Source organism: Equus quagga, chromosome 17, assembly GCF_021613505.1.
Source record: "Equus quagga isolate Etosha38 chromosome 17, UCLA_HA_Equagga_1.0, whole genome shotgun sequence".
Taxonomy (NCBI): Eukaryota; Metazoa; Chordata; class Mammalia; order Perissodactyla; family Equidae; genus Equus; species Equus quagga.
Window position 1 is genome coordinate 27,669,860 of NC_060283.1, and position 115,644 is coordinate 27,785,503.

Consider the following 115,644-nt stretch of genomic DNA (forward strand, 5'->3'; position numbering starts at 1 on the left):
TCAAAGAGTGCATTGCCTATATTTCCTTCTAGGAGTTTTATTGTTTCAGGTCGTACATTCAAGTTGTTAATCCATTTTGAGTTAAGTTTTGTGCATGGCAAAAGATAATGGTCTACTTTCATTCTTTTGCATGTGGCTGTCCTCTTTTCCCAACACCATTTAGTGAAGAGACTTTCCTTTCTCTATTGTATGTTCTTGGCTCCTTTGTCGAAGATTAGCTGTGCGTAGATATGTGGTTTTGTTTCTGGGCTTTCAATTCTGTCCCATTGATCTGTGTGCCTGTTTTGTACCAGTACCATGCTATTTTGATTACCATAGCTTTGTAGCATATTTTGGAGTCAGGACTTGTGATGTCTCCAGCTTTGTTCTTTTTTCCCAGGGTTGCTTTGGCTCTTCAAGGTCTTTGGTTGTTCCACATGAATTTTAGGATTCTTTGTTCTATTTCTGTGAAGAATGTCATTAGGATTCTGATGGGGATTGCATTGAATCTGTGGATTGCTTTAGGAAGTATGGACATTTTAACTACGTTTATTCTTCTAACCCATGAGCACAGAATATCTTTCTATTTCTTCATGTCTTCTTCAATTTCTTTCAATAATGTCTTATAGTTTTCAGTGTGTAGGTCTTTCACCTCTTTGGTTAAGTTTATTTGTAGACATTTTATTCTTTTTGTTGCAGTTGTAAATGAGATTGTATTCTTGAGTTCTCTTTCTGCTAGTTTGTTGTTAGTGTATAGAACTGCAACTGATTTTTTTTTCTTTCTTTCTTTTTTTTAATTGAGTGCATAAAAGTTTACATCGATGTGAGATTTCAGCTGTACATTATTTCTTGTCTGTCACCACACAAGTGCTCCCCTGCACCCCCTGTGCCCACCCTCCACCTCCCTTCCACAGGTAACGACTGAACTGTTTTCTTTGTCCATGTGTATGTTCATATTTCACACATGAGAGAAATCATCTTGTGTTTGTCTTTCTCAGTCTGGCTTATTTCTTTTAGCATAATTCCCTCCAGGTCCTTCCACGTTATTGCAAATGGGATGAATATGTCTTTTTTACAGCTGAGTAGTATTCTATTGTATATACATATACCACATCTTTATCAAATCATCTGTCGATGGGCACTTGGATTGTTTCCATGTCTTGGCTATTATGAATAGTGCTGCAGTGAACATAGGGATGCATGTGTTATACTTTGGATTGTTGGTTTCAAATTGTTTGGGTAGACACCCAGTAATGGGACAGTTGGGTCGTATGGTAGTTCTATTTTTAGCTTTTTGAGGAATCTCCATACTGTTTTCCATAGTGACTGCACCAGTTTGCATTCTCACCAGTAGTGTATGAGGGTTCCCTTTTCTCCACCACCTCTCCAACATTTGTTATTTTTAGTCTGTGTGATTATAGCCATTTTAACAGGCGTAAGGTGGTATCTTAGTATAGTTTTGATTTCCATTTCCCTGATGATTAGTGATGTTGAACATCTTTGCATGAGCCTGTTGGCCAGCTGTATATCTTCTTTGGAAAAATGTCTGTTCATATCCTCTGCCCATTTTTTGATCACGTTGTTTTTTATTGTTCACTTGTGAGGTCCTTATATATTATGGAGATTAACCCCTTGTCAGATATATGATTTGCAAATATTTTCTTCCAATTGGTGGGTGGTCTCTTCATTTTGACTCTAATTTCTTTTGCCTTGCAGAAGCTCTTTAGTCTGATGAACTCCCACTTGTTTATTTTTTCTTTTGTTTCCCTTGTCTGAGAAGACATGCTATTCAAAAAGATAATTTTTAGTTTGATATCAAAGAGTGTACTACCTATATTAATTTCCAGGAGTTTTATAGTTTCAGGACTTGTTTTCAAGTCTTTGATCTATTTTGAGTCTATTTTTGTGTATGGTGTGAGATAATGGTCTACCTTCATTCTTTTGCATGTGGCTGTCCAGTTTTCCCAATACCATATATTGAAGTATTGAAGAGACTGTCTTTTCTCCATTGTATGTTCTTGGCACCTTTGTTGGAGATTAGCTGTCTGTGTACATGTGCTTTTATTTCTGGGCTTTCAGTTCTGTTCCATTGATGTGTGTGTTTGTTTTTGTACCAGTACCATGCTGTTTTGATCACTATGGCTTTGTAGTACATTTTGAAGTCAGAGATTGTGATACTTTGAGCTTTATTCTTTTATCTCAAGATTGCCTTAGCAATTCGGGGTCTTTGCTTGCCCCATATGAATTTTAGGATTCTTTGCTCTATTTCCATGAATAATGTCATTGGGATTCTGATTGGAATTGCACTGAATATGTGGATTGCTTTGGGTAGTATGGACATTTTAACTATGTTTATTCTTCCAATCCATGTGTATGGAATCTCTTTACATCTGTTTATGTTTTTATCAATTTCTTTCAGTAATGTCTTCTAGTTTTCTTTGTATAAGTCCTTCACCTCCTTGGTTAAATTTCTTCCTAGGTACTTTATTCTTTAAGTTGCGATTGCAAATGGAATTGTATTCTTGAGTTCTCTTTCTGTAAGTTTGTTATTAGAGTATAGAAAAGCAACTGATTTTTGTAAGTTGATTTTGTACCCTGTAACTTTACTGTAGTTGTTAATTATTTCTATTAGTTTTCTGATGGATTCTTTGGGGTGTTCTATGTATAAGATTATGTCATCTACAAACAGAGAGTTTCACTTATTCACTCCCTATTTGGATTCCTTCTATTCCTTTCTCTTGCCTAATTGCTCTGGCCAAAACCTCCAGTACTATGTTGAATAAGAGTGGTAATAGTGGACATCCTTGTCTTGTTCTTGTTCTCAGGGGGATGGCATTCAGTTTTTGCCCATTGAATATGATGTTGGCTATGGGTTTGTCATATATGGCCTTTATTACGTTGAGGTAATTTCCTTCTATCCCAAGTTTGTTAAGAGTTTTTATCATAAATGGCTATTGGATCTTGTCAAATGCTTTCTCTGCATCTATTGAGATGATCCTGTGATTTTTATTCCTCAGTTTGTTGATGTGGTGTATCACATTGATTGATTTGTGGATGTTGAACCATCCCTGTGTCCCTGGTATGAATCCCACTTGATCATGATGTATGGTCCTTTTGATGTATTGCTGCATTCGGGTTGCCAAAATTTTGTTGAGGATTTTTGCGCCTATGTTCATCAGCGATATTGGCCTGTAGTTCTGCTTTTTCGTGGTGTCCTTGTCAGGTTTTGGTATCAGCGTGATGTTGGCCTCGTAGAATGTGTTAGGAAGTGTTCCATCTTCCCTAATTTTTTGGAATAGCTTGAGAAGGATAGGTGTTAAATCTTCTGTGAAAGTTTGGTAGAATTCCCCAGGAAAGCCATCTGGTCCTGGGGTTTTATTCTTTGGGACGCTTTTGATTCCTGTTTCAATTTCTTTCCTTGTGATTGGTCTATTCAGATTGTTTGTTTCTTCTTCTTTTTTGTTTTTCCTGCTTTATCTCCCCAAACTGCCCCCCTCCCCCCGTACACAGTTGTATATCTTAGTTGCACGTCCTTCTAGTTGTGGGATGTGGGACGCTGCCTCAACGTGGCCTAACGAGCGGTGCCATGTCCTCGCCCAGGATGCGAACCCTGGGCTGCCGCAGCGGAGCGCGCGGACTTAACCACTCGGCCACAGAGCCGGCCCTTGTTTTTTCTTGATTCAGCTTTGGGAGGTTGTAAAAGTCTAAGAATTTGTCCATTTCCTCTAGATTATCTGTTTTATTGGCATATAGTTTTTCATAGTATTCTCTTATAATCCGTTGTATTTCTCTATTGTTTTTTTTATTTTTTGAGGAAGATTAGCCCTGAGCTAACATCTGTGCCAATCTTCCTCTATTTTATTTTTTATTTTTAAAATTTTTTCTTCTCAGGGCCGGCCCCGTGGCCGAGTGGTTAAGTTCGTGTGCTCTGTTGCAGGCGGCCCAGTGTTTTGTCGGTTCAAATCCTGGGCGTGCACATGGCACCACCCATTGAGCTACGCTGAGGTGGCGTCCCACATGCCACAACTAGAAGGACCCACAACTAAGAATGTACAACTATGTACCTGGGGACTTTGGGGAGAAAAAGGAAAAAAATAGAATCTTTAAAAAAAAATTTTTTCTTCTCCCCAAAGTCCCCCAGTACATAGTTGTATATTCTAGTTGTAGGCCCTTCTGGTAATGCTATGTGGGAGGTTGCCTCAGCATGGCTTGGTGAGCAGTGCTAGGTCTGTGCCCAGGATCCGAACTGGTGAAACCCTGGGCTGGTGAAGTGGAGCGTGTGAACTTAACCACCTGGGCACAAGACCGGCCCCTATCTCCCTCTATTTTATATGTGGGATGTCTGCCACAGCATGGCTTGATAAGCAGTGTGTAGGTCTGTGCCTGGGATCTGAACTGGTGAACCCTGGGCCACCGAAGTGGAGCATGCAATCTTAATTGCTACACCACCAGGCTGGCCCCGAAATGCAAGTCATGTGAGTTGATTTTGTACCCTGCAACTTTGCTGTAGTTACTGATTATTTCTAATAGTTTTCTGATGGATTCCTTAGGGTTTTCTGTATATAGAATCATGTCATCTGCAAACAGTGAGAGTTTCACTTCTTCCTTTCCAATTTGGATTCCTTTTATTCCTTTTTCTTGCCTAATTGCTCTGGCCAAAACCTCTAGTACTATGTTGAATAGGAGTGATGAGAGTGGGCACCCTTGTCTTGTTCCTGTTCTCAGAGGGATGGCTTTCAGTTTTTCCCCACTGAATATGATGTTGGCTGTGGGTTTGTCATATATGCCCTTAATCATGTTGAGATACTTTCCTTCTATACCCATTTTATTTAGAGTTTTTATCACAAATGAGTGGTAGATCTTGTCAAATTAGATTAGCCAACATTTTGACTCTTTCATTGCTTTTTTCCCCCAAAATGATCAGTATGCTGTTGGACAATTTCAGTGAGAACAAATGAAAGCTCTTGAGGCTGGCAGATAAAAACAAAAGTTTTAATGTAGAAGATAGAAAAGCTAGAAAGAAGACAGTTAAGCAGATCAACCTGACAGGATTGGAGCCCATACTCCCAGCTCAGAAAGACAGAGACCATGTAGCAGCAGAGAGTAAATGGCACTTAGAATTCTTCTTGCAGCAAAGAAAGAAAATGCTTCTGCACTCATCTCCTACTTGGGCTTATTATACTTTAGCAATTACAAAAGTGGCTAAGCTTGCCTGTTGTATAAAAGATTTTCTTGTTTAAGAATATGCGTTTTGTCCTTTACTGCCTTGCCCATCCTTGGCCATTGGCCCAGTAGAGGCTCACGAAATTGAGGAAACACTTTGGACTCCCTGCCAGGTTATGCAGGACTCATTACAGTTCAACTAGCTCTCAGATGTATTGACCACTTTTTGTTTGTCTCCTAATTAATCAGTTTCCATCCCTAACTCTATTAATTCCTTGTATCTGCTTTCCTTGACTTTATTTGGTTGTTTCTAACTTCTTAAGTTAAATGCTGTATTCATTTTCTGTTGCTGCCATAACAAATTGCCACAAACTTAGTGGCTTAAAACAACACAAATTTATTATCTCACAGTTCTGAAGGTCAGAAGTCCAGTAGGCTTGGCTGATTTCTCAACTCTGGGTACCACAAGGCGGAATTCCTTGTTGGCAGAATTCACGTTTAGTTCTGGGTGGTTATAGGACTGAGGCTCCATCTTCCTTGCTGGCTGTTGGCCAGGGCTTGTTCTCAGCTTCCTGAGGCAGTTAATATGCTCTGACTCAAGGCCCCCTCCTCCGTCTTCAAAGCCGGCCATGATGGGTCAAGCCTTTCTCATGCGTCAGATGTCTCTGCCCTCCTCTTCTCCTAATGTCTTTTGCTTCTTCTTCTACCCCACCTCTCTCATGAACTCTTCTGCCTTCGTTCTGCTTTTAAGATGTTATGTGATGACACTGGGCGTACCTGGATAATCCAGAATAATCTATCTATTTTAAAGTCAGCTGATTAGTAACCTTAATTCTATCTGCAAAATCCTTTCATAGTAGTATGTAGATTAGTGTTCGATTAAGTAACCAGAAGATGGGACTCCTGGGGAGCCCTTTAGAATTCTGTCTACAAAGAATGCTGACTTCATCCATTGTTACCCTTTCTTGTTCATTACTGTATTTGAGTATGAATTTCCATCTCAGCACTGCTTTAGCTCATAGATTTTCATACGTTCTTCAGCAGTCAGCAATTTTGGTTTTGATTTCTTCTTTGACCAAAGATGTGTTTGAGAGAGCTTTTTGATTTCTCACTGGCAGTTTCTGTTTTTACTTCCCAGATAATATTATTCCTTACTAGTTTTATTGGCTTTTGTTCAGAGAATGTTGTCTTTTCTATCTACTTTTTTGGAGTTTTACTTATAAATTTATTAATTTGCTTTGTGACTAAATATATGAGTGATTTTTGTGAATGTTCCATGAGTGTTTGTAAAGGACATGCATTTTATTTTTCAGGTTTTAGTGGGGTTTTGTGTGTGTTGTGTGTGTGTGTGTCTTAACTTAGTTTTTGTTCACTTGATCAAAGAAAAGTGAAATAAAATCTCCAATATTAATGTCTATCTGTCTAATTCTCCTTGCATTTCCTAGTCTTCTCTTTATGAATGTTGATACGTTATTTGGTATACAGACTTTGTGACTGTTAGAGCTTCCTTCTATATTATACCCTTTCAGATAGTTTGTCTTGTTAAATGCTTTTGATTGGATTCAGGGCAGGCCACCTCAAGATGCACCACCCTGGTATGTGAATTATTTCAAGCTGAAGACAATAAAGCCTCAGAAGACTCACGAAGAACGTTTGACCTTCCCCTAATCTACCTAAAAGAATTTAACGTCGAAGGTCTGTTCCAGAAAGGAGCTAACACCATAAGATAGCTCCAGTATGATGTAAAATAGGTGTGATAGAAAGGCACCAACGAGCCCATTTTTGGTGCAGTAAAACTTGTTAACAAACATTTGCATTCCCATCTCCATGTAAATTGTCTTCCTCTTCTCTAAAATCCCAAATCACTACCCTCAACATCCTCCTTGTCTTTAGCTGAAGATATTTAAACTAAGCTCTTTGGCCATGTGGCCGTGTTACCCAGTTTCCTGGGTTTCTCCCATGTATACATGTTAGAAAGCTTTGTTTGATTTTCTCTTGTTATTCTGTCTCATGTCACTTTAATTCTTAGGTCAGCCAGAAGGACCTAGTGTGGGTAAAGTAATTGTCTTCCTCCCCTACAGTTCGGCGACTTGGATGGGATAACATTTCACTGACTGGACTCTGCTCGCTCCTGGCCTACTTCAGCTGAGAGATCCTGGACCCCTGACAAGAGCCGGCAGGAGGTAAGAGTTCTTACCATGTCAGTCTCCTGGATCTCTGCCTGCAAGGTCCAGTGGAAGCAAGAGTGGTTAGTTTTTTTCATTTTCTTGGTTTAGATTAGCAGGTGAAAATATTGGTGAAGCTAGATTCTTGGAGTCAACGACTCTAGGATTTGGTTTGAGTACTCATTGATTATTGATCCTTTTCCTCCCAGAGATAGTCACTGTTTCTCCTTGTCCTTTTCTTTTTTGTCATTTGTCATAGACACAGGAATCTCTATAACCCTGCTTGGGAATATGCTGAGGTGAAAGCTGTTGCCAAGGGTCATCTTGGAAGCCAAAAAGCTGCAAATTTGGTGGTTGTGGGTGGAGCAGTTAAGAGCCATTAGGGTGCTCGCCACCTCAAGAAGTCTCCCATGAAAGGATGAGTTGGTCATGGAATGGGGTGGATGACACAGATCCCCCTGTCAACTTCAAGAATATGTCTGTGCAATGACAAGGTACTCTGTAAAGCACACATGATCCCCAACCTCATGGCACCTCCCTCCTAGGTATTAGTCTGGCTCCAAGAGATCCAAGGCTTAGCTAAAGCTGACAATGTGCATATCAGATGAGGTTTTCTCTTTTGTCTTGTTCTGTCTTGAGAGCTTGGCTTTGTGACCTTTCTAGTCTCCACCATCCAGAGGATGCATGTACCAGCATGCATCTTGGTGGTCAGTCAAGTAGACTGGCGTTCTGAGATGCACTCTCTTTGTCCTGCTATGTCGGCTCTCAGGGGAGTTTATCATAAGGGGCCCCAATTGCTTTCATTAGGGGCCTTTGTCATCTCAACCTTTGTCGCTTATTGTGCAATGATGGCCTTTGCTTTCTTAGACTATTTTTGGGAATGAACTTTCTGGATCTCTTTTGGGGATGCCTCTTGCATCCATGGTTAAGCTTATTGGTATGAGTCACTGTTAAGGTCCTACTCATCGATGTGGCCAGATGATAGATCATTTAAATCAGAAAAACTTGGGGCTGGCCCCATGGCAGAGTGGTTAACTTCGCACACTCTGCTGCAGGTGGCCCAGTGTTTCATTGGTTCGAATCCTGGGCGCGGACATGGCACTGCTCATCAAATCACGCTGAGGCAGCATCCCACATGCCACAACTAGAAGGACCCACAACGAAGAATATACAACTATGTACTGGGGGGCTTTGGGGATAAAAAGGAAAATAATTAATTAATTAATTAATTAAATTGGAAAAACTTCTAAATTGGAAAAACAAATATTATGAGAGCTCTCATCCTAATTGTTTTATTGATACCTATGAAAAGGCCAAATTAAAAAAGGAAATAGAGATCTGGCCCTGTGGCTGAGTGGTTAAGTTTGTGTACTCTGCTTTGGTGGCCCAGGGTTCACCGGTTCAGATCCTGGGCATGGACCTAGATGGCTTATCAAGCCATGTTGAGGTGATGTCCCACACAGCACAACTGGAAGGACCTACAGCTAGGATGTACAACTGTGTACTTGGGGCTTTGGGGAGAAAAAAAAAAGAGGAAGATTGGCAACAGATGTTAGCTTAGGGCCAATCTTCAAAAAAAAAAGGAAATAAAAAAAATAATGACTAGCTTAACACCCTAACTCGGGCTACAATTAAATTCAGAAAATGTAAAAGTATAAATATTGATAAAATTATAAAGGTTGAAATCTTTGAGCTAATTTTATATAAAGAGGTTATATCAACTTTGTCTGACTATGTTTTAAAATATCTGACTGGGAATGCTACCCCTGTCCAAAATTATAAGACCAAGACCTATTGATAAAGTCCTAATGAAAGCTGTGATTAGAGGTATGAGTTGATGAAAATCAGATGAAATTTTGTAGAAAATTGATATATTTAGGGGCTTTATGTGTAGTGATTGCCTCTGTTTTTGCATGATTATATTGTAGATTGTATTGTGGGGATAAACATTGTGACTCACTGGGGAAGGTTTCCCCTGCCTGATTGTAAGACAGCGTATAAATCTGCCCTTTGGACAATGGTAATTAAACTTACAAAAGGGAGGTCAGTAGGGCTGCCTGAGCCCACACAGTATGAGATAAAAACTAGGTATTAATTTGGCTCCAAGTATGAGATAAGAACTAGAGACTAATATTGGGTGCTAGTAAAAAAGACAATAAAACCTCCCCACCCTTCAAGGTAAATTGGTCTAAAGTTAAATTGTACATTTAGAAAAGAAGGTCCTTTCTTAAATGCTTTGTGCAGACTTTTAGAGCTGTGGCACATTGTCCTAAAGTTTTAAAACAATAGCTATAAAGTCTTTGTGTATGTGTGTCTATATGTGTGTTACGTATGTGTGATATTTCACCTCCAGAGAGTATGGCCAAAAATTAAGAGCTCTGTTTAATTGGCTTATAAAGTAAGTGCTTACATTATTTCTAAATGTAATAGGAATTAACCCAAACGTCTTTCAAATTAACATGATATGAAATAATCTTTGGTAAATTAAAGCTTATTTAAGATTGTTGATTTGATGAAAATGGACATGTCCTTAACATTATCAACAATGGGTATGATGCAGACATGCAGTCTGGGTTTACTAGTTAAATAAGCTCATGGTATCCCTGTCACAAATTTGTCAGCATAACAACTTAAAATGATAGCTGATTTTTCTAATATCTCATGAAGTTTTCTTAGATAATCTAAAGATAATTGTCAGGAACAAATAATTTAGATGTAAATAAGATAAGAGTTTAAACTTTTAACAATAATTATATTTTATGACACATATATAATAACTTCCAAACTCTCTTTAGTAACTTGAAACTTTGAAGTTTTGCTCAATTAAATGATGGAAAATTCATTGAATATCTACATTATTTCTAAATAAGATAAAATTAGACATTAATTACTAAATATAAATTTACCTACTTTTGTCTTATTACAGAGAAACTAAAAAGTGTTTGGGTCTGTTGGCCCAATGTCTTGTGTTTTATTAAAAGATTGTACTATAAATAACACATTTCTAAAAATTATAAAAAGTATCTGTAAATTTGTCAAGCCACAGAATGCTAACATAAAAGACAGTTTGTAATTGCTTACTTCTTACTTTTTACATAAAAATTAGGGTTTATAAGGGTCAAAAATCCTAATAGGTGATTAAAGCTGTGGGAAATTAATAAGAAAAACATTATTATTCAAGGAAAGTAAGATGTATTTTTTCAATAAAGAAGGTATAAAGAATGAAAATATTTTTGTTTGTTTTGTTAAGAAAGATAAATTTGTCCTAAACTATTAGAAGGGAAGAAAGAAAGCAAGGGACAAAAATCTAAATGTAAAAGAAAGTTATAGAAAGTTTGTGAAAAAAATTTATTTTAAAAGTTTTGTGCATGGTCAAGTTGGCTAAAATTAAAATGAATTTAATTAAGTAAATAAGTTTTTTTGGGGGGGAGATTAGCCCTGAGCTAACGTCTGCCACCAATCTGCCTCTTTTTGCTGAGGAAGACTAGCACTGAGCTAACATCCATACCCATCTTCCTCTACTTTATATGTGGGATGCCTACTACAGCATGGCTTGACAAGTGGTGCCATGTCCGCACCCGGGATCTGAACTGGCGAACCCTGGGCCACTGAAGTGGAACATGTGAAGTTAACTGCTGCACCACCAGGCCAGCCCCAGTAAATAAGTTTTAATATCAAAAGCAAGCTAATGCAAAATTAGAATTTATTTTTTTCCCTGTCTCTTAAAAGGATAATTTTCGAGGACCAGCCTGGTGGCTCAAGGCTAATCTTCCTCCAAAAAAAATAAATAAATAAAAAAAAGGATAATTTTCTTAAACTTTTAGTCTGCTTTTGGTAAAGAGATTATGAAAGATTTTTTTTCTTTGAGTAGTCTACCAGAAGGGTAGGGATTTTGTGTTTTATCAAAGTAAATTTATATTGTATTTATAAGGTCTTTAACCACAGGTATTAAGGTTCTTCTTACAGCTATTCTCTACATTGACCTAAAATTCTTTAATTGTTACCATGGTTAAGGTGATAACTAAACGTTGTTTCTTAGGGACCTATGATATTGTGTGGGTAAATGTTATTGATGTAAATGTTTTAAAAATTATATAACATTCCAGGGGCCAGCCCCATGGCCGAATGGTTAAGTTCACACACTCTACTTCAGCAGCCCAGAGTTTTGCCAGTTCAGATGCTAGGTACGGACATGGCACTGCTCACCAGGCCATGCTGAGGTGGCATCCCACATGCCACAACTGGAGGGACCCACAACTAGAATGTACAACTGTGTGCTGGTGGGATTTGGGGAGAGGAAGCAGGGGAAAAACAAAGAAGATTGGCAACAGTTGTTAGCTCAGAGGCCAATCTTTAAAAAATAAATAAATAAATAAAAATTATACAACATTCCAAAAATTCTAATCTGTCCTAGTTGTCAGTCATAATTCTAGTTATTATCTTAAAGGGTTGAATGTCACAGAAATAAGCAAGGTTCTTTATTAATTGTCATTTTTAAGCCTTTTGTCATTTACAGACAGTTATTGTTTTATTCTGATGCTTTTGAAAATATATTTCATTTTCAGAGAGATTCACGGAAAGGACTTTGACATTTACTCTGGAATGCAGCTTTCTGATAAAGTTTCAGATCGTAAAACGGAATTGGGTAAGAAACTACAGAACTCTAATGGAGAAACTGATGACTTCATGAAACTGCTAAGAAAAGAGCAAGATCAAAAGTTGATTATATGGGGGCTGGCCCCATGGCTGAGTGGTTAGGTTCATGTGCTCCACTTCAGTGGCCCAGGGTTTCACCACTTCAGATCCTGGGTGTGGACCTGGCACTGCTCATCAAGCCATGCTGAGGTGGCATCCCACATAGCAGAGCCAGAAGGACCTATAACTAGAATACACAACAATGTACTGGGGGGTTTTGAGGAGAAGAAAAAAAAATGAAAAGAAGATTGGCAACAGATGTTAGCTCAGGTGCCAATCTTTAACAAAAAAAGAGTTGGTATATATGAGACTGGAAGAACTGATGAAGATGATTATAAATCTTATGACTTTTCATTTGAAATGTTGCTGATTTTTTTAATGTTTTGTTTTTTTCAGATTTAAGGAAATGTTTTTCTCTTTTCTCTTAAGCTATGACTTATAGAAATTTGGTAAATTATACTTTTATAAACAGAATTGAAACATTTGTCTTTTTTCTCCCTAACTGATCCCTCCAGAATTTGGAAACTCTTAGTGAGTAAGTATTGTTATTTTCAGGGCAATATAGTTATGTGCATAAGTTCAGTTAGAATCTGTTCTCCTGGGGCCAGCTGGTGGCACAGCAGTTAAGTTCGCACATTCCAGTTTGGCAGCCTGGGGTTCACCGGTTCAGATCCAGGGTGCGGACATGGCACCACTTGGTATGCCATGCTGTGCTAGGCGTCCCACATATAAAGTAGAGAAAGATGGGCATGGGTGTTAGCCCAAGGCCAGTCTTCCTCAGCAAAAATAAAGAGGAGGATTGGCAGCAGATGTTAGCTCAGGCCTAATCTTCCTCAAAAAAAATTTTTTTTAAAAATATGTTCTTCTTATAACAGGACACAATTGGAAATATTGGTTATATTACCAAAGCTTTGACTGGAATGTCATATTTGAGAGAAACATACATAGACTCAGATATGACGAGACAGCTTTTGAAAAACAAAGGTTGGACTTTATGAAATAAAGCCACCCAGAAATATTGGCCTGGTACCTTGTTTACAGGGTTCCCAGCAACCTTACTGCGTATGTAAAGAAGGTCACTTATCTGGCAGGTGCAAAGGAACCCCAATATTTTGGGAAACCTCAAAAGAAGAGAGAACTTCACTCAAGCCTGTAGGTATTGCAGGCAAAGTCTGAGGACAAAGTCCTTGCCTTGGCTTTCCTAGCTTTGAGAGGCCTTTAAAGTTCAATCTGAGATTCCTTATAAAAAAGTTCCAGCAAAGCAGGTTTAAAGAAGCCATTATGATTGATTGCTGTTATTGCTGCACCTATGTAAATAATTTGGCCAAGTTTATTGAAACTAGACTTATTTTACAAACCAATCTTAATTTGGCTATCTTTGGTAAAAAGGAGGGTGATTTTAGAGAGAGAAATTGTCTCAGTAGAAACTATAGTACAGATTTGTGGATATTAGATCCTAGTTCTGTTAATTGTCTTTGAGGTTTTTGTTTTCTACCTGTAAACTGGACTGGATCCTGAATTCTTCTGGTCTCCTGAAATATCTAACTACAAATCTCCAAACTAACGTTTTCAATTCCTTTTCCATCATTTTTATTTGAAATCATTGAGAATTGAAAACACCCTTACTCCTAAAGCCCTGCAAACTGAAGCTGGATAACTTCTTATAAACTTTGTAAAGATCACCATGATAGCAGGTGTGTTGCTATGTAAGCCACTCAAAAGGATACCTGAACACTCAATGACATCATCAGAAACATTTCAAGCTGCAAAAGATGCTTCAACCCTGATGTCTAAAAATCTTCTTGACTGGTTGCCCCCGGGCTCAAAAACTGGTTTATAATTTGCTCCAACCATTAACCTTGTTTTTCTTTTTGTTTCCATGGAAATGCTTCTTATTAAATACCTGATTGTTTGCTTCCACAATATAGGCCTAACTTTGGGAGCACATCTGCATCACCACCTTCTAAAATGAATTTAACTGGACTGACCTATTATCAGAACTAAGAAATATGTTCAGTGAGATGGAACAATCTACCTGCTCAGCTTTTGATACATGAAACTTCCAGAGAAGTTTCAGAGGAGGGATCTGATGGGGTTCAGGTCAGGCTGCCCCAAGGGGTACCACTCTGGTATGCAAATTATTTCAAGCTAAAGACAATAATGTCTCAGAAGACTCAGAAGAACATTTGACCTTCCCTCAAACTGCCTAAAAGAATTTAACATAGAAGGCCTGTTCCACGGGCCAGCCCAGTGGCATAGTGGTTAACTTTGTGCACTTTGGGCAGCCCAGGGTTTGTGGGTTTGGATCCTGGGTGCAGACCTATACACTGCTCATCAAGCCATGCTGTGGCAGTGTCCTATATACAAAATAGAGGAAGATTGACATCAGATGTTAGAACAGGGCCAATCTTTCTTACAAAAAAAAAAAAAAAGAAAGAAAGAAAGAAAGAAAGGAGGCCTGTTCCAGGATGGAGCTAATACCATAACATAGCTATAGTATAATGTAAAATAGGTGTAATAAAAAGGCACCAACAAACCCATTTTTTAGCCAGAAAAACTTGTTTAAGAAACATCTGCATTTCCATCTCCATGTAAATTGTCTTCCTCTTCTCTAAAATCCCAAATCACTACCCCCAACATCCTCCTTGTCTTTAGCTGAAGATATGTAAACTAAGAGCTTTGGCCATGTGGCCGTGTTACCCAGTTTCCTGGGTTTCTTCCATGTATACGTGTTATGAAGCTTTGTTTGACTTTCTCTTGTTATTCTGTCTCGTGTCACTTTAATTCTTAGGTCAGCCAGAAGGACCTAGAGTGGGTAAAGGAATTGTCTTCCTCCCCTACAGTTTTGACTTTGAATTCTGTCTTATCTAATACTTAGACTGTGGTTCCCTTTTGCATTTTCCTAGTGCTCCTGTGCCCTTTCTTTCATTTTCAACCTTTCTTAGTTACTGTTTGAGATGTGTCTCTTGTTTATGTCATATAATTGGTATGTTTTATTTTGTGATTCAATCGGAAAATCTATTTTCTTTTAATAGATGAATTTAGCCAATTTCTTTTTCTTGCTATGACAAATATATTTGGTCATAGTTCTGCTATTATACTTTACAAACATTTTTATAACTTTTTTTCTTCTTCTTCTCTCCAAAGCCCTCCAGTACATAGTTGTATATTCTAGTGGGTCCTTCTGGTTGTGCTAGGTGGGATGCTGCCCCAGCGTGGCTTGATGAGTGGTGCCATGTCCACACCAAGGATCCAAACCGGTGAAACCCTGGGCTGCTGAAGTGGAGCGCATGAACTTAACCACTTGACCACAGGGCTGGCCTCAACACTTTTTAAAACGTGATTAAAACTTTTGAAATAGCTTTTTGTTGATAGCTTAAAAATAAACTTTTACTATATGAACTATTTTCTTCATGAGTGTATGGGTATATTTGGAAGACTTCTATTTTAGATATAGTAGTTATTTTTGTAAGCACAACTTTATATACTATACCTTGTTCTGTCTTTATTAGACAGTATCTATTGACTCCCTACTCTGAGCAATATTGAAGTAAATTTATATTCAATTCTTTCCTGCCCCCATCTCCATTGTCTTCCCACCTTCCAGGTTCCATGTAATTGTATTCTTGTATTCCATAGTATCTACACATAGTATCCACAGCGTTGTATTCCATAGTGTTTGCATTTATATCTTTAAATATACTTATACTTCTATTACTTGATTTATCAGCTTTTCATTTCTTTTTATGAAATTGGCATGGTCCCTCTACTTTTCATCTTGACTCCTCCTTTTTTATCAACTATTATAATAAAATTTATGCATTTCTAGGTTTATAATATTTTCATTCCATTCTATAATAATAAATTTTCACATTTTAAAAAGCCCCAGGCCTCAAATAAAATAAAATGGCTTTCATATTCTCTATGAGTCCTTTTGGTCTGGTTGTCTCCATTCATCTCTTGGTTGACTAAAGTTTTTCTAGTATATTTTTCGAAAAAGGATCACAGAACATATATTCCTTCAATGTATGCATATTAAAATTTTTTATCTTTTTGCCTGGAAGCCTTAATTTCACCTTGAATTTAAATAACTTTACTAAGGCATGTCTTAGTGTAGTTTTTTTTTGTCATTAATTTTTCTGAGACAATGTGTGATCTTTGAATATACAGATTTTTTTTTTTTTAGGAAGATTAGCCCTGAGCTAACATCTGCTGCCAATTCTGCTCTTTTTGCTGAGGAAGACTGGCCCTGAGCTAACATCCGTGCCCATCTTCCTCTACTTTGTATGTGGGACGCCTACCACAGCATGGCGTGCCAAGCGGAGCCATGTCTGCACCCAGGATCTGAACTGGCGAACCCCGGGACCGCTGAAGTGGAACGTGTGCACTTAACCGCTGCGCCACTGGGCCGGCCCCCAGATTTTTTTTCATATTGGGAAGATTGATTGAATTATACTTTCTTTTTAAAATTTAATATTATGTTTTGAATAGATAGTCTATTTACATAAGTCAAAAATGAAAACAAACATGAAAGATGAAGACCGTTCATTAAAGTGGGTTATAAAATAGCATTTACAGTATGATCTCATTTTGGCAAAAAAAACGTTTTTTTTTTTTGAGGAACTGGTGAAGCCCGGGACACCAAGAAGTGGAACGTGTGCACTTAACTGCTGCGCCACTGGGCTGGCCCAAAATACATTTTTTTTAAAGAGAAAAAGATCTGGAAAGATTAAAAATTAAAATGTTAGCTATGATCATCTCTGGGTGATGGGAATATTGTTTTTATTTCCTTATTTTTGCTTAACTGGTTCTCTGATTTTCTATGATAAGCCTATATTGTTTTTACCGTAATAAAAGGTAAAAAATTTTTTTATCATTGGTGATGTCATGTGGACTGCAAGTGGCCCTGATATAAGGTGATGAGAAGGGCACTTCACCCCTGTCGTATTCTTTCCAAACACGCATCACCCCAGTCAAATCACGAGAAAAACATCTGACAAACCCAATCTGAGGAACAGTCTACAAACTCCCTAATCGGTACTCCTTAAAACTGTCGAAGTCATGAAAAATAAGGAAAGGCTGAGAAAGGGTCACAGACCAGATGAGACTAAGGAGATATGACAGTGAAATTCATGTTCTGACTTGGATCCTGGGAGAGAAAAAGGACACTAAAGGAAAACTGGTGAAATCCAAATAAAGCCTGGAGGTGAAGTCATAGCAATGTACCAAGGTTTGCTTAGTTTTAACAAATGTGCCACAGTCATGTAAGATGGTAACCTTACAGGGGAAACTGAAACTGAGTGAGGGGTATATGGGAACTCCCTCTTTGCAACTTTTCTGTAAATCTAAAATTATTCAGAATATTTAAAATATACTATTCAAAACCAGAATAAAAAGGTTATAAAAAAAAAAAGAAAGACATGCAAGACAGATGTTCTCTTTCACTGGGTGTCGTCAGATCTGGTGGTTTGCCTGGATCCGCGACAGCCGTGCAGCCAACAAAGTTGAGCCAAGTTGGCACCGAAAGTGCAGAGCCGGAAGGCGCTGAGGCCGGGATCTTGGATGCTGCCAATGAACTGCTGAACAAATTAGCCAGTCCTGGAGCTGCCCTTCATCTGGGCGTCTTGTTTATGTCAAGAAATATCTGCCCTCTGATTGAGTCTCTTGGAAACCAGTTGGTGCACACAGTGTTTCAGGTGCTGACGTAGAAATGTGTAGGAGGCAAAGGACGGATGGGTGAGTTCTGCCTGGAAACAGCATCAAGACCAGTCCGCACAGCAGGCTACCACTGGAGCTGTCTTTTTTTCAACTGAGACATAATTGACTTCTAACAGAGCTGAGTCTTGAACGATGACAGGTGTTTGCAGAGTAACGGGGGCGAGGCGTGGAGGGAGCGGGGAGAGGCAGTTGTGTTCCGGATTCACAGGGAACAGCGGGAATTCGGAGTTGGAGGCTGAGGGGGCAGCAGGGCCATACCAGAGATGGACTGTCCTGCAGAAGAGAGGCAAGGGCACCCTGCAAGGGGACCAACGTGATCAGACTTGCCTCCTAATGGGCTCTTCTTGGCTGCTCTATCAAAGAAGGTCAGGATCCTCAAGACTGAAGGCTGGGAGACCAGATCTAACAGTTCAGGAGAACAATGACAACCTGAATCAAGGGGGCGGAGAGTTTACGGATTTACTTAGGAGGTAGAGTCAATAGGATGTGGCCTCTGCCTGGATGTGCAGGTGCAGGGCTGGGGAACTCGAGTGACGCTGGGGTTATAAGCATGGTAGTGATGATGGTGGTACTGTTTACCAAGACAGAGACCACAGAGGGGCTGGCCCTGTGGCCGAGTGGTTCAGTTCGCGCGCTCCGCTGCAGCCGGCCCAGTGTTTCGTTGGTTCAAATCCTGGGCGTGGACATGGCACTGCTCATCAAACCATGCTGAGGTGGCATTCCACATGTCACAACTAGAAGGACCCACAACTAAGAATATACAACTATGTACCGGGGGGCTTTGGGGAGAAAAAGGAAAAAAAAAAAAAAAAAAAGGGAGAGAGAGACCACAGAGAGAGGCTCTGGTTTAAGGAAAAGATAACAGAATAATTCCGTTTGGGCATGTGGCCTTTGAGGTACAGAAGGGAACTAAGTGGAGATGGAGGGGAGACAGTTGGATGGATGGTCTGGATGTAGCAGAGGCCTGACCCAGCGTCATGGCGTACAGATGCCAAGGGTCGGCACAGCTCATCCAGGTAGGGTGTGCACAGGGAAAAGCCGCAGAGCCCGGGGGCACATTCAGGGAGCTAAGATAAGTGGTGTCTCAGAAAACAAGAGCCCATATTGCATTGTGAGATGAATATTCTAGAACAGTGTTGTTCAGTAGAAATACAATGCCAGCCACGTATATAATTTCAATATTTTTAGTAGCTACATTAAAAGGTAAAAAGAAAAAGGCAAAATTAACTTTAATAATATATTTTATTTCATAGAAAATATCCAAAATATTTCAACATGTAATCAATGTAAAAAAAATATATATATATTTTTTCCCTTAAAGATTGGCCCTGAGCTAACCTCTGCTATCAATCTTTTTTTTTCCTTCTTCTCCCTGAAGCCCCCCAGTACGTAGTTGTATATTCTAGTTGTAGGTCCTTCTAGTTCTGTTATGTGGGACGCCGCCTCAGCACGGCTTGATGAGTGGTGTTAGGTCCACACCCAGGATCTGAACTGGTGAAACCCTGGGCCGCCAAAGTGGAGCATACAAACTTAACTACTGGGCCACCGGGCCGGTCCCAATGTGAAAACATTAATGAGATCTTTTGCAGTCTTTTTTTGTACCAAGTCTGAAATCTAGCCTGTATCTCCACCTACAGCACATGTCAATTTGGCCCAGCTCCATTTAAAGTGCTCCATGGCCACTTGTGGTTTATGGCTGCCAAGTTGGAATGTTCTAGACTGAGGCAGATCGACGTTCAAATCCTCTCAGAGCCCACGTTTTCTCATCTGTGAAATAGGGGCATAATAGCGATCTCCCATGTAAGGTAAAGCTCTTGACACACAGTGGGGCTACACTAAATGGTGGCTATTATTATTATTTTTTTGGTGAGGAAGATTGGTCCTGAGGTAACATCTGTTTCCAATCTTCCTCTTTCTGCTTGAGGAAAACCGTCCCTGAGTTAACATCTGTGCCAATCTTTCTCTGTTTTTTGTATGTGGGATGCCACCACAGCGTGACTTGAGAAGTGTGTAGGTCCACACCTGGGATCTGAACCTGCGAATGCTGGGCCGCAGAAGTGGAGCACGTGAACTTAACCACTATGCCACTGGACTGGCCCAACTGGTGGCTATGATTAAGGGAGGGGAGAACATTTAGAAGGGGCGAGTGGAGACAGTAAGGAATGGAAGGTTCGCAAGGACATGGTCGAAGGTTTTGTGTTTTCATTAAAGATGGGAGAGACTTGGCATGATTTTAGGTGACAGAGAAGTTGCTGGTAGAGGAGAACCACTGAAGAAGGAATGAAACAATGTGGAAAGTTGGAGAAAAAGTGGGGAGATGGAGTTGAAGCACAGATGGAGAGATTAGCCTTAAATCTGAAGCTGGGCACTTTTTTCTCTACGAACAAATGAAAGGATGTTGGGGCCGACAAGAGTCATGCCCGCTGACCACTGCTGAAGTGTTTTCTGCGTGTAGGCCCCTTGACTAGGGGTGTTCTGTGCATTCTCTCATCCAGTCCTCCCAACACCCCTGAAAGGCGGGTCCTGCTAGTGTTCCCATTTTACAGACGAGGAAACTGAGTCTTTGGGAAGGTAACTTGCCTAAGGTCATAAAACTAGTCGAGCCAACATTTGAACCCACTCTGATGCCGGAGTCTAGATTCTTCTTTTCAATAGAATGTTCCTTATTTGGGCTTTGTCTGATGTTTCTTCAGGATTAGATTCAGGGTATGCATTTCCGACCAGAATACCATGTAAGTGGTGCGTCCTCAGGCGTCGTATCAGAAGGCACCTCTGATGTCCATCTGCCCTGAGTGGGCACTCAGTCAAGGTGTTGTCCAATTTCCCCATTATACAGTTCCTATTTTCCCTTTCAACTAATAATCTGAATGGAGATTCTTCAAAACCTACTCCTCATCATAGTTCCTCCTAAATCCAGCCTCCGTTGATGATTCTTGCTTGGGCCATTTTACTATAATGGTTGCAAAATAATAATTTCAACTCCGGCGCGCCCTCCTCATTCGCCAGCTGATTCAGCATTCATTCTGCTTCGGCAGGAGCCCTCCTCTCTCTCTCTCTCATCAAAATGAACTCATTCATTCCTAGTTTTTTCAATGGGTTATCATTTATTAATGTTCTTAATCATCTTGCTGCCTAATATCCCAGATTTGGCTGGTGGCAGCCCTTCAAGCTGGCTCTTCGTCCTGTGAAATGCCACCCACATTTTTTTTAAGTACTTTCTTACTTTTTGGCATAGCAAAATGTTCCAGGCTCCTCATCTCGTGTCTACATTGCCCCAGTCCTGAAACCAGCCATTTCTGTAATGAACCCTGATTCTTTTTGATGGGGAATGGTGTTAGAGAGCAAGATCTGGGTGTAAAATATGCTTATTGCTAATGGGGTATATTTGATTTTAGGCCTTTTTAGTGGCTAGAGTTGAATATATATGCAAATTTTTATATACACATATGAATATACACACACATATTTCAGAAATCATGAGTTTACACTGATATCTCCAATTCCAATCCATTTCCACAAGGTTTTTTCTTGTTTCCCTCCATCAAATATTTGTATGTTTCTTCTTCAAGAGTGAGAACCCTGGCTCCTGACATCAACGCATTTAATCATTTGCCCGATCACATAAGACATCTCAAATAGTTTCGGAATCACTTTGCAAATACTAGTACATAAGCACACCCACTAAAGAGAGTCCAGAAGTCATCTGTACTTTCCTCCCTACTCCCACCCGACCAGCGCCTCCTTGTCAACCTCGACCTCCTGGCAAGGTCGTTTGCTGGGAGGAAGATGAGGCAGGGAGGGAGCAGGGGACCTGAGGAAACGGAGAAGGTGTGAAGTAGCATGGAGCGGGGGAGGTGAGGGAAGTCAGTTTCAGAAGCAGAGGATACATTTCCCAGACTGGAGGAGATACATGAGCGGTGGCCCCGGCCCCCTCGATGGCATGTTTTCCTGTAGCCATCCTGGCAGCCTCGGTGTAGGAGGCGAGAAGACAGATGGTTGGGATGGCTGGATGCATCCAAAGTTGGGGAACTACCAGGTGGATGTGGCAGAAGGACAGAGGGTGAGGACTCCGGGGTGCTGGCAGGGAAGTGGTTGACGTCATGCACCCCGGAGTCTGGGCTGAACGGAGGAAGAAGTGGAGCCAAGAGGGAGCAAGGGGAGAGACCGGCACTCGAGCTGGGCTGAGAAGGGGGCTGCGGAAGACACTTCTGGTCACTGAATCCAACCGTCTAGGAAGAGCGGGTCAGGGGCTGGGGGACAGATGCCTGTACCAAACTTGGTTGGGGGGAAGACGGGAGGGGCTGTGCTTTGAGCAATCAGAGTCTTTGTTTCCCCAGAGACCGAGCGAGAGGAGACCTCGCTGGCCTCGGCTGGAGAGGGACGCTGTTCCAGGCACATTACTGCGTGTATGATCAGCAGCCGTGAACGTGTCCAGGTAAATGTAATTTTGTAAAAATGAAGGGACCTTGGAAGTCATTTCACTGGACAGTCACTTGACTTCTAAGGTCCGGGAGTCAAGGGCCAGAGCCATCAGGCAATTGTACCCCACCCAGGCTTCACAGGCATTTTAAATTTAAGTTGGTGGCTTTCTCTAATGCTCTAGAGCGTTCTAAAGCTAGCGGAATGCCTGACTGACAGGTCTGCGGTGGTGTTGTAGTCCTGTTCTCCAGCTGGCCTTTCAGCACAAGGGAGGAATGGGGCCGCCACATCACTGCCTTCTCCACAGACCCCCGTCAGTCACTGCCGAGCGCATTCCTTCTGATGGATGAATTCGTGGGAACAGCCCAGATTTAGGGTACGCGTGTCAGCGGGGAGTCAGAATTGTCAAGAAGTAATGTTTCTTCCTATATTCTTAGGAATCGTCCTTTCTTTTGACCCTTATTAAGCAAGCCTTGCTCTGGACATGTGGCGTCTACTTTGTCACTAGAGCTTTGTCTGTAAACATACTAATTAAAATGCCTTTCTAGGGGCCGGCCGGGGGCTGAGTGGTTGGGTTTGCGCCCTCCACTTAGGCGGCCCGGGGTTTCACCGGTTCGGATCCTGGGCGTGGACATGACACTGCTCATCAGGCCACACTGAGGCGGCGTCCCACATGCCACAACTAGAAGGACCCACAACTAAAAATATGCAACTATGTACCGGGGGGCTTTGGGAGAAGAAGGAAAAATAAAATCTTTAAAAAAAACAACAAAAAACCCCACCTTTCTGAACCCAATCTCACAATTTCAGCCTGTTTCTCACAGACCGCACAACTCAGCTGCACGGAGTCAAGGTGGGACCCACTTAAAGGGGAAAACAATTTCCGAGCTGCTTTTTAGTGCTCAGGCAGCGTCGAGGTGAGGAAAAGGGGCTAAAGCTGCTGGACCTCGGCGAGCAGGAGCAGAGACGAGCCTGTCCTCCCCAGGAACGTTCCACTAAGAAACGGACAGCAAGGTCCCTGGTGGACTGTAGTTCAACTGAACTAGCCAGGCCGTACGGGAGGTCCTGCAGTCTAAAGGATAGAGTGGGCTTTGTAGCTTCAAGGGCATCCTGTGCAGAAGGTGCCGGGTCTCTGTGCTCTGGAAACATCTCTGCTAGTCTAGGTAATTAAACCGGAACTGGTCTGAGAAGAGCCTGAAAGCCAGAAGTTAGCAGTTCCAGTCCATGAAAGCAGGCCTTCCGGTGGCATTCTTGCCAATAGCTGTGATCAGATTTGGTGACAACATGGCTAAACTGGTGGTAGTTTCCGAGTGGCCAGGTCCCGAGACCTCCAAAATTCTTGCACTCTTTTAATGACAAATGGAAAAAACACCCAGGATTTTTGCTTTCAAGGAGGCTCTGCATCTACAGTGCGGAGTTCCCATACGTAACGTCCCATCAGAAACTTCTTCAGAGTAATGCTTACTACCATTGCCTTATCTGTTTAGACTTGTTTCTACCACTTTCAAGAGGTATTGTCACCTCTCCAAAAACAGAAAGGGGTCTGCTGCCACCAGATGGTAATAGGACCTCACTTATGACCACGTAGTCTGAAAAATAAGGCTTCTAAAGAAAATGTGCTCGTCCCAAATCCTTTTTTTTTTTTTTTTTGGTAAGGAAGATTGGCCCTGAGCAAACATCTGTTGCCAACCTTCCTGTTTTTGCTTGAGGAAGATTGGCCCTGAGCTAACATCTGTGCCAATCTTCCTCTGTTTTGTATGTGGGATGCCATCATAGCATGGCTTGATGAGCGGTGTGTAGGTCTGCACCTGGGATCTGAACCTGAGAACCCTGGGCCACGGAAGCAGAGCATGCAAACCCAACCAGTACACCACGGGCCTGGCCCCTCAAATCCATTTGAATCTCAAAAAGTTACTTTTATCAGTGACTACGCATTTAGATTATAAAGAAAACAAAGTATAAAGTACATTCATTACTTTTTCCCTATATCCTTGACTGTTGTTGACAACTGCTGAATATGAAGTTGACCTTGTCCTCTGACCCATTAAAACGCTATTTTTCAGGCTGGCCCCATGGTGCAGTGGTCAAGTTCACGCGCTCTGCTTTGATGGCCCGGGATTCACTGGTTTGGATCCTGGGTGCGGATGTGGCACTGCTTGTCAAGCCATGCTGTGGCAGGATCCCACATATAAAACAGAGGAAGATAGGCACAGATGTTAGCTCAGGGCCAGTCTTCCTCAGCAAAAAGAGGAGGATTGGTGGCAGATGTTAGCTCAGCGCTAATATTCCTCAAAATAAATGAACAAATAAAATAAAATGCTATTTTTCGACTTTTCCCTGATTCCACTCTCACGGTTCACTCCTAGTGATCAAGATGCTTCGGGTTGTTTCTCCTGCAGCATGAGATTTATCATGTTCATACAGTCAGAATTAATCACCGCAGTTTGTCATTTTTAAGTTTCTAGCCAGAGTCACTGCTCAGCCTCCTTCCAAAAGCAGAACGAGAAATGACAGGCACATTGGCTTCTAGATGCTGCAGCATGGAATTCCTCGTGGGGCCTTCTTCCTAATCCGAGCAGGAAAACTTGCTCTCTTTTTTTCCTTTTTTGGGGAGGAAGATTGGCCCTAAGCTAATATGTGTTACTAATCTTCCTCTTCTTGCTTGAGGAAGATTCGCCCTGAGCTAACATCTGTGGCAATCTTCCTCTATTTTGTATGTGGGATGCCGCCACAGCATGGCTTGATGAGCAGTGCATAGTTCTGCGCCCAGGATCTGAACCTGCAAACCCCAGGCTGCTGAAGCAGAGCACACAAACTTAACCACTGGGCCACGGGGCTGGCCCCTGCCTCTCTTTTCTAACGACATCAAATAGCTCCTCCTTTACAAGACTGACTGAGCTGGGCAAGGCTCAAGACTGCTGAGTCATGGCCTCTTGGAGGCTGTGCCTGGATTGTGTAGGAGTCTCTCGTTTTTGCCCCTTCAGTATCTTAGCATCCAAACCACATCTCTCAGCGAGCTTTTTGCTCTCAAAAAGCACCTAAAAAAAATCTGACCATGCATTATTATTTTTGATCTCCTGAATATCACCATACTGGAGTGCCTTTTATAAACTTCCTTCAAAATTATTTGGAGCAAAAATAAGTTATTTCTGAACAAACTTGCAAACAAGGTTTGCCCTCAGCAGTTTGAAACTGTTTTGGAACTTCTCCTTTAAAGTTAGCCTTTTAGGGACAAAAAGTGGGATTTTGGCTGGGTGCTTTCTAGATACTTAAAAGGCTGACTAATAGTTTCAGGTGTGAGTGAGGTGGGGAACAGGAGAAGGCCATCTGCAGACTCCTATGGAAACAGCACGGGCAGATATCATTCCTTTTAAAGAGACTCGCCCAGTGTGTGTCTGTCGGGGGGTGGGGGGCGGGGGGCGGCAGTATACGGGAACTCTGTACCATCGCCTCAATTTCTCTGTAAACCTGAAAGTGGTCTCAAAATAAAGTCTATTAATTAAAAAACCCACAGACACTGGGACTGTAATAAAATTTGTGTTGCCATGTGGTTCTCATCATGTCCCCCAGCTACGGGTGGTGACTGAGAGAGTTTAAAAGTGATAATGAAAACATACTAGAAAACTTTCAATCCAGTGTGACAGGAAGAGGGTAAAGTCAAGACAGGAGGCCTGGCACGAACTGGAGTGCCCCTTCTTTTTTTTTTTTGTGAGGAAGACTGGCCCTGAGCTAACATCTGTTGTCAATCTTCCTCTATTTTATGTGGGACGCCGCCACAGTGTGGCTTGATGAGTGGTGTGTAGATCTATGCCTGGGGTTTGAACCCGTGAACCTTGGGCCGCTGAAGTGGGGCGTGTGAACTTAACCAGTACACCACCGGGCCGGCCCTGAGTGCCCTTTCTTTGACATGTTGATGTCACAGGGTGTAGCCAGCAGATCATGCTTGGTGCTTGTGCGGAATATAAAATATGAAATGTCTGTTCACCTAAGATTATGCAGTTAACCAATCAGAGGAAACAACTGGTTAGAGAGAAAAAATTTTAATCAATGGGTTAAAAAACTTTTATAACCATGTTGAACATAATATATGCAACATTAGACTCCGAGTAATACATGAGCTGTCTTCTCTAGGTGGGAACGCCTCACTCTGAGCAAACCCGACAGGCCACAGCTTGACGGACCACTCATCGCTCCAAAGCTTTGACACAGGATTTCCTTAACATAGCACGCTCCCAGAATGTTTTAAAATAGAGTTTGATCTCTTAAAACTGATTTGCACATAATTTGAGAGAGAATATGTATTGGTTAAAATGAGGTATATCTGTGCTGTGGTCGCACGAGCACACACTTCAACTTCTGATAAACGAAGCTTTTCGATACAGCATCATAAAATTTCACTTTATCAAAAAATAATTTAATTCATGAGGTATGCATCTTGAGGGCATGCACGCAGTGTAAGCACACAGTGTCAGGACGGTGCATGATGAACGCACAATGCAGTATACCACAAAGGAGCGGAGCTCCCAATCACACAACTGCCCTTGGTACAAGAAGCCTCTAGTCTACAACACACTGGGGAGTGCCCATGTGGCGCGGCCCGGGCACCTTACGGGTACGTGTATACGTGCAAGGATGGGTACACCATCAGGGTGGCGCGGCCTCTCTTTGCAACAGGATATCTGTTTCTGGACCAGCTCGGCTTCATGTCTCGAGCTGGCTCTTGGCTGCGGTTTGTGCTTCTCTTTGCAGAACATGAAGCTGTAAATCCTGGCTTCTCTCTCTGGGCAGACAAGATAGAACAGTTGAATCACTTTATGCTGCAATTTCAAAAGTTAGAGTGCGGGTTGGGGTTGGTTTTATAAGGAGTTAGTGAGAAGTAGTTGCCTTTCCCCCCAAATACCAAAGTAGCTGACGTTGTCAGAGGGCAGAGGTGAGTCAAACCTTAGCCCTGACCCCTCGGAATGGCAAAGAAAGGTCCAGAGCGATATTGGAACCGCCCCAAGAAGTTCAGGGATTACGTTTTATAAGTCCAGAAACATCACACAGAGGAAGAGAAGAACATGACCTATCCCTTGAAGGTGGAGACGGCCCTATTTTTCGCCACTCTGCTTATCTGACGTCATGGAAGTTAAACACCCACATCTCTGTTAGAGAAATATTACACCAAAAATCTTAAGAAAATGAAGTGAAAAAAAAAACAAATGAAGTAAAGGAAAAGGTTTGGGTGGCATTTATCCACCACACTGGGTGTAACGGCCTGCCTGCTTACGTGGTACAGCCTAACTGGCGCTGTGGTTTGGGATGTTTTCAGCCACCCGCGGCTTGCAATGATGCTGAAGGAGGCCAGAGGCCAGTTCGGGACTTCTCAGTCTGTCAGGACAGAATCCTCTGTGACCTGACTTTCTTTACACCTCTCTTCACTGCTCTTCCGTTTCTGTTACACCATGGCGGCGGGACTGTCTTGTCAGCCCTCCCGGAGGACCATCACCTCACAGGAGGGGTTCACGTCTGACGGTCCTCAACGGGCCCCGCACAGAGTAGGTTCTCCCGAAGATACTGATGGGTGAGTGAGCATAACCAGGAGAATGCCCAAGTGACAGACGTAGGAAGATGCAGGGACCTCACCTTGGGAGAACTGTCCATTCTGTATCTACTCCACCTCCAAACGCTGTGGTTCTCAATCTTTGTTCCACCCGGACACAAGCAAGCAGCACCCTCCCACAGACACACCCAGGGCTTTTCGAAACAACAGCTTACTAGCTGTTTCCTCATCTCTTTTCCCCTTTCTCAGGAAAGATTATGCAAGTGCAAATGAGCAAGAGAGATGTTAATACAGGGATAAAAATGAATTCATACTAACGTATTCTTTTGTTTTGTTTTGTTTTGGTTTTTGTGAGGATGAGTGTCCCTGAACTAACATCTGTGCCAATCTTCCTCTATTTTGTATGTAAGACACCGCCACAGCATGGCTTGATAGCAGTGTGTAGGTCTGAGCCCAGGATCCGAAACTGTGAACCCCAGGCCACCAAAGCAGAGTGTATGAACTTAATGACTATGCCACCAGGCAGGCCCCTAACTTATCCTCTCAAAAAAGCAAATCAGGGGCTGGCCTGGTGGCATAGTGGTTAAGTTCATGCGCTCTGCTTCGGTGGCCCAGGGTGTGCAGGTTCAGATCCCAGGAACGGATCTGCACACTGCTCATCAAGCCACGCTGCGGCAGTGTCCCACATACAAAACAGGAAGATTGGCACAGGTGTTAGCTCAGGGCCAATCTCCCTCACCAAAATAAATAAATAAATAAATAAATATGGGGACCGGCCCAGTAGCACAGCAGTTAAGTGTGCACGTTCTGCTTCTTGGCGGCCCGGGGTTCACCAGTTTGGATCCCGGGTGCAGACATGGCACCGCTTGGCAAAAGCCATGCTGTGGTAGGCGTCCCATGTATAAAGTAGAGGAAGAATGGCATGGATGTTAGCTCAGGGCCAGTCTTCCTCAGCAAAAAGAGGAGGATTGGCAGTAGTTAGCTCAGGGCTAATCTTCCTCCAAAAAAACAAAAACAAAGAAAATTAAAAAATAAGAAGAAGAAAAAAGCAAATCATTCCCAAACCACGGTCCTGAACCATCGCTGGTAACCCTGGACGTGAGGCGCACCTCGTGACCAATGGCGGCGCCCCGTTTGTTGTTGACGTCTCCCAGGGTGGAGAACCGCTGCATCCCCACTATCACTGTTTCCCTGAAACGTTGCCATGGAGCTACAAAACGGCAGCTGCCTAACAAATGTTTGTTGAAAGAACACTAAACTCTCCACGGCAAGCTTTCGGCTGTGGGTGGCGTCCTCCGGGCCTGCGGCACCTGGTGGTCAGGTGCTTTGTAACCGGAGGGTGCAAACTACTGGAGATGCTCACCTGAGCAGGACAAAGCCCAGAAGGTGAGACTTTGCGGACTGGGGATCCGCCACCCCTCCAAACCACATAATACATCCCAAACCCAAATAAAATTGCTAGCACGTGTGCATAAACGAGGTGGGCTACCTGCGTTCTCTCTTTACTCTGAGACAGAATCAAGGCAGTCACGTTCGATGGGTCCAGGGAGGTGTCTTTGTCTCTCGCATTTAACTGTGACTAAAACAAATGAAGACATTCTCACTAAATTTCCACTTGGACAAATGTGATTATATACGATATACAGCATTTCAGTGCTTTTTGACTCATGCATGTTGATTCATTATGATACTTTAGGAAGAAAAGAGAGGCAGGACACAAACGAATAAGAATTCAAAGAAAAGAAGGACACTAATATTTACTGAGTGCAGATATGCCAGGCACTTCAGACAGTTTCTCCTCTAATTCTCACACCAACCTTAGGATGTAGATTTTATGACCCCGTATTTCAGATGCAGAAACTGAGTCCCAGGGTGGTTAAGTCAGTCACAGGATATTACACGGTGGGGCTAGAATCTGAACTCGAAACAGGCTTGGGAGCTTGTGCTCGTGTCACTGTTATATCAGACGCCAAACAGCCCTCAAGGCCGAGCAGGGCGAGGTGTGCTCCGTGGGGCCTCCTCAGGGTAAGGCAGTGGGGCCTCATTATACCACTGTTTACCACAGGGTAGCACTCTGCATGGTGAGGGCTCATTTTGCACCCTCTTCACTAAGAATTAGCTACCAATGTACTAAAATCTATTTTTATACATAAAAGAATCAAGAATTTCATAGCCACAAAATTCCAGAGTCCTACAAGTTGGCTGGGTGCCTCTCCTCTGTGTTCTCACAGCATCCCACTCTGTGATGTAATTTCCTGCTTACTTCTTAAAATCCCCGCCAGACTTTAAGGTCCCTGAGGCAGGGGTAATGTTTTGTTCAATGCTGCACCTCCGGCATCCAACAGAGGGCCTGGCATGTGGCAGTCACGTAATGCCTTGTGTTGAACGATGGATAGATGGAGGGACAGTAAAGCAGCCTGTTCTTATGTTCCGGGTATAAAGTCACAAATCACAAATATCTGACATCAGACTTCAGTGGTGTCTAAAGCAATGTCAGTGTCCCCACCAATTTTAATATTCCCCTGCTCCCAGTGGCACTGACACATAAAGGTAACATAGATGACTATTGGTTTCTTCACCTTGTGGGAGAGATGTGCTAACTGGAAAAATCGGAATTGGAATCCGTGAGATAAAGAGTGAAGCATGGAACAGAATAGAGAGCCCAGAGATAAACCCATGCATAGATGGTCAATTAATTTTCAACAAAGGAGCTAAGAATATATAATGTGGCAAAGACAGTCTCTTCACTAAGTGGTGCTGGGAAAACTGGATATCCACAGGCAGAAGAATGAAACTGGACCTCTATCTTATACCATACACAGAAATCAACCCAAAATAGATTAAAGACTTGAACCTAAGACCTGAAACTGTATGATTCCTAGAAGAAAACATAGGAGGTAAGCTCCTTGACATTGATCTCGGCAATGATTTTTTGTATTTGACACCAAAAGCCAAGACAACAAAAGCAAAAGTCAACAAATGGGACTAGATCAAACTAAAAAGCTTCTGTAGAGCAAAGGAAACCATCAACAAAATGGAAAGGCAACCTATAGAATGGGAGAAAACATTTGGAAACCACATTATCTGATAAGAGGTTAATATCCAAAATATACAAAAAACTCATACAACTCAATAGCAAAAAAACCCAAAGAACCCAAATAAAAAATGGGCAGCGGGCCTGAATAGACATTTTCCCAAAGAAGACATACAGATGGCCAACAGGTACATGAAAAGATGCTCACCATCACCAATCATCAGGGAAATGCAAATCAAAACCACAGTAAGCTATCGCCTCACAGCTGTTAGGATGTCTATTATTAAAAAAGAGAAGAGAGAACAAATGCTGGCAAGGATGTGGAGAAAAGGGAACCCTTGTGCACTCTTGGTAGGAATGTAAACTGGTAGAGCCACTGGAGAAAACTGTATGGAAAATCCTCAGAAAATAAAAAATAGAACCATCATACGATCCAGCAATCCCATGTCTGGGTACTTATCCAAAGGAAATGAAATCCTTATCTTGAAGAGCTGTCTGTACCACCATGTTCACTGCAGCCTTATTCACAGTAATCAAGTTATGGAAACAACCTAAGTGTCTGTTGATGGATGAATGGATAAAGAAGACGTAATGTATATACAATGGAATGTTCTTCAGCCTTAAAATAGAAGGAAATCCTGCCACTTGTGACAACATGGGTGAACCTGGAGGGCAGTATGCTCAGTGAAATAAGCCAGAGAAGGACAAATACTGCATGGTATCACTTATATGTGGAATCTGAAAAAAAAAAAAAAGAGTCGAACTCATGGAAACAGAGAGTGGAAAAGTGGTTGCCAGAGGCTGGAAGGTGGGGGAAATAGGGAGAGGTTGGTAAAAGGTACAAACTTTCAGCTATAAGATGAATAAGGCCTGAAGATCTAATGTATAACATAGTGACTATAGTTGTATTGTGTTGTGTAATTGAAATTTGCTAAGAGAGTAGAAATTAAATGTTCTCACCAAAGCAAAAAAGGTAAATATGTGAGGTGAGGGATGTGTTAATTAACTCAATGATGGGAATCCTCTCATTATATATGTGTATAAAACCACCACATTGTATACTTTAAATACAAAAAAAAAAGTTTCAATAAATTTCCATGAGTCAGTTAAACAGAAAAAAAGAGTCAAGCAAAACCACTACCTCATTCAGTCTTGGTTTTTCATTTCTCACCATTGAAGAACTGGTATTCTTGGAATTTCTGGAAAAGGCATGCGGCTTTTGCAGAGTAGAAGCAAACCCTGCTCTTTCCTGGAAGGAGTGAACGCGAAGAGAACGTTTTTCAACTGACCCTTTGCAATTGATCCACTCATAACTGACCCAATTCACCCAACAGTAAAGCCCCCACCTCGGGCAGCATCTCCATCTTTGGGAAGCAGGGGGATGGTGTGAGTGTGGCAGCTAGGACGGGCAAGGAGCTGTCCAGGCGTCCTTGGCCTGGACCAAGCCTGCTCCTCTGCCACCCAGCCACTCTGGACGAGCTCCAGCCACCGCGTTTCCAGTACCACCTCCTTCCTCTGGAAATCCAGACTTGGTCCAAACCCAGAATTGCTATGCCAGAGTATAGTACAGGACGAGCGGGCCAAGGCTGAATCTGCTCCGAGATGTCCAGAGGACCCATGGGAGGGCTCTGAATTCCAAACAGAAAGCCTCCCCCGCCCCACTCCCCTTCTGGTTTAGAGGACACCTTAAGGCCCTGTCTGGCTTCCACTCGGGGATACCCTAACCCTTTAACTAGACAGCAGAAGTAGGCGCAGAGCTTTCTTACTGCGACGTCTGTTAACTTGAACTCCCGCATCAAAGAATTTTTCTGATACTGCTCATTTCGCTGTTTCCTAGTCTGAAGTGGCTTCTTTTTCTTTTTCTTATACAGCCTCTTCTTCTTATTCAACTATTCCGGAAAGTACAGAGAAACTCGTTGAAGATTCCAGAGCTGTGTCACCCACATGTGGCACTCTTTTCACACAATACTCAAGACACAATGGCTAACCCAGTATGCGGGCCTTCACAGGGTGGAGTTCTTGTTGGTTTGGAGAAGGAACAAACAGTTCAGGCACCTCCTTACCAGAGACGTCTACCTATTTAACACCCCAAACCCACTATCATAGATACACTGCCAAAGGGGCGCTCATACTGTTTACCAAATATCTACGATGTACGATATGAAACCAGATTTCTTATGGCAATGATGTCACGTACGGATAATGCTGACCATTAGATGTGTGGTTAAAAGATCTAGTTTGGTTGTTACCACAAGGTGGCTTTAATGATTAAGCAAATGAAGCTCAGGACGAATCTGCCAGGTACCCACGGCATGGTGAAGCTCATAGTGATGTTGCTGTGAATGCAGCTGAAGAAACCGTAAGGTCCAGTCTGATCTGGCTGCCTCCTGCTGATGCAGCCTTAATTTCACCCTATGATGGAGATATTTCTCAACACAACTAGGAAATCATGCGCATAATGAACCACAACACATATTTTGTTGTTTCTAAAGCTCTTGCAGCATCTATGTAAGAAAAAGTCTGAGGACAGATGGGGTAAAAAAAAAATCACAATATACAGAAGTATAAAAAACTACATGAAGAAAGAAACATTTTTTTTAAGTATGGATCATTTTTAACAACCTCTACCTGTTTTTTTTTTAAGATTTTTTTTTTCCTTTTTCTCCCCAAAGCCCCCCAGTACATAGTTGTATATTCTTCGTTGTGGGTCCTTCTAGTTGTGGCATGTGGGACGCTGCCTCAGCGTGGTTTGATGAGCAGTGCCATGTCCTCGCCCAGGATTCGAACTAATGAAACACTGGGCCGCCTGCAGCGGAGCGCGCGAACTTAACCACTCGGCCACAGGGCCAGCCCCAACCTCTACCTCTTAACATAGTTTTCACCTTTTGTTAACTTTGGGATCAATACCGAGTCCTCACACTTTCCCCCTAGATTTTAAAATGTTATAAAGGACAAAATGAGAGACGCCAGGGCAGGGGAGCCAGTGAGGACGCTACTGCTGTATTTTCTGCAGATCTTAGGACAGCTGGAAAATTCCACCAGAGTATCCCGGAGTGCGGCTTTCAAGGCCACCACTTCCCGGGTGTGGGAGTCTATATACTCTCACCTCACGTGCGATGTTCAGTAGGTGAGCAGGCAGGCCGTCCGAGAGGGAGCTGTCAGAACCACTGGTGCTGTTTCCAAAAGTAAAGGAGAGAAAGACCCGCTGTTAACGTCCAGGAAGGGGGACATTTACCAGGCTGTCTGCCCGCCATCAGGATGGCCAGTCCACCATTTGCCTCCACTGTGTACGTTTCAGTTACTAAGAATTCCTGACGAGCATATTCATTCATTCACTCTGAACACCTACTGCGGGCCAGGCAGCGCAGCTGGCACAGGAGACAGAGAGGAATGCGGCAGAGCTCCGGCCCCAAGGAGTTCCCAAGCCATGTGGCAAGGGAAATATTGGCCAGATGGGCAAAGCCGCTCTCGGCAGCAACTGTGCGGGCCCCTGAGATTCTCCACGCGCCGCCCTAGAGGACACAAGGGCGTAGGATGTGGTTGAGAACAGGGGCTTTGTCTCATTCATTCCTGGCCAGAGAGCCAGGATCCTAGCGGGTACTCTGTAAAAAAGGCGTTAACTATGTAAATAAATATAATGATAAAGAAGCTGCAGGTCAGAGAGCACGAGCAGGGCTTCTATCACCCAGGTGTCCCCTCACAAGTTCTGGATGCGCATCTAAAGTCGTCCCCCCAAGCTGTCTCCTCCCCTTTCTCAAGGGCTAGGATGAAGGAGGACTCAGATAATCAAGCCTGTCTTCCCCTTCATCGTGACCTTTGCTTATGTGTCACATTGTATTCTCCCCTTTCCTGGGCTATGGGTGGCTAGAACTGAGAGCTGTGCTCTATGACAGGGCCCCCATATATAAAAATGTCTGAGGCACAGGACTCAAACCTCCTGGGAAAAGACAGCATTTCAAGGCATTCTTTTGCCCAGCCCTCCCACTCTGTTCACGCCCCCTCCCTCCCTCAGTGACAACAAGAGGGCGAGGAGAAAGGCCTCTCTTCTCCCATCTGATTCCTGCTTCCCTATTCTCACAAGCCTTTTCCAGTCTGAGGAGCAGCCCTGAGGCCACTGAATAAGAGTCGCTCAAGTTCCTTTTGGAGATTACAGAAATGGGATTTAACAAACGGGATAAAAGCATCAGATGCAGGTGCCCCAGAAGGTGTCGAAAACGACGTGTGCGCATACAGGCAGGGCAAACTCGAACTGGGCTCGTCCCCTCACAGTGTGCTTCCCTGGGTAACGGTGAGAAGGGACGGGGGAACCCTGTGGAGGCTGTGACGGCCGGCTTCCCGATGCAGAGGCTGGAAAACTGGTTTCCAGAATTCTTAACGAAATGCAGGCGAGCGTCCCTGCTGAGCCAAGTGGAAGGCAGTCTGTGGTTCTGAGCTGACGGCCCGGCTCTACGTGTATGAGTTGATAAGTGGGGGGCATTTTGTCTTTGAGGCTGAAAGTAGAGAGGCGTTGGTGCAGTGGTCCTGGAGAGCTAGGCAAAGGATTCTGGGAGAGTGGAGGGGCACACGGTGAATGGGGCAGTCAACCTGGCCTGACGGTCTGGTTTAAGGTTCTTAAGGAAACACGCGGGAGACTCAGGCACTAGTGAAACCAGCAAACAGCCACTGACGATTAAGTATCTAGGTACTAAAGTTTTTTTCCTTTTTGAAATTACTGATTATAGCTGACAAATAAAAATGGCAAGCAATAGGACATATTGGAGTACACGAGGAAGCCATTTGGTATAAACCTAATTCGGCCTGACTTTGTTTTTTCCAAAAGGGCCTGACTGTGGCTATTGAGCACGCATTGTATATCTGCTTAGACATTTCCTATGGCCAGAACAAAGGCCCTTGAGATAAAGGTGCAACTTCCCCCCACATTGGCACTTCCTTAGGGATAAGCATCTTTCCTTAGGCTAGGAACTGATTTCTGCACTCACCTACCAGCTCACCTGTGACCACTCAGCTGGAGACAACAGACTGCCACCCTGCTGTGTTCACTGAGACAGAAGACCTACCTGCTGTTTCCATCAATCGCTGTGCCCACAGAGCAGTCTCGCGACTGTTGTAAAAGGGGCATTTCAATCCTATGTGAAACATCCTCTCTGGGGGTATATACCACTCGGTGCACCCCACTTCTTTGGTGCCCTTTCTTCCTTCGGGAAGAAAGGCCCGGGTTATAATCCTCAGATTTAAGCTCAGAATAAACTCACCCAAATTTTCATTTATAGATTGGTTATGGATTATTTTCGTCGACATAGCTTTTAGCTGTTTAACCCACCCCTTGTTAACTGTGCTGCTTAGGCAATATGCTCTCTGACTCCCACTAGGTTCCTACAGATAATGTCTCCCTGGAGCCTGGGTCACCATGGTAATGGGCGTGTGAGCTGTTTTTCAGGAATTAGAACTCCTTGTCTACTTCAGGCCGGTTGAGACCACCAACTCATCAACCAGGCCCATGCAAATGTCTGATAGGTGGCCTTTTGACGTCAAGAGGCCAAAAACTCCACCCTCAGATCATGCTCATGCTGCCATTTTGTGAACATGGGTCCTATGAAGAGGCCTGCAGTCTGACTATGCTTGTGCAGATCATCAATCACTTCACTTCTCCTCACCTCCAATCACCTCTCTCCACATTTCAGACCACCTTGCCCCCATCCCATAAATATCCCTGAGTCCCTATTTTCGGGGAAGCAAATCTGAGGCTCAGGCTCTTGCTTCCTCATGTGGCTGCCTTGTGAGTAACCCCTCTCTCTGCTGCAATCTCGTCGTCTGTGTTTGGCTTTCTGGGCAGCCGGCAAAAACGAACCTGGTTCGGTAACAGTAGGACTGCTTTAGGGCCCCGGGTCAAATGTGCCACACAGAGACAGTGGGAGAGCCAGCCCCTTCCCTCTGTCCAGCACAGACTATGGTGCAGCCTCTGGCAGAAGACCCACACCCAGCCCAGGAACCTTCCGAGGCCAGCTGGGCAGGCCTGTGGCGCCTTGGCCAGTAAGCTGGAGTAGAAGGTGTTCTTGCACGCCATGAGACGCCAGCCTGCCGGGGGCCTTCTAAAACAGCTGTGGAGCCTATGAGGGTGGGATGAGACCCTACACGCTAAATGAATTCAACAAACATTTACTGAGCTCTCCCCATGTGCCAGGTACTGTTCCAGGTACGTGAGATACAGAGGTGAACAAAATAAAGATCTCCGACCTTGTGGCACCTATATCCCAGTAGGGGGAGACAGACAATATACAACAGACACAATAAAGATGTAAATAACATGGAAGGACAGAAGGGAATAACAGAGTATAAAAAAAAGTAGAGCACCTAAGGGGGACAGGGAATGGCACGAGGGTGGAGGTGGGAGAGCAAGCTGCAGTACTGGAGTCATGAGGGAAGACCACATTGAAAAAGGCGACATTTAAGCACAGACTTGAAGGAGGTGAAGGAATAAGCCATGTGAATATAAGGGGGAAGAACATTTCAGGGATCTGGAACTGCTAGTGCAAAGGCCCTGAGGCAGGAGAGGACCTGGCTGGTCTGAGGCAGAGGGAGGAGGCCAGTGGAGCTGTAGCACCGTGTGAGAGGGTGACGGGGGCAGTCAAAGAGGTATCAGGTGGCTAGGTCCTATAGCTTTGCAGGCCACTGTAGGGTCCTTGGCTTTTTATCTGAGTGGGGGGATGGGGGGGCATTGAAGTGTTTTAAACAGAGGAATGACATGATCTAATTTGTTTTGTTTTTTTAATGATTGGCACCTGAGCTCACATCTGTTGCCAATCTCCTTTTTTTCCTTCTCCTCCTTCTCCCCGAAGCCTCCCATTACATAGTTGGATATTCTAGTTGTAGGTCCGTCTAGTTGTGGTGTGTGGGATGCCACCTCAGGATGGCTTGATGAGTGGTGCCACGTCCACGCCCAGGATCCACACCAGCAGAACCCCGGGCCACTGAAGTGCAGCACACGAACTTAACCACTCAGCCAAGGGGCTGGCCCCTAATTTATGTTTTGAAAAGAATCACTCTCCTGGTTTTCTTTTGGCCTTGCTGGTCCCTTCTCAGTCTCATTTGCTGGCTCCTCCATATCTCTTTGACCTCTTAAAACTGTGGTACCCAGCTCAGACTTGGCCTTCTTTACTCTATCGGCACTTACCCCCTTGGGATCTCAGCCAGTCTTAAGGTTCAAATATCACCTATCCAATGACAGTTCTCTCTATTGGGCCTCTCCACTGAACTCCAGACTCACATATCAAATCGCCTAATCGATATCTCCCTTTAGATGTCTAACAGACATCTCATGCTCAACACGCCCAACACTAGATTCCTGATCTCCGCAACCCCCTAACCTTCTCCACCCCCTGCATCTTCCCCATCTCAGTTACAGGCAACTCCATCCAACCACTGCACAACCATTCTCTTTCTCGCATGCCTCATATCCAATTCTTAAGCAAGTTCTAACATTTGCAACTTCAAAATGTACCTAGAATCTAATCAATTCAAAACCCCCAACCACTACTACTACTCTGGTGTAAGCCACCATTACCTTTCCCCTGTATTAGTGTAAGGGCCTTTTAACCAGTCTCCCTGCTTAGACTTTTACCATCTATTTTCCACACAGCAGCCAGAGTGTTCCTCCTGAAAATAAAACCTATGTCAGATCATGACGCTTCTCTACATAAAACCTTCCAAAGGCTTTCCATCATCCTTGGAGTAAAAATCAAAGTCTTCACAATTGTCTACAAGGCCCTACACAAACTGCCTGCCCAACTCGCTAACCCTTTCTAGTGCCTGGAAGAGAGGCTGTCACAGAACAGGCCCTCAGTACACAGCTGCTGGAGGAATGAAGTGTATTTAAGCGTGCCATAATTTACTCAATATTTTCACCTGAGGTTCAAAACCAAAGCCAAAATCAATATAACACAGCAAACAAAATTAAAAAAAAAAAAAAAGGAGGTGACGTCAGCAACATGGCAGCGTGAGCTCACCCGGGACTCTCTCCCCTCCAAATTACAACCAAAAGGAGCAACTGCTTTCCAATAAAAAAAAAATCCTAATAACAGAAATTGTCAGAGACCCACAGCAGCCAAACAACGGAGCTTGGAGAGGCTGGAGCCGCCCTCAGAGGAGCTGGAACGGGGTAGGAGAGAACTTCGCTCCCTCCCCTAGAGTCTGGGATTGCTGCCACGGGTACGGGAAGGAGTGGGGGAGGGGCCATGCGACCTGGGTATTGTCCAGGACTCCCACCGCTGGTGCAGTGGAAACCCACTGACAGGGAAAGCTTCCGTGTGCAGGGACCCCATCAAGCAAGGGCCCCGGGAGACCCGAAAGCGAGAGCAGATCCAATCCAGATGGCATGAGTGAAAGTGCCCCTGCTCCCCAACCCATGCTGCCAGCAGCCATCTCGGCTGAAGGCCAGGGCTCAGAAAGTGCAGCTCTTGACCCCCATCTAGTGGCAACAGGCTGAAACTGCAACCGAATAACAGCATCATGCACAAAAACCACTCCTCTACCATGCAGCAATTTATAAAAGCTCCAGTCCAACAGGAAAACAATAAAAGTACAGAAGTAGGTCCTGAGGGCTTGGAAATGGGTAAACTAAGTGAAGATGAGTTCAAAATAGCTGTCCTCAAAACATTCAATGAGGTAAAGGGATATATAGAGAAACAAGTCAACGAGTTCTGGAGTTACTTCACAAAAGAGATTGAAACTATAAAGAAGAATCAATTAGAAATACTAGAGATGAAAAATACAATGGACCAGATAAAACAGAATACGGATTCCCTGAATGCCCGTGTAGACACCATAGAGGAGCAAATTAGCATAATCGAAGCGAGACAGGCTGAATGGCTTCAGACAGAGGAAGAAAGAGAACTAAGAATTAAAAAAACTGAAGAAAATGTCAGAGAAATAGCTGACTCAATGAGAAAATGCAACTTAAGAATCATTGGAATTCCTGAGGGTGTGGAAAAGGAAAATGGAGCAGAAAGTGTGCTCAAAGAAATAATAGAAGAGAACTTCCCAAATCTAGGGATTGAGAGAGAAATGTGTGTGGAGGAAGCTTTCAGATCTCCTAGATTTGTCAATGTAAAAAGACCTACTGCAAGGCATACAGTAGTAAAAATGGCAAAAATGAGTGACAAAGAAAGAATACTCAGGGCAGCAAGGCAGAAGAAAATAACCTACAAAGGAACCCCCATCAGACTTTCAGCGGATTTCTCTACAGAAACCTTACAAGCTAGGAGAGATTGGAGTGACATATTCAAAACTTTAAAGGATAAAAATCTTCAGCCAAGAATACTCTATCCAGCAAAAATATCCTTCAAGTATGAGGGAGAAATTAAATCTTTTCCAGACAAACAAAAGCTAAGGGACTTTGTAGTCACAAGACCTCCACTACAAGAAATCCTCAAGAAGGCTCTTATACCTGAAAAAAGAAAAAAAGGGAGTAAGGAGTCAAAAAACACAGAGTAGGATGACAAATAGACTCTGAATAGGATAGCAAATATTCAACTATATCATTAGGATAAAGGGAAGGAAATCTCCAAAGCAAAGATAATCTTAACACTCTAACCACAAACTCACAACACAAGTTGGAATAAGAGATGAAAATAATAATTTAGGAGGGGAGGAGGAAAGGGACTGAAATAGTCTAGGCTAAGGAAGTAAGAGACCACCAGAAAATGGACTATGTTATACACGAGATTCTGAATACAAACTTCAGCGTAGCCACTAAACTAAAAAACAGAACAGAGACACAAAACATAAATAAGGAAAAATCTAAGAAACCCAGCATGAGAAATTGCAGAAGTCAATGGGTAGGCTAAAACACAGAGGACGAGAAACAAAGGAAACACAGGAAAACCGGAAAACGAGCAACAAAATGACAGCATTAAGCACTCATGCATCAATACTCACCCTCAATGTAAACGGATTGAACTCTCCAATAAGAAGACACAGAGTGGCAAAATGGATTAAAGAACAAGATCCAACAATTTGTTGCCTCCAGGAAACACACCTCAGCGCCAAGGACAAACACAGGCTCAGAGTAAGGGGTGGAAGACAATACTCCAAGCTAATAGCAAACAAAAGAAAGCAGGTGTTGCAATGCTTATATCAGACAAAACAGACTTCAAGATAAGGCAGGTAAAGAGAGACAAAGAGGGCCAATATATAATGATCAAAGGGACAATTCATCAAGAATAAATAACGCTTATAAATATCTATGAACTCAACACAGGAGCACCAAAGTTCATAAAGCAACTATTAACAAACCTAAAAGAAACTATCAAAAATAACACAATAATAGTAGGGGACCTCAACGCCCCACTCACATCAATGGACAGATCATCCAGACAGAAAATCAACAAAGAAATAGTGGAGCTAAATGAAAGCTAACACAGTTGGACTTAATAGACATATATAGAACACTCCATCCAAAAACAGCAGAATACACATTCTTCTCAAGCACGCATGGAACATTCTCAAGGATAGACCACATGCTGGGAAACAAGGCAAGCCTTTACAAATTTTAAAAAATTGAAATAATAACAAGCATCTTCTCCGATCATAATGCTATAAAGCTAGAAATTAATTACAAGAAAAAAGCTGAGAAAGGCACAAGGATGTGGAGACTAAACAACATGCTATTGAACAAGCAATGGATCATTGAAGAAATTAAAGAAGAAATGAAAAAATACCTGGAGACAAATGAAACTGATAACATGCCATAGCAACTCATATGGGATGCAGCAAAAGCTGTATTAAGAGGAAAATTCATTGCAATGCAGGCACTTCTCAACAAACAAGACAAATCCCAAATCAGCAACCTTAACTGAATTACACCTAACTAAATTAGAGAAAGAAGAACAAACAAAGCCAAAAGTCAGCAGAAGGAGAGAAATAATAAAAATCAGAGCAGAAATAAATGCTATTGAAACAAAAAAGGCAGTAGAAAGGATCAATGAAACAAAGAGCTGGTTCTTTGAGAAGATAAATAAAATTGACAAATCCCTAGCCAGACTTACAAAGAAAAAAAGAGAAAGCTCAAATAAACAAAATCAGAAATGAAAGAGGAGAAATAACAACAGACTCCACAGATATACAACAGATTATAAGAGAATACTATGAAAAACTATATGCCAGCAAAATGGATAACCTAGAGGAAATGGATAAATTCTTGGACCCTACAATCTCCCAAAGCTCACTCAAGAAGAATCAGACAACTTGAATAGACCAATCACAAGGAAAGAGATTGAAACAGCAATCAAAAACATCCCAAAGAATAAAACCCCAGGACCAGATGGCTTTCCTGGGGAATTCAACCAAACTTTCAGAGAGGATTTAATACCTATCCTTCTCAAACTATTCCAAAAAATTAGGGAAGATGGAACACTTCCTAACACATTCTACGAGGCCAACATCACGCTGATACCAAAGCCTGACAAGGACACCACGAAAAAAGAAAACTACAGGCCAATATCACTGATGAACATAGATGCAAAAATTCTAAACAAAATTGTGGCAACCCGAATACAGCAATTCATCAAAAGGATCATACATCATGATCAAGTGGGATTCATACCAGGGACACAGGGATGGTTCAACATTTGCAAATCAATCAATGTGATCCACCACATCAACAAACTGAGGAATAAAAACCACATGATCATCTCAATAGATGCAGAGAAAGCATTTGAGAAGATCCAACAGCCATTTATGATTAAAAACTCTGAAAAAAATGGGGATAGAAGGGAACTACCTCAACATAATAAAGGCCATATATGACAAACCCACAGCCAACTTCATACTCAATGGGCAAAAACTGAGCGCCATCCCCCTAAAAACAGGAACGAGACAAGGATGCCCTCTATCACCACTCTTATTTAACATGGTACTGGAGGTTTTGGCCAGAGCAATTAGGGAAGAAAAAGGAATAAAAGGAATCCAAATAGGGAGGGAAGAAGTGAAACTCTCGCTGTTTGCAGACGACATGATCTTATATATAGAAAACTCCAAAGAATCCATTGGAAAACTTTTAGAAGTAATCAACAACTACAGCAAAGTTGCAGGGTATAAAATCAATTTGCATAAATCAGTAGCATTTCTATACTCTAATAACGAACTAACAGAAAAAGAACTCAAGAACACAATACCATTCACAATTGCAACAAAAAGAATAAAATACCTCTGGGTGAATTTAACTAAGGAAGTGAAAGACCTATACAATGAAAATTACAATGCTTTTCTGAAAGAAATGGATGACAACATAAAGAGATGGAAAGACATTCCATCACATGGATTAGAAGAATAAACATAGTTAAAATGTCCATTCTACCTAAAGCAATCTACAGATTCAACACCATCCCAATCAGAATCCCAATGACATTCTTTACAGAAATAGAAGAAAGAACCCTAAAATTCATAGGGGGCAACAAAAGACCCCGAATTGCTAAAGCAATCCTGAGTAAGAAGAACAAAGCTGGAGGCATCACAATCCCTGACTTCAAAACTTACTACAAAGCTACAGTAATCAAAGCAGCATGGTACTGGTACAAAAACAGGTGCACAGATCAATGGAACAGAATTGGAAGCCCAGAAATAAAACCACACATCTATGGACAGCCAATCTTTGACAAACGAGCTGAGGGCATACAATGGAGAAAAGAAAGTCTTTTCAACAAATGGTGCTGGGAAAACTGGAAAGCCACATGTAAAAGAATGAAAATTGACCATTCTTTTTCACCATTCACCAAAATAAACTCAAAATGGATCAAAGACCTAAAGCTGAGACCTGAAACCATAAGGCTTCTAGAAGAAAATGTAGGCAGTACACTCTTTGACATCAGTATTAAAAGGATCTTTTTGGACACCATGTCTTCTCAGACAAGGGAAACAATAGAAAGAATAAACAAATGGGACTTCATCAGACTAAAGAGCTTCTTCAAGGCAAGGGAAAACAGGATTGAAACAAATAACAACCCACTAACTGGGAAAAAATATTTGCAAGTAATATATCCGAGAAAGGCTTAATATCCATGATATATAAAGAACTCTCACAACTCAACAACAAGAAAATTAAATAACCCAATCAAAAAATGGGTAGGAGACATGAACAGACATTTCTCCAAAGAAGATATACGGATGGCCAATAGGCACATGAAAAGATGTTCATTATCACTGATCATCAGGGAAATGCAAATCAAAACTACACTAAGATATCACCTTACACCTGTTAGAATGACAAAAATAACTAAAACAAATAGTAACAAATGTTGGAGAGGTTGTGGAGAACAAGGAACCCTCATACACTGCTGGTGGGAATGCAAACTGGTGCAGCCACTATGGAAAACAGTATGGAGATTCCTCAAGAAATTAAAAATAGAACTACCATACGATCCAGCCATCCCACTACTGGGTATCTATCCAAAGAGCTTGAAGTCAGCAATCCCAAAAGTCCCATGCACCCCAATGTTCACTGCAGCATTATTTACAGTAGCCAAGACGTGGAAGCAACCTAAGTGCCCATCAACAGATGACTGGATAAAAAAACATGTGGTTTATATATACAACGGAATACTACTCAGCTGTAAAAAAGAACAAAATCGTCCCATTTGCAACAACATGGATGGACCTTGAGGGAATTATGTTAAGTGAAATAAGCCAGATAGAGAAGGACAATCTCTGTATGACTCCACTCATATGGAATTTAAACATGTGGACAAAGAGAACATATTAGTGGCTAGCAGGGGAAAGGGGGGTGAGGGGTGGGCACAAAGGGTGAAGGGGTGCACCTACAACACGACTGACAGACATTAATGTACAACTGAAATTTCACAAGATTGTAACCTATCATCAACTCAATAAAAAATTAAAAAAAAATAAACCAAAAAAATTAAAAAAAAAAAGAATTTCTCTGATTTTTCTTTGAAATGAAGTTTGTTACCTGGATTCAATGTCAGACAAAGAGATGCCACTCCAATTTCCTTCTAATTCCATATCTTGTCCAAGTTCATTGAATTTCTTATGGATTTCCTGTTGTAAGAGCTCTTTAAGCTCTTCTAGACACTGCATGAACTGTGGAAGGGAAAAAAAGAAGTATTTTTCATAATTCATTTATTTACTCATCAAATACTTACTATGTATATGCTGAAAGGCATTTTATTTATTGCTGCGGACATAAAGATGAGTCAGCTGTAACCTCTGCTACTAAGGACACATGAACAGATGCACTACATGAGCCGGAGGAGGAGACAGAGGGTTTTTTAGGGCAGAACATCCATGAACACTAGCTTAGCCACTTTTCCCCAGCTATAGCCAATAGGAAACTTCTTAAACAATGCCATGGTCTAATTTATTTTATTGTTTTGAGTAGCAAGGAAGGAAAAGTGAGTACGGGGTTGTTCAGATTTTGGCATCTGGCAGATATGATTTAATAGGCCACGTGGTGGTCAAATTCTCCTTTAGATACTTTTTTATTAAACATTTGCATCCGGAGTGGTGCATATCACGTGTTCCCAGGGCCAACATTTGAGAGCGGGTATGAGAGAGGAGTTAGAGACCATGAGTACAGACTCCTGTTTAAGAAGTTGAACGATAAACGGAAATAGAAATAACTGCTGGAGAGATAAGACCAAAGGAAACCTCTGCTTGTGATTTAGCATCAGGGCAACTTGAGAACATCTGCACTTGAGGGGAAGATGTAAGAAGAGGAAAAAACTGAGGACACAGAAAAGAGGAGGTAATGAACGAGGCAAGACCTCAGGGAGGCCGTGGGGGAGGTGGGCCAGTGCACAAAGGGCAGGATTAATTTTGGAGAAGAGGAAGGACGCCTGATTTTCTGAAACAGGAGAACGGGAAGTAAGATGGCGCTGCCATGGGCAGGCCTAGCACTGAGGGGCTGTGCAGAAGGGAAGCCAGCACATGGCCTCCATCTTCTTGGTGAATTACGAGGTCCTACCATTTGCTGGGAGTGCACAGCCTGGGGATTTTCTTTGACTATTAAAACTTCAGAAAAAAATTAAAAGGAAAAGAGAGATGACCCGTAATCTCACTGGGCTGAGTTCAGACCCAGGTGAAATTCATCATAGCAGCAGGCCCACAGTTCCCGAAAGCCCGTTTTTACCTTGGCTCGGTCAGGATCACAGAAGTCCAGAAGGGTGTCACAGACTTGATGACCTAGGGACTTCAGGTCCTCAGTGGTAAAGTGAGTGTCTCTTTTATTGCCTGGAAAAAATCCATACACATTTCTTATTAAATTTTAATGAGCAAATGCAAATCTAATTTGTGACTATCTCCTGAAAAACACTACCTCTGATTCTAGAATATTATGCTCCTGGACAGGGTCTCTCTCCTTCTAGTGTTAGTTTGGTTCAGAAGAATCTTTTTTGTTTTTCCTTTAATGTATGCTTTTTTTTTTGGTGAGGAAGATTGGCCCTGAGCTAATATCTGTTGCCAATCTTCCTCTTTTTTTTCTTATTTTCTCTCCCCAAAGCCCCAGTACATAGTTGCATATCCTGGTTGTAAGTCGTTCTAGTTCTTCTATGTGGGATGCCGCCACAGCATGGCTTGATGAGTGGTTCTAGGCCCACGCGCAGGATCCAAACTGGTGAACCCAGGGCCACCGAAGCAGAACACGCAAACTTATCACTCGGACCTGGGGCCAGCCCCCAGAAGAATCTTTGACAAGGAAGAGGTGTCCAGTCACGATGGCCACGGTGACTGAGGTCTTCCTTTGTGGTAGGCACCTGCCAGGTGCTTCACATGCGTTGTCTCACTAAGTTGTACCTACAACGCAGGTACTACTATTATTACCACGTGAAGTAAAGTGATGTTCAAAGAGGTTGAGGAACATCCCCCAGGATCACACAGCTTTCACATGGAGTTCAAACTCAAACCCAGATCTGCCTCATTCCAGATCCTGAGCAACCACCACTCCACGCCCAGCAGGCGTTAAGTTTCTCACTCATGCTTTGGGTATTCCATTTCAGCGTAAGGCACAGACAAGAAAACCCTCCAGGTGAATGAGCTCCCCAGCATTCAAAGGGATTTCAGCTCCCCAGTGCTTTGCCTGGCTTCCCCCGCCATGCTGGCCTCCCACATACAAGAGAGCTTACCCAGGGTGGAGCCGCCAAAGGTGGACTCCATGGTGTAGCTGTTCAGGATCCCCATCCGCCACATCACCACTCGGCCTGTTCCTTCTTTGCACCTTTGGACCTTAAAATTACAACTGTGAAAAGAGAACTGAGGGGAAAGCCAAATCCTCTGTTAGTCATCAAGTGACAAGTGTGATGTCTGAGATTCATTAATATCACACAAGGATGGTTCCCTTGGGGTCTATATATTATTTCCTATAGTATGTTCCATAAAATGCTAATTCTGAGGGATATAAACAGGTATTAAAAAGGAAAAAAGGAATTGTGTGGGCATGCAAGTCAGGGAGATGAAGGGTTAATAAAATTAAACAGGCCTCCTCTGCAGGACTTCTCAGAGCATTTAACATGCCACTGCGGACAGTGATCTTCCCAAGGGGAGGGAGCATATTCCGTTTTTCAAACTTACTTGCCCATGAACCCTTCCTTCTCTCCCCCACCCCCTCATTCCCCTGGGGACATTCTGCAGGACTCGAAGGCCGGCTTAACTTTGGCATTCAAGGCATTAGCCAACCTTTCTAAGACTCATTTTTCTCCCTCTCCCCAACTTGAACCCTTGGATCTGGTTGGGTTTCTCCTCTATATCCTGTGTGCGCCTCTCCCCTATAATCTCTGCCAGAATGCTCTTGCTCCCTTACCCTAATCTTCTCTGCTCAGGGTTCAATATCCTCCATTGTCTTTCATCACGACCAGAACCCTCTTTCCTCACTTGGGGTTTGTGACATACACTTGGCATCTACCGCAACTGAGCCCATCCTGCTGAAAATGCTTTACAGCTGGAGGGTAGCTCACTACCTAGAGATTTCTAAACGGTGCTCTGCGGAATCCAGGGGTTGCTCCTGCCAAGGCCTGAAGGAGGAGGCAGCGGGGGCAGGGGCCAAGCCCTCTCCCCACCTTCACTCAGCATAGCTCTGCTTCTGTCTCAGATACCCAGTTCTGGCTGGGATTTCACTTGAAGGAAGAGACCCCCCCCCACTTTTTTGCACTATCATTTAAATACTTCTCTAATTTCTTCTTTCTAATCACAGTTACATTTTGTGGATCTGTTCATGATGGTGAAAACCAGTTTGTAAACCAAGGCAGACACTCGGTATATGCCCAACTGTCACAGAGCTGTTACTCAGCTGACTCTCCAAGACTTTGCCGTTGTCCCAGCAGCCCTTTAACAGCTTACAGGTCTTCCTGACCTCATATTACATAAGCCTTTCTGGGAGGCTCACACAACCTTAGCAGCTTGTTCAACCTTCAATCTCTTCTTCCACTGCCAACCACAAGATTAAAGATGATCGAAAACTCTGCCTACTAAGAGTCCGAACTTGTGCCCAGGCAGAGCAGCCAGAGAAATTTTTCAAAATCATCTTTATTGACATATAATTTATATACCGTAAAATTCACCCATTTGAAGTACACAATTCACTGGTTTTATATTCACAGAATTGTGCAGCCATCACTGTAATCTAAGTTTAGAACATTTTCATCAGCCCGAAAAGAAACCCAGTACCCATTAGCAGCCACTCCCCAGTCCACGCTACCCACACCGGCCGTAGGCAATCACTAAACGACTTTCCATCTCTATAGATTTGCTTTTTCTGAACATTTCATGTACTGGAATCATACAATATGTGGCCTTTTGTGTCTGGCTTCTTCCACTTAGCATAATGTTTTCAAGGTTCATCCATGTTGTAGAATTTCAGTACTTAATTCTTTTTATTGCCGAATAACATTCCATTGTGTGGATATACCATTTATTTACTCTCATCCGTCAACAGAGTAATTCACCTCTTTCTAAATTCTTAAAGTGCAGGTTGCTGGGATTTACCCAAGACAATGAAAAGAGGTACAAAGCGGCAAATCGAACACTACACACAGGAAGCAGTGAATTCCCTTCTCCCTTAGTCAACGGACAGAAAACGACCTTACGCGCTTACCTTATCTGGTGCATTTTTGCTTAACATTAAAGGAAAGACTCGCTCATGCAGCCAGTACTTGCGATCGTTGTTGTTACAGCCATACAGGAAGACGTTATTCTTTCGGCTGTGGCCATGGAAATCACAATACAAGAGAACCTCCCTTTCTTCAAGAAGTCTATTGAGGGAGGCAAACAAAGGGCTCAGTGGACAGCCAAATGCATGTGAATAATCAAGGATCTTTTGGAGTCTCTTCCTGAAGTATGTCTGTTGATACCTTCTCTCCTAAGAAAAATTTAACCCCAATGGCCTTCAAAGGACTCTATCCCCATCCTTAGCCACTGCTGTAAATGTGTCACCAGTACTCTTTGCCCCTGCCAGTCAGAGGGACTTGAAACGGAAAAGTCCTGATGTGGACGGGGTGGTGGGCAGACCTTGAGAAAGCTGACAAGGAAGTGGAGAAAATCTACTGAGAGAAAGCCCATCCCGATGCAGGGCTGCGGAAGCAGGGAGAGAGTGGAGGCTGTAACTGCAGAGAGAAAAAGACAGCACTAAAGAAAGCCTTGCTTCCTGACGTTCCAGGGCTGGTTCCTAGAAGGCTCAGCTCCTGTGTCCCCTGATCACCCAGGTCACCTGTTCAACCTTCCAGACATGTTCACTTTCTCCGTGATGATGATGGTGGGATGAAGAGGATGATGACAACAACAGCGCATGTTTACAATGTGCTGGCTACTACGCTAAATAGATTACATGGATGATCTCCTTTAATCCTTGCAGTAACCACCCACGCAGGGATTATTATCCCCATTCTGCAGATGAGAAGGCTAAAGGGCAGAGAGGTTAGATCACTTCCTGGGTCACAGAACCAGCCAGTAGTAAAAGCAGGTCTCAAACCCAGGCCCGTCTGATTCCCTAACATCTGCTCTTAGCCCTTTTGCCTACCAGCCCAACACCACCCCACCCTTTGACACACATATGGTTAGAAAGTGAGCATTCACTTGTTCTTACATGCTATACTTTCACTTACAAGGAAACGGGAGCTCCTTTAAGGTGGCTGCTGTTACATCACAGCCTTCAACTGCTTTTACACAGGCTTGGAAAATGCTAACTGACTTATTCTGCCTTTTTCATGAGAGGCGATGTAAGATAATTAGGAACTCAGACTTTGGAAGCAGAGGGCCTGTGTTCGAATGTCTTACTTACTAGGCTGTATGACCTTGGGCAAGTTACTTAACCTTTCTGGGCCTTAATTTCTTCATCATATACAAAATGGGGATACTGACTGATCATTGATAGGGTAAATGTGAGGACTAAACAGATCGCAGGTGTAAAGCACTGAGAATACTGCCTATCACTTCATCCATAAGCACGGACTAATCGTTGGGTGCTATTATTATTGTTATACCAGCCTCATCACGAAGACCTCAGAACCCACAGACTTCCGACCTTTTCCATTCAATCATTTCACCCGTTAGTGAAATGTCTCTAGCTAAAATGTTGCATGTTCAGTTTCAACCCAAAGATAAGTCATGATTTGAAAGTCTGAAAATGAACAAACCCACGTGACTGCAAAGAGAACGGTAAAGACTGTCCCCAAAGCCATACCCAATTCTTACAACAGAAGAGTCCTCGTCCCCGGTAAGGTAGTGCTCACGGCATCCAGAGAAAGATCAGCAGATAAAGGGCCTCACCTCTTGATCATGTTCCTGGTGTACCAGATGCAAGGGAAAGAGTCCTTAAGAATGGTTTTATAATGCCTGTTCAAGTCCCTTCCAGCCAGCGAACACCGAGAGTTCCCCACAATGACTCCATCTGGATTTAACATGGGAACCACTTTGAAGACAAAGATATTTCTGAGGAGCTGGGCATCTGGGGAGTTGCTAAGGATGAAGTCCAAAAAGCCTTTCATGATCCAGGAGCCATTACTTTCCCCGGGGTGGACTCTGGCGCTCAAGACCACGGCTTTCTTCGCAGCTGCCTCTTGAGGCGTCCGGGACGGGTTGGTGATGGTGAGCAGGTAGACGACGTTTCCCGCTAGGCTCCGGCACAAAGTTCGGAGTTTGCAGAACTGAGCTTGCACAGGGTTGTTGGCCACGGACAGGAGGTAGCACTGCAAATCGGTGTACGTATACGGGTAGCAGTGTGCAAAGAAGCAAGTGTCCTGGTCATGCGGAAACTGAATGGTCCACGTGAGACAATAGAAGGGCTGCTGCCCGCCATCCGTGTTGCTCTTATAGTACTTGATCTCACTTCCTTCTCTCCTCCAGCCAATGTTGTGGCTGTTGGCATCCAGTTGGGAGTACATGAGTGGCTTCATCCCCAAAGTATAAAGGCTCTTGGGTTTTAGCAAGTTGACGATGGTGAAGCGATACGTGGCATCTTTTCTGGTGTTCTGAACTCGAAAATAAAACCACTGAGTGTATTTGTTCGTATAGAGGTCGGTTCGCAAGGTGAGTTCATACTCATAGGTGTCCCTGTATCGGAGAAAACAGAAGAATATCTTTGTAACCCCACACTCCCCTCAGAAAACAAATCTGGGAAAATATTGTTTTCCCCCGGTAAAAACAGATCTTATTACAACAGAGAAGCCTGCTATGTCAAACATGTATTTTCTAATTTACCTAGTTCTCCTGAAATATTAGGCTAACAGCAACTTGGGGAAAGAAAGGTTATTTGGGGTGGGACGGGAAGAGTCTCGAAACTCACACTGCCACGCAGGATGTTCGAGAGCTCTGTGGGCTTCGTGGTACCTTTCTATCGCATCCAGTAGCAGTTTCTAGCCACTCCCATACCCTTCTCTGAAACACAGTGAACACAGCCCTCTGCTGGCGGCCAGCTACATCCTGGACGTCACCAGCGTGGAGGAGACCCTTAAGCCTCTTGTGCTATTTTATCTTTGATCATCAATTATTTGAAGATGAGGGGGCATCTCTGGAATGCATTCACCTTGTTGAAAAGAAGCAGGACTAACTTGCAGAAGAGGAAATACAAATGCCAAAGCATGAAAAGATATTCATCTGCATGCACAATTAAAGAGATGCAAATTAAAAGAGAGTGTCATTTTCCCCTCCATCTCATCAACATTCCAATGCTGGGAAACAGGCACTCTCGTACACTGTTGATGGGAACTGAAGTCATGCTGGAGGGCAATTTGGCAAAGCCTAGCAATACTTAGTGTTCAAACCCCTTGACTCAACAATTTTATTCTAGAATTTATCCCATAAAACCAGAAATACTGGGGCTGGCCCCATGGCCTAGTGGTTAAGTTCACGCCCTTTGCCTTGGCGGCCCAGGGTTTTGCCGGTTTGGATCCTGGGCATGGACCTAGCACCACTCATCAAGCCACGCTGAGGTGGCGTCCCACACGTCACAACTAGAAGGACCTGCAACTAGAATATACAACTATGTACCGGGGGGAGGGGGGTGCTCTGGGGAGAAGAAGGAAAAAGAAAAAGACTGGCAACAGATGTTAGCTCAGGTGCCAATCTTAAAAAAAAAAAAGAAACTAAAAAACCCCCCACAAATATTTAAAAATATTAATGCACAAGGGTGTTAATTCTGTTAAACAAAAAACTGTAAACATCTTAGTTTCCCATCGATTGGAGACAGGATAAAGTACGGAATATCCATACAATAGAATAATATGAACTATTAGAAATAAGGAGATATATCTGTGGTACTGCCATAGAAAAACATCTAAAATTTATTAAGTGGAAAAAGCAATTTGCAAACAGTATGTATACCATTACCCTTTTTTTTTTTTTAAGCAAGATTAGCCCTGAGCTAACATTTGCTGTTAATCCTCTTTTTGCTGAGGAAGACTGGCCCTGAGCTAACATCCATGCCCATCTTCCTCTACTTTGTATGTGGGACACCTGCCACAGCATGGCTTGACAGTGGTGCATAGGTCTGTGCCCGGGATCCGAACCAGCGAACCCTGGGCCGCTGAAGTGGAGCACACGAACTTAACCACTATGCCACCAGGCTGGCCCCCCATTATCCTATTTTTAAAAATACGTAATTTGGGTATATTACACATACACAGAGACAGAAAAAAAAATTAATGCATATACATCAAACTCTTAACAGTTGCTGCATCTGGAAGGTATGATTATAGGACAACTTTTTATGTTACATATTTTTATTAATACAAATTTTAAATGAGCAGTAATTTCTTTCATAAGCAGAAAAAACAATTTAGATAAATTTTATTCTGGGGAAAAATATGAGTCACAAATATTGCTCCTCGTAACCATTTCCCATCACCTCTCTTTTTCAAAAACACTCCTGAGTCCCGATCCCTGAAGACACTTCTCAGGCTCTTCAGTCATCATCCCTGTGGGAAATTCGTCTGTTACTCACACTCTGACAGCTTTTTGCAGATTCCCACTCTCAAATCGTGATTCAAACAGCAGAGCATTATCTTCTGGTCCTTGCAGCGTGACAGCGAGGTCCTTGATAATTCCTCGTTTGCCTCCCACTCTGGAACTGGTGAAATAGGAGCCTTCGGTGGGCACTGCAGAGGAGACAGACATATTTAGGTCAGGTTCCACTCAGAAGCCATTCACCACCAAGTATTATCATCACTCAGCCCCTCTATGTGTTCAGCACTATTCTACGTTAACAACAATGAATACTCAAAATTGCAATTGTCCTTGCTGAGAACTTTAATTTGAAACAATGTATTTCTTTGAAGTGGTTTAGAGCCCTTCCTTTTCCTGCATAGCTACTCCTGGCACCTGAGATACAGCTCGTACCCACTGAAACCCTAATTTGAAAGGATGTTGGCAAAAAATGATATTCTAAATAGAGGATCTGAAAACATTTCCACTCTTATTCTATTAAAAAAGTACAAATAACACCTATTTATTAATTTAAAAAAGATAAAGGGGAAAACAAAAAAGAAAATCAACTCCCTATCATTTTTTGGTATATCCTTCCAGATTTAAATGTAACAAAAATAAAAGTTTGAGGAGCTGGCCCTGTGGCCGCATGGTTAAGTTCACAGACTCCACTTCGGTGGCCCAGGGTTTTGCCAGTTCAAATCCTGAGCAAGCTCATCAGGCCATGCTGAGGCGGCGTCCCACATGCCACAACTAGAAGGACCCACAACTACGTACCGGGGGGCTTTGGGAGAAAAAGGAAAATAAAATCTTAAAAAAAAAAAAAAGTTTGAGAAGAATTGGCTTGGGTGAATCTGCCTAAGAGGGAAACCAAAATATCACAGTCATTAGTGAAAAGAAAAGGTTATGACTGAAATTTTATCTTTAATATGAAACTAAAACAAAAAACTATGAAATTTATTTTATCTTTTTAAACAAAATTTAGATTCTAATCACAATCTCTTTCTAATTCTTGGAATAATAAAGAATCACTTGTTGATTTTTTTGGTGGGGGTTGCAATTTTTCAGACAAATTCACTGAGAGTGCCATGTGACATCTTTGATTTTTGCAGTTACTTTTGCAAAACTATTTTGGGGCTTCATAGTTTTCTCAAGGACTTCTCTTTGTACCACAATATTCTTATCATTATGCCCAGAAGAATCTATTTTGTCATCTTTTGTTGATTTTCTCTTTAACTGTTAACTGATAAAAAATTTCTAGATTTTCATTTGTCAATGGCTTTGCAAGTAATTTAAGCAATTCTTTAACATTTATCAACTTCATAAAATCCCACATCTCTTTTTATTTTTAATTTTTTTTTTAGAAAATGGTGGTTTTTTTTTTTTTGTTTTTTTTTTTTGCTGAGGAAGATTCACCCTGAGCTAACATATGTGCCGACCTTCCTCTATTTTGTATGTGGGTTGCCACCACAGCATGGCTACAACAAGTGGTCTAGGTCCACTCCCAAGAACCAGACCCAGGCCGCCAAAGCAGAGCATGATGAACTTAACCACCAGGCCATAGGGCCAGCCCCCAAATCCTGCATCTCTTGTAGGGATCACCATTTCACTTTGTAATTAATTTTTACTTTATTGACATTATATTGTCAGATCTTAACAATATCTACCAATCAGCAAATGACTGGTATGAACAGAGATGCTGACCATGGGACAGGACAGATGCTAGCATTAAACAAAGAGTAACGTTTGTGCAGCACCTGAGTACAAAAGTAGTCAGTTCATTAGTAAACACATTCCCATTATGATGACTTTGGCTTCTATGTGTAACCTTGTCACTATGGAGACTTAGAGAATAAACATTTGGATAACAAATGAGAGCAAAGGAGAAAGCATGCATGCAGAGAAGTAAAAGAAGAAAAGCACACAAGAAGAAGGAGCAGAAGCAGCCCCAAGAGGATGTGTAATCCAGTTAAAACCCAGGGCCCCGGGGCCAGCCCAGTGGTGCAGCGGTTAAGTTCACACGTTCCACTTCTGCAGCCTGGGGTTCGCCAGTTCAGATGCCAGGTGCAGACATGGCACCACTCATCAAGCCACACTGTGGTAGGTGTGCCACATATAAAGTAGAGGAAGATGGGCATGGCTGTTAGCTCAGGGCCAGTCTTCCTCAGCAAAACGAGGAGGATTGGCAACAGATGTTAGCTCAGGGCTAATCTTCCTCAAAAAAAAAAAAGAAAAAAAAAAAGCCAGGGCCCCAAAATGGTTCCCTCTCTTTATGGCCCCACAATCGAAGTACAAACCACCAACCAGATGTCATTAATATAGGAATTTCAGTATTTTGAGTCTCTCAGGTAATAAAGACAATCGAATTCATAGCCCACAGTAACATTTGTCAAAAAAAAAAACAAAACAAAACCTCTCTCCTTTTCCCCCCAATAGTCTCATAGTAAGTAGTTGCTCTGAGGCCCTTAAGCTGACAAATTTCCAAATTCTCCCTGGAGCCCCATCTTCTCAGTTTTCCATGTCGTCATTCCTCCAATGGGGTTGGCCCAACTCTTCCTGATGTAGCCAAAGGACATGAAGATTGGGTGCATCTGCCACAATTGCATCTTAACAGGACAATTAGGGCAACTCACAAAAGGTGCCTTAGGAGAACCAGCTCTCAGCTCCAGGGTTTCCTTCTATGCAGAAATATCTCTAAAAAGAACAGATGTAGCAATGGGGATTCATGGTCATCTGGTTTATTGCAAATGACTACCGCCAGGTTAGTAAGAGGTGAAATGGGTTTCCGATCCCAAGGATTTCTTGAGGTTTCAGGAGCAATACATTCTCTATTATTTATCCAAGTCTACCCATTATGATCTCTTTGTTTAATGTCTCCCAAATTCCTCCTCAGACATTCCATAAGACGGAGCTAAGTACATGGTGAGCTGCTTCACCTTATCCACTTCACAGCATATAACTTTTTCCACCATAATGTTATTAACGTGAAGAGAGCTCAGAATCAAGGCAACTGGGAGTGGAGCAAGTGCAATAACATGTCAGCTGGGCCCTCTGCTGTAACTGGCTCATTTTATTCTTCTGGTTGTAGAATTGACATACACTGCAGTCCATCCCTCCTATTTCTAGTTGTTTCTCCAAAAGCTTCCCCTCATTCACTGACTCAACACCTTCTATTTCTACCAGCTAAACTTGCTACACATTCCTCCTCCACCAAAATAGATTCCCCGATAATTACTTTCTAGCAGTGATTGATTTTCAAATTGTGAGAATATTTTTCTTGCTTTCTATTTCTTGAAAACAGCATTTCCCAACTGCAGAGAACTCTTTTTAAAAAGTTCCAAGTAGCTCTGGTACCTGTGCGTGCAATGAATCTCAGATGGTTTTTGAGGATGACAAAGGTTGCCCCTGTTGGCAGCATCTCTGCCTCCCCATGTCTCTCCCTATTACTAATTTGGCATCCTGACATTAATAATTCAAAATTTACTTCCCTTTTTTTGGGAAGGTTCATATACATTTCCTGGCTCATTGCTCTTTAACATTACCTTTCCTTTCTGTCTCAAATGTTAGTTTTACCACCTGCTCCACATCCTCCCCAGCACTTGTTATTGTCTATATTTTTATAATAGCTATTTTAGTGGGTGTAAAGTTGATCTACCCTTTCCATAAATACCCTTTATCAAGTTGAGGACATTCTCTTCTTTTTATTTTTTTAAAGATTGGCCCTGAGCTAACATCTGTTGCCAATCTTTTTTGTTTTTTCTTCTTCTCCCCAAAGCTCCCTAGTACATAGCGGTATATTCTAGTCGTAGGTCCTTCTAGTTCTGTTATGTGGGACGCCACCTCAGCATGGCTTGATGAGCAGTGCTAGGTCCACGACCAGGATCCAAAGCAGTGTGAACTTAACCACTTGGCCATGGGGCCGGCCCCAGGACATTCTCTCCTATTCCTAGTTTTCTGACTGCTCTCATGAAAGGCTGGACTTTGTCAAATGCTTTTTCTACATCAAGATGACTGGATGATCGTGTGTTTTTCCCCTTTGTTTCATTAATGTGGTGTGTTGCACCGATTTTCTTATGTTGAATGGCCCTTGCACTCTTGGGACAAATCCCTCTTGGTCATGGTGAATAATCCTTTCAATATTGTGTTGGATTTGGTTTGCTGGTATTTTGTTGAGGATTTCTGCATTCAGATTCATGAGGAATACTGACCTATAGTTTTCTTGTGATGTCTTTGTCTGGCTTTGGTGTCAGGGTACACTGCTTCATGAAGCGTTGGGAAAGGTTTCCTCCTCCTCTGTTTTCAGAGTTTATGAAAACTTAGTGCTATTTCATGTTTAAATGTTTGACAGAACTCAAACAAACCCTGTCAAACCATCTGGGCCAGGAATTTCTTTGCAGGAAGATTTTAAATTGTTAATTCAATTTCTTTGTTATAATCTATTCAGTCTTTTTACTTCTTCCCAAGTCAGTTCTGGTAATTTGTGTCTTTCTAGCAATTGTTTCTGTTGATCTATGCTGTCTAATTTGTCAGCATAAAGTTGTCAATAGCACTACTTTATAATTCTTTCGATTTCTGTAGAGATGTTGATGTCCCCTTTCATTTCTGATTTTGATAATTTGTGTCTTCTCTCCCTTTTTCTTGGCTGGTCTAGCTAAAGTTTTGTTAGTTATGTTGATGTTTCCAAACAACCAACTTTTGGTTTGATTTTTTCTATTATTTTTCTGATTTCTATTTCACTTATTTTCATTCTTTTCATTATTACTTCCTTACTTCTGCTTCCATTGGATTTAGTTTGCTTTTACTTTTCTAATTTATTAAAGTAGAAGTTTAGGTAATTTATTTGAGACCCTTCTTCCTTCCAAAGGCCTTTAAAGCCATAAATTTACCTTGCCATGCTTTAGCTGCATCCCTAAATTTTGATATTTGTTTTCACTCAATTCAAAATATTTTTGAACTCTCCTTTGATTTTTTTTTAAAGATTTTATTTTTTTCCTTTTTCTCCCCAAAGCCCCCCGATACAGTTGTATATTCTTCCTTGTGGGTCCTTCTAGTTGTGGCATGTGGGACACTGCCTCAGTGTGGTTTGATGAGCAGTGCCATGTCTGCGCCCAGGATTCGAACCAACAAAGCACTGGGCCACCTGCAGTGGAGCACACAAACCCAAACACTTGGCCAGGGGGCCAGCCCCTCCTTTGATTTCTTTAACTCATAGGTTGCTTAGAAATGTGTTGTTCAATTTCCAAATATTTGTAGATTTCCCAGATTTCATTCTGTTGTTGATTTCTAATTTAATTTTGTGGTGGTCAGAGAATACATTTTGTATGATTTCAATCCTTTTTTTTTTTAAGATTGGCACCTGAGCTAACAACTGTTGCCAATCTTTTTATTTTTTAATTTTTTTTTTATTGCTTTTTCTCCCCAAGTTCCCCCAGTACATAGTTATATATATATGATTTTAGTTGTGGGTCCTTCTAGTTGTGGCATGTGGGATGCCACCTCAGCATGGCCTGATGAGTGGTGCCATGTCCACGCCCAGGATCCAAACTGGCGAAACCCTGGGCTGCCGAAGCAGAGTGAGCGAACTTAACCACTCAGCCACGGGACTGGCCCTGATTTCAATCCATTTATTTTTATTTTTGTGAGGAAGACTGGTCCTGAGCTAACATCTGTTGCCGATCTTCCTCTTTTTGCTTGAGGAAGATGGTCGCTGAGCTAACATCTGTACCAATCTTCCTCCACTTTATGTGGGATGCTGCCACAGCGTGGCTTGATGAGTGGTGCTAGGTCCGTGCCCGGGATCTGAACCTGCAAACCCTGGGCTGCCGAAGGGAAGCACATGAACTTAACCACTACTCCACCAGGCTGGCCCCCTCAATCCTTTTAAATATATTAAGACTTGCTTTACAACCTAGCATACGGAGAATCCTGCGGAATCTACCATGGGCCCCTGAAAAGAATGTGTATTTTGTTGTTTTTGGGTACAGTGTTCTGCACATGTTTATAAAAGACACGGCTTCCACCTCTAGGACTGCAACGTAACGCAGGAAACCACACAGTACATATGTCATATGCACATGCCACAGGGGAGTCACTAAAGTACACACAGGAGGTGGAGAAAAGAAGAGCAAGCTCCCCAAAGACCCAACATCTGATTGTCAGGAAGGCGAATAACAAGGGAGATGCTATCAGATGGGCTTAAAACTATTAAGGAAAAGGGACTGTCATTTTAAAAACAACTGAAATTTTAAAGCTGACAGGTCATGAGCATCAGGTCTCCCATTCAGGTTGGTCTGAAAAAGATAGTTTATTTATCACTAAACTATGGATTTTTTAAAATCACATTTATTACAGGAAACATGTTTATTATAACTTTGTAATGATTAATTACTCACTGTTCAGGGTAATGACAATACCTGAATCTAATTGATAGACAACTGTGACTTCTTCCTCTCCTACAATTTCTGGTACCTTTTCATTTCCTGTAGGTTGATAGAAATATTCCGGTTGAGGTGGGATCCACTCTGAAAGAAGACATTACAAAAGTACAAAATAAGAAATAATATAAATGCACTTCACCAGAATTGATTTAAAATTACAATAATAATTATTCAAATGGCTAGTTGGTTGAACAAATCAAATTCCCACCCAAAGTTTCCAGTTTGTGTATAAATTAATTACATCTTGCTTTTTTCCATAAAGACTATGAGGAGACTTTTACAAAAAGCATATACAACAGAAGTACAAATTTTAAAGAGAAGACTTAAAAATAAGCTAGAAATGTGAATATAGTTGCTGTAACAACTCTTTTTTTTTTTTTTAAGATTTTTTATTTTTTTCTCCCCAAAGCCCCCCGGAACATGGTTGTATATTCTTAGTTGTGGGTCCTTCTAGTTGTGGCATATGGGATGCTGCCTCAGCATGGCTTGATGAGCGGTGCCATGTCTGCGCCCAGGATTCAAACTGATGAAACCCTGGGCTGCTGCAGCGGAGTGCACGGACTTAACCACTCGGCCACGGGGCTGGCCCCTGTAACAACTCTTTAAAATTTGACTCTGAGCTTCCTTTTAAAGTCAGGAAAACATGACCAGCTACATACTGTTCACTACTATAGAAAACCAAGTAGGTCAATTGTTTCAGAGGAAACAAACCTTTTCCGTTAACACTCAATCCTAAAAGATTTCTCACATGGGACTTGGGCAATTTCTCCATATCATTTTAAGTACAGGTGCCACTGATGAAAGCCAAGGGCACATAAAGACACAACACAGTAACAGACAATGCTCATTTCTTTTCCTTCCTTTAAGGTAATGGGGAGTGACGAGGCTTTGATAATTCAGTTTAAACAATAAGCTGCTCGTTATTAAATTTCTTTGAAAGTTTTAAAAAATTGCTTTTTTGAAGCTCTGGTGGTTTAGTGGATTACCACTGCAGTAACTTGGATATTAACTTCATTTCCCACTTTTTCTGTCTCCTCTTAGAACGGAGTCTGAAATCCTCACAGGAATTCTCTTAGTCTACTTTATACAGGGAATAGCCAAATCCTACTGTTTGGCCAGATCAACTTGGACTTTGATCTACAATTTGTACAGTGTAGGGACAGATGACCTCAGGACTTCTCAGCTACTGTGTCAACTCAAAATGCCTCCCCCCACACACATTTCCAAACACCCTTAGAGCAAGTCTGTGCCCAGTTAAGAACGCTGAACCTGTCCTTACATCTTCAGCTGCATCTCTTGTCTCTGAAGCCCAATGCTCTATGGCTGCCCACACACGTCACGCTCTGTTTCTGTTCCCTCTAACTGGAATACTTTTCTTTTACAACCCTCAATTGGATCACTTCTAACTCATCCTCTAGATCTCAGCTCACATGTCAACTCCTCTTGGAAACCCCCAGGTAGGCGGGGCTAAGTTTCCCAGAGAGAGCAAGCTCTATGCAATTGCCTGGTTATATCTTTAACTTCCCCACTAGTCTGCGAGCTCTGGGTGTCTCCATCTTATTCATCACTAAAACATCTCTAAAACAAAGCACTGTACTTAGCATACAGCAGATGCTTAATAAATATTTATTGAATGACTATTCTAAGAGGGAAGTGAGAAGATAAGAAACATCCAGTTGTTTATCCAGCAATCTAAAGCAGAGACACATGTTTGGCAGACATAGGTGTTCCATCAATTAGAAAAGTCCCCACTTGGAGAAAAAGGAAAAACAAAATCTTTAAAAAAAAAAAAGAAAAGTCCCCACTTTTCAACGCAACCCACTTCTGAAAATGCTTCATAAAATGAACGCTAAAGATTATACTTGCACCAATAACTTAAGGATATGACCAGCAATGTCATAAAAAAAGTCTACTATTTCTATAGAAAACTCCAATAAACTCAAAATATAATTGAAAAGAGTAAAAACTATGTTCTGATATATATGGTGTTCATCAATTATACCAAGGCTGGTAAAAACTTTATAAAACTCAACCAAGCATATCAATACTGAGACAGGAATAATCTAGAAAACAGACTTAAGTATTAATACATTTTGGCCTCTGGAAAGGTATCCTGGAGAGACGTCAGCATCACGGCAGAGTGAGCTGTCTCTCAGTCTCGCCCATTTAAGTTACAACTAACTGGACATTCATTAACCAGCAGAGGACCCCTGCACAGCACAAGAGGACTTCTGAGAGATCCACAGGGCTATACATCTGAAGGTAGGTGGACTGGATCCCCGGGAGGCAGTGGAACCAAGTGAGCACAGCCCTCCCCGACCCTGGCAGCACTGAGCCAGTTGGTGGATCCTCACACAGCAGCCGCGTGGGACTGGAAGAAATGGGGACAGCCTGGCCTGTGTGAATGCTTTGGGAATTGCAGCCCGGGCCACAGGAGTGCCCAGCGTGCTGTGGGGACCCTGCCCATGGGCACATTCTACACCAAGAGGCAGTGACTCAAACACTGCATGGGCACCCCTCCCCACTAGTGCAGTGCAGGCGAGAAAGCACCCTGCCCACTCAGAAGGCACCCCTGCCCGCAGAGCACAGCAGCCTGTGGGATCCTCCAAGTGGTGGCTCAGCCCCTGTGTGTGGCTCCTCCCACCTAGCATGCAGCAGCTCAGCTGAGTCCCTGCCAAGCACAGAGGCCCTGCCCATGTGAGCACTGCCTGCAGAGTGGCTGTGGCCAGCTGGAGCAAACACAGAGTAGCCCTACCTGCAACTTCCACCAGAAGGGGTGGGACCAGAAAACACAGCTCCTGCCCACTCCCAGCAGTGGCAGGTGGAATCGGTGACCCGATATTATCATAAATGCGTCGGCAAAGGATCACTTCATCCAACATCATGAATAACTACATTAGTACTCCAGAGCAGAACAAAATGACAAGTCTCCAGAAACCAATCCTGAACTCACAGAAATTTACAATCTAAATGACAAAGAATTCAAAATAGCTATCACTTAACAAGCTACAAGAAAACTCAGAAAGACAGTTCAATGATCTCAGGAATAAAATTAATGAGCAGAAGGAATACTTCACCAAAGAGACGGAAACTGTAAACAAAAAAACAAAACTGAAAACCAAACAGAAATTCTGGAGATGAAGAACACAATTAATGAGGTAAAGAATAATCTAGAATCCATAAAAAAAAGAGAGAACTTATTATGGAGGACAGAATTAGTGATTTACAGGATAGAAATATTGAAATGCTTCAAGTGGAAGAGGAGAGAGAACTAAGATTTAAAAAAAAATGAAGAAATTCTTTGAGAAAGATCTGACTCAATTAGGAAATGCAACATAAGGATTATAGATATTCCAGAGGGAGAAGCGAGGGAGAAAGGAGCAGAGAGATTGTTCAAAGAAATACTAGCTGAGACTTCCCAAACCTGAGGAAGAACTGGACTTAGAAGTACATGAAGCCAATAAACTCCTAATTACTTCAATGCAAAAAGACTTTCTCCAAGGCATATACTACCAAGGCTGGCGAAAGTCAATCACAAAGCAAAAATACTAAGGGCAGCAAGGCAGAAGAAAATAACCTACAAAGGAACCCTATCAGGCTTTCAGTAGATTTCTCAGCAGAAACCTTACAGGCTAGGAGAGAGTGGAATGATATATTCAAAATACTCAAAGACAAAAACTTTCAGCCAAGAATATTCTACCCCGAAAAACTCTCCTTCAGATACAATGGAGAAATAAAAGCTTTCCCAGGTAAACAAAAGTTAAGGGAGTTCATCCCCACTAGGCCTCGCTTACAAGAAATGATAAAGGAAGCCCTCCTCCCAGTAACAAAAAGGCAAAGGTTTACAAAATCTTGTTCAAGGAGAAGAACAGACAGAATCAGAATTGCTGCTCTCTCTCAGCAGAGCTCAGAAAGGTGTCGTCCCACTCTAATGAACTCGGAAGGCTTCCAGGCTGTACTCGAGCGTAACTGTTGACTTTGGTGTGTGTGTCAGATTCGCAGAGCTGAATCATTTCAGGGGGAGCCAACAGCTGCTGAATCTGTACTGCCCTGTACTTGCGCACGCAGGACTTAAAATTGTAAAATCCTGTAATAAAGTCTGTGAGAACAGTAACACCAGGACACAAAAGCCACGTTACCAATATGATGAATGTTTTCCTTGATGACCTCACATTCTATTGGCCATCTTGGAGCCTGTAGGGGCCCGCTGCTAGGCAAAAAGGCAAAGAGATCTCGGGGTTCTCGAAGACGTGGGTTCACTTCGCCAAAGTCATTGTGAAGAAGCTGTCTGCTCTTGAGAAGCGGTGAACTCAGCAGAAGGGAACCTGCCAAAAGGAAAGGGAGCAAGTGAACAGCATCCTTCTCTCCTCAGGAACGTTACTGCTCAACGTGATAACTAAGTACCTGTAAGCACTGTACTAAAATATGGGCACAGATGTGCAGTCCTGTGACATGTTTCTCCTTCAAGAAGATTTAGTCCAAGACGACAGCATTGAAGTTATAAAACGTTAGGTTAAAATTGTGCACACATAGTCTATTAAATATTTAAATGCAAGGCCTTAGAGTAACTTAGAAGAAATTTTGTTTTTTAAATCAAAGCTAGTGGGTCTAAGAAATTTCAACAGTAGGTTAGAAATGAATAAAAAATTACTTAACGTATTTTATTATTTTTGTTTAGAGACAGGCAAGAGAAGGAAATTTCAGTTCATTCATTAGCATTTTAGAAAAAAGTCCACAAAACTTTATTAAGCACAGTGAAACAATCCACAAATTAAATTTCAAGTTCCTAATATACCCATTCAAAGGGCAGAGAGACTAATAAGACAAAGAGGATGGAAAGAGAGGGGCAGAGAAGGAGGGAGAAGGGGCGGAAGAGAGAAAAGAGGAGCTCTTGGGAAATAGAGAATGAGAACAAAGGGAGGAGAAGAATGGCTTTTGGGGAGAAAGATAGAGAAAGGAAATTCGAGGAAGAACAGAGAGAAAGGAAGGGAGGCGGGAGGAAAGGCTGAAGGCCGGTAATTGCCAGCTCTGCTGGGGAGAGCAGGAGGTGAAGACATGCTCCCACAAGGGAGCTGTTTTCTGATCTGGAAGGACATGCGATACCTCTGCTCACAGCTTCTATCTGTCTGCGCACAGTTGAGGACAGACACGTGGGCCCTAGAAAGACAAGGAGGAGGCAAGGTTTGTCCTGGGGATCTTTGTCTCTCCTTTTCCTGCCCCCCTTCCCCTATTTCTCTCCATCCCCACCCCAAAAATACGCCCCTGATTTTCTATCTCTAAATCTTTTCCCCAATGTTTAAAGGGGGGGAAAAGAGCAATAAACATTCAAAAAGATGGTAAAGCTGCTGAACCTCACTCATAACTAAATGTAAATCGAAACGACAAGGAGATACCAGTTTTTCACTTAATAGACAGGAAAAACATTTCTGTGTTTTCACCCTCATTCTGGCAAAGGTGCCAGTAAGCAGGTCCTCTGAGAACTTTCTGGCAAGAGGGCAAATGGGTACAACCTTTCCGGAAAGCGGTTAGGCTGTATTTAGTAAGATGGAAAACCCTCACACCGTTGACGCAGCAGTCCCACTGCTGGGAGTCGACCTTACAGAGTTTCTCACAGAAGTTCATCGAGATGCACATACAAAGCTGCTCATGGCAGCAACGTTCAAATAACAAAAATGTGGAAACAACCAAAGTGCCCATCCAAAGGAAAATTAAAATAATCATGATACATTAATGAGATGGAACACCGTAGGTGCCCTTAAAAAGAATGAGGTAGATTTTGGGTATGTGCTCATATGAAAAGGCTCTCTAAGATATATTATTATACAAAACATACACACACACACATACACACAAACCAAGTAAAGACTGTGTATGGGATCCCCACGAGCAATTAAAAAGAAAAAATATATAGATACATGAGGATATATCTTTTTTTTTCCTGAAAAGAATGATAACAACAGTGGTTGTATTAGGGATGGGGCAGGGCAGGCTTTTAGTTTCCCTTTTGTGCTTTTTTATAACATTTGAATTTCCTAACCTTATACCTTATATATATGACCTTTCTTAAAAAGAAACATTTTTTTTTTAAAGATTTTATTTTTTCCTTTTTCTCCCCAAAGCCCCCCGGTACATACTTGTGTATTTCAGTTGTGGGTCCTTCTGGTTGTGGCATGTGGGACGCCACCTCAGCATGGCTTGATGAGCGGTGCCATGTCCACGCCCAGGATTCGAACCGGTGAAACCCTGGGTCGCTGAAGCGGAGCACACAAACTTAACCACTCTCAGCCACAGGGCCGGCCCTTCTTTTTTCTTTTTAAACAAGCAGATTGTAACTCATTTCTTTTTACCTGTGTACTTTTCTGGTTATAGAAAACCCAACATAATACACACATTGCCACAAAGATAAAGAAAAAATATCTTTCTCACTCTAATGATCAAAACAGAAAAAAAGAAAAGGGTATGAGATTATCAATTACACTCCAACTAAAACTCATTCACATTGCTGTTACCTCTGCCAGCTGATTCTGCACCTTATGTTTTTTAGTTTATTACGACTGGCACTTGTTTCTTATTAATGTTAATTTGACGGTCAGCAAATGGGGAGGAGGAAACTCAAGCGGAGACGGTCAGCTGGCTCCTGGGCCATCACCCTGACCAGGCTCCTCTGCTCAAGCCCCATCTTTCGACTCCCTGCCAGGAGCTCTGGGACACACTAGGGAAGAGCCTTCTGGGCCTGGGCTGAGCAAACATAGAAGATACATATTTGAAAACGGACTGGCTACATCAAGGATGAAGTGCTGTTTAAATTTCCCAGGAATTACCAAATCACCTTCCTAAAATAGCCCACCTACTCACATTCCTAACAGCATTGTAGGAGACTGTTCCCCCACACCCTGACTTACACTAGGTATGATTTTTTTTTAAGTTTTGCCCAAGTCTCATAATTAAAAAAAGATACCTTGACATTTTAATTTGTATCTTTAATTAGAGGTGAAATTAAGCATCTTTTCATAAAGCTTATTGACTGTGTTTTTGTTTTTTTGTTTTTTTTGGTGAGGAAGATTGGCCCTGAGCAAACATCTGTTGCTAATTTTCTTCTTTTTTTTCTCTTCAAAGTCCCAGTACATAGTTGTCTCTCCTAGTTTAAGTCATACTAGCTCTCCTATGTGGGACGCCACCACAGCATGGCTTGATGACCAGTGTGTAGGTCCACGCCCAGGATCCAAACTGGCAAACCCTGGACAACCAAAGCAGAGTGTGCAAACTTAACCACTCTGCCATAGGGCCAGCCCCTATGTTTGTTTTTCTATGAACTGCTTGCTCATGTCTTTTGCCCATTTTTTGATCATCTTTTATGCATTTGATTTGTGAGAACTGTTATTTTAAGGAAATTCATCCTTTGACATGTTTGTCACAAATTTTTTTTCAGTTTATTTTCCTTTATTAATTAATAGTACTTTCTTGTATTCAGAAGTTTAAATTTTTGCTGTAAAAATTAGTGATGCTATATTTTATGGCTTTTGGGTCTTGCGTCAATTGTTTTAACTAGAAAAGGGACACAATCAGATTTGCTCATAAAAAAGAACACTGCTGTGTGAAATGCATGGGAAGTGGGCCTCACGGAACAAGAGAAGAAGCCAGGAGACCAATTACTCGGCGGTTTCAATAGTGGGAAATAACGGCACCTTGCACTGGGGGTGGAAGGACACAGAGCAAAGAGAAGCGGATTGATGTTTGGTTGGATGTGTACTGAGGGAGGAATTCAACTACACTCCTGCCCTTGGATTCCAGGAGGAACCTGCGGAATCCCTGTGAAAAATGATTTTTCCCTAAGCCAGCTGGAATTGGCTTCTACCACTCTTATGCAAACAACTGAAAAAAAATATATCCATCAAAAGTGCGTGAAAAGGGGCCAGCCTGGTGGTGCAGCAGTTAAGTTCACATGTTCCGCTTTGGCGGCCCAGGGTTCACCGGTTCGGATCCTGGGTGCGGACATGGCGCCGCTTGGCAAGCCATGCTGTGGTAGCCATCCCACGTATAAAGTAGAGGAAGATGGGCACGGATGTTAGCTCAGGGCCAGTCTTCCTCAGCAAAAAGAGAAGGACTGGCAGCAGATGTTAGCTCAGGGCTAATCTTCAAAAAAAAGAAAAAAATTGTGTGAAAAATCAGCATTACTCTTGACCAAAGAGTCTTACCAAATTTTCCAACAATTTGGAGGAAGAAAATCCAGAATGTGCTATTTGAATTTAAACCTACAATCCAAAGTAGATGTAGAGAGAACATTTTTGAGTGATGTCAGAAACAGTGGCCAATAGGGGCCAGCCTGGTGGCGTAGTGGTTAAATTCACACACTCTGCTTTGGCAGCTCAGGTTTGCTGGTCCAGACTACAGGCGTGGACCTACACACCACTCATCAAGCCATGCTGTGGTGGCGTACCACATATAAAATAGAGGAAGACTGGCAACAGATGTTAGCTCAGGGCCAATCTTCCTTACCATAAGAAAAGAAACAGTGGCCAAGGCTGCTCCCCTGGCTTCTCCCCCATTAGGCCGTGTTCTCCTGAATACCACCAGCAGTCACTCAAGGCAGTGAGGCTTCTGGGGAGGTCATACACATTGATTATTACTCACATAGAAGCTTCTCCTTTTGCAGGGGGTCTGGGATCAAATCATGTCTTTCCCCAACAGAGCCACTCAACAGGCACTGAGGATTATTCTTCCAAAGATGCTGGGGCGTAGCAGAGTTTGGTAAACTGCCTCTCTGAGCTAAGAATAGGTAGGCTAGTTAAAGGTGCTGGAAAGCTAGCTCATCACCTCTAACATCGAGGTCAACACCAAAACCACTACTACCAAACCCCCGACTCTGTCCCCACCCACCACCACAGGCCTTTCCCATGAACATGTTCCATTTCCCAAAGAGCCTGCACATTCCAATCTACACGCGTTCAGCAGTATTTTCTCCATTTTACAGTGAGGAGAAGACTGGAGAAACAGTGTGGTACAGTGGAAAGAGAAAGGGCTTCAGAGACAGAAAGATCTGGTAGCTACAAGAGCAGCCAGGAAAGCCACAGCTAAGTGTAGGCAGGTACTGGGGGGGCGGGGGGCAGCTGGTTGGGGGGAACCCCGATGCCCCAGGCTGCTTTGTCCTGAGGGCTCTGCTGAATCTGGCAAACCGGAAACTCAGTTTTCAACAAATCAGTAATCACTCAAAAAATGAAATATTATTAAGAAAGTTTAACAAGGTTGATAGAAATCAAATCAATATGAAAACTTGATTTTATCTCCCAAAACCAGGAACAAAGTCAGAAAATCAAAATTTAAAAAGCTATCACTTAAAATAGCATAAAAATATTAAGTTCTATGAAAAAATTAAAAATCTTTATTGGGAGACATTGACCTAAGCCAATGGAGAATTGCGTTCTATTCAGAGACTGGAGAATTCAGTGGCGGAAAGTTCTCATTTCTTGTGAAATTCAATCTACAGACGCAATGCAATCCCCCAAATTTCTTTAACCATCACAAGCCAATTCTAAAATTATATAAAAAGGCAAGAACAGCCAAGACACTTTTGAAGAACAAGACGTGAGGACCTATCTTTCCAGATATCACAACTATTTTAATGCTATGGTACAATTAAGAAAGGGTGGTACTGCTGCAAGGACAGACAAACAGACCCTTGTACACACGGACACTCAACAGAGGTGACGCAGCAGACCAATGGGGAAAGGACGTACTTTTCACTAACACTGCTGGAAATATTCATCATCAGTTTATCCATGCATAACTCTGCCAGTTAATCAAACAATTTACTTCACGGACCCAGAAAAGGTGATGCTAGATAAGAACGAGATATTACCTTTAAAGTAGCCATAGTACCGGAGGTGACGGTACATAAAGTCTTCATAGGGATCAGGAAGAGTCTGGAAAAGGAAAGGCCATCTCAATCAGGAAAGTCCTTTCAACGAAAACTCAACTCTTAACAAAAGGTACACAAGTATTGCTGCAAAGGACAAGACACCTGAGGACGTGTGTAAACAAACCAGGTGAAGGACATTCGTGCAAATCATTCTATCATTGGGGATCAAGATCTCCAGCTGGAAACAGGTGCCCCCAGAAGACCCCTTCTGACCTAGTACCGGATTTCGGTGGAGTTCCTGGAGAGGGGGATGTGCCCACCTCCTGCTTTAGCTCTGTTTCCAGCGCTGGGAACATGTTACTTCTGCATGGTACGCTGAAGACCAGTCGGTGACACTGGCATCCAGCCACAGTACCCACGCAACTTCCAAAAGGGCAGCTGGTCACACCGGAGAAGCTAAAAAACCAGAACAGCACAACTGGAAAAACTGCCGATATTTACCCCCTCGCCCACCTCCCACGCGATTTTAGGAAAACGTGCTGCGTCGCTCCCCTTCCCTGCCGGCCCAGCCTCTCAGACAAACAAGGACCCGTGGGGTGCTTCCCTCTCGGAGGCACTTGAGGAATTAGGGAGGGAGACACGTCTTCCGGCCTCCTCCCCCTGAGGCTCCAGGACCCTTGCTGGCCCCATGCTCCCCTGTCCCTGAGAACAGAGATGCCCATCACCAGGACGCCGCAGGAAAGCGAAAGAAATGGGGACGGAGGGATCCGGCGGAGTGGGCTCTGGGTAGATGAAAAAGAAGGGTCGGGGGCCGCGGGAGTGGGCTCTGAAAACGGAATGCAGGGGTTCGGGGCTTCTGGTGCGGGGGCAGGCGGCGAGGGGCAGTTTCCCGAAGGGTCAGGGGAGGGGGCGTAGAGACTTCCTAGGGGGGCAGAGGCCAGCGCGCCGCGGGTCGTCCCGGGCAGCAGAGGAGCCCACGGCCCAGCAGGCAGAGACCCGGCCCCATCACCAGGCAGAGGACCCACCAGCCGAGCTCACCCTCCACCGCGCTCAGCTCCGGCCCCGGTAGCCTAGCAACCGCGAAGCGGAAGCGGGAGGGCGGGGCGGCCGGGGCTTCCGGGGAGCGAGGCCCCGCCCCCGGGAGGGGGTGGGGACCCGGGAGTGATCGACAACCTGCGTTTCGGACTCCTTCCTCCTCTCATTCAGTATTGCAGCCCCGCTTCCGGGGACTCGAAATTGGGTTGAGGAACAGAGGGCCAGCGGGCCCCAACAGTTTTCTTCTTTGCTGTCCCTTAGCTTTAGGTAACTGCTAAGTATTGCTCAAAGGCAGCTGCTAACCTTCTCCTCTCCCCTTGTTTCACTCCAACCCATGGCTAGAATCGAAAAACACCTTCTACGCTGGAAAAATAAAAGAAACGGTAAATCGACAGCACACCTTTTGATCAAATTGCCAGAATTTTAAGAATGCTCCGTTCTGGTGGGATAGTGACAAGGGCACTGCTACTCTGCAGCAGCTCCTACAAGTCTGGAAAACTGTTACAGCAAAAACTTTAATGGCTAGTTGATAGCCTTTATCTTCAGAAATTTGCTCTATGCAAATTACAAGAAAAACAATTTACATACAAAATGGTCACCCCAATATTTGTATAATGGTGAATAAAACCCCATGCACTACCATATATTCATCAGGTAAAAATTTTAAATTATGTGCACATCAACACACTAGAATAAAATTCAAACTATTGTTGTCTGGTTAACTTTATATGAATATAAATCTAAGTATATATCACTTTTATAGTCAGAGAAAAGGAAGCTATAAAGCACCTTTATATTTTCAAAATATTAACATTCCATCATTTCTAGGATTTAAGCAGGTCAAACAGTAGCTAATATTGTGGAATGCGAGCTCTAAAACAGAAGTCTCACAGCATCCTCTGGTCCTAGAAGCCTGTCCAGCCTTAACTCCCTCCCTCCCCTCTCCCCGACCCACTGCCCAACTCAAGATCCGGCTGCTCTTTTTCCAGAGAGCTGTTCTTCAATGTTTGCACATGTCTTACACCGCATTTGATTAGGAAAAACAATTAAGAATTGACTTAAAATATGTCTTGGTTACATAATCATGTAGTAACAGGCTTAGAAGAGCAAAAGGATAACCAATCAGGGGCCGACCCTGGGGCCGAGTGGTCTGCTTCAGCCGCCCAGGGTTTCGCCCAGGGGTGCACTGGTTTGGATCCTGGGCACGGACATGGCACCGCTCATCAGGCCATGCTGAGGCGGCGTCCCACATGCCACAACTAGAAGGACCCACAACTAAAATATGCAACTATATACTGGGGGGCTTTGGGGAGAAAAAGGAAAAATAAAATCTTTAAAAAGAAAAAAAAACCAATCGGAAGTATAAAAAAAGCTTTATTAGTGCATATATACAAATTTACAAGGTCAGAAACTGGAGAAATACAAAGAGCTTTAAAACACAATTTGCCTTTTCTTCAGTTTAAAGTGACTTTTACCTGATTGTGATACAATACAAAGTACGGAACAGTAAACTGTTTTTTAAATACTGGAATTTTTATGGAGAATACATTCACACATATAAGGGAGGTGAATTCTGGAACAAGGTAAGACAAGGGAGATACATCAATACATACAGCGGCTCTTATTACATTTACTGCCACATATGTGAGGGGGAGTTCTCAAAATCAAAGACATGAACACCAGCTGCTGCCTGTATTGAAATCTAAGTATGCCACTCCACCTAGTGTGTGAAACCACTGAGCTATCGGTTCTAGAATTTGTGAGAAACAATACTCTCAGAGAGTGTGGCCATCTGTCAGCACAGGGTAAACAACTTAATATTCCTCCGCACTTCAGGGGTGGCAGACTAGAGGAAGAGGTCAGAGATTCCAAGATCCCAGTTAACCAGGTAGAAGAATACAGAGCTGCCTTCTTAATTGCACTTGTTCTGGAGACGTTAACGAGAGAGCGCCACACCAGGAACTGAATGAGCCTCTATTAGGGAGGAAAATCCATCACTGGGCAGCGAGGCCTCTACAGAGGTGTCATACTTAGGAGCCACAAGTTCCAGCTGGATGAGGTTAAGGAACATACCCTGCTGAGTGTGCCAGTGTGAGAAAGGATAAAGGCAGCCAGGTCAAAGCATTCAGTCACCTCACCCTTCAACAAAACAGAAAAATTACGTTTCACGCATGTGCGAATTTTGTACGTGGATGCTCTTGCCCAGGAAATTCATATGCTCTCCCTCATAACATTTATAGTTTATTGACAACAGTAAAACTAGTTAAGACTCTGAACTAAATTTAAAAAAAAAGTCAATAATAGAAATTAAAAAAATTTTTTTTTAAAAAAACTATGTGTTTGGAGCCATTTTCCTTCTTTTCAGTCTTGCTCGCCAATCCTCAGGGAGGGCTTCAAAATTTGCATTTCTCTCTGCCATGCCACTGTGAAAACAACACACAGATTACTTCACTGGAAAGAAAAAGAATGAAACTGTTCATTTCCTAGCAAACGAAAACCTCTACCTGAAACTGAAACTCTTATCTATCATATCTATGTTCATGAAAATGCTTCAAGTTTCTCAACTAAGTTTCAGCATATTCTTCATATTTCTTAAGGCTGATAGGTCAACCAAAGACATACACACACTCTTCTCTGTCGTTTTATAGACATGTTAAGGACATACTTATTTTTATGTATCTCCAGTAACCACTAAAGCCACAGTGAAGGAACAAAACACATTCTGGCAGAAGTTTTTCTTGGCCCCTAGGAGTTATGATTCTTTAAGGAAGATATATTTAACCCTCAATATACCACCAGAGACCTTTGGACCTAATGTTTTTGAGATTCTCTTTTGATCAATTCTAACTAGTTGTAAGGACTAATATCTCATGGCTTGTCCAACATTTAAAAAACAGATTTAAAAAACTCAGATTCCATCTTGCAATTACCAGAATGGGAGCATTGGATCCTTTTATAAATCTGAAATCATCTAAAATAAATTATAGAATCTCTGTAATTTCCCCATCACCTTGAAACAGTTTGCTATTTCATCACTGTAGGAATTAATCATTACTCAATTCTCGGCAATACTGAAAAAGACTAAAATAATAAGAAAACTGAAGAATAATGGTATCCCCTACAAGGATGATGCAAAAGTGAAATAAATTGTCATTAATACTATCCCTCAGTTTTCTTATTATGTTGCCCCAAATAGGGCATCACCTTCCAAGGAAGTAAAAAAAGAAGCCTGGAGACATCTTCATAGTCTTTTTTCCCCCCAAAATATTACCCAAACCAGAAAATCAATGCAGAGAGACAGATGATGGCACTGAAGAGTCTAATCATGATGGTAAAATTGATCCGATTAAAATCTCAGACTATGAGTTTAGTTAAAGGACTATGTCCTGGATGAACTTTCTCAAGTTCAAGCTCGCTGAGTCAACAATATATTTCTACGGACAAAGGCAACGCAGTATTCTCATCCAAAAGAACAGATTCATCACTCAGCATTTCCTAACAAGAACCTGGACCATCTCATTTTTCTAAAAGGACATGTGACAGGAATCTCTCAGGTTTTATGGTGCTGTATGCTAAAATTTATTTGATAGGGTTCATAAGTGGAAAAATGCTGAAAGCAGGTAGGTAGTAATTGGAGAGAAATAGGTATTTTAGGAACAAAAAAAGTCATTGGAATGATATTCTAATTGTATCTAAAAATGAAAATGTTTTGAATAATGAAACAAATATGGCTATCCTCTCACAAATGTTTTCATAAAAAGTGCATTTATGGATGTTGCAAGTACAAGAACCAGAAGTAATGATAAGCTAGAAACCATCAGAGATGAATTTGAAAACTGGCATTACTATTTATGAGATGAGTATGTTCCAGGTTACACATGAAAACTCAGCAATTAGTTGCATTCAAAGAATGTTGCTGATTTCAGTAAACATATCTTCAAAACCAGGAAAATAAAGAATAAAAATTTGGATTAGCTATGTTTAAATTCTTGTTAAAATTTCTAAAGAAGTTTTCTTCCTCTTCCTTTGTTTTTACTACTGTAAATTACGTATAAAATAAATTCAGATATATATATATAAAAGGGTCTTGGATCTAGAGGGTAAACGGGGACTAAGTTTCCTGGCACGCTGAGGGTTAAGGCAGTCCTTGGCCTAAGATGAACACTCAGTGGGAGAAAGGATTACGGCTCTGATACTTCCGAGTTTGAAAAAGCCTAGACTGTAATTTTTATACGGAAATAAACATTTCTCTGAATTAAAAATTGTTTTAGGTTAAGTTTGTAAAGAATACCAAAACTTAAGGGCTGTGATTTTCAGAATATGACTGCTCTAAAACAACAACCACAAGCACCACAAGCCGCCCACCTGGGGTCCCACTTACCTGACCAGCTGCTGCTGTTTCCACTCCTCGATGCGCTTCTGCGCAGTTGACTCCCGGTCCTCTTCACTCGAACTAGAGTTCTCCTCTTCGTCCAATTCTCGCTGGATACTCTGCCACTTCTTTACCAGAGATGGCATTTTGGTTTTACTCTTCTTTGCCTGTAACGAAGGCTAAAGGTCAGAAGGTACACAATACTTAAAATAAGGAATGAGTCCTCCACACAAGATGAGGATCATTCCCCTAGTTCTAAGGAACAAGTGGACTTGAAAATCACAAGAACAGAAATAGAGAAAATAAATACCAATCTAAGTTCTTGCCAGAAATTTCTACCAACTATAAACCTAATGTTTCGTTAAAAATCTAAAAACTAAATGTGGTTATATTATGAAATCAGGTCAGAAAAATTTCCCTTAGCCTCTTTATTCTATGGAATCAAAACTGTTGCTGTTACCTCATTTCCTCAGAATTACAGTGTTCCCTTTTACAAATTTTAAAGAGATGCAGGATTCACATCAAGTGAAAAACAAAGCTGAGAACCAAATCACCAGCTTTTCTGGAGACAGCAACAAAGTCAGTGGCAACTATTAAGTATGAAAAAGGCAAGGAGACGCAGCAAAATATTAATGATGAGATTAGTTTTAAGAGGAGGTATTATGAAAAATTTTATTTTTCTTCAGATTATCTTCATTTTCTAAACTGTCTATAAACATGTACTTTTGTAGTAAAAAATACTTGTGATGCTTGCAAAAGTAGCACTATATATGCAACACAGCTTGCTCCATCACCGTTTCCAGGTTTCTGATCAGCGGCACTCTAGCACAGAGGGCTTCCCCAATCACCCTGGCTCAAAGAGCACCACCTCCCGCCCTCTTACACTGCTTTTTTTTTTCATTGCATTTTAAAACATTGAGGGGCCGGCCCGGTGGCACAGCGGGTTAAGTGTGCACGTTCTGCTTTGGCGGCCTGGGGTTCACCGGTTCGGATCCTGGGTGCGGACATGGCACCGCTTGGCACGCCATGCTGTGGTAGGCGTCCCACATATAAAGTGGAGAAGGATGGGCATGGATGTTAGCTCAGGGCATCTTCCTCAGAAAAAAGAGGAAGATTGGCAGCAGTTAGCTCGGGGCTAATCTTCCTCAAAAATAAATAAATAAAACACTGAACATCTGTTTGCTTATTTGTCGCTCCAACCCTGTCCCCCTCTCCCCCAGTCTGCCGGAAGGGAAGCTCTATGAAATCACAGATTTCATCTGTTTGACTTACTACTAAATCCCAAGCTCCTACGGAGAAGGCCTGACGAACAGTATGCAGTCAAAATATGCCCTCTGTGACTGGTCACGTGGAATTAGAGAGCTGCTGCATAAGACACTGATGAAATCTAACGTTACCCCGGTGTTTTCGAAGAGAAGCAGAGCCGTGTGCTCAAAGACCAGGTCACGCTGTAAAAACAAGCAGCACTCATGTGGTAGGTGTGACTACGTGCTGTGCTCATGTCAGGACTGGGTGTGGGGCCCAAGCTGTTTCTCCTGCCTGCACTTCAGACAAACACATTTCTCGATTAAGTCCCCAAAGACATGAGAAAATCAGCTTAATATTTTCAGTCTTTTTTTATTACTTGGCTTCCCACTTGATACCTATTTGGACTGTCACTGACAGTTCTTAACTTTCTGGGGACGTGAATGCCCATCTGCTGTGCTTAGACCTTTAGCTCCATATACCTTCCCACCCTCCATTCTGTCATTTAACCTGTGGTGCAATCCGACCAGTGCAGGCACACCCCTCCCACAAGCTCCAACACAGCCCATTCTGGGTTAGCACGGAACCAACTGAGTAAAAAGTAACGTGGATTAACAATCGTCACGTGCACATAAAGGGCTCACTGGGGTATAACCTCTCACTGAACATCTGCGGACATGATTAAAAACCATAGATCTAGGTAGCATCACTGTTGTTTCATTTTGACTTCTATAGGTTTTGTTAATTTTTAGCATATTTGATTCCTATCTGTCATGGAAAAATAAGTATGTTTTAGAAGTTATACATTGCCTATCACATTCAAAACCATGGATATAGAGTTGCACTGGACATTTGAGCACATTTTAGGGGAAGAGGCAGAGGAATAAAGATTAAATGGCCTTTTCATAGTTTATTTTCTAGTAAGCTGCACACAAAACTTTCAGAAAAAACATCTAAAATACATATTGGTCTCAAATATTCTTGAGAATTAGAGGCAATTAAGTATGTATTTTATATTCTTTAAAAATGGCCTGTTACAACAAAGAGATGGGTCATTGTCTGCTTCCAGACATCAGTTATGTAAAAATGATTATTAACGTAGAATTCTGGATTTTCAAAACTATTATTTGTAAGACCATAAAAGCACGACTGGCTGAAAAACTACTTGTTGAATGAAAGCAGGAGGAAGTAATTACCTCTTGGAGGACTGGAGGAAGAGTGCCAAGGATGTCTTTATACAAGAAATGATTGCTGAGTACTGCTGTTCTGACACTTAATTGTGTAAAGAATGAATAGTAGTGGGACTGGCGGATAAAATAAAAACACGGGGGTTGTAAGCAGCGTGCTGGCTCAGGAATACTGTATATGCTATGGTAAGTAGACTAACAACAGTCTGTTCAAAACGTTGATTTTTATAACATTTCCTTCATTTTCAGATAATTTCTGGAACTACAGTACCAACTTGGACAAGTAGTTCAATCCAGAAATAGCTTGTCTATTTTGTGTGAACTCAAAACTCATTCAGGAAGGTTCCTTGGACCATTGTAAAGCAAATAAATTTGCCCTGTTGACCTCTGGGGCAAAAGATCATAGTTAAGGTAAAGTGCGAACACTGGGAGGAGAAGGTGATGAAAACTTTCTTTGGGTAACTAGGGTATTCAGAAGTGCCCATGAAGGTGATGTCAGAAAGACGGCAAACTATGAAGCTCCAGGCCCTTGTTCCTCCATGGAAACATCATGTAAACAAACACAAACGGACTAAAACGGCTTTGTGGAAACTCTAGAAACCAAAGATCTGCAGCAATCCAGAGAACTCCCAGTCGAGAAAAAGCCATACTCAAAACAGTAGGAATTTCCTGGCATATCTGCTTGCTCACGCGCCACCCCCACCCCCAGTGTGGTTGGGAGGAAGTGGCCCAATTCTGAGTTCCCTCCTTCAGAACAAAAGGAAAAGAGAGGAATGTACAAAATGTTCTAGCCTGTCTATGGCTGCCTGAGGGACTGGTTTCTGTATTGCTTGCCTTGGAGCTCAGGCAGGAACAGCAACATATTTTGGATCTCAGGTTGGAAGCCATGCAATGAAAGGCAGTGGCAGGTGGGGCAGCATGTGAAAAGCACAGGGGGACTACAGTCATGTAGACACCTGGGGGCAGAGGAATACAAAAGAACATCTAACCCTCCTAGAAGAAGCAGGTGTGAGACTGTTAGGGAAATTAAAATTAAATGTACACAGGAGAATGGGAAAAAGGAACAAGCACAAGTCCAGGGAACACAGATGCCCAGACACAGCCTGAAAAGATGTGAGCCTTCATGCTGGGCTTATTAATGAAGGTCTTCCCCCACACAGAGCCAGTGTGCAAAGACTGGGAGGGGTAGCTGTTTTGCCAAATGCCTGACTTTCAACAAAGGATCACAAACCATACAAAGAAACTGGGAAATATGCCCATTCAAAGGATCAAAATAAACCTTTAGAAATCAACCATAAAACATGCTTCAGACTTACTAGACAAAGACTTTAAACAAACTGCCAGAGAGCTAAAGGAAAACACAGGTAAAGAACTAAAGAAAATAAGGAAAATGGTATATACACAAAATGAGAATATCAACAGAGATATTATTAAAAAGAACCAAACAGAAATTCTGGAGCTGAAAAATACATCAACTGAATTGAAAAATTAATTAGCTCAACAGCAGACTCCAAAGGGCAGAAGAAAGGATCAGCAAAATTAATAGGTCATTTGAAACTATTGAGTCTGAGGAGCAAAAAGAAAAAGCAGCAAAGTGAACAGAGTCTAAGTGACTTATAAGATACCATCAACTGGACCAATATATGCATTATGAGAATCCCAGGAGGAGAGAGAGAAAACAGCAGAGAACTTACTTGAGGAAATAAATGCCAAAATCTTCCCAAATTTAAGGAAAGACATGCATATACGTATCCAAGGGGTCTAACAAATGCCAAGCAGGATAAACCCCAGAAGACCACACGAAGCGACATAACCAGTCAGTCAAAAACCAAAGAGAGGGCCAATCCTGGTGGCCTAGTAGTTAAGATGGGTGCATTTCACTTTGGTGGCCCGGGTTCGATTCTCGGGCACAGACCTACACCACTCATCTGTGAGTGGCTATGCTGTGGTGGAGGCTCACATACAAAAAGAAGATTGCTAGTGGATGTTAGCTCAGGGCAAATCTTACTCAGCAAAATAAAACTACAACAACAACAAAACCACAAAAACCCCCACAGAGAGAATCTCGAAACCCTGCAGGTTATAAAGCAGTGGGATTATATTTAAAGTGATCAAAGAAAAAAAAATCTGTCAACCAAGAATTCTGTAACAGGCAAAACTGTCCTTCAAAAATGAGGATAAATTAAGATGTTACTAGACAAACAAAAGCTGAGGGAGTTCATTAATGCTGGACTTGCCCTATAGGAAATCCTAAATGGAGTCTTTCAGGTTGAAATGAAAACATACTAGATAGTAATTTGTCATACAAAAATAAAGCTCTCTGGTAAAAATAAATACATGGACAAATATAAAAACCAGTTTTATTGTGATTTTGGTTCATAATTCTACTTATTCTTCTACAGAATTAAAAAGACAAAAGTATAAAAAATAATTATAAATCTATGTTAATGGGTACACACTATATCAAGATCTAATCTATGACACCAATAACATAATGGAGTGGGGTGCAGCTGTATAGGAGTAGAGTTTTTGTCTGCAATTTAAAATAAGTTGTCATAACTTTAGTGTATTGGATATAATTCCCACGGTAACCACCAGGAAAATGTATATAGAATATACATGAAAGGAACTGAGAAGAAAATAAAAACTCGTCACTGAAAAAAATCAACTAAACACAAAGGCAGGCACTGAGGGAGGAAATGAAGGACAAAAAAGCTGGAAGACAGAGAAAACAAGTAACAAAATGGCAATAGTAAGTCCTCTTATCAGTAATTACTGATAGTAAGTTAGTAATTAACTAATGTAAATGGATCAAACTCTCCAATCAAAAGCCATATACTGGCAGAATGGATTAAAAAAACAGAATTCAGGGGCTGGCCCCATGGCTGAGTGGATAAGTTCTCGCACTCTGCTTCAGCAGCCCAGGGTTTCACCAGTTCAAATCCTGGGTGCTGACATGGCACCACTCATCAGGCCATGCTGAGGTGGCGTCCCATGTACCACAACTAGAAGGACCCACAACTAAAATATATACAACTATGTACTGGGGAGCTTGGGGAGAAAAAGGAAAAATAAAATCTCTAAAAAAAAACCCCAGAATCCAACTCATGATGTCTGTAAGAAATTCATTTTAGGGGCCGGCCCCGTGGCTCAGTAGTTAAGTTCTCGTGCTCTGCTTCAGCAGCCCAGGGTTTTCCTAGTTCAGATCCTGGGCACGGACATGGTACCACTCATTAGGCCATGCTGAGGTGGACCCACAACTAAAGAAAATATATACAACTATGTACTGGGGGGACTTGGGGAGAAAAAGCAGAAAAGAAAAAAGATTGGCAACAGTTTTTAATCAGGTGCAAATCTTTAGAAAAAAGAGAAATTCATTTTATATCTAAGGACACACACAGGTTTAAAGTGAAAGGCCAGAAAAATATATTCAAATACTATATGCAAATATTAACCAAGAGAAAGTAAGGGTAACTACAATAATATAAGGCAAAAGAGACTTTAAGTCAAAAGCTGTTATAAGAGACAAAAACATAAATTAAAATACCACTTGCAAAAGCAACCAGAGAATAAAATATCCAAGTATAACTTTAGCCAATGAGGTGAAAGACTGGTACATTGAAAACTACAAAACATTTCTGAAAGAAATTAAAGATATAATTAAATAAAAAGGAATCTTGTATTCATTGATTGAAAAATTCGACATAGTTAAGATGGCAATATGACCCAAACAATCTACAGATTAAATGCAATCCCTATCAAAATTCCATTGGACTTTTATGCGGAAACAGAAAAGCTGAGCTTTAAATTTGTATCAAATTGCAAGGGAGCCTGAATAGCCAATAACAAAAAAGAAGTACAAAGTTGGAGAACTCACACTTCTCAATTTCAAAACATACTACAAAACTAAAGTAATCAAAACAGTGCAGTACTGACATATAGACCAACGGAATAGAACTGAAAGGCCAGAAATAAACCAATACATCTACAGCAAATTGATTTTAGATAAGGTCTTCCATTCAATGTGGAAAGAATGGTCTCTTCAACAAGTGGCGCTGGGACAACAACATAGCCACATTAAAAATAATGAAATTGAACCTCTACCTGATACCATAAACAAAAATCAACTAAAAATGGATCAACAACCTAAATGTAAGTGCTAAAACTATAAACTCTTAGAAGAAGGGCCGGCCCAGAGGCACAGCAGTTAAGTTTGCACATTCCGCTTCGGCAGCCTGGGGTTCACCAGTTTGGATCCCGGGTATGGACCTACACACCACTTGTCAAGCCATGCTGTGGCAGGCGTCCCACATATAAAGTAGAAGATGGGCACAGATGTTACCTCAGGGCCAGTCTTCCTCAGCAAAAAGAGGAGGACTGGTGGCAGATGTTAGCTCAGGGTTAGTTTTCCTCAAAAATAAATAAACTCTTAGAAGAAAACATAGGGGTAAATTTTCATGACCTTGGATTTGGCAATGAATTCTCATATAGGACACAGAAACACAAGCAAAAAGGAAAAAACAGTAAGTTGGACTTTACCAAAATTAAAAGGTTTTGTGTATCAAAGGAAAGTATCCAAGTGCAAAGACAACTCACAAAGTGGGAGAAAATATTTGCAAATCACAGATAAGGGAATTGCATCTAGAATACATACAGAACTCTTACAATTCAATAAGAGAAACACAAACAATCCCATTCAAAAACAGATGGTGCCAGCCCCTTGGCACAGGGGTTAAGTTCAGTATGCTCCACTTCAGCGGCCTGGGTTTGTGGGTTTGGATCTCGGGTGCAGACCTAAACCACTTGTCAGCCATGCTGTGGGGGCATCCCACATACAAAATAGAGGAAGACTGGCACAGATGTTAGCTCAGGGCTAACCTTCTTCAAACAAACAAAAAAAGGAGGCTTGGCAATGATGTTAGCTCAGGGCAAGTCTTTCTCATCAAAAAGGAAAAAAAGGTTCAGTTGCTGTGGAAAAACTTTGGCAATTTCTCAAAAAGTTAAAGAATTATCATATGACCCAGCAATTCCACTCCTAAATATATATCCAAAGGAAATGAAAACAAGTACTCATCATACGTGTACTTATAGACATATTCATATCGGTACTCTTCATAATAGCCAAGAGGTATAAAACAATCCAAATGTCCATCAATAAATAAGCGGATCAACAAACTGTGGTCCATACACACAACGGAAGGTTACTCAGCCATAAAAAGGAATGAAGTACTAATACATGCTACAACATGGATGAACCTCAAAAACACTGTGCTAAGTGAAGGAAGCCAGATACCACAGTTCACGTGTGCATGATTCCAGAAGAGGTGAATCCACAGAGATGGAAAGCAGACTGGCAGTTCTCAGAGGCAGAGGGAAAGGGTTGATGGGGAGTGACTGCTTAATAGGTTTTCTTTTGGGATGATGAAAATGTTATACAACTAAAGAGAAGTGGTGGTTGCACAACACTGTGAATGTACTAAATGCTAATCAATTGTGTACTTAAAATTATTAATTCTACATGAATATCTCTTCAGTAATAAAAATTTTTCAATAACAATTTTTTTTCCTTCTTTCTTTGGCTTTTGGTGAGGAAGATTGGCCCTGAGCTAACATCTGTTGCCATCGTTCCTCTTTTTTTTTAGTTCTTCTATGTGGGATCCCAACACAGCATGGCTTGATGTGTAGGTCTGCACCCAGGATCCAAACCAGTTGACCCCAGGCCACTGAAGCACAGTGCGTGAATGTAACCACTACACCCCGGGGCCAGCCCATCAATAACAATTCAGAGATTTACTATACCTTATCTTTCTTTCCTTTTTTCGTCTTTTCAGGGGGTGGCGCTTTGGGAGCTGGTGGTGGTGGTGGAGGAGGAGGAGGAGGAGGTGGTGGTGGTGGCTCTATAATGGCAGTGGTAGGCACAGCACCTCGGGCCTGGACTGGCTGCAGCGTGGGAGCAGTCACTGCCATTGGGACAGAACATTCAGCATAGCTCATAAGTGCAGAAGCTGATGCCAATCCTAGGTAATTCGACTGTAGGCTCATTCCTCTGGCCTGATGAGCCATTCCTGTGGCTGGATGGCTAACTGATATTGCCTGGTGTCCGATCCCTGCAGATTGATGTCCAATCCCTGCCGCCTGGTGACCTAAGACAGAAAACATAAAATGAAACTATAAAAACGACAAGAACGACATTGTGACAATGCCAAAACAAGGAAAAGGGAATTGAGGGTTAGATCGCCTACAAATGATTCCAATACAGCTTTTCCTAAAAACATACAGCCACATTTTCTGGTAGCAAAAGACTAATTTCTGAATACTTTATCATTAAGGTACTTAAACATCAAAATCACTGATGTTATGTAAATACACAGAAAACAATCTGGAAGGATACATGCCAAACTGTTAACAGTGGTTTTTAGTAACTGAAAGGAATGCATATTACGAGTCTTTGCAATGAAAGCCTTTAACATTTCTTCAATTTATGACACCTAGTTCTGGAAACAAAGACATAATCCATTGCGGGAAAACACATTTTAATCACAATGCTTACCTGCAGCTATAGCTGATTGGCTGTAGAGGACCGGAGAGCTACCAATGGTAGCTGATCTCTGAACTACTGCAGTACTAATTTCTGTAGCTTTCCTCTTTATCGCTTTAGCGGAAGGAGAAGTAGAGACAGTAGAATCACCCGAACTCTGAAACAGAGATTCCAGTCAGTGGCTAAAGGCCCTGGTTAAAAATCCTCTTCTAAAATAAAACAGGATGTCAACCTTGCCCCAGTCCCCAAAACTCTTCAGAATGACAAAGGGCATTTCTCACCTGGCTGGTTACAACCGTGGTTTGTGCAGAAGGTTTCAATGGAGTGTCCTCCTCTGTTCCCGGGGCAGGAGGCTCCTCACTTCCCTCATCCTCCATCTCTACCTCCTGGATCTCACCGTCTTCTACAGGAGGAGGTGGGGGGGGAGGGGGAGGAGGGGATTCTGGAGGTGGAGGTGGAGGCGGTGGCATTTCCAAAGGTAATGGAGGTTGAAGCACAGGCACGTTTGACTGAAGGAGGGTCCAGAACGGAGTAAGTGGCATGAGTGATGAAGAAGAAACTTGGCCAGAAAAGGACTCTTTACAAAGAGAACCTATGAAAACAAACAGGAGTCAAGGAAAAAGACAAAAACTCCATGGCTTATATTCACAGAAATGTTCAACTGACTGGTGAGACAAAATCTGACCCACAGGCATCTAGGTGACATTGATGTCACTGAATTACGAAACAACTCAGTTCAAAAATGACTTCCATGGAAAGATAAATTTATGAACCTCAGTTAGCACTTGCCCCAGCTGTGTTATACTAGTCTTGTTCTTTGGGTCCAGATTTATGGATGAGTAAACGAAGCACATCAACTCAATGAAAAATTCATCGGAATCTTAAGTTTCTTATTTCGAATATTCAGTTTCAACATATACAACTAGAAGGCAACACTCTGGGGTCTTTTTTTATTTCAAAAGTGAAGAGGTGAGTGAAAATGATGTGCACTTGCAATACCGAGTCAAAGTATTTTATTTTTTAGTGAGTTAGATAATTGAGGACGACCCAGAGAAGTATCCATTGAAAACACTCACGCAAAGCCTGTTTTAATTAATTTGGGTTACTAAGTTTTAAAAATCCATTTGCAAGGTGCTTTGTCAAGCCTATCATTCCTTCACATCTTTGTGTGAATTATATTCATTTGCTAAATCGTAGCAACACAAATCAGGGAGGGTAATTTTTTACTTCTGTGATGAGAAAAGGGAAATTTAGGAGAATAAATCTTCCAGGTCGACTATATCTCATGTATACATAAAAGAGGTGTTTGAAGATACAGAGGATGTGAAACAGCCGTTGAAGTCTGAGTCAAGAACTTACAGCTGAACAGCTATAGGCTCGGCTTCCCTCAAACCTCTGCAAAAGCCATAGTTCATTACTGTCTTTTCTCTGCTGAGAAAAGCTTTAAAGATTAGACAAAATAGGAGAATATACTTACTTGTAGCTTTCCCCATCCCTCTTTATCGTCAATAGGGAAGTTTCACAATATATGGGACTATTAGATATATATCCCAGGAATGTTGAAGGGGATTTTCTCCCTAAAAATCATAGAATTTAGGAGTAGAAGAGACATGAGAAATCATCTAGTTCAACCCTCTCATTTTAAAGGTAATGAAACCCAGGAGGCAAATGACTTGCCCAAGATCATACTGCTCTTAGCGGCCAGGTCTGACTCCTGCCTAGTGCTATTTTATCAAGATGTCCTGGTGAGATATCAGGAGTTCAAGAGCTTTAGAAATCTCAGTCAAATAAATCTCACTTCTCATGGAGCAGAGATCCAGACACAGTCACCTATGAAATGTCATGGTCAAAAGCAGTGGATTAAATAAGGGCTCTATTATGGAAGGCCTAGGACAAGAATGAGGCCTTTTACCTTATTTTGCTCAAAATACACCACACTAGCACTCAATAAGGTAGAACCAAAGTGACCATGAACCATTTAGCTTTTGGAATAGCTTTAACTTTTTATGGAATAGATAAATAATACACTATGTAAAAGATTTTAAGAACACGATTCACATTGTTACTGTAATTATTTGAGCAGTTGCTTACTATTAAGAAAAGAGCAGTGAAAACAATTCACCAGAACACAGAAGTCAGTTTTCCAGGCAGAAGACTTCAAATGTCTCATTAAACATTTCTATTTGATCATATCCAACATGAGTCTAGACACTAACTTCTAGACAAATAAAGTCTGGGTATGGCCAGTCTATTACATTACACATTACATTCAAGATTACTTCAGAATTAAGGTAATAAACAATGAAGATCAATAACTTATTAAACTTTCTTCTACTAAACCAACCACAACATGTCGGTAAGTAAATATATCAGATTTTGTGCTTAGGTAGATTTCTCATCTAGAAGCATAACTCAGTACTGAGAGTTATGATGGTGATATGCTGCTATGCGGAGGAACTCAGAGAAACACAGTAGGTTCAAGGTTAATAACGTGGTTTACAACCTCCAGCAAAGCTGTTCAGAACTAATTAAACTTTGCGTAAATATAAGATAAACTAGACCTGATAATTTAGCAGCAAATAAGGAACATACTTTTAGAGTTAATATTTGAATCCCAAACTAAGCTTACTCAAAACATAAAAGCTGCATCTCAACATTGATAATTCTCTCCTTTAGCTTAAATAGAAAGAATCCTAGTTTGAATATCCATGGATGTCATATTACATGATGCTTCTGTCTCTAAATTTAATCCAGTTGGGATATTTTGCCATTTAAGAGAACATTTAAGTCTGAAGTCCGAGGAGACATTAATATGGTATACATAGCTTTTATTATGGGCTAATAGATTAAAAAACTACAAGCTTAAAGAGAGAATAGTGTGCAGATACAAATTTTGAATTCTTCAAGAACATATTTCTTCTACATATCTTTATTTTCTATTTATAGGCAGGCTTCCTTTTTTGTTTTCCTATACTTTCCCAGAAAATTTTTGCTTAGTATTTTGAGCCAAGAGACCAGTTTAGCAATTTTAAAGCAAGAAGTTATTATATAAATAATAGTTCCATAGAGACTTTTTTTGAAAAGCAGCTAAATTTAACCTAAGTGACAAAAGCCCAGAAAGACAGACATATTCGATATCTTAAAATCTCTCTCATCTTTAGAGACATGACGTTAAATTCAAACAATGAACAAGGATCAAAAATGAACAGAACTTTGAAACTTCCTTGTTCCTCACAATATAGTAATTTTTCTTCTTTAAAAAATGGTTTTAACTACTGCTGGGCTGACAAAGAGCATATATTATATGAACTAACTTTATAGGCTTAAAATAGTGATTGATATTGCTTTTAAATAAAATCTTTGGATTTTACTTAGATCAAGTTTATCATGTGGTTTTAGCAGTTCTTGATAAAGAGGCTTAACAATCTATGCTGGTTTATCACTGGCTTTTCCCTACAGCATAACTAGTTTTGCTTTAAGCAGATAGGAATGTCTCCAGGTCTTCCCTTTACAAAACAGTACCAACTGTGTGTGTAGTCAACAAAGAGGGCAAAGAACTTAATACTGAACTCTAAGCTTTTCACAGAGCACTCAGAGTGGGCATTCTGGACTATTCGGTTTTGGAACATACAAGCAAAGGACATTAGAGAGCGGCCAGGAGCGGAATCACCCCCCAGAACCACTACCAAGCCTCTTCAGTTCACTAACTACTAAAAAGCAAACAAACAATAAAAGCAACTTACTAGACATATCTATCATTGCTACCAATAGAATAGGGAAAGGAATCAAAAGAAAATCTCTTCAGGAAAATGTTAAGTAAAAATACCCTATGACCTGAGAAAATACATTTCTGAAACATCAAGAATAAAGCCACCCTTTCGCTAGTTTTAAAACTATCGCTGCAGTCATGTGGCTTTTCATTCAGACTGCTGACAGGGATTCCTAGGCTAGGCAAGAAGTTAACAAAATCACTTGCTACACGACCAGTTTCACTTGGTCTATGATCAGAACTTTCTGACTGGGATCGGGGAGCCAGTAGAGTATAAGGCATCATTTTTCATAAGCAGAGAACGAAAGAATTCAGCTCTTCACGCCCTATCTTACCAACAAATTCCATGTCTTTTTATCTTCAAAGGTTTATTACTTTAGAAACCACTCCACAGATTCTTGCCTTCATGTGACACCACTTTAACAAGTAGCTATCAGTTTTTTACATCAAAAGGTTGTTAATGACAGTCTTGACTATGCTTCATTATTTACTTATTTTTGTCCATCCAAGAAAGACAGACTTACAGAGATAAAAATGTGTCTTCTTCCATAATGTGGAAATCAAGCCAGGGCTCTGAAGAGCTACCAGATTCTCAGAGTAACTGGAAAGCTATGAAAGCCTTTTTTCTTTCATGTATATAACTAAACTAAAGACCTCTAAGAGTACTTTAAATGGATTGAGCCATCCTGATTGTTTAATACTAGAATATTGTTGGCGATTTGCAATGATCAATACCCTGAAACAAGTATGGTCCTAGTTTCATTTTTCTTCAGATTGCTTTGATTTGTAACAACCATACTTCTTATAAGACTAGTACAGTTGAAAAATCAACTTGTAACATCAAAGACTAAACGTTCTACACAAAGGTGGAACAAATCTCACATTATCATTCCACATAGATATTGACAATTCAACTGTCCAGCTCCTTAACATTAATTAGTATTCCTGTTACATCCTGGAAATTCACAGCTTTGTCCGTGGCAGGACAGAGTGGTTATAGGACAATCTTTTAAATCAAAATATATTGGCTAATCATTTCATTTTTTAGCAGAGTTTGATAGCAATAGTATGCTGATTTCTAACCACTCACTGCCTTGGTTTTCTTCAGTATTAACGCTGGCATTCTTTTATTTTTAGGTAAAGCCACTATTTTCTAATTAGAAATTTACATTATTGTGATTTAAATTATTTTTTTCTTTTACGATATCAATTACTACAAGTCTTTTTTCTCTAAAATCATTTCTCTCCCATTAGCACAGAGTAAATTGGCCCACCTGTGGAATTCTCGGAGGACTCTGTTGAATTGGAATCAGCGCCAGTTTTGTCTTTCAAGGTCTGTTTAGGAAGAGTCTCGTCTCTATTTTCTGCTGCTTGGCTTTCTTCCTCCTCCTCCTCACCATCTGGGAACTCCCACTGAGACTCGCCCGACTGTTCGTTTACATAGAAATATCGTCTATGATCCCTAAATTACAAGAAAGAAAACACATGTTTTAAGACCCATTCTCCTACAAAGACACTGCCATTTGGTCCTGTCCCAGGACAGCAGTCTGCTCTCACAGGGACGAACCTCTTCTTAACGGACTGCTATTCACAAAGGCAACAAAGAGCTTTGACAATTGAGAATGGAGAACCAAGGATAATTCAAAGCTATTTGCACTGCCAGCAGCTCTGTGAATACAGCCCTGAGCCCTCTCACTCCAACAGATGACTTAGAAAACACCTCTCACATCTTTTTTTTTTTTTTGCCAATGCTTAACAGGGTTTCAAGTTTCATTAACGGAGGGACTCAATCTCCTAGAACACTAATTTCCCTTCCGAAGAAGAGAACAACGAAGTTTGCGAAAGCTGACTCTTCCCCTCTTGGACCGTGGAATTCACATTTCATACTCTTGATATCAAACACAGTGAAAGCTAAAGAGAGGGAGAGGATCTGGGAGCTGAAAAATAAAAGAGCAAAGATTTCAAATAATGAAAAAAAAAAATCAAGAAAAGCCAAATATAAAAAGAAATGTTTTCATCTGACCTGCTGGCAGAAGATAGTAATCTTGTTCTTCCTTCACATCTTCAGCCACGAAGCTTTCCTTAACTTCACCGAGGTTAATCAGGAGTAGTTGCTTCCAGAGGTCCTGTAAAGCGCACAGAGCTCTCGCATGCGCTTAACCCCCAAGCCCGCCCTACTCCGTGCAACACTCTGGAGAGTAAAAACCAGCTTTGTCCAATCTTGGGAAAAAATCCGTTACATGGAACACTTTAAACATTGCTTTTTGTGTCTCCACCGTGTGGCTGGCCCGAACTCTGTGAGTGCGTGCGATGCTCGGCCTGCCCGGCACCGCTAACTGCAGCTGCTCTGTCTCCACACAGGCTGTCATGTCGTCAGGCGGTGGTGATCACAAATCATGTCTGAGATGTCAAAGGTGAAAGGTGAAAAGGGGAGAAGAGTGCGTACCTGTCCCAGTGGCAGGACCAGCCTTTAGGAGTGGCGTTTATTTCATACTGTTTTAGTTGTTCTGCTGCATCCTGAAGTTTACGTTTAAGGTAGTTTCCATTAAGAGCCCCTTCCCGCCAGTCTGCGATCCGAGTCTAGAATCAACAAACAGCAGGAAGTTAAAGATTTCTTATGCTAGGAGGCAGAGAGAAAGGGACAGAAGTCTTCTGGTCCATGACTATACTGCTATACTCTTGGCAGGAATGAAGACCAGAGAGGAAAAGAAATCCCATCTTAATTTCATAAAAAACATTGTTTGATCCACAGAGTTCTGAAAAATGAGACTGGACCCCAGCACATGTTTACACTGTCAACTCTCCAACATCCGTGAAAATAAGTAGAAGTAGTTCTACTTTCCCCTTTAGCCTACAGTAAGATTGGTTTCCCAGAAATTTTACCTCTTTTGGGTAGAGAGTTCATTCAGCTCAGTAACATTAATCAAAACTAAAGATTCAGTTCTTAGGGACATCAGCCAACATCCTGGAGGAGGCCCTTACCTAATCCCGCCCTTCCATTCTGTAAAGCATGCAGGCTACAAATAGGACTCAAAACTTTTCTTTTTAAATAGATTTATAAAGCTTTAACACTTAAGTACTTTCAATGTTATATGGCCTCATCTGATCATTATGAATAGAATTTTAATTTGTTACAAATAAACTTATATTGAAATATACCCCTATTGAATGCAGTATCATCATTACACACAAACTCTCAGTATTTATCTTCAGAATTGTATTTTGTGCTTTGGCTATAGTTTTTCTTCCTGGGGTGGTGGTTCAGATATGCATAAAGGTTAAAAACTTAAATTTAAGATTAAAATATAACACAGAGTCCTCACACATATAGCATGTCACTCAAACACTGTTTATACCCAAAATGGCTAAATTACCTCAGTCTGTAAGAGCAGCACATGAAAGTTGGAGATGGACTGTCTATTAATGCCTAGGAATTCAAATTTACTTGTCAGGGTATTTGCCAGTTCTCCGATCTGAAACTGTAATGCAGGAAAGAACAAAAGGAAAAATAAAAATAGAATCAGCAATATTTTCTGTATTGTGGGAAATCTTTCATTTATTGTTATAGATACTAGAAAAATGCGTCTGCTTATAAACAGCTTTTCTCAGACAGCTGCATCTAGTTATATAAAAGATTAAATTCTGGGGCCGGCTTGGTGGTGTGGTTAAGTTTGCAGGCTCCACTTTGGCAGCCCAGGATTCATGGGTTCGGATCCCAAATGAAGACCTAGCACTATTCATCAAGCCACACTGTGGCGGCATTCCACATAAAAAAGAGGAAGACTGGCAACAGATGTTAGCTCAGGGCCAATCTTCCTCTCACGTGCACAAAAATAAATAAAAACAATGTATTTTTTTAAAAAAAAGTTAAATTCTTATTTATAGTAAAATAATTCACAAGAGTGATAGTGACAGATGGTCTAGAGAAATTAAATGCATACGTACTCTAATAAAACACAGAATTCAACAGTTGAAAATTGATCCTAAATGCTCTCCCAATATTGTCCAAACCATCACTTACCCATTCTCCCCATCCCTTCTACATGGTTGTACACTAGCTAGTGACTGGATAACATCTTTCAAGTCAAAAGAATGTGCTAAGTAGTTTTTCCACAGACTGCCCTTGAATAGCCACATACTTACGTGTTATATGGTCTAATTCTCCTCATGACCCTAGGTTACAAATGAAATTGGAACCAAATGTGCCTTTGCATAAGGACAAGTAGTTCATGCAGGAATTAAATTTGTAACTTTCAGTCTCTTCAGTACTTCCAGAGAAGCCTGTATTTGACAAGCTACTGCTTTCCAATGGAGGCTTACTTGTAAGAAAGCAAGCATTTAGAATTTATTTTTAGATAATTTCTCCACATCAGTCAGTCCTTATTCCTTATTTCAGCCTTAAATATGACCTTTTCACCTAACCAAGTCGATGATTTAAATTTGGAGATAGTAAAGAGCACTTTTACTTCTTGCTAATAGGAAAAGTAGTTCAATGGTTGGCCAATCTAAAAATACTTGTGAAGCTGCATTAAAACATACTTTCAAATCCTGCTCCTCTTCTACTTTCGGCGCTGTTTGTACTCTTATCTTCTCTGGGGATTCTTCTACTTCCATCTCTTTGTCTGAATTCTCATCTATTTTTTCTGAATTTTCAGCACCAACTGCTGCAAAAGAACACATGTGAAATCAAATCAAAAGGACCAATACTGATGGAGCCCTACATACATTTTCTTACCCCTGTAGCAGAGATCGCTGACAACGGTTATTAGTTCTCTTTCCTTTGCCTGTGTTTTCCTTACTTGTTAAAGCAGCCCTAATGACTTGTCAGCCTATATTTATGAAACCAAAAAACTTTATAATCACCTCTCTTATACGTAAAATTTACTTTGTTTTACCACACGACCCTACAGTTTCTGCCTTCCTTTTCTCTTTTACCTATTAATCTTTCCTAATCTTCTCTTCCAGAATACCACTGCTTCATTTACTTACAAAAGCTAGATACCAAACCTGGGATATATAGGGTTCTTGTATCAAGTGGATTTTGTATCATAATCAGAGCGGCATTAATTTTAATCTACTTGATAACTTCCATCCTCAACTGCTTAACACCTGTAGACAATCTATACTGGATCCACCTACTCTTCTGGTTGGTGCTGATGTCAGTTGGTAGAGGGAATCTCCAAAAGAGAATAGGTTTACCACCAACTTTAATGGAGTAAAAGACAGGAACTCTCTGTTATGTTTGCTTCTTACCCTGTTTACCAAATCCACATATATAACGTAAACCATCCGTCAGGAGGATATCACAGACTCAAAAAGCAAAACAAATTTAAGTACCTTTCCTTAACTCTGGTTAATCCCTGATCTAAAGAAGAAACGTGCCTTTTTTGTTTTTTCTCCCCAAAGCCCCCCTGGTACATAATTGTATATTTTAGTTTTGGGTCCTTCTAGTTGCGGCATGAGGGACACCGCCTCAACATGGCCTGACGAGCAGCGCCATGTCGGCGCCCAGGATCCAAACCGGCGAAACCCTGGGCCACCAAAGCAGAGCGCACGAACTTAAGCACTCGGTCACAGAGCTGGCCGACATGTGACTTTAACATCACTTTCAACACCTTTTATTAGCCTCAAGCTTTAAGTACTTAATTTTATCAAATAATGGCCTTTCTCTTTTTATTTAATCATTAATATTCCTTCCACATTCTCAAACTGCCTGAAACCAAATCTTCCTACTATCCCACTTACTAGTTTGTAATTCATTGGTACATCAGATATCTTATACTTGGTGGCAGGCACAAGAATTTAACAATTTTAAGCACCTCTAGAGCTCTAAAGCTTGAATATTTTGGAGAGCAATTAGACAGAATCTAACAAATTAAAATACACATATCTCTTGACCCATCAAGATATCACTAAGAATCTATACTATAGTGATACTAAAATCTGCACAAAGATATATGTACCAGAATATTACAGTATGTTTTTATTGTCAAGTATCATAAATGTGTATAATAAATATACTTAAAATGAATGGGCACTCGAGTAACTACACCCCAGCTTAAAAGAAGGCTTTACTGGCACCTCTGAAGCTCCCTGTGCCTCTGCCATCACATCGACACCAGACATAACCTTTACCCTGATGGTGTAAGTAAGTACCTTTCTTGAGTTTCATCATGGAAATATCTTTAAGCACAACATTTTTTCATACTTTCCAACTTATATACATAGAATATTAACATATGCATTCTTCTGGGGCTTTTAAAATTTAACATTATTGTTTCTGAGATTAATCCATGTTGATATATGTAACTATGGATCACTCATTTTTCACTGTCATTTAGTATTGTAGTGTAAGAATACACCACAATTCATCCATTCTACCTTTGACAGACATCTGAATGGCTTGTAGGTTTCTTTTGGTAATACAAATGCAGTATTATTTTTTTTAAAGATTTTATTTATTTATTTTTTTCCTTTTTCTCCCCAAAGCCCTCCAGTACATAGTTGTATATTCTTCGTTGTGGGTCCTTCTAGTTGTGGCATGTGGGATGCTGCCTCAGCGTGGTTTGATGAGCAGTGCCATGTCTGCGCCCAGGATTCGAACCAACGAAACACTGGGCCGCCTGCAGCGGAGCGCGAACTTAACCACTCTGCCACGGGGCCAGCCCCTGCAGTATTATTTTTTTAAGAGTAAAACATGGACACAACTTAAATGTCCACTGATGGAGGAAGAGTCGAGCAAAGACATCTATACCACTCAGTGGTTAAAAACAGTAATTTTCAAAACACATTGTTAAGTGAAAAAAGTGTGTCAGCCTAACAATCCATATGGTTTATCTCATCTATGGTAAAATTTACATGTGCACATGTACACAGATACACCTACAAATGTATATAAAGATAGAGGAAAAGGTCTGAAGGAAATCCTTTAGGATAGAGGAAACGCACCTCAGGGGTCGGGAATGAGAATCGGGAGAAGATGCAGAGGGACTTTTAGAACTCTACTTTGTATTCTCCTCTAATGTTGATTGAAAAGAAAAACTTCAAACAAGATGTCTGCATTTACTTATTACCTATGTTTTTGTTTACTTGTTTTTTAACCAAAACCTATAAGGTATCCTCTGCTAGGTTTACTCAACTAAGGTTAGGTGTTCAAATTTTACTGCTCCCTTTCCACAATGCAGAGAGAACAGAGATGAGGCTGGGCTTGCCAGAGGCGGTCCTGGCCTGCCTTGCCTACCATCTGGAAATAGCAGGCTAAGGAGAGCGCCTGGTCTTTATACAGATCAAGACAACTATAGTGCTAAGTGATAAAAAATAAGGGAAGTCAATCTTGCTTTGCTGCTATTAAGGGAGAAGTAATTCCTAATCAGTAGTGAACACACAACCCAGCGGATGCCAGCCTCTCAGACTCTTACTCCTCCACTGGAGGTGGAGAGCAGTGAAGGGACGCCTCCTTCCCAGGACTTCCCTAAAAGGGTCAAAGAGCCGTCTCTCGCTTTTTGCTGAAGAGGGAAGAAAAAAAGCGAAAGAAAGATTTCCCCTCTATATTTTTCAAACTCTGAAGTTTAACGTAGAGCATGAGTTACCAGCTTCTCCATTTTCTGGAGTCTCTCGTCCAGTTTTGCTAGAACTCCGGCTGGTAGATTCTGGACTGGTAGCTCGAACAAACATCTTCCATTTCCCTCTTTTAGACATAAGTCTACGCATTCCATCTTGAGATGCTGGCTGGCTGATATCAGAACATGGACTAGACCCTGACACACTACCATCTCCTTCCTCCAAGGCTCGCAACTCTGCCTACAACGAACAAGACAACCAAGTTAGAGTGTTATTCACTACTTATCAACACTTAAGCATTTGTGAGTTGCAAGTACCCAGGCGTTCTTTGAATTTAAATTCTTTGAAGACAAGTATTTCTTAACACATTTTTCCATCAGAGCTGAGCGTTATGCTCCATATTCTATTGTTACTCAATAAATGTTGATTCATGATTATAGTTAACAAATATAGATTTGAAGGGGATAGGTCCTAGAGATCTACTAATAGACTAGTTTTCCAATACATGCACACAACAGATAAAGCTTAACTTAGCTAGTCGCTCTCCATAGCTTCAAATTTTCTTTTTTAAGATTTTATTTTTCCCTTTTCTCCCCAAAGCTCCCCAGGTACATGGTTGTGTATTTCTAGTTGTGGGTCCTTCTAGCTGTGGCATGTGGGATGCTGCCTCTTCATGGCTTGATGAGCAGTGCCACGTCCACGCCCAGGATTCGAACTGGTGAAACCCTAGGCCACCAAAGCGGAGGGCACGAACTTAACCACTCGGCCACGGGCTGGCCACTCAAATTTTTCAAAAGGGTGGGAAGCTTCAAGGAGATATTACTATCATAACACCTATTAAGATTTTGCTTCACACTGAAGGAAACAATAGATAAAACTGTTTGAAGAAAAATCAGGGCAGAAAACAGGTAAAACTCAACTTCCCAATCAGGAAAGTTTCCAGTGGACCACCTTTTTAAAAGGAAAGCACATGAAATCATGGGTTCTTCTTAATTCTTGTTCCTTAGAAGGCCCATTTAAGTATCCAAACAACGCTGTAGCTGATCACCGGAAGCCAACTTGTACTCTAACGGTTGGGTTAAAAATCAAGTTCTCACAAGAATTTGCAATGCTCATTTGTTAAGAAGCTAAATCAAAGATACATTACTCATTGTATCTATCTTTAAACCAGAACAATGTCGGTCTTTACTGGTTGTCGACTACCAAAAGCATCATCAGGGACCAAAGGAACTACAACTCCATAGTTCAAGCTTTTATTGCAGAAGCTCAAACACTCTAGATGAAAGGATAAGAAAAACAAAATCCCAAAAACAGCTGCAGACTGAGCACAAAGGTCCCAGAGTATGACAGTACTGAGGGGAGAAATTTACTCTGACTAGAACGGCAAACACTTACTTTTTTCCTTTCCAAAACTAGCTCCAGCTCAAGGGTGTCTTGCTCCTCTTCCTCTTCACTCTCTCCAGACTGAACAACACTGCACAGGTCCTCCTGGGAAGGGTCCTCCAAACTGTCCAACATCATCTCCTGGGGCTTTCCGACTGTTGCTGCTTCTTCTACTGTCGTACTTGTTTCCTTCACTTCTGGAATTGGCTCCGCTTCTTTACAAATTACTTTTCTTCTCCATCTCTCTTCTTCCTCCTTTATTCCCTCAGGCAGCAAAGGAGCAAGCAACGATGCTGCCACGCCTTTCTTCTCCTCCTCATTATTTGAGAGAGCCTGAATTCCTTCATTTAGTTCCTATAAAGAATAAAATAATCTCACATAATTTTCAAAGAAATCTCACTGAATATATATTGAATTGTTCATGTTAAAAATGACTGTACTTTTCAGTCACTGGATATTCTTAAAAACCACCAATTCGCAACAGATTAGTATGTCTAATTAGTATTACACATGTTAATAGCAGATTACATGTGTATAATGGAGACACCGTTACTTCAGGAAGGCAGGTTTGAACTGAAAGCTAGTTCGGGGTGGGACTCACACTATATACCCTCCCCACTACCTCCTATGTCAACAGACAGACTAGTAAGGAGCAGAGGCAGATTCAAATAAGCTCAACACATGACTGGGTAAGTCTTTACCTTCCTCTTCTGTATGAGGAAGATAACCTCACAGGTATGCTGTGAAGGTGATTTAGGGGAAAGTGAAATATTTCTAAAACGAAATGCATGATTATATTTAAGCATCTATTTCCTCCATCGGGAGAATATTTATTCTACATCCCTCCTGGAGTTGTAAAGAGTAAATTATTCTAAAAGTACTTTTGGTTATTAAAAAACTCCTTTGAACCCATCATTTAAAAATTCAAGATAAAATTCAACACATCCTCTCTCTGTAGACTACAGCTTACTTTTCTTACTGATGAGGCTATAGAAATAATTATTCCACTAATAGTTTTTAATTTTTAAGGTAGCTGATCTTTTTATTAAAAAAAAAATTACGTGGAATCCCAAAATAGAACTATTCTGAAGTAGAGAAGGGGACCTGAAGCCCTGCCTGTGTGGCTGCTCCCATGTCCTTCACAATGACCCAAGAAGCCTCGGTGGCATCCCAAAGCTCCAAAAGAACCACCAAACTGGCTAAGTGCTGTAAATGCCACGTAATATACAGAAACAGTTAAGTAAAACTTTAAGAAACAGAATTTATCCTATTCCATACCTGATTGTAAAATATTAACAGAAAGCTTCTATACCTGTGCCAGAGGAACAGTCAAGCTCTTTAGATTTTAAATAAGCAAATGAGGAAAGATGTAACACTGACCTTTTTAACTTCTCGCTTGGGTACGACTGGTCCACTTTTACTACTAGAAACAGAAACATTTTTCTCCTTAGTGTAAATGTCGGTATTTACCACAAAACTAGCTTCGGCACCTGTTACAGAACTAAAAAAAATATACTTAGCAAGAGAAATAGAAGGCCAATATTATCAGCAAAGGTAAGACTCTTAATATCCTTCTAGGTAATTTCTTTCTCAAGTCTATTCTTACCTGGGCTGGTAATGTTGTAATCCCTGTACCTGGGTGGCAAGACACTGGGGCAACTCCCAAGTCACTTCATTTGTTTGTGTGTTCCAATAATAATAGCATCCTGTGTTCTCATCCCAGACTTCTTGCCAATCTCCCATCTCAATTCCAACTAGAAGAAAATAAATTTTAAGAAGCACAACTTCCTCCACAATTCTACCCTTATATCCTAAGTCAGCTCTACAGGCATAGCAATCTAACACAGGGTGTCTCAACGTCAGCACTGGTAACATCTGGGCAGGACAGTTCTTTGCTGTGGGGGGCAGTCCTACGCAGTGTTCAGCAGCATCCTGGCCTCTACCCACTAGACGCAGTAACACTCTCCTGTCACCTGTTGTGATAACCAAAATGTCTCCAGACATTAGGGGAACTCCTCTCTCCCAAATCATCTTTGCACACACAGTTAAGAAAAGCAGTTTGATGGTCCAAAAATCCATTTGAACCCCAAAAGGCTTTTTAAAATAGCTGTTATTATTTACCTGACATAACCTGCTACTGGTTAAAAGGGCAAGCAATTATCTTTCAAAAGATAAATTTATATCCAGTAATTCCCAAAGAAAACCTTCCTACTTCTCACCTTCCAAATACTATATTTAAAAGGCCAGAATCCTAAAGTCTGGGGCTACAGCAGACAGATTTTCATCTTTGGGGATCTCAATGCCTAGGACATCTTTAAAGATTGCACTCTAGATTTCTTTCTTTTTTTTTTTTTGAGGAAGATTAGCCCTGAGCTAACATCTGCCACCAATCCTCCTCTTTTGCTGAGGAAGACTGGCCCTCAGCTAACATTGTGCCCATCTTTCTCTACTTTATACGTGGGACGCCTGCCACAGCATGGCTTGCCAAGCAGTGTCATGTCTGCACCCAGGACCCGAACCAGCGAACCCCGGGCTGCTGAAGTGGAACATGCACACTTAACCACTGCGCCACTGGGCCAGCCCTAGATTTCTTTAAAAATCAAAGAATCAAGCTTACCTCCTGCCAGTGAACACTGGGTATCATACTGCCACCCTGACGCCTGGGCTGAGTCTGTTCCATTTGCAGCAGTGGAAGCAAGGGCAGATGATGCTGATTCCTTTGGCTCCGGTCGGGGTGGAGTAGGAGGTGGAGCAGAGGCTCCTGCAGGAGCTGCTGGCTGAGGAGCTGTTATGGCATCAATCTCCTTTAGAATGAAAATAGTAACAAATGCATTAATCATATCAAAACCTGAAAACTGAGGAAATGACGATCACTTAAAAAAATCCTACATGATTAGTTCTCAGCTTCTCAAATCAAAACTCTCATCTTCCAATTACACAAGTTCCCCACACCCTTCTATTTTTTCCCCTTTTCTCCTTACAAGCTTTACAAACAGAGAAGAGGGAGAGGGCTGGAGAGGCACTAAGCAGGGAAGGGGCAGTGGGAAGGCGATGAGGAGGAGAAGAGGGGAGAACGGGACACTGAGATTGATAAGTAGACTAACCACTTGAGATCCAGGTCCCGAAGTGGCTCCAATAACTAAAAACCCAAACAAAAGCACCACTAACCGCTAGGAAGTTGGCTAATGTACTATCAATATCGGCTGACTGGTTTCCATTCGCCTCTTTCGACTGCGCTGGTTTTTCTGAAACATCACTCTCGTCGTCATCACTGTCAGCATATGCACCAAGCAAGCACAGACCTCCTAGGAACAAAAAGGTGAACAACGTCAGGAGCAACAACGCCAGCATGTCCAAGAGAACGTCTAACGGGGTTCTTCAGGCAGAGCTCACATCTAGTTTACGGCTTCGAACACAACCGCAAATCATCACTGAAATGCCACAGAGAGGGAGAAATTACATTACGCACTTAGAGCTAATAAAATCAATCCACATAGCTACTTGACATCCTTCTCAAAATACATGCTCGATTATTCAACCTCATACTCTCCCTGGGAAAATAACAGTATACACTGAGTTTAGAATTACTTGATTTATGCATTCATCTCAAACAAGCAAAAGCCAATTAGGGTTTAGTAGACCAACAAAGGGATTTTCAAAGTTAAAAAGAAAGCTGTTTTGCAATGATTTTTCATCAAAGGAGAAGTGACGAATTAAAACGGAACTCGAAAGTGCCAGAACAAAAACAAGAAACAAACAAACAACAACAGAACAGCTAGAACCAATTATCAATGTCTTCCTCAAACTCCAGTTGTACCGGGTATGACCTCTGTAACGCTGCTATTTCCTTTTCTATCGCCCGTGGCTACACTAATGTTACAATTAGCTAATAACTACCTTTGTATCTAATTTTATTATAGTAGGTACATGAAATGTTAAAGTTTAGCTAGACTGTTCAGCTATCAATAAGACTAGATTTCCCAGTGCCCAGCACATTCTACTTTCTCAATAAATATTCGATAAATGAACAGGAAGTAAAATCTAGTTTTGTCCTAATTCCCTAAGTGAATTTATGGGTTCATCTAAAAAATAAACACTAGTAGCTTCATTTATCATACAAGACTTCACATTCAATGCTTTAGCCATATAAATCTTCCCTTCACTATTTTTTGGCATATAGTTAAGTTCTTACAATAAATATCAATTTCCAAAATATTATTTTAAAGTGATCAGAAAGATTTTTAAGTGGACCTTTATTTCACAGTGTTTCCATTTTCCAGTTACCAAATATTTTATTTCTCATTGTTTTGGAACATGCCAGTCAACTTGCCTGATTTTCTGAACAAGAAGTAAGTCTTATAAGAGCAAAACTGCAGGAGACATTTTGTATGGAAAAACCTGCACTTCAGTATTCAGCACTGACGGTTTTTTGAGGGGAGGAGGAAGGATGGGAAATTTGTTTTTACATAAAAACACTTCTTAGTTTAGAGATAATCAGAGATATAATCAGCCAGGTCATCAGCCTTAATTGTGTATCCTTTGGTAAAAGGTTCCAGTCAGGTGAGCCTCATGGAATGTTTACAACACGCCCCAAGCCAGGGTAATTCCCCAGGCCCAGAGTGGGTCACAGGCAAAGGTTTAGCCAAAGCTCTACCTAATTTTTTTTTTTTTTTTCACCTCAGAGCTTTTCACAATACTCTCACCAGGAGTCTCCCAAGCTCCTAATGACATAATGACTATTAAATAGCAAAGTAAATGAAAATGATTAAACCCAGTACTGTGGGGAAACAGGCATACTTAATATTGACAGAGACACTATAAATTGATTCAGTATTTCTTTGTGTGTGTGTGTCAGGAAGATTGGCCCTGAGCTAACACCTGCTGTCAATCTTCCTTTTTGCTTGAGGAAAATTGTCACTGAGGTAACACCTGTGCCAATCTTCCTCTATTTCATGTGGGATGTCACCACAGCGTGGCTTGACAAGCAGTGCTAGGTCCACACCCGGGATCCGAGTCTGTGAACCCCGGGCCGCCAAAGCAGAGTGTGTGAACTTAACCACTATGCCACAGGGCTGGCCCCTGATTCAGCATTTCTTAAGAATAATCTGGCCACATGCATCAAGAGCTACAAAACTCTTCAAGTTTCTCTTAGCTATGTATACCCATCTTTAGGAATATAACCCCAAGAATAATGCAAAAAAAATTCTTGTGTACAAAGCTTCTAGCAGCCTTATTTAAATAAGTGAAAACTGTGAACAACCCAAATGCTCTGAAATAAGGAAGAGGGAAAGCAAATTACAGCACGGTATCTGACGCAGTATTATTTTATGATTAATCAGACCATTATAGGATTACAGGAAACAATGCTAAGGAGGAAAAAAGTAATGTAAAAGGAATAAAAGCAAGTCATGAAATGCACTTAAGTTCCAACTACACCTGTGAAAACTTAGTCCCCATGTCGATAAGGAACAGGCACGAATTTAGACTAAGACTGAAAATAAATATTCACAATATTACGTAAAATTGCTTAATCTTAGTAAAATAAACGAAAGCCTCAAAGGACCATACCCTAGACTACTATTGAGATATTGCTACTTGAAACCAGAGGAATCAAGGCCATTCTTCAGGGCTACAGTCCATGCTTAGCGGTCTTTTTTGAGAGGAATGCAGACTCCTCAAATCTCAATTTGTGGTGGCGCAGCAGTTAAGTTCGCACGTTCCGCTTTGGCAGCCCGGCGTTCGCCGGTTTGGATGCCGGGTGCGGACATGGCACCACTTGGGAAAAGCCATGCTGTGGGTAGGCGTCCCACATATAAAGTAGAGGAAGATGGGCACGGATGTTAGCTCAAGGGCCAGCCTTCCTCAGGAAAAAAAAGAGGAAGATTGGCAGTAGTTAGCTCAGGGCTAATCTTCCTCAAAAAAAAAAAAAAAATCTGACTTTGCTTAACTTTAATGGATGGTGCCACACAAGCTGTAAATCAACTAACTACATTAGGCAGTAAATTATTTCTTAGGTGTGCACCTTACTCTCCTACTAAGCTTCAAACAGTAACTGTGTCTTCAACGTCTACTACCATTTCCTCGCAACATTATCTGAACAGTGGTTTTTAGTCCTCTTGATTAGCTGGTCATAGAAACTATTATCAATATGATAAAAGCTATGGACCCTCTCCCAGGAAAACATAGCTTAGTGTGCAATTTCAGGGGATTCAGAGACCTCTGACACTCATCTGTGGAACCCTAAGAACCCTTTTCTAGAAGATGCTTAAATACTGTTAACTATCATAGTAGTCTATTGATCTAATTTCATAAAGCTTATTCTAAATTTTTCTTTAAATAATTTCACATGCATACACCATAATATTTTTCAGCAAAGAAGTATTAGATACGCTTGTTCCACCATATTATAAAAGCATACCTTAACAACTTAAGACTTTTACTCCTTTTTTGTGGAAAGAAATCTGGCATGTTTCTAGAAACATAAAGATAAAATCCTTTAACTAAAATCATCTTAAAAAAAAGTCAAGTGCTGAATATCTACTCTAATGGTTACAAAAAGCAATGCAAATAATGGAAAACTGTTTCCCTTCGGTCACAAACCTTCGTATGTATTATACCGACTGGTAGGTAAGAAATAATAAAGCTGATACATTGTTATGTTACAGGAGCAAATTGAAGGGAATGAAAACATTTCTGTTCACAAGGCACATAAAGGCCTGAAGCACTGACTGACATAGCAATTGAGGATTTCTCCTGGGTCAGCCCGGTGGCGCAGTGGTTAAGTTTGCACGTTCCACTTTGGTGGCCCGGGGTTTGCTGGTTCGGATCCTGGGTGTGGATCTATGCACTGGTTGGCAAGCCATGCTGTGGCAGGCGTCCCACATATAAAGTAGAGGAAGATGGGTGTGGATGTTAGCTGAGGACTAATCTTCCTCAGCAAAAAAGAGGAGGATTGGCGGGGAGTGTTAGCTCAGGGTTAATCTTCCTCCAAAAAAAAAAGGATTTCTCCTAGGAACATTTAAATTCTATCCACCTTACACGATTCTTAGAAGACTCAAATGAAATAATATATGCAGTTTACAAACACAAAATGGTATTTTCTAATTCTAAAATTTCTCTCTCAACTAAGTTTTAGCTTTTCTAACCTGCATTGGCTTTGTTTTTGTTTTTTTTAAGTGGCAAATGGCAAACGGGGGGGGGGGGGGGCAAGCATCTATTATTTCAGGTGTCATGTAGCACAAAAAGTAGCCCAAACTAAAAAGAATAAAATTGTTACCAACTAAAGAACAATTAGCATCAAAACATATTTTAATCTTTCAACATCTAAAGAGTAGCGAAAACTAACATTCTTGGCACTTGCTGTGTCAGAAATGTATATACATTGTTCAATTTAATCTTCAAAATACCTTAGGGCTGTAAAATCCCTTTTACAGATGCATGAGGCCCTGAAGTCTCAGAATGAACGCTAGAGTGGTGATTTGAACCCAGATTTGTCTATGAAACCACTACCGAAAATATTCCTCTGTGCTTAAAAAAGATTTAATAAGAGTAATTTTTACCTCCAAAACATTTGCCAGGTAATAACCAAAGCAGTGTGTTAGAAAAGAAATAGAATGAAAAGACATCTCTGGCGTTCCTAAAGAATGCCAAGCTCGTGGGGGAGCCGGGAAAGGAGTTACAAAATAGCACTAGGAGAAAAAAAAGAGTACAAAGTATTTTGGGTAGAAAGAAAAAGCAACCACAGATTTTACTGGTTAAAGTGTGCACCAACAAGCCCTCCCAAACAGAAAGATTTTAAGTTTCCATTTTCTGGGAGAAATATAAGTTAGCAACACTGACACATTCGCCACTCTATATACAGACCTAAATATTGTAGAAAAGCATCAAAAAAACCAAACCAAAACAAAAAAACTATACCTGTTGCTTTCACGGCTGTGGGTCTGGCGGTCATGACTGGTTTTGGAGGATTCTGAACAACTCTGGGAATCTCCACCACCACTTCCTGTTCATCTGGATTTAACAAACGAACAAAAGAACACTACAGTCAGACCATGGGCCCGGGAAAACACTACAGGTGATAAAAACAATCCTCGATTTGCCCTTTCACATTTAGATTCCATCTACTGAAAAATAGCGTGGATAATCCATCCCTGACCCAAATAATTGGGAGATGATAAGCACAGCCAGAATCTTCCATTTGCCTACTGACTTTAAGAAGCTGAACAGTGCGTCTAGAAATTACATCTGAAATGATTCAAAGTTAAAACACACACACACAAACACACACACAAGAAATCTTCTCCAGGCTACCATCGGGCCTTTACAACAGGCACGGCTACCACTGTGTTTCCGCATGAGCTACCCAGGATGATTCTGTTAACACCTGGAATGGTCGCAGCCTCCCCAGCGCAGGCCCCTGCCGCAGCATGGAACAGTTACTCTTGATCCAAGCACCATTCCGGGGAGAAACACACACGGGCTTGGGAACCCACGAGCCCCACGGCTCCAGGACTCGTTGGGGACACCCGCCCATTTGGAGTGCCTTACGCTTTGGCTGGCATACTAAGAGTCTGTTCGCTTCTAAAGGGTCCCTCCCAATTGCAACCAAAAAGAAGAGCAGATGACGTGCAGAAAAACCCAGGGTCCACTGTCACCCAGCCTCGGACGCGAAGACCCAGACTCTCGCCTGGACCCCCTAAGTTACGCGAACGCGCGCGCCGACACGGAGACGACCCGGGCGCCCGGGCAGCCCCAGCGGCAGAGATGGCGGCGCCTCTGGGTCGCTCCGGGCGGCGCACCCGGCCCCGCGGCGCCTTCCGCCGCGTCGGGGCCACAGCCGTCCTCCCGCGGGCCCCCTCCACGCAGCAGGCCTCGGATGCGGACGCCGCCCGCCCCGGTTCCTCTTCCTCCCAGGGCCCTGCCCGACAGGCCTAGGCCGCAAGCCCCGAGCTCGAGTTTCGGCCTCACCGCTGAGGCCCGCGGCCTCTCGCGCACCCTCACCTTCTGAAGGCGAGTCGTCCGGAGCCGCGGCGGCAGTAGTCACCGCGCTCGTCGTGCTCGGCGGCGCTGCCGCCGGGACTGGCTGGGTGGACGCCGCCGCCGTCGAGTCCGGCTCGGCGTCGGGTTCCGGCTCCGGGTCGCGGCCCGGCGTGCTGCTCCGGGGCCCCGGCGGAGAGAGCTGCAGGATGGGCCTGCGGCCGGGTACCGCCCGGGACTTCTTCCCCATCGCGAGCCCGAGCGCGAGCCGCGAGCGTCGGGCAGCCGAGAGGGGCGGGCGCTCGGCACGGCGCTGCGTAATCAATATTCATACACCGCAACACCGCCTCCGGCGACGATCCGCTTTTAACCGGCCGAGCGCGCCTCCGCGCAAGCGCCTTGAGCCCCTCACGCCCTTCTGTCTCCTCCCCCCGCAAAAGAAGGGCGGTCTTTACCCACGGCGCTAGATGATTGGCTGTTTTGACCCATTGAAGGAGCCAGTAGCCAATGGAATAGGAAAAAGTGTGAGGTTCAAGCCAATAGGGCGGAAGGGCCTGGGTTTGAATGACTGCCCCAGTACGTCGCGCTCCACCCCATGCGTTTCTTGCAGAGTCTTTTCTTTACCTCCTTGTCCTCCATCTTGTCCCTGTTCTCGGCTGGCTCTTCGTTGTTGTTTGTCTTCTAGGCAGTTGTGCTGCTTTCCCGGCTCTTCCCCGAGGTTCGCCCTGGTTATTGTGGCTTACTTTGGATATAGCCCTGAACGTTAACTAGAATAGTGGGTCTTTTATGCGTTTGCAAATTTTTTCTTACAGCACAAAGAGGATGTCTCATTATGTTGCTTATCAGCTGGAAAAAAATCACTATACTATACTGCACATGAGGGAAAAGCCTAAATTGTTGCGATGGGATACGGGAGCTTTCCCAGTCTGGCCCTCTGGTATTCTCAGCCGGCTTTATTAGATTTATCTTCCTTTGGCAATCTCCCTCCCGGGCTCTCCTTTTTCCCACTCTGGAGCCAGCTACTTGGAGCATCATGGCTCTGACCTTGAATTCTTCACGCTAGTTGGCATTAGTACTGCATCACATGGCGAAATTTTTTTCATTCCTTAAGACCTAGTGCAGGCATTACCTCTTTGAACCTAGTGTCTGAATGCCAGCCCCTCCCCAGCACTTGACATCTTACTGTTGATAGCCATCTCCCCCTTCTAAGTTGAGCTTGAGAAGAAACCCAGTGGAGTCAACAGTATTGTAATAACTGTATGATGACAGGTGGTTGTTAGTCTTATCAGGGTGATCATTTTATAATATAAGTAAATGTCAAATCACTATATTGTACACCTGAAAGTAATATAATATTGTATGTCAGCTTCAATTTAAAAAAAAGAGGAGGAGGAAGAAATTCAGTGATCTTATTTTTATAGCCACAGTGGCTAACACAGTTCTTACTAGGGCATACTGATAATATCACACATTTATTGAGCACTTACTGTATCAGGCACTGTCTAAACACTTTACATGCAGAACTGCATTTGATTCTTAGAACCTTATAAGGTAGATATTATCCCTGATTTATAGATGAACCTTCAAATTGGCTGTTGGATGAAAAAGCCATGAAAGCAGTTGATGCAGGCTCAGCGAGCCGAGGAGTCGAAAGATTTCTTGGACTCTCAAGGTGTGGCAGTAGTGCTCTTTTATTCAGAGAATAGCATGGGGACAGGACCCATGGGCAGTGAAGAGCTGCAGCATGGGGACAGGACCCACGGGCAGTGAAGAGCTGCAATGGGTTGAGGGTAGGACTAAATTTATAAGGCATAGGTATGTGAGTTATTTCTTTAGAAGACAAAGGAAAGATCACGTGAAAAAGTCATTAAAATGGTATCAGTGCAGGTAGGGTCTGGTGATTGGGTGGTCCAATAACTTTGGATAGGAATCAGGTCGGATCAGGTCACATCCTATGCTTCCCAGAGGATGATATAGATTGGTATGCAGGCCAGGACGCCTTGGGCTTCTCTCCCTGGGGCAGCCTTGATCCTCATCAGCAGTGACTTCTCTGTTTTCTTCCCTATGTATGAAATACACTTTCTGAAACATAAGCACTTGAAACTGGGTACCTGAGGGCTACTGTAGATATTCAATAAGAACATCATTGCCCTTCGACCTTGTTCCCAACACAGACGTGGATGAATCTTGTCAATTTGCTGTTTTCTTGTTCAACCTCAGGGGTGACTCAGGGGTCTCAAGGATTTGTGAGCTTGTTTTGCAGAAGAAAGAGAATGTCTTCAGAGAGGTTGCAATCACTGGATGACCAGCCCCCAGCTGCCATTGATGCCCAGAAGTCAGGTTGCCCAAGAGCTTCTCCGGAGTGAAAGATTACCCCTTTGTTTCTCTGAAACTCATCCTGCCAAGCCCCTTAGCTCTGTAACCAGCCCTCTGCTTTCTTCTCTTGTTAAGGCAGATTTGAGAGAGCTCATCCTCCTGCCTTCTCATTTTGGCCAATTTGAATAAAGCCTTTCTACATCTCCCAGCACCGATGGCTCAGTGATTGGTTTACTGCACATTGGGCACGAGAACTTGAGAATAAGAGGTTCAGTATCACACTCAGAGTTTTTGCATGAATATATACAAACTTGAAATAAGTAGCAAGAGTTCTTTCCTTTTCTCGCCTATGGGAGGAACGTCTGGATTAGGGTGTCCTGAGATTAGACTTCCAAGATTTCTAAAAAATTAACAACTAGGAGGAGAGGGGAATTTGCTATTTTGAAGCCATTAGCAATTTTCTGATTTCTTTCTTTTTTTTAAAGATTGGCACTTGAGGGGCCAGCCCCGTGGCTGAGGGTTAAGTTTGCACACTCCCCTTCAGTTGCCCAGGGTTTTGCTGGTTCAAATCCTGGGCACGGACATGGCACCGCTCTTCAGGCCATGCTGAGGCAGTATCCCATATGCCGCAGCTAGAAGGATGCGCAACTAAGAATATACAACTATGTACTGGGGGGCTTTGGGGAGAATAAGGAAAAATAAAATCTTTAAAAAAAAAGGATTAGCACCTGAGGGGCTGGGCTGGTGGCACAGTGGTTAAGTGCACACATTCCGCTTCAGTAGCCTGGGGTTCGCCGATTCAGATGCTGGGTGCAGACATGGCACTGCTTGGAAAAGCTTGCTGTGGTAGGTGTCCTACATAAAAAGTAGAGGAAGATGGCCACGCATGTTAGCTCAGGGCCAGTCTTCCTCAGCAAAAAGAGGAGGATTGGCAGCAGATGTTAGCTCATGGCTGATCTTCATAAATAAATAAATAAATAAATAAAAATAAAGATTGACACCTGACCTAACAACTGTTACCAATCTTTTCTTTTTTTCTTCTTCTTCTTCTCCCCAAAGTCCCCCAGTACATAGTTGTATATTCTAGTTGTGAGTGCCTCTGGTTGTGCTATGTGGGACGCTGCCTCAGCATGGCCTGATGAGCGGTGCCATGTCCCCACCCAGGATCAGAACCAGCAAAACCCTGGGCCGCCAAAGTGGAACACGCAAACTTAACCACTCGGCCATGGGGTCGGCCCCTGATTTATTTCTTGAAGGGAAAGGCATTGCAATATGGTAGTTGTGCATGGGATACAGTTGTGCATCAAACGTCTGGATTCAAAACCCAGCTGCAGCACCTTCCAGATGTGACTGGCCAAGTTTCTTAGCATCCCTAAACTTGCTTCTGCAATTGTAAAATGTGTTAGTAACAGTGTTCATAGGGTTGTTGTGAAGTTTAAATGAGATCATAGTTTTAAGCTCTTTGCCTTGCACCAGGAACAATATAAGCAATCATTATATGGTAGCTATTATTACTATTAACGAGCCTGTTGTTTACACAAAAGTCCAGATCCTATTATAAAACTGGCTGGAACCAAGTTGAGATTATGAGCTAAACCACGATGCATGGAAATGTGAAAAGCTGTTTGCTTTTGGAGAAACTTAAATTTCTAGAGGTGACTGTTATGTTTATATCCAGAGTTCTCAACCCTGCCTGTTCATAGAACCATCTGGAGAGCATTAAAGCAATATAAGAGGGCCCGGCCCCTTGGCATAGTGCTTAAGTCTGGCACACTCTACATCGGTGGCCTGGGTTTGTCAGTCCCAGACATGGACCTACAATGCTCATCAGCCATGCTGTGGTGGTAATCCACATACAAAATAGAGGAAGATTGGCACAGGTGTCAGTTCAGGGTGAATCTTCCTTAAGCAGAAAAAGAGGAAGATAGGCAACAGATGTTAGCTCAGGGCGAATCTTCCTCAGCAAAAAAAAGAGACTTGTAAGCAAGCACTATAGCTTAAAAAAAAAAAGGCAATATAAGAATCTCAATCAGTTGGACTGGGAGTGAGAGTGCAAGGCCCACATCAATTTTTTTTTTTAAAGATTTTATTTTTTTCCTTTTTCTCCCCAAAGCCCCCCGGTACATAGTTGTATATTCTTCATTGTGGGTCCTTCTAGTTGTGGCATGTGGGATGCTGCCTCAGTGTGGTTTGATGAGCCGTGCCATGTCTGCGCCCAGGATTTCACAGGTTCGAATCCTGGGCGCGGACATGGCACGGCTTATCAGGCCATGCTGAGGCGACATCACACATACCACAACAAGAAGGACCCACAACTAAAATATGCAACTACATACTGGGCAGATTTGGGGAGAAAAACTGGAAAAAAAAAAAAAAGCTCTTATATAACTCAACAACAAAAACACAAACAACCTGATCAAAAAACAGGCAGAGGATATGAACAGACATTTTCCCAAAGAAGATATACAGATGGCCAACAGGTACATGAAAAGATGTTCAACATCACTAATTATTAGGGAAATGAAGATCAAAACTACCATAAGGGGCCAGCCCAGTAGTATAGTGGTTAAGTCCGTGTGCTCCACTTCAGCAGCTTAGGGTTCGCTGGTTCAGATCCTGGGCGCAGACCTACATACCACTCACCAAGCTGTGCTGTGGTGGCATCCCACATAGAAGAACTAGAAAGACTTACAACTGGGATATACAACTACGTACTGGGACTTGGGAGAGAGAGAGAAAAAAAGAGGAAGGTTGGCAACAGATGTTAGCTCAGAGCCAATCTTCCTCACCAAAACCAAAACCAAATACTACAATGAGATATCACTTTCCACTGGTCAGAATGGCTATAATTACTGAGACAAAAAATAGCAAATGTTGGGGAGGATGTGGAGAGAAGGGAACCCTCATACCCTGCTGGTGGGAGTGTAAACTGGTGCAGCCGCTATGGAAAACAGTATAGAGATTTTTCAAAAAATTAAAAATAGAAATACCATATGACCCAGCAATCCCACTACTGGGTATTTATCCACAGAACTTGAAATCAACAATTCAGAGCCTCAAGCACCCCTGTGTTCATTGCAGCACTATTCACAATAGCCAAGACGTGGAAGCAACCCAAGTGCCCATTGATTGATGATTGGATAGAGAAGATGTGGCATACATATACAACGGAATACTACTCAGCCATAAAAAAGACAAAATTGTCCTATTTGCAACAACATGGATGGACCTTGAGGGTACGATGATAAGCGAAATCAGCCAGACAGACAAAGACAAACACCACCTGATTTCGCTGATATGTGGAAGACAAACGCACACAAGGAAAAGAGAACAGATTAGTGGTTACCAAAGGGGAAGGGGGATGGGGATGGGCAAAAGGGGTAAAGGGGCACATATATATGTCAATGGATAAAAATTAAACTACTGGTGGTGAGCACGATGCAATCTACACAGAAACTGATAAATAATATATACCTGAAATTACACAATGTTATAGACCATTACAACCTCAATAAAATGACTTTTTAAAAAAAGAAGTTCTTTGGGTTATTTTAATGCTTCACCAGGGTTGAGAGCCACTGGCTTTAGAGGGAGACACGTTTTGCTGTTGTTGGCCTCAGAGAAGGTTTTAGGGATCTGGACCTGGAGTGGGCAACTTATGGCTAAATTAGGCCCACCTTTTAAAGGGTTGTAGAAACAATAAAACAAAGAATATGTGGCAGAGACCATATGTAGACTACAAAGACTAAACTATTTATTATCTGGCTTTTTATAGAAGAGTTTGCCTATGTCTAGACTCAGAGTGGGTAAACATGGTCAGAGTCACTCTCTGCAAAGAAAAATCAGGCCTGATGCTTGATTGCTAGGGACTTGAGCGTCTCTGGAATTACTGAGGTTTTTTGGTTGTGGTGATAATGTTATTTCAGTAAAACAAAATGATCAGGGCTGATGTTTGATAAGGAAAACCCGAGAACAATCATTTGAATAAACACGTATTTTCAAATATATTCAGTCATAATCATATGTGGTGCGTGATGTCTTTACTCCGGAGTTGATGTTAATTTCAAAAGCTGACCTTCCTGAATCCCTTTTAAAGCTCTGGCTTTTGGGACTTCAAGCACCTGCAGGGGTGGACTGTCCACTCAAGTGTCAGCTTCCGTAGGGTGGAATGAAGTTTTATGTTTGCGTGTGTGTTGGTTATCTAAATTTTGTCACTTATTTATTGTCTTACCCTCAGCTGGGCGTTCTTTGATCAATTCAATTCTGACGATAATCCCTGGGAGCTAGCATCAGACTGTCGGTTTAAAGGGCTTAGTCCCCTACAGGACGGTGATGAAAAGAAGTTTTCACGTATTGAGTTTTACAGGGAAGCCATTCTGGTTTAAATCTGATTCAGCCTAAAAGTTGTTTTTCCCAGAGCAGCCAGACTTATGGTCCACCAAACACGCATCTTACATCTGCTTCAAACCTTTTCCCAAAACAAAGAAGGCACTCTTTAAACAAGGATGAATGGCTCCCTTTCTCTGATGCCCATACCAGCACTTCTTTGAAGATAAGCTTTTCTTCCCAGAGAACCAAGGTCTCAGGTTGACCTGCTGTGTATGTGCTAAACTGCGGCAAAACAACTTGTGACTTTGGAAAAAAAATTGTATTCCTGACATGCTTGATGTGTGTTCTTTGTTCTGAAACGGTATATAACCACACTATAAACCACGCTTCCCCAGAGGGCTTTCTTCCCCGGGGAAGGGAGACCTTCCGGGCCAGTCCTCACGTTAGCTCATTAAGTAAATATCTTTCTTACTGATGGATTGGTTATTGATTATTTGCATTGACAACTGCTCTTACTTCAGAAGCCAGTCCAAGTGAGGTCCTCAGCCCACCCACACTTCTGACTGGCTATATAATCGAGGGTTCCCATGGCCTCAAGTTGGAGAGTTCTCTAGAACCATTCACAGAACTCAGGAAAGCGCCACTCCGTTCACTACTACAGTTTTGTTATAAAGGATATGCACAGGGCGGGCGAGTTCTGGGAGGAAGCAGAGTTCCCGTGCTGCCTCCCTGTGGAGTCACGGCATGTCACCCTGCCAGCACATCTCTGTGTTCTCCAGCCAGGAAGCTCTATGCAGCCTTGGTGTCCATTCCTTGCTGGGACTTCACTACATAGGATTGGTGGATTAAATTGTTGTCCACATGACTGTGATTGAATTCAGTCTCCAGCCCCCCTCGCCTGTCCCTCACTGTCCTCCCAGGAGGTTGGGCTGGCCCAAGGTTCCAACCATATAATCACTACCCCAGCATTGGTCTTCCTGGTGACCGGCTCCTCTCTGAAGCTATCTAAGGGCCCCACCCAGAGTCTCCTTATTAGCATAACAAAGACTTCCATCACTCAGGAAATTACAAGGGTTTTTGAAGCTGTGTGCCAGAAAGCAGGGATGAGGACCAGATATATTCTTTATCATACCACATTATTTGACCTTGTGTGTTTTAGGGAAGTTCATTTAAACCATGAAGCCTCATTTATTGGAATATCTACTTTTAGTCCATAGGGACTGGAATAGGTCATTTGAACAATAAACTGGCCTCTTGATGACAGAGTTTTGTGAAGACACAGAAAGGTATATTCTTATGGCTTGGGGTTAATGAGTTACTTATTACATTAAGGACTCTCTCAATATGAGAAAAAATAATATAGGACTGTCTTTGTTTTTAGGTACAAAATTGGAAAGAACTATGAAAATTAAAGGAAATTAGAAGTTTCTATAATACATACCGTATTCTAGTAGAAAAAATGTAGTACCAGGTTGAGGTAAATTAGATTAATTCTATTACTTCAAACGTGTTCACTGATAAGACTTTTCATTTGTTGGCTAATTAAATATAAATCCCACTTAAATTTACATTCCTCTTAGTGAGATGAATGTTGGTATCAGCCACATGAGAGCAGGCAGGAACTAAGAGGTGGCCAACAGAAGAATCTGTGGGGATGGGCAGTCTCTGGTTTCTACAAACTTACATTATCTCTTGTATCCAGTTTTTTGTTTTTTGAGGAAGATTAGCCCTGAGCTAACTGCTGCCAATCCTCCTCTTTTTGATGAGGAAGCCTGGCCGTGAGCTAACATCTGTGCTCATCTGCCTCTAGTTTATATGTGGGATGCCTACCACAGCATGGTGTGCCAAGTGATGCCATGTCCGCATCGGTGAACCCTGGGCCACAGAGAAGTGGAACGTGTGAACTTAACTGCCGCGCCAGCGGGCCAGCCCCTTGTATCCAGTTTTTAAGCTTTTTTTTCTCTACCCCTAAGTGATCAGTGAAGTTTCAGGAAACAACACAGGCCTGAACTTTGGGAGGGAATCAGAATGGGGAGAGGAGCCAGTAGTGAACTGGTGAGAGCTGACCCTTCGGGCTCTTGAGTTTTCCTGAGGAGGGCTGGCAGAGGTGACTAGACAGCGCCAAGATGGCTTTGCAGAGGAAATTAGCTTCCTTGGAAGGTCACAAAAATCAGTGATGCACTTAGTAGGGATGGGCACTATAAGACTCAGGGTGTCATAAATTCTATTATTAACAGAAATTATACCAATTTTCTTTTTGATTGTTTTTTGTTTTACTGAGGAAGATGAGCCCTGAGGTAACATCTGTGCCAATCTTCCTCCACTCTATATGTGGGTTGCCACCACACCACGGCTGACAAATAGCGTAGGTCCATGCCAGGGATCCTAAACCACGAACGTGGGCTGCCGAAGTGGAGTGCACTGAACCTAACCACTATGCCACGGGGCCAGCCCCAAAAATGATGCCAATTTTTATTGTAAGGACCTCATCAGTTACATTTTGTTAAATTATTTAAGAACTATGAAATTATGTTTTCCTCTAAGAGTCAAACCTTTATTTAATGGTAGTTAAATACTAAAAAAGGAGGGAGTCCTTTTAGTCACATTTTGTAATCAGAAAATTGCCAGAGTTGGAAAAAGCAAGAAATAATGATGCTATTGTGGACTATTAAAACATCACATGGTCTAGAAAACAAAAACACAGACCCACAGTGGTGAGAAGAGTGAAGTGAAACAATGCGGGCACCTTCTGCTCTGGCTGGGAATCAAAGTGAGGAAGGGGGAAGAAAAAGGGCAGAAGAGCTGAGCTGACTCCAGCGTGGGCTCTGGGCCTCGAACCAAAATAGTGGGGACAGGAAAAGCTGGGCAGGGTCTTGGGAACTGCCACCATGGAAACCACTGCTTTGATCAGCAACACCAATGGACAGGTTTCTGGAGCAGAGCCAGTCTCAAGCTACTTGTCCTTCAGAAATGGCTACAGCACAGTTTAATATTTTTCAGACTGTGGGTTATGATCCATTAGTCACTCATGAAAACATCAGCATACATAGTAAGTGAGGATACATATTTTGTGAAACCTTTCTTTTGGTTATATATGTGTATATAGGTCAAAATATATTTCCTACTACAGTTGGAAGCCACAGGTTTATGGAGCTAGGATGACAAGGACTCTCCTCGTCCCCAGTTGCAGCAAACACCTCATATTAATTACAGTGGAGCTAAAATGAAAAAAGAACCAATACTTCAATATCTACCAATAACAGTACCACAGGGAAACTCACATCATTATATTTAAAATATATAATGTAAATACGGTATTGATAGTATAAAAATTAAAGGCTTATGAAAAACTCAAGAAAGGTCAAAGAGCATACAAGCAAGTAATATACAGATTGTTTCCTTCAAAGATAAATTTTAATATACAGAATAAAATCCAAGATTTTATTTTTCACCTTCCCCCAAATTTGTGCGGAATCAATGCTCTGAATCTGATCAGGAAAGTTTATATTT

The 115,644-nt window shown here is 42.0% G+C and overlaps 2 protein-coding genes across 6 annotated transcripts; both read right to left on the reverse strand.

The window, feature by feature from the left end:
* Positions 1 to 26,163: 26,163 nt before the first annotated feature.
* AGBL2 (AGBL carboxypeptidase 2) lies at positions 26,164 to 70,515 on the reverse strand. 5 transcript variants are annotated; one of them, XM_046643231.1, is made up of 18 exons: positions 70,463 to 70,515; positions 69,745 to 69,880; positions 69,425 to 69,488; positions 68,200 to 68,334; positions 64,672 to 64,725; positions 63,708 to 63,893; positions 59,545 to 59,652; positions 53,151 to 53,304; positions 50,480 to 51,262; positions 48,810 to 48,966; positions 46,846 to 46,972; positions 45,855 to 45,955; positions 44,676 to 44,806; positions 33,822 to 33,888; positions 32,482 to 32,604; positions 31,857 to 31,964; positions 29,171 to 29,260; positions 26,164 to 26,919 (listed from the first exon to the last, which is right to left on the reverse strand). In XM_046643231.1, the coding sequence occupies exons 2-18, from the start codon at positions 69,778 to 69,780 to the stop codon at positions 26,746 to 26,748; spliced, it is 2,598 nt and encodes an 865-aa protein (XP_046499187.1). In that variant the 5' UTR covers positions 69,781 to 69,880; positions 70,463 to 70,515; the 3' UTR covers positions 26,164 to 26,745. The 5 variants fall into 5 exon arrangements, with proteins under 5 accessions (XP_046499187.1, XP_046499188.1, XP_046499189.1 ...); XM_046643232.1 differs by having other exon boundaries at positions 70,450 to 70,468; XM_046643233.1 differs by lacking the exon at positions 70,463 to 70,515 and adding an exon at positions 70,344 to 70,359.
* A 1,300-nt stretch (positions 70,516 to 71,815) lies between these two features.
* On the reverse strand, positions 71,816 to 105,825 carry FNBP4 (formin binding protein 4). The gene is made up of 17 exons (XM_046643230.1): positions 105,514 to 105,825; positions 104,431 to 104,523; positions 99,682 to 99,818; positions 99,131 to 99,317; positions 98,120 to 98,267; positions 97,894 to 98,014; positions 96,526 to 96,867; positions 95,160 to 95,370; positions 92,110 to 92,234; positions 90,945 to 91,049; positions 90,017 to 90,150; positions 88,845 to 89,032; positions 84,083 to 84,393; positions 83,814 to 83,958; positions 83,063 to 83,406; positions 74,841 to 74,998; positions 71,816 to 72,882 (listed from the first exon to the last, which is right to left on the reverse strand). Exons 1-17 carry the CDS (start codon positions 105,737 to 105,739, stop codon positions 72,792 to 72,794), a joined length of 3,066 nt encoding a protein of 1,021 aa, XP_046499186.1. The 5' UTR covers positions 105,740 to 105,825; the 3' UTR covers positions 71,816 to 72,791.
* Between the last annotated feature and the right edge of the window lie 9,819 nt (positions 105,826 to 115,644).

Bases quoted from the DNA above. Each gene is read 5' to 3' on its own strand.
- AGBL2 (XM_046643231.1), bottom strand. From the start codon at position 69,780: ATGTTCCCAGCGCTGGAAACAGAGCTAAAGCAGGAG. The intron at 68,335-69,424 runs GTAATATCTCGT...ACCTATTCTTAG, and splicing joins GTACTATGGCTACTTTAAAG to CTCAGAGAGGCAGTTTACCA. The intron at 33,889-44,675 runs GTAACAAACTTC...TTTTGGAAACAG, and splicing joins TTGTCTGACATTGAATCCAG to CACCAGTGGTTCTGACAGCT.
- FNBP4 (XM_046643230.1), bottom strand. From the start codon at position 105,739: ATGGGGAAGAAGTCCCGGGCGGTACCCGGCCGCAGGCCCATCCTGCAG. The intron at 98,015-98,119 runs GTAAGAATAGAC...TATTTTTTTTAG, and splicing joins TTACAACATTACCAGCCCAG to TTCTGTAACAGGTGCCGAAG. The intron at 83,407-83,813 runs GTAAGCATTGTG...TTTCTGTCTTAG, and splicing joins CCAATCAGCTATAGCTGCAG to GTCACCAGGCGGCAGGGATT.